The sequence below is a fragment of the Episyrphus balteatus genome, chromosome 3 (genome assembly GCF_945859705.1).
Source record: "Episyrphus balteatus chromosome 3, idEpiBalt1.1, whole genome shotgun sequence".
Classification (NCBI taxonomy): domain Eukaryota; kingdom Metazoa; phylum Arthropoda; class Insecta; order Diptera; family Syrphidae; genus Episyrphus; species Episyrphus balteatus.
In genome coordinates this window covers 33909540-34053175 of record NC_079136.1, presented here as the reverse complement: position 1 = coordinate 34053175, position 143636 = coordinate 33909540, and the positions used below count along the sequence as shown (strand labels likewise).

At 30.3% G+C, this 143636-nt stretch overlaps 10 protein-coding genes across 13 annotated transcripts; 6 read left to right on the top strand and 4 right to left on the bottom strand.

Annotated features, from left to right (window-relative positions):
* Nucleotides 1–7737: 7737 nt before the first annotated feature.
* On the top strand, nt 7738–26181 carry LOC129913590 (prion-like-(Q/N-rich) domain-bearing protein 25). Of its 2 annotated transcripts, none has more exons than XM_055992348.1 (11): nt 7738–7825; nt 20977–21269; nt 21680–21797; nt 22106–22408; nt 22476–22595; nt 24576–24695; nt 24763–25029; nt 25089–25235; nt 25343–25471; nt 25538–25687; nt 25841–26181. In XM_055992348.1, the coding sequence occupies exons 2-11, from the start codon at nt 21159–21161 to the stop codon at nt 25939–25941; spliced, it is 1566 nt and encodes a 521-aa protein (XP_055848323.1). In that variant the 5' UTR covers nt 7738–7825; nt 20977–21158; the 3' UTR covers nt 25942–26181. The 2 variants fall into 2 exon arrangements, with proteins under 2 accessions (XP_055848323.1, XP_055848322.1); XM_055992347.1 differs by lacking the exon at nt 7738–7825 and adding an exon at nt 16071–16181 and having other exon boundaries at nt 25841–26180.
* Nucleotides 26182–28046: 1865 nt separating this feature from the next.
* Nucleotides 28047–31201, top strand: LOC129913594 (vacuolar-sorting protein SNF8). The gene is made up of 4 exons (XM_055992353.1): nt 28047–28488; nt 28539–28668; nt 30816–30962; nt 31023–31201. The coding sequence occupies exons 1-4, from the start codon at nt 28149–28151 to the stop codon at nt 31162–31164; spliced, it is 759 nt and encodes a 252-aa protein (XP_055848328.1). The 5' UTR covers nt 28047–28148; the 3' UTR covers nt 31165–31201.
* A 7-nt stretch (nt 31202–31208) lies between these two features.
* LOC129913591 (sodium channel and clathrin linker 1) lies at nt 31209–36943 on the bottom strand. The gene is made up of 9 exons (XM_055992349.1): nt 36764–36943; nt 36634–36706; nt 36384–36572; nt 32452–32565; nt 32229–32385; nt 31797–32179; nt 31604–31744; nt 31413–31543; nt 31209–31352 (listed from the first exon to the last, which is right to left on the bottom strand). The coding sequence occupies exons 1-9, from the start codon at nt 36796–36798 to the stop codon at nt 31223–31225; spliced, it is 1353 nt and encodes a 450-aa protein (XP_055848324.1). The 5' UTR covers nt 36799–36943; the 3' UTR covers nt 31209–31222.
* A 12547-nt stretch (nt 36944–49490) lies between these two features.
* On the top strand, nt 49491–64476 carry LOC129913593 (fibroblast growth factor receptor-like 1). 3 transcript variants are annotated; one of them, XM_055992351.1, is made up of 6 exons: nt 49491–49651; nt 49747–49795; nt 54799–55454; nt 63374–63489; nt 63566–63788; nt 63886–64476. In XM_055992351.1, exons 3-6 carry the CDS (start codon nt 55367–55369, stop codon nt 64473–64475), a joined length of 1017 nt encoding a protein of 338 aa, XP_055848326.1. In that variant the 5' UTR covers nt 49491–49651; nt 49747–49795; nt 54799–55366; the 3' UTR covers nt 64476. The 3 variants fall into 3 exon arrangements, with proteins under 3 accessions (XP_055848326.1, XP_055848327.1, XP_055848325.1); XM_055992352.1 differs by having other exon boundaries at nt 49491–49795; nt 54802–55454; XM_055992350.1 differs by having other exon boundaries at nt 49491–49795.
* A 4670-nt stretch (nt 64477–69146) lies between these two features.
* Nucleotides 69147–74984, top strand: LOC129916053 (lysosomal acid phosphatase). The gene is made up of 6 exons (XM_055995814.1): nt 69147–69654; nt 69753–69848; nt 73774–74016; nt 74083–74220; nt 74278–74679; nt 74741–74984. Exons 1-6 carry the CDS (start codon nt 69499–69501, stop codon nt 74894–74896), a joined length of 1191 nt encoding a protein of 396 aa, XP_055851789.1. The 5' UTR covers nt 69147–69498; the 3' UTR covers nt 74897–74984.
* A 2138-nt stretch (nt 74985–77122) lies between these two features.
* Nucleotides 77123–77840, bottom strand: LOC129915498 (uncharacterized protein C15orf61 homolog). Its single transcript, XM_055995054.1, has 3 exons — nt 77636–77840; nt 77394–77580; nt 77123–77331 (listed from the first exon to the last, which is right to left on the bottom strand). Exons 1-3 carry the CDS (start codon nt 77735–77737, stop codon nt 77201–77203), a joined length of 420 nt encoding a protein of 139 aa, XP_055851029.1. The 5' UTR covers nt 77738–77840; the 3' UTR covers nt 77123–77200.
* A 2553-nt stretch (nt 77841–80393) lies between these two features.
* On the top strand, nt 80394–115800 carry LOC129917007 (EH domain-containing protein 3). Its single transcript, XM_055997307.1, has 3 exons — nt 80394–81948; nt 115337–115510; nt 115587–115800. The coding sequence occupies exons 1-3, from the start codon at nt 80724–80726 to the stop codon at nt 115787–115789; spliced, it is 1602 nt and encodes a 533-aa protein (XP_055853282.1). The 5' UTR covers nt 80394–80723; the 3' UTR covers nt 115790–115800.
* A 5340-nt stretch (nt 115801–121140) lies between these two features.
* LOC129917012 (rhodanese domain-containing protein CG4456) lies at nt 121141–123812 on the top strand. Its single transcript, XM_055997314.1, has 3 exons — nt 121141–121295; nt 123428–123587; nt 123649–123812. Exons 1-3 carry the CDS (start codon nt 121175–121177, stop codon nt 123701–123703), a joined length of 336 nt encoding a protein of 111 aa, XP_055853289.1. The 5' UTR covers nt 121141–121174; the 3' UTR covers nt 123704–123812.
* LOC129917004 (DNA polymerase theta) lies at nt 123813–137913 on the bottom strand. Its single transcript, XM_055997301.1, has 15 exons — nt 136617–137913; nt 132381–133230; nt 132054–132313; nt 130705–130818; nt 130366–130636; nt 130023–130311; nt 127539–129969; nt 125450–125657; nt 125206–125387; nt 124991–125154; nt 124826–124926; nt 124653–124768; nt 124359–124597; nt 124190–124302; nt 123813–124134 (listed from the first exon to the last, which is right to left on the bottom strand). Exons 1-15 carry the CDS (start codon nt 137772–137774, stop codon nt 123824–123826), a joined length of 6807 nt encoding a protein of 2268 aa, XP_055853276.1. The 5' UTR covers nt 137775–137913; the 3' UTR covers nt 123813–123823.
* A 1932-nt stretch (nt 137914–139845) lies between these two features.
* Nucleotides 139846–141222, bottom strand: LOC129917009 (cyclin-dependent kinase 20). Its single transcript, XM_055997308.1, has 6 exons — nt 140888–141222; nt 140635–140823; nt 140338–140577; nt 140166–140272; nt 139977–140100; nt 139846–139919 (listed from the first exon to the last, which is right to left on the bottom strand). The coding sequence occupies exons 1-6, from the start codon at nt 141086–141088 to the stop codon at nt 139893–139895; spliced, it is 888 nt and encodes a 295-aa protein (XP_055853283.1). The 5' UTR covers nt 141089–141222; the 3' UTR covers nt 139846–139892.
* Between the last annotated feature and the right edge of the window lie 2414 nt (nt 141223–143636).

Sequence of the window (143636 nt, the reverse complement as noted above, 5' to 3'; positions counted from 1 at the left end):
ATTAGGAGCATTATTCATGCACAGTTGTGCCACCATTATAAAAAACGCACATATTGTATAAACTAGACGCCAGGAAGGCCACAAAGGCGATATTGGTGTTTCCATCAAGCAAAGTCAGTTAATATGAAGATCGTTTAACCAAAAAAAAAAAAAACTAAAACCGACTTTTCCGATAACCAGACAACGAGTGCATAGCTTGACTAACTTGCAATAGCTTAGCGCTACATATGACGCATGTCTAGTCCATTGCAAGACGATCAATTTTTTTTAAACAATACATTTATTTCTTTTTAACATTTAAAGATGCAATTTGGTCAGAAGTAAGAACAAATAACTTTTTTTTTCCTATCGATTACGAGTACATACAAATTAAAGAATGTATGAATTTTACAATTTAACACGTTCTGTCGTATATAATCATTACGAGTGTTTAAGTTCATTCTGTTAAATAGGTTTCAAGTTTCAGTTTGACTTGAGATTTTGGTCAAGTTGAGTGTTTTACACTGTTTTGTTGTTTCTTTTGCTTTCTACGGTTTCAGTGAAAATGAATTTAGTGAACTAAGCGAATTTCAATAGCTAATACATGAACAGTTTAAGTGTTTCTAAGACACTCATTCATTTTTTCCGAAATCATTAACCAAATCTCATTAATTCTGATAGAATTGAAAATTAAAAATAAAATAAATTGAGATAAAATGTTTTCTCTAAAGGAGAATGGGCATTTTGGACGTTGAGCGGCCATCAATAAAATTGGTATCAAATGAAAGAATTATATCCCAGGAAAAACTTTTACTATGGACGTTTCGCTGTATTGCGTTAAGAATGCAAGATAATGCAGTATTAGTATTGTTAATGCATTGTTCAATGTATGAAGGAAAAACTGATTTATATTTTTATATGGAATATAAATTATGATGCTCTGTCATTTTCCCTGAGCATGAAGACATTAATCTTGAAAATCCGACCAATAGAACTCATAATATAAGATTTTTAAGACAACCATTTCAGGTTCGAAAGTTTTCAAACAATTCAAAGTAACAAAAAATTGAACAACAAAACTCTAAAAATAGGCTTGAATTTGTTTTAAAATGCTTATAGTTTGGGTTCTAGTGGTTGGATATTCAAGATAAAGGTCTTCAGACTCAGGGAAAATGACAGAAAATAATATTTTGCACTTAAAATACACAATTGAGTTTTAATATTGAGACATATATAAAGTGTTAAATGTAAAAATGCATTTTATCCGTTATTGAAATACGTCACAGGGATAAAACTTCTGCACAATATATGTAAACCTTAATTACATCAAAAAATAACAAATTCATTCCTGGCCGCGTAACGTCCACGTTTCATACAAACTTGCCCATTCTCCTTTAATTTGAATAAAACTATTTTCTTAAAATTAATTTTTAACCTAGTCAAATAATAATTTAAAGCCAACATTTCTGGTGTTATTGTTTCCCACCCATGTTTTCGGAGCTGCTTAACACAAAACTGAAGTTGTCCAACAAATTGTTTTCGCTTCAAATATGAGAAACTTTTAATAAGCATGAGAAAAGAGAAAATCATTTTTAGCTATACGGACTTTTATGAATATTGATAATAATGAATTGTATAGTTTTTTTGTGTCTTTCAGACCAAAAACGCGTTTTATGTAAAATTTAATATTTTTCAAAACAGTATAAATAAGCTCGAAATTTGGCTTAATTCATGTCAAAATGTTTTTAGATAATGAATTTAGGTATAACTGTCCATGTTCATATTTAATGAAAAAAAAAATAAAAATTTTGAAAACAAAGTCCAAAAGTGCCAGATTAGTAAAACACACTTTTAGACGAAATTTCTCTTATTTATTTTTCATACAAAAATTCGATATTTTTGGTTTATATGGTTGCCCACTATGTTTTGCAGTAATTATTAAAAAATCATACAATAAAAAAATTCAAAGTTCAATAAAACAATATACAATTAGGGCTGTTGAATAAAGAAAAAATAACTTTATATTTAAACGTTGAACTTTGAAAAAAAAACTTCTATCATAAAAAGTTCTTCAAAAATGAAATAGCTTTTATTTTACATATTGACATTTTCTTTAAAGAATTCAAAAAAAAATTAATATTGATAGAAAATTTTGAAAAATAAATGCATATTTGATTACGAAAAAGTTTTAAAACGACATGTTAAAATTTTTTTTAATACATTTTTTTTTTCAAAATTCTGAGCTCGAGGACCACTTTTACTAAAACAAATCATTCAATTTAATTATGTAATTTTAATTTTACAAATAGAAATAAGTTTCTAGTTTTAAAAATGTATACTTAAATATTGTAGGTGTTGCTGTTGTGCTCAAATATTTATTTTTGTGTTTGAAGTCAAGAAAATTGCATTTATCGCCTAAACGATGAAAGATTGTCCTTCACTCCCATATATTTTTTGTTTTCCTTAATTTCTCAGACAATTTTTTGGCATTAATTAATTAATGAAATTTAAGCAAAATTTTTTTCACAAAAATCTTCAATACAATTAAAAAAAAATCACAGCGATTTACTATGTGTTGCCCTTTATCGTTGGATGAAGACGACCAAAATTATTCTTAATAAAAAGCGAACCATTAAAAAATAAAATGCACGACTGGGGCCGCACGTACTTGCTCTTGCAGTTCAAAGCACTTTTATGTAAGCTTACTTGTAGATTATAAGAGCTGCCTCTATATAATTTTTTAAGAAATTTGGTTGATGTAGGGGAAGAGCCGGCATGGAGGCCAAATGTTAGTTAAGAAAATTTTTTTTTTTATTTGACTTGACTTTTTTGAGAAAAACTAAAAACGCAGTTTTACTGCAATTACTTTGAATATTAAGTATGAAAAATTTAATCAAAATCATAAGAGCCATTTTTGAGAAAATTGCAATAACTCCATAATGATGTACGGGAAGAGCCGACATCCGCGATTTAAAAAAATGTAAAGACCATATTTCCACTATCCGTATTTTTTGAGGAAAACTAAAAACGCAGTTATGTTAAAACTATGTATAGCATTACGTGTTTTAAATTTAATCAAAATCTTTAGAGCCGTTTTCGAGAAAATTGAAATACCTCGAAAAGTTTGTATGGGAGGTATACGTTCTAGGTGAGATATTAAAAAACCAAAAAAAAACCAACCTTGGAAATTATGAAAAAACTATCTGTACCAAATTTCACGAAAATCTGTCGAGCAGTTTAGGCTGCAGCTACTTGTACAGATGGACGCACGGACGCACAGACCGACGGACGTCATGACGAAACCCACTTTTTTGGACTTCTCGACTATCGTAATGTTAGTTTTGATTAAAACCTCGAAATTTTTTTTTGACACGAAACCAATACTTGCCCTATAGAGCAAGTAAAAAACATGCGAAGCAAAGTCGTAATTAGTAAACAATTCTGGCAATTATTGGCAATGAAAGGCTCTACTTCGAGGAAATGTATCTGTTTTCTTGTGTCCATATCTTAACTTTTCTTCCCACTATTGAAAAAAAATCATGGAAATTAGCTCATTTGGAACTTGGTTCATAGGGAACTCATTCCCGAAAATGGACTTAGTTAAACTGTCAACATCTGGGATGGAAATATTTTGCATGACATCAGGAGTAATACAGTTTGATTAAATATGAACAATCATGATATCTTCACGTTTGAAATATTGTCTTTTGTACAATGATAAAGACTTACTAATTGCTGCATACATGCAAAATATAAAACCTTTTCACACAGTAAGTTTCCTTCTCCTAGCATTTCACAATATTGTTTTACTTCCAAATTGCTTGTAGAGAATTTTGTTTTGTTTTAAAAAAAGTGCTTAAAAATTTAAGAAATCAGAAAAATTCAAATTTAGTAATTCTTAGCATGCACTTCAATATCTCCAGTTAATCCTTATTTCCTTAATATCCCTTCTAATACCGAAACTTGTACCAACTGCATATTTTTTTTAGCATTATTACTCCACATGCCACACAGCAAGAGACTAAATCCAGAAAGGAAAAAAAAACTATACGAAAAACTAATAGCTACTAAGCACACAAACACGATTTATCAACCTGATATATTCGTATAGACATGCTTATCCTTACAATCGAAAAACGAAGTTAATATCAACATGAATGTGTAAATGTATAGAATTGAGAATAAAGGACATAAACGCAGAGGAAGTCTATAGAAGACAACCGCATACCGCGCAGGCTGCACTTGTGTGCGAATAAGTGAATGAATCGAATGGCACACGCTGCCTTAGCCCGCAGGTAGCTTATCTAACGACAAAAAAAGTGCCAAACAAATACACAATAAAAAGTAGATGGATGGATGGTCAAAACAATGCTTGGACAAAGTTAAAAAAAACTGGACGATAAACAAAAAAGGATGGAATAGATATTCAGAGGCCCAAGGACACAAATATCATTTCTATTTTCCACTTAGTTTTAAGGTATTAGTTTTGAATGAAAATCAATTACATTTTTCTCAAAATCAACATAGTGTTTGAAATTTTTCTAAAAATGTCAGAGCGATTCCATGCCTGACTCTTATATTATTTACATATGAAATAAAGTTCAGAAATTAGGAAAAAACAATGTTTTTGCTAAAAAGTATTACCAATATTAACTTCCTCAAAGAAGTTACACATACACCACAGTGACCAGTCTCTAAACCTCATGATAATTTATGTTTTTTAATATAAATGTGTAGTTATGTATATATTAAATATTTATAAATTGCTGACACTTTAACAATATCTTTTTAAAATATCCTTGCGCGTAGGGTGTATGGAGAATAAAGTGAATCATCCCAAAATGTATTTCCAAATGAATTAAATTTATCATAAAAAATCATGAAACGCAAAACAACACATTAAAAAAGTGTCGTCTCTCCTATTTTCATCAATTTTTGACTTAGTACAAAAAAAGCGAGAGAAAATTTTCCATTTAACAAATGTTTGAACAAAACGAAACAGAATATTCCTTCAGATTGTTGCAGATTTAGTAGGTAGAGTTAAGCGATCTTTCTACGATGTATAGCATGGTTTTCCGCTCAGGAATATCAGGAATATATTGAAGATCGAATTTTATGTTTTTTATTGTTTTTAAATTTAGATAATTCAATACAGCCTATATATACAGCCCCATCGGTTTTATCACACATAAGATCCTTCTTTTGAAATAAAAAACAAATATTTTTTGAACCTATATCAACATTCTTGATTTCTTACTTTTTCAAAAATAAATTTCAACTAAAATTTTGTACGAAAGTGTTTTAGTAATCTTTTTTTATTTAAAAACTAAGAAAAAATATCAAAAATCTCAATTCTGGATTTAAAAAAAAGTTAATTTCTTTTTAAATCGAAAGGGACCAACAAATATTCGGGAACGAGTCTTTATTTTGTATTCAAAAATTCTGTATGACCAAAATTCTATATCTGAATACAAAATTCTGTATGAGTATAATAATTCTGTATTCCATTATTCTGCTTTTCTATTATTCTGCATTTCAAATTCTGTATATCCAAAATTCTTTTTTCAAAATTCAGCAAATTCATTATTCTGCTTTTATAATCTGCTGTATTTTCCAAATCTATACATTTGTATCTTGCATGTTGATCACTTTCTATTCAATTAGCAAATTAAGTATAACATTTTATAAGAGCCGTTAGTTAAAACGAAGCTTACGGATTTTCTGCAAAGAAAATTACAAAAATCTATACTCCAAAATTGTGTAAATTATAAAAGAAAAATTGTTTTGGTAATGAACAAAAATTAGCACTTTTTTCTCAAAACAATTTTTCTTTTATCATTTACAGAATTTTGAAATACATAATTTTGAAATCCAGAATTTTGTAGTATCAGAATTTTAGAATATACAGATTTTGAATTTATATAACATTTAGAACATACAGAATTTTAAAATACAGAATTTTGAATTAACAGAATTTTAAAATACAGAATTTTGGTATCCGAATTATGGCACACACAGAATTTTGACCGCGACCCCAAATTTTCTTATTTCCTAAGGAGGAGGTAATCAATTCTTCTGTATTTTTTTGTCTAACTTAGGGCTGGGTGAACCAATTTTGATAATTCATTTTGTATTCGAAAGCTGGTGCATGCAGTGTAGTCCCTTTTCAACTTCGTCTAAAGAACCAATGAGAAAATCATAAATCCAAGTTTCGATCCATAGAAGTCGGATTTATTTATTTGATAAAAATAATTATTGTACTTTTAGTACTTTTTAAAAATTTCTTTTGAAATTAATGACAAAATTTAAATTAAAAGTATTCTTTTTTTTTATATAAACATCTTTAACACTCTATACAACTTTTTCCATAAGAGCAAGTAAGGCGACCAGTCGTGCATTTTGGTTTTGTTTTTAACTCAATTTAAACTCTAAGAGCGATTTAAAATTACCCAAAAATAGTATTGTATATTGTAATGTTTATAGATATAGCTTGTAATCATACGGAAATCTTTTTTTCTGAGATTTAAGAAGAAAGAAAGTTTTTCACAAAAACGTCCATTGTCAATCTTCTAAGAAAGCTCTTTCCGCATTTGGGTTTTATACTTACAAGTTGTGTCAAAGTTTTTGATTAAAGAAAAAAAATGTAAAAACTTTGGCTAAACTATAATATTCTTAAAAAAAATGTTACACATACGCCATAGTGCCCCATTAGTGATTAGATTGAATCTTAAACAAATCTCTTAGTAACATTTTTTCTAAATCTTTTTATCTTTCAAATGATATTTTGTTTTATATAAAAACTCTTCTTAAAGTATATAAATGGCTGGAAATATTCTTTCAAGTAATTTGCATAATTTATATAGCTTTCTTTTTTTCTTTCTTTCTCAATATTATATTTTCAAAAAAAAAAATTATCAGTCAGTTTTTTTTTTTAGTAAAACTATTCAATGGTCGCCCATTACCAAATATCCTTTGGTAATTACTTTTTATCCGTCAATGGTTCACCATATCTCCATTACCACCGCCACATCCACCTCCACTACCACTGTTAAAAAAAAAAAAAAAAAAATAGTATAGAAATTTCACCTGACCCATATATTCGTCTGAGTTCGCTGCTTCTCCGGTCTTTTTTGTTGTGGTAGATAAATTCATATTTAAATAATATTGTATGTGTTTCTTTTTGTTTTTTCCATCGGTTTCACTATTCCATATCCATTCGTGAGGTTGACTCCTTGCTGGTTGTGTTGTTGGCCCGTTGGCGTTGCCCTAACTTTAATTTGCCTCGCATTCACTTTATAGCAATTTATAAAATAAAACTGAAATTTAGTCTTTAGTCGGCAAGTTAATCCTTTCGAGAACCGAAGTCTGTTTTTTTTTTCTGATGCGGGTGCGTTTTGTTCAATAAAAAAATGTTGTTGTATGTCCTGTACCCCCTTCCGTTTTGATTATCTTTCCATTAAATAAAAATAACAAAAATAAAAAAAAAAAAAATTATAGAAAAAAATAAAAAAAAAAACGCAAAAATAGAGTGTTTCTGTCCAAACGACGACTATACAACAGTGATACCATTCAATTCTGCATTTAAAATTCAATTCAAGCAACGTGAGAGTGTGTGTGATTTTTTTTGGATGTTTCACTTTGCAAAGGCAAAACGTGCTGTTGATCACAATTACCCTAATTAAAGTGCAAATTTAAAAGAAAAGGAAAAAAAAGCAACAAGGTGACGTGTGCTCATTGAAAAAAAAGGATATACACTCGTGTTTTGAACAACAAATAAATTTATACTAGGAAATCGAAATATCGAATAATCAATCGAGCTTCCAGGATTTAAGTATAATTCCCGAAGGTAAAATGACACCTTTTAATGGATTTCCTTTTTTTTTGTGGGTTGTTGTTATGGGGTTTATATGTGGGACATCAAAATCTCAATTATGTCCTTTTTGGGTCTTATTTATTTTATTCAAATTTTATGCCCCAATTTCTGAGTAAAGTATGGAAGTTCGATGTTATAGAAAAAATCTACAGGTTATAGCCTTATACAAACACATGATAGAGTCATAAAGCGAGCTGTATAGAGAAACTCGCAAGAACTCAATCCAATCGTAAATACATAGTTACAACAAAATATTGATTAGACTATTATTGAGGTAATAATTTATTCATTTTGTGTTTTTTTTTTTTAATTTATTTTCATGTGTGTATAGTTTGTAAGCGAGTATATTACATACTGTTGTACATATATGCAGGATATAATTGCAAGTGTGTGTTATAATTTACAAAAAATGATGTACCTATATGCGAGTGAGTGAACTTGTCGCGTCGTTTTTTTTTTTTTTCTTCTTTAGGTCTCCAACTTATAACGTGTTCTTAACTTTAGGCCTTTGTCAAATTTCCAATACCTAAAGTGTATGTCTATTAGCTCAAGGACATTCCTATTCAACCAGGTACACATAGTGGATATTTATGTTTATGTATATGCTATATGCATGCTATGGTGAACAAGAATTTCAAATGTTTGTTTTGTTTTATTGGTACGTATATGACAATAGTGAGTAGTAAAAACCTTTCTTTTTTTGGGGCAAGGGAAAAAGTATTCCCAGGAAGCTGACATATTTTTGAAAGAATTTTCGTTAATGGACATATGAACTGAACAAACTGTGTTTGTTTAAGTGTAATCGAAAAGATGAATGTTTTTGAGTTATAAAAAAAAGGAAAAATAATTTTTTGTTTTTTATAATGAAAAACAGTAAAATAGTATTTTATTTTTACCAGAGAGAAAATAGACTTTTTATTCCAAACTATGATTTTTACTTAGTAAGGTTTTTTTTAACCAATTGCAATTTTTCAAATAATTAAACAAATTATTTGGATTATGATTTGTTTATCGAAAAAACCATAAATGGTACGTCAAAATTGTATCCAGTGAGTTCAAGATATTCTTTTACTTATACCTACTTCTAAAACGTAAATTATTGTTTTTCTTAAACAAAATAATTTACCCCAAACGATTAATGTTCTTTCCCGGAAGTGTGAACTTATTCATCTGCTTGTTCTTGTGATCAAGTTAGTAAATTCAGAGATTACAGCAGCGTCAGTTATCTGAAAAAAAAAAAAACAAAAATTCTATCACCCATTGAAATCTACGCCAGAGGTTCTGGTTTCAAATCCGGTTTCAACTACCCACACAGAAGAATAATCCCAATGTGAAATCAAGTAATGGTTTCAAGTGTCAATTCAACATGAAAAATGGCATAAAGAGTTAAAAGAAACAGATTTTCCGAAATTAAATGAAGTTCACTTTGAATTTAAGTGGATTCCATTTATTTTAAGAAGGAATCTTATTGTTTTTAGAAGATGCAATTTTAAGTCGACATCATCTAATTTGAAGGTATCTTTTTTTCAAGCAATCAGTAGAATAAATTAATAGGTAAGACTAGTGTTTTCTCAATATTAAAACATGAATATTTTATTTATTTATGCGGTTCTTTAGTCTAATAATTGCACCTCCCTGAAAAAAGTTTTTTTTTCTATAATTTGAAATTAAAATTCGTCATAGTAAGTTTTGGGGATGCTTTTTAGAAAAAAACATTTCATATTTCTTATCTAGGATTGGTTGCCCTTTCAAGTTTAAGTATACATCTATTACACAGCCACACAAAAAAGAATAAAAGTTCTGACCTGGGGTTGCGACTAAGTTTTCATAAAGTTTTTGGGTCGCTGAAGCCGAATCCGGAGTTTGTCAGGTTTTCGAGATAACCTCAAAAAATGTCACGAAAAAAAATATTTTTTTCTCTGATCTGGATGTGCGAATATGTTAATCATATAGTTTTTAGATTGCTGAATCCAGATTTGAAGTCAATTTTTCTCTATCACGTCAGGTTTCTGAGATATCTTCAAAAAAATGTCAAAACCAAAAAAAACAAAATTTCTTATCTGGGGTTGCGACTAGGTTTTTCATATAGTTTTTGGGTTGCTAAAACCGAATCCGAAGTCTATTTTGCCGTATCACGTCAGGTTTTTGAGATATTCTCAAAAGATGTCAGATAAGAACTTTTTTTTGAGTTTAGTCATTTTTTGAGGATATTTCAAAAACCTGACGTGATACGGCAAAAAAAACTTCGAATTCGGTTTAAGCAACCCAAAAACTATATGAAAAACCTAGTCGCAACCCCAGATAAGAAATTTTGTTTTTTTGGTTTTGACATTTTTTTGAGGATATCTCAGAAACCTGACGTGATAGGGCAAAATTGACTTCAAATCTGGATTCAGCGGTCTAAAAACTATATGATTAACATATTCGCATATCCACATCAGAGAAAAAAATATTTTTTTTCGTGACATTTTTTGAGGTTATCTCGAAAACCTGACAAACTCCGGATTCGGCTTCAGCGACCCAAAAACTTTATGAAAACTTAGTCGCAACCCCAGGTTGCGAAAAAAAATTTTTTTGTTTTCGTGACATTTTTTGAGGTTATCTCGAAAACCTGACGTGATGGGGCAAAACGGACTTCGGATTCAGTTTCAGCGACCCAAAAACTATATGGAAAACCTAGTCGCAACCCCAGGTCAGCACTTTTATATTTTTTTGTGCGGCTGTGTTATTTTAATTGATGCTGGTTTTTTTTTTTTTGGGCACTCTCCTTTGATTTTCAAGTTGAATGGCAATTGCAATCTTACTAAATTGGTTTATTTTTAATAAGAAATCTATTCAAAAAATTGTACAAAAGTATTGAACAGACTAAAGAAGTAGGAAAACTTATGAAACGTTGAGTTGAGAAACGGAATAAAGTTGTTTTATTAACATAAAAGAGCTTATGCAAAAAAAAGGTTACGCATACACCACAGTGACCCGCAAATCGATTTAACTTGCATTTGAAATTTTTTTCAAGGTTAGATTAAATACACCAAACATTCTCATGATATTTTGATAAGCTCTGATTCTTGATTTTCTTAATTATGTAATTCATAAAAAGAAATAAACGAAAAATTTAAGATAGACCGAGAGTCCACAGCAAATTTTGGGAGTGGAGTTATAACCAAAATGTGAGTATGCAGTTTTATAGCCTTATGCCTTCTAATGACGTATTCTCGTCTAGCAGCTTTAAATCACGGCTTTATATGGTTTTCGGGGGGTTAAACAACGCGAGTTTTCCAATTAATGTGAGTAGGCTAAGTAAGCAAAAATTCGCATTCAAATCAAGATATGTGCCCATGATTATGAAAGTGGACTAAGGTCCATTTTCTTCACTCGGAGTCACTTTTTTCATTGTTTGAAGAAAAACTTACATAATAATTTTCTTATAACGATTTAATTATATTTCTTTTATGAAATCACTAGAGGGGCAATAAAGAAGTTTATTTACTGCAATTTCGCTTTCAAATAAACTTTACCTCTTAAATAATAATTACACGGTGTTACAAAAATGAGGTTTTAAAATATACGCGGGCGGAGATCTATCAGGTTTTGTAGAGCTAGTCGCACTGAATACGAAACGGTATTTGAAAATCCCCTAACACCCCCAAAATCTGGAGTTACGGGCAAAAAACGGTTTTTTGGACCTTCGCCCATTGAAAAAATTCTAGCTTCGACAATTTTTTACCCATTTTCGATTTTTTTACAGTTTCTGATAGAAGATAAATATACCTTTTTAACAATGTATAAAACATGTAACTCGGTTAAACCACTTAGAATTTATAAGATGTCAAAGTTCAAAAATTCAATTTTTTTTGTCATTTGCCCAACTTCGGCATCAATTTAAAGTATATGTTTTCAAAACAACATGCTATTTAAAAAATATATTCTAAAACTATATCTATTTCCCAATTGATCGAGGTATTTTTTATGAAAATCACTTCAACATTGGCTTAGAAAAAAAAATTTTTCGATTTCAACCCAGATACAGAAATTGGAACTTTTAGGTATAGAACAAAAATGTTGTTTCGGCACGTAGTAGGATAAGTTGGGCGCCAGGATTTGATGAAGGGTTTTTGTAGAGGAGCTCAATACAAACATTTTTTTCTTTGGGAGGGGGGTCTATCTCCCCCCGTTTAGGTGGGAGGGGCATTTTTCTAAAAAAAAATTATCAAAATAAAAAAAAATTATTAAAAAACAACGGCAACACTTACAGTAATAAATGATACCATTTCCAAAAGGCAAAATTGTGCATTTGATTCTAATTTTTAAATCAATATAATATTACCAATAGTTTTTGAAATAATCGATTTCAAAGTTTAAAATAGGGGAAAAAAATTTTTTTAAAACTCATTTTATACTATTTTTGTCCAGACTGCGAATTTTAGTAAATAAATTACTTAGACAGAAAACTGCCTCAATTGATTCCTTATCGAACCGTGAAAACTATATGTTTCTATGTCTTCTAGTTTTTGGGAAAATTGAAAAATTATTTTATCAGATTTTTCTTTTTTCAAAATATTTTTTGTTTTTATTTTTTTTTATTTTTCAATTTTCTCAAAAACTAGAAGACATAGAAACATATAGTTTTCACGGTTCGATAAGGAATCAATTGAGGCAGTTTTCTGTGTGAGTAATTTATTTACTAAAATTCACAGTCTGGACAAAAATAGTATAAAATGAGTTTTAAAAAAAATTTTTTCCCCTATTTTAAACTTTGAAATCGATTATTTCAAAAACTATTGGTAATATTATATTGATTTAAAAATTAGAATCAAATGCACAATTTTGCCTTTTGGAAATGGTATCATTTATTACTGTAAGTGTTGCCGTTGTTTTTTAATAATTTTTTTTTATTTTGATAATTTTTTTTTAGAAAAATGCCCCTCCCACCTAAACGGGGGGAGATAGACCCCCCTTCCAAAGAAAAAAATGTTTGTATTGAGCTCCTCTACAAAAACCTTTTATCAAATCCTGGCGCCCAACTTATCCTACTACGTGCCGAAACAACATTTTTGTTCTATACCTAAAAGTTCCAATTTCTGTATCTGGGTTGAAATCGAAAAATTTTTTTTTCTAAGCCAATGTTGAAGTGATTTTCATAAAAAATACCTCGATCAATTGGGAAATATATATAGTTTTAGAATATATTTTTTAAATAGCATGTTGTTTTGAAAACATATACTTTAAATTGATGCCGAAGTTGGGCAAATGACAAAAAAAAATTGAAATTTTGAACTTCGACATCTTATAAATTCTAAGTGGTTTAACCGAGTTACATGTTTTATACATTGTTAAAAAGGTATATTTATCTTCTATCAGAAACTGTAAAAAAATCGAAAATGGGTAAAAAATTGTCGAAGCTAGATTTTTTTCAATGGGCGAAGGTCCAAAAAACCGTTTTTTTGCCCGTAACTCCAGATTTTGGGGGTGTTAGGGGATTTTTAAATACCGTTTCGTATTCAGTGCGACTAGCTCTACAAAACCTGATAGGTCTCCGCCCGCGTATTTTTTGAGTGTTACACCGTGTTATTTTTAGGCTAGATTTGATGCAATTTTTAGCAGTGACTTAGTCCACTTTCATAATTAAGGGCACAAGCTTTTTTAACTAACCATATCAATTCTCTTCTTGGAGAGTCTTGAGTTCAAAATAACAAACAAAAAATTAAACAGAAAAGTCTCCAAAACAAAGCCGCTTAAAAAGCTTATATCTTGAGATCTATTAATCGCATCGTCAAGATTGATGTTTTCAGGCTTAGGGAAAATGACAGAGCATCAGTTGCTGTATAAAGAATATGAAATAGTGTGAATTTAGCCTCACATTTTTCACCCCCTCGAAAACAATACAAAGCCGCGATTTAAAGCTGCCAGACTTTTGAATTCGTTATAAGAACACATAAGGCTATAAAACTGCATACCCACATTTTGGTTATACCTTCACTCACAAAATTTAGGGCTCTTAGACTAAGAGTTGAAATATCGCCAATTTTCATGGTTTTAAAGTGTAGAATTGACATATCTAATCTCAAAAATATTAGGTCTGATGTCTTAGGTCTGATTGCTTAAAGTGACTACCAAAAATGTTAGAGCGCAACACAATTTTCAGAAGCAAGTTTTAGCAAGTTGTGACCCATTTTCTTTTTGGTAGTCAGATGATAATTTATTGAAAATATTTTAAAACAAATTAAAAGTTCTTTGATCTTTAATGTAAAAATTAAAAAAGAAAACTGTATTCTTTTCAGGCATTAACGATAGGGAGTCATAACCCTGACATAAAATTCTCAACATTTTACCGTGATCTTTTTGTTCCGAGTCTTTTTTCACAATCATAGGTGATGTGCATAAAAAATAGTAAATGCTTGTACTTGAAAAATTGTAAAGCATGAACTTTTTTATCCACATTTTGTGCATATCAAACCAAGTTTATACTTAATAATTTCCTATTTATTTATTTTTTATGCATACGGTCCCATCAATAGAAATTGGAAAAAAATTTCTAAAACCTTTACCTAACTCCAAAAATTGAAAGATTTGTTACTAGTTTGATTTATACTAATTTCGGTCAATCAGTTAGGAATTGATTTTTTGAGATGGACTTCAATTCCTTTATCTCATTTATAATGGCCGGGATTCCTCTTTTAATATGCATCATAATTCTAGGTTGTACAATTTTTTCATTTACAAAAGCGTTAAAAAAATCCTCAATTCTGGCCCTATACAGGGTGTCCCAAAAGTTAACGTCGAAACGAAAACGGTAGATAGGGTAGGTGGTGACAGTTATCAGGAAAATAATACAAAAAATCGCAGCCATATATTTTGGGAGTTATGGGCATTTGAAAAAAAGACGAAAAAATGGTCACCCTGTGACGGTTTTTCATGTGCCGTAACTACAAATCTTAATTTTTCTCATTTTTTTCTTTTGTTACGGAGCCTTGAATAACCCTGCTATCAAATGCATTCAAAAATTTTATCTCAGCTGCATCAGTTTTAAAGAAAATATTACTTTTTTACCCAACTTAGTACTAAAAAAATCTACATGAATCTAATTCAATGAGCCGTAGTGTAAAAAAAATGCACTACGATGTTTCGGCAAGTTGCCTTAAAAGTCGGTGTGTTCAATTCTCTTTTCAAAATGGTATAACATTGTTGGGAATATTTCATAAATAACCGAGATAAAATTTTTTTTCTTAAAAAATCCGACTTTTTATGAGGTATTTTTCCATATTATTCAAGTTTTGTACCCTTTCAGAACCTTTCAGAATACAAAAACTTAAATAATATGGAAAAATTACCTAAAAAAAAGTCGGATTTCTTAAGAAAAAAAATTTTATCTCGGTTATTTATGAAATATTCCCAACAATGTTATACCATTTTGAAAAGAGAATTGAACACACCGACTTTTAAGGCAACTTGCCGAAACATCGTAGTGCATTTTTTTTACACTACGGCTCATTGAATTAGATTCATGTAGATTTTTTTAGTACTAAGTTGGGTAAAAAAGTAATATTTTCTTTAAAACTGATGCAGCTGAGATAAAATTTTTGAATGCATTTGATAGTAGGATTATTCAAGGCTCCGTAACAAAAGAAAAAAATGAGAAAAATTAAGATTTGTAGTTACGGCACATGAAAAACCGTCACAGGGTGACCATTATTTCGAATTTTTTTCAAATGCCCATAACTCCCAAAATATATGGCTGCGATTTTTTGTATTATTTTTCTGATAACTGTCACCACCTACCCTATCTACCGTTTTCGTTTCGACGTTAACTTTTGGGACCCCCTGTATATTATAAATCTGATGAAAACATTATTTTACCTAATAACTTTGAGTTTGTATGTCCTTCACTGATTTACTCAGCTCTATTAGTCTTTGGAATATTAACTTCATTTAAGTTAAGCCATTTATCTTGTAGTATAAAGTTTCTCCTCAATCTCAAACAAAATTGTGCAGATAATTTTATAAGAATGTTGCAATTTCTTCGATAGTATTATCAGAAACAAAAAGTCATAGTAAAACAGGTGTTCCCAGAGAATTGGTCATACTTCAAGTGTTGAGTTAATAAAAATACCTTATTCTCACTTTTTACTTGTGATAAGATGAATGTCCGTTCTTATCATATGATAAGCTTTTAATTTCTTCGTGATAAAATCGACAAATCCAAGAATTGTATGATTTTAAAAGTTCTTATATTAGTTTAGTTAGTTTGTTTTTAAACCTCCGAAGTCTTACAGCAAAATTATGAAGAAGCATTATTTTGCTTTACTCGTTCTTGTGTTTCTGTTTCAAGGTATTTTCTTAATTTTTTTTTCGCAAATATTTAGTTTTTAGACTCTCATACATATTTTATACTAACGCCCAGAATCCAAAAGTTAAATAGGATTGCTATTCTCGAAAAATATAAACCTTTTTGGAAAAAAAAATTAAAGAACGTTATATAGTGTTTCTAAAACTTGCAAACAGTTATACACTATACAATACAAAGTTAAATGAGTGTCTATATGTAATATGAATTATTGTTTATAAATATATTAGGCGTAAGGGTTTTTAAATTACTCGTTGGTGGAACCTGCAAAAGGAGTCTATTATTTTCATCCTTACAAACAAAAGATTTAAATCTTTTCAAGATATTTCCAACAAAAAATTAAATGACAATGCCAGAAAAAAAATATTTAAAGAAAATTGTATCCACCCTATTTGGAGGTTGAAAAGGAGATTCTACTACAAACAAGTATGAGAGCACTTGTGGGTGTCCTTGAATTTCTGATACAGATACTTATAGTAACAGAAGATTTTTTGTGTGTTTTTGTTGATCCTATAAAGTATTCACAAAACTCAATTAATTTAAATTTGGAATTTCTTTGAAAGCCTCAGAATGTAATCAATTTTAATCCAAAAATAATAAAAATCGATCCAAAATTGTAGGTGGAATAATCATAAATAAATAACGTATTTCTTAGCTAAAAAATAAAGTGAACCAAACTTTAAGCATGAATTTTTAAATTTTAAAAATGTTAAAAAGTTGCTATTGGATCACCCATCTGCTTTATGTGGTGGTACAACATGTCAAATTGAGTTTGTGCAAGTTCTTGAGTTTTGTCAGATGAGATGTCAGTTTCAGAACTTTTTGTCTTAAGGAAAGTCAAAAGGGATAAGACTTTTACTTCACCCTATAATAAAATACGACAAAAAGTTTCATTCTTTAAAGCCATTTATTTATTAAGAAATAGTATTTGTGTCTGTTATATTTTTTTTATTTGTTGGTATAAACATTATAAGGGAACTTTAACATGCTAAGACCATAAAGAAATCTATCTTATCAGATCAGGTGTGCAAGAAAGTTCAGTGTTGTTATCTTTGTTCATTCTTCGATTAGTTCAATTTATTATTATTGTATGTATTTATTATTGGCCCTATAGATTATGGAAACATAATTTAATTTGCAACAATGTTAACAATAGTATCTAACCCTCAGAGTACTTAAAAACTATTGATAACAGAAACACAATTTTCATTAACTATCTTGAATTAAATTAGGACTCATTAAGTGTTTTGATCGTTTAAGAACTATTATACCTTAATTATCAGTTAAAATTGGATTGGCTGCTAGATTGGAATATTGATCAAATCATGATGTTGGTTTTAGAAGTTTATTAAAATGTAGTAATTTTTTTTTTATTCTTAATTTTTTGTATTTAAATAAAAAAAAACATGGTTTCATTCAAAATTAACTTTTAAAAAATGTAAAAAGCGATTTTAGTCATAGTATCCCCAAGTTTTTGCGAAAATGTTTGCCGATGGTTCGCATAATTACTATTGGGAACGATTTTTAAATTTTTAAATTAAATTCTTATGAACAATTATTTAGTTTTTTATACTTTTGTTGACAACCACCCAATAAAAGTAACAAAGATTATTCATTTCATTTTTATTCTTGTAACTTAGTTGACTTAAGGCTTATTAAGTTAGTAAGTGTATCAAACTCTTAAAAGCACTTCTGTTGGCTCCACTTGAGCATCAATCCAGAGCCCAAACTTATGAACGAATATATTTTAATTTCAGTTTTAATGCTATTTATATAATTTCCAAGATTTTTGTTTGTTTGTAAAATATTTTTGTTTGTGCAATATATAATTGTCCCACCCGTTACGCCTTAGCGTCTAAAATTTTTGAACTTTTTGTTTTGTTTCAAAAAAAAAAATGTTGCGTATACGCCACAGTTAACCAGCCTTTCTGAAGAAGGTCTTTAAAATTTTACTTCAATCTTTAAAACATAGATATGTAGGGCAAGTGGGGCAAGACCACCCCTTAAGTGTTTGATTACCTTAAAAAACAATAAAAAAAAACAACATTCAATTAAAATTAAGTCTGTGTTCATTAAGTTTAATGTTTTTTGTAGGAACTCTCATTATTATAAAAAAAATTTTTTTTTAAATTAAAAGACATTACGTTTAAAAAAAAAAACATCTAACAATAAACGGTTTCGCCCTCACATCATCGGAGTAAGACCCTCCTATCAAATTCTGATGATTTCTTTCTTTAAAATTGAATTTTTTTTTATACCGGAAGCCACTTATTTTATATTACAAGTGTTGTCAATTTAATTTTTTTTTTGTATAAAACATAGTACAAAAACGATCTTGCCCATACTTCCCCTATGTACATATGAAGGTTTCACCGGACCAAGTTAAAAAAAATAAAAAAAATCCAAATCTAGTGCCAAAATCTGCGCAAGGTTTGTCTATACTAACGTCTTTCATTAGTTTGATCCAAAAGTGTTTCGATTCAAATTTTCATTTGTTCGAAAAAAATATTCACCATAAGATTCAATGGAAATCTCCGTATTCACTTTTTGTGTCTTGGTTCACTTCAGCTCTTAGCCCTCCATATATAAATAAAATACATAAAAGGTATAGGAATTTAAAGCTAAAAAGAGATTAAGGCCAATTTCAATTTTTAGGAAATATATTCCACTTGAGTGTGGCATAACACCGATATCGAAAATAAGCAGTAGGTACTTTCGATATGACCGAAATAGGAAAGGTTGTTTATCTCAAAAAATGATTTAAAAAAAAAAACAAATAATGTGGCAAGTCAAAATATTTTTTGGACCGTATTTAACTTAGGTAGGTACTATAAAACCGTTTTGTTGGTTATCTGACTTTATCGTTAACCATGGTCATTTTTGTACAAGAATGTTTAAGTAACTCTAATACATATTAAAATTATGAAAAATGTTAAAAAAATCATTTTTGGATTTTTTTTTTTTGAAAAATCAATTTTTGTAATAAATGTTAATGTTGAAGCTTTTTTTAAAATTTTTTATTTTTAAACAACTTTTAAAAAACGGCTCTCCAGATTTTCAAGTTTATTTTTATACAAACAATTAAATGGCATACTAAAAGCTATTTTTTAAGTTCGTATTTTTATTTCTTAAAAAAATTCTTTTATGAATTTTTAAAATGCTCTAATATTCCAAGTAAATTTTAACATTAGAGCAAGTACTTGCGACCCTGTCGAGCATTTTATTTTTTAATCATTTGGCAACATTTAGATTAGAACAATCCTTGCGTTTAGTAGGTACTTTTCTAGTCCAAAATAGTTCGCTAAGCCTTACTGCAAGTTTCTGGTAGGTCTTTTACTTTTATCTTACGACAAATTATGATCCGATTTCTAGTTTCAATAGTTTTTTGACAAGCTATAACTTAGACACTGCATTCACATAATAAATGTTAAAAAAAAAACACAAACATATACAAAATTCATACCTCCTTAAAGGGTTGTTACATAGCAATAAAAAAAACATCAAAAAATTTCTCTACAATTAACTTATCAATCAATATAAATGAAGTTCTAGCCCTAAAACAATTCTTCTAACACCTTTTGTGTATAGGTATTTTTCAAATTGCCACACATCAACAAATAATAACATATGTATGTAAGAAAGTATCAAGTAATTTAGTCTACAAGTAGTAGCCCCAAATGTGTTATAGGAGTTTTTTTTTGGAGTATTGGATATTGATTGAATTATTTTTAATTTCAAGTCTTGTGTTGAGTTGGAACAAAAACAAATGCATCGTTGTTCGTTGTTGTGGTGGGTCGACCTCGTCCTTTTTCAAACCATTTTTTTTTTTTTTGTATATCTAACAGCTACTAGCATAATCATGTTAACCTATTACACACCATATTATTGGCTATAGTGTTGGCACGAAATCGACATTAAAACTAAAGGAGTGTGATTTACGCAAGGATGGTGGATAAAGCTATACAGAATATATTTTTATTTTTGTTTTTTTTTTTCTCTCTATTCAGGTATATTTTTTATGACGAAGTCTTTCTTTTGTTGTTGCTGTTGTTTCAACAAATAACATTGAAATTTAATACAAAAAATATGAATGGGTGATAGTAAAATTAAGGTCTAGTACCGTGTACCAATTATCAAGTATCAAGCATCAAGTACCAAGTACCAAGTATCAATACTCGCTGTGAAGTGATTCTTTAGTTTGACAGATGAACTCACCAAAATTTCCCAATGTTTATATCCTTTCAATATGGTTACTCTGTTATCAACTTTCATTTATAAAAAGGCGTGGCTTCATTCTAGTAAAACAGAAAGTTTATTTCCATCCATTCATACACAATCACACACATTGACACATTATAATCAATCGGTTTAATTGCCATAGGGGAAGTTGTATTTGCGACAGCTTTATAGTCCATTTCCACCCGCCAAAGACCTGCAACACCTATTTATGTATATGACCTGACCGTGTAATTAAAATGTTCATTGAAAAAAAAAATATATATAACTGACGATTTATTCGCTACAAATAGCTGCACTCTGTCTATGACCCGTCGGTTTTTATATAAAAAAATAATACTTTTGCATGCTTTGCGCTAGCAACCCTACATGAAAAAAATAAAATCGATGTTAAAAATAGCAACGATTTTATTGTTTTGACAACTATTTCTATGTAGATTGAGTGATGGGTTGTTGTTGTTGTTGTTGTTATTGGTCGTTCAACATAGTAATTAAGAATATTGTAGTAGATTAAAATTTATAAATTTTATGTTATTATTTACAGCATCACAAGGTCTAATTTGGCCATGTAATTCAAATGATGAATGCACATCGGAGGAATCTACATGCTCAACACTTGGTACATGCGAATGCGAATTCGATCATGTCTTTTCGTCAGACTATGCAAAATGTCTGAAGACGTCACTGTATAGTGACAAATGTGAAGAAACTGGTCAATGCAATCTTATGCCATCTGGAGCTAAATGTAATAAGGGGGTCTGCGAATGCAATGATGGTTATACCTATGTAGGGGGACGTTGTAGGCTATTAAATGGTCTCGGAAATTCATGCCAAACGGTACGTTGATAAAAAATATGTGTGATATGTTTAACATGTCAACATGTTTGCATACTCTTTCCATCAACATAAAGTTCCAACTATAATAAACATGACCTTACATGGGCTAATGTCAATATGACATGTGCAAGTGAAGTAAGCGGTAACACAGAATTCCATAAGGCTGGCTATAATGCGTATATGCGTATATTGTTCAACATTCGTGATTTTTAAAAGAATATTTCATTATGGTTACTCATAATGTTATCGGAAACATAACAAAGCAGTTCATTCGATTTTTACAAAAGCTCATGCAAACTTATGCCTATTATAGTTGGACCTTAAGTTTTCAATTTTTCTGCTTTTAGTTCGCACTTTATTTGCCCAAATTTCATTTAATTTATCAAAATGTTAATATAATCTATTTTTAGGACCTAGACTGCCATTTTGGATATGATCGTCAATCGGTTATGTGTAAAAATCAAATTTGTGAGTGCGCAAATGGATATTATAACAGATATGGAAACATCTGCCGTCGGAAATCTATGGGTAAGTTTCTTTAAACAAATAAGTGTATTCCTGCAACATGGCGTACACTCATAATAAACGTGGTAAACGCTGTGAAGATTCCAAAAACTAACAATTTTGATTCTATAAAGCCTTATAAAAGCAACTGTTATATCTATAAAGCTTTATAGAAGCAAATTTGTTAGTGGAGATGAGAACTTTGTTCTATTTGAATGGAAAATGATAGATCTTGTATAACAGTATGGCACATTTAATTCGTTTACCATGATTTTACGTTGTTTTTGCTATCCACATATTCTAAATGCTAAAATAATTTTTATTTTTTTTAGCAATTAATGACCCATGTGTTGTTAATACTGACTGTGATGAACTTGGTAGTAATGTCAAGTGTGAAAATCTTGTATGTGCATCAACAAGCACAAATGGTGATTTTCCTCCACGTAACCAAAGAGAAATTGCTGTTCAAACTAGCTTAGAATCATATGAGCTTAAACCATTATCTAGTCTTAAGAGAGATATATCAATTGAAAATCCAGCTTCATCACTTGCAACCGGAAGAATAACACGTGATGAAGAAGACAAAACATTGTCAACTTTATCAAATACTGACGATGATGCGGAAGATAAGAAATGTACGTACATAATTTATTTTGAAAAATTTTGGTTATATTTCATTTAATCAAAAAATGTAACTTATAGATGGGAGCAGTTGTACGGACAATGGTAAACCATGTCAAGGATTGGCTCATTCAACTTGTGCTGATAACATTTGTTATTGCAGACAAGGTTATTATGCCAAAAATGGAAAGTGTTTTGCAGGTAAGACCAACAAAATTATATTCTCAAGCTTTTTTTCAAAACCACTTCTAGTGATTTTAGCAAAAATTTTGATTATGGTTTTTTGTGAGAAAAATAGAAATCTTAATTTTGTAGATATTGAATGGATTGAATCTTACTTAATTGGTCAGTTCAAGTCATAAAGTTGAATTCGAAAATAAATATTTAAGGTATATTGAGTTCATCTAACGTCCCTCTGGGTAGTCATTTAGGGCCTTTATTATTTGTAAATTTCATTGATGATATTTTCAACCTTAAATTTTTGCCTAATGTGTGCTATTACTTCTCATGACAAAACCCAATGTAATTCATGGCTTGATTCAACTTTAAAATCTATGTTACCGTAATTGATTAATTAAAAGGTTAAAAAAAAGTTATTTTAAGTTCAGAAAAAGAAGAAATCTAGTACCTAACGAAAAAGTCGGAATTTCATTTTATTTGTGTGATTGGTATCAAAGCAGAATTTCACCCTCTATATCAGTTTCAAGATCAATCAAGTTCAAAGCCCTCCAAAATTCAAATTTAAATGCATTTATTGTGCAAGCTTAGGTGATGAGGTAGTGGTTGATCATTCAAAAAAATTTATGTTGATGCTATATGACAAAGGTCCCGATAAGATCAATTTAAAACATAAATTATTTTTATCAAAAATCAAAACCGACTTCCTTAGATTAAAACTGGGTTTTTTGGTTTTTCTAATAGTTTCTATTGCCAGAAGTGAATAAAATTGGTTCACTCAGTCTAAAGTTATGAGGTAACAAACACAAACAAATACAGACAAATTGAATACTTCCTCGGTAAAAAATATAATCGTTTTAATGAAAAGATGCATTTACTCTAACAAGTAAAACGAAAAAGGGTCAAAAATAATGGTACGCAAATTTGCCACTGTGTTTTCACTTTTAATACTACTTAAGAATAAAAAAAAAGATTGTGTTGTAAGAAGCTTAGACTTTTTCATCATTGAAATAAAACGCTTAAAAATAACCGAAAAAAAGTCAAAAGCTACTAAATGGTTGATCAATTGCACATTTGATTCGTGCATATTCAGATGAAGTATAACTCAAAAAGGCAGATTTTAATATTTCACATGAGAATGTATTTTTTGGGGAAAGTGGAGGATTTCGAACTTGTACCGAAATATCCTGAAAATAAAATTTAATACCTGTGAAATTCAGTGAAAGTGTTCCAGTAGGTAGATATATAGGTTTATGATAACTAAATACAAAAAAAAGGTTTATTCAAATGTGCAAGAAATAACTTAAATTTTATTTTACAGTAATGAAATTATGTTGTGCCATATTATTCTAGATTTTGTTTGAAATTTAGCATTTTCTTAATATACCAAATGCAAACACCTCAAAATTGTACGTTTGTTAACCAAATTTATTGGACAGACAGAATTGTCCAATAAGTATTTCCTAACACATTATTATAAACTAGGAACTGAATCGGCAAGGGTGATTGTGATAGTTGATTGTCACAGGCGTTTTCAAAATGCAGTGTTCTCGAATGCTGTTCGCTTCAAATTTAAAGTTTCCTGCCAGAATGTATTGTTTTGTTAGAGTGGGGCGTTTGAAAACGGAATACATATTTTCATGTTGATAGAATTGTTGGCAACCCTGGATTTGCGGATAAAAGCTTAAGTTTGATCTACGCTCGTTGAAAATATATTGTTTAAAACCATTTTTTTAGTTCAAGTCACTATGGCGTATGAGTAATTTTTTTCTATAGGTATGGTTATATTTATACTTATTTCTACTTTACTTTTAAGTTATTAAATTCTGATAACTTCCAAGGACATTATATTGTATTAAAAATCTATATTGTGAAGTAGAAGAGTTCTTTTTAGTGTTATACTTCCTCTTCTTAGTGTTATACTTAGTTGTTGCGCTTTTGCAAATATTTTATCGAATTGTAACAAGATATTGAAATATCAAATTTAATTATCTCTTTTTTTAGAACTCGGAGAGATAGCTGAAAGTGTTGACGAGTGTGAGTTTGAATTCGAAGAACCAACTAAAAAATGTCTTTGCCAAAAGAACTACTTCTATGAGCGTAGTCTTCGTTCATGCAGAAAACGTGAGTTAAACTTAGCTTATAACATCAGGAAGCTATTTACCACTTTACTCCTTCCTGTAACTTACAGCCATCCAATATCACTTGTCATGTACATCGAACAGTCAATGCAGTCCATTTGGTGCCGTTTATTGCCATCCTTCCATACCCAGACGTTGTACGTGTGAAGAATTCGCCGAATACGATGAACTTAGGCAGTTATGCGTTTATAAACAAGGTCTGGGAGCACAATGTACGACAAATGATGGTTGTCCATTTGAAAATTCTATTTGTTCATCGGAGCAAGTTTGTAAATGTAAAGAGCATTATATTGAAGATAAGGGCGCGTGTGCAAAAGGTACATATTAGAACATTTTCGAGTTCATTGACAATTTAATTGAAATTCTGGCTTCTTAGGAATTGGAGCGGAATGTAATGAAGATTCAGAATGCCTGCCAACCAACACAGTATGTGAATCGACAACAGAAAGTAAGAGCGAAAAGTCGAAATCTTGTCAGTGTCGAAAAGGATATGTGCATTTTAAAGATGAGTGTTTGAAACAAGGTATTAAAGTTTTTGATTCCTACCGAAATTGCCTTGCAAAATTGGGAGTCTTGTGTATATCAGAAAACTAATTATAATTTCATTATATTTTTTAAACTCGCCAACAGCTGTTGAACCTGAAGACGAATGTGTAGAAACAGAACAGTGCAAGCCTCTCCTAGCCAACTGTGTAGATAAGAAATGTGTTTGCGGTGATAAACAGCATTTCAGCGGCGGAAAATGCGTTGATCAAAAAGGTTTGTGTATTAGATAAACAGCTTTCTTAAAGAAGATATAAAAAAATTTACAATTTTGTGTAACAGGTTTAGGTGAAGCATGTACAAGAGCTGGTGAGTGTCATATAGAAAAAGATCCTGAAAATGTCGAATGTAGAAATTCAATATGTCAATGCAAGTTGGGATACCAGCCATCAAACGGACAAAGAACGTGCAACCGCGTTGGAGCTAAGACAAGTGAGTTTTCATATATTTTATACTTAAGAAGTTATATTATCAACGCCAACATTTTTTCTTGGGCGAAAACGAAATTTTCAACTTAAAAAATCCTATCAAAAACCTAGTTTGTTTCTATTTAAAAATTGATAAACTCTTTCTTTACATTTTCAGATTCTTCCGGAAGGCCAAGTGCTCTTAAAATAATAACATTTATGTTAATTGGATCAGCATTTTTAATAACTAGTGCAGCACTAAAACAAGCATTCTATTGAACAAAACAACAAAATCTTTAGTTAAACCTTCATCAAATCGTGGCAAAAAAGGGTTATTCTTCAATATTATTTTTGTAAATTAAATCTTTTAAATATTGTATTATAGTAAAAAAAAAAAAAACAACATTATTTTAATTAATTCTTATCCACCAACAAAATCGTTTAGAAACAATTTATATAAGATTATAAGCAAGCAATACAATTCAAATAATAGGATAAGAAAAACAAAAAAGTAATGTTATGGTAAATTAAGTCCTTATTTATTTAATGAAAAATCCGTTTGAATAAATAATTTTGAAAAAAGCTCAAACTCTGTCTCCAATTTATTATTATTTTTTTTTATTTTTACATAAATGTATAAAGATAATATAGTATGCATAAAAGTTTTACATTCAAAAGTAAATTTGAATAAAAATATGAATTAAAAAAAGACTAGATTTTTGTCTGGCATTTTTTTCTTTGTTCAGGTTTATTATTCAATTTTGAAAATGGAAAAAGGAAAAAGGAAAAAAGTTTTCTGCAGAAAAAGCAAGAAATTCTGGAAATATTTCCAGAAAAGTTTGCCCTTTTTTCATGTAAACGGACTTTACACCAATGCTTTTTTTTGTTGCCCTTTTTACGTTTTAATTGTGCGTTCCTCTCTCCTTTTTTTTAAAGTTGATTCTACAGGCTACTCACTCATCAGTTCGGGCTCTCGTCCTAAGGTGCATGAAGGTGATTTCTTCATTAAACCAAGTAGGGAAGAAGGGGCAGTTTAGGAAAGGGGTGCCTTTGGACAAAACCAAACAAAAATATCAAAACGAATTGTTTTTAATACTTCAATTACATTTTACAGTAAAGACTCTTTTATAAAAAACATGTCTTGTAAGTTTGTTATATTTGTTACAGTAGGTACCAACATAACAACATAAATAAAAAAATAAAGATGGATTTGCGGAAGCCATTTTTTTTTCGATCTGAGACGTAAGGTTAAAAAATTTAATTTTTAGTTTTTAATGAGCCCCCTAGGACTTATGTGATCAGACTTGGGCGTGTGGAACTATTTACTAAATGTAGGCTATTGATTATGTCGAAAAAAACAGGGTAATAAGGAACTAAGACGTTCACGGGTTTTAATTGCAGGAATCGTTCAATGGGTTATAAAAGAAGATAAAACTGCGGAGTGCTATTAAATGAGAGGGTGGAAACTGAAGATAGGGGTGCAAAAGCCCCCTTTTTGGTTTTTTCAATATACCTCGTAAACCAAGCAAAATTTTGATATATTGTATATACAACTTTTTGTAGAGAATTAAATTTCCAATTGGAATAATGTTTTTTAAAATTGAAAAAAAAAAATTTCCATACCAAAATAGTCGAAACAACCATAAAAAAATATCAAAAAAATCGATTTTTTGAGTTTTTTTGCTTTTTTAGTTGTACATTTTTTTTTGGGTTGAGATAGACATAAACATTGCTCCAAAGAAAAAAAGAAGATTAAATTTCCTTCAAAATGCTGTACCTACTCACTAAATTTTTTCATTGAAATTGACCGAAGTATGGCCATTTTAATATATCTTTTTTTCGCATTTTTAGTTTTACTTAAGTAAAACAGAAACATTTGAGGGGAAAGTACGATTACTTAAGCACCAAGAACTGATAATGAGACTTTGTATAGGGGTTAAATACAATCATTGTTTACTATGGGAGTGAGGGTCAATGTCCCCCCGTTTTGGAGGGAGGGGCAATTTTCTAAAAAAAAAATTTCGAAAACGGGAATAAACGAATTTTATTTTTTTTCCAAATTTCTATAGTCGTGCATTTTATTTGTAAAAAGTTTCCAAAGGCACCTCCCCTAAAATGCTTTAATTCTACAATTTACTTAATATTCCTGCCCAAGCAAAGTCGAACCGTTCACCGTTAGTACAAATGCAACGACTATCTTCAAATTCCAAATTTAGGAATACCCTGTACATTTGTCATTCCACACAAACACAACCATCAAAATGATGAGTTTCTGGAATTCTTGGAAATTTCTCATTCCACTGGAATTATTACCGTCTCTCCTTAAATTTAAATGACAGTTGTTGTATTTGTTATTAGTGTCATCATATGTTAATTGTTTTGGTAAATTTTAATTAAAGTTGAGCAAAGAAATATTTGATTTCAATTTATCATTTTCCGAAGAATTTTACTATTTTATTGAAAAAAAAAAACTAAATAGTACCACAATGAGACGCAGAGCCGGTTTGGGAGCCATTCAACAGCAACAATATGAAGCTGAAAAATACAAAGATAAAGGCAATGTTATGCAGGAATCCCAAATGGAACAAATGACCAAACAATTGGAAGTGTTTCGTGTTAAACTTGAAGAATTCGCAATGAGCCATAAAAGTGAAATTCGCAAAAATGCCCAATTCCGAAGACAATTTCAAGAAATGTGCGCCGCAATTGGCGTTGATCCATTGGCAACGGGCAAAGGTTTTTGGAGTGTTTTAGGAATGGGTGATTTTTACTATGAACTCGGAGTACAAGTTGTAGAAGTTTGCTTGGCATTAAATGAGAAAACTGGTAATAAATTGATATATCATTCAAAATTATATGTAACAATTAATTTTTAGGTGGTTTAATGGAACTTGGTGAACTGAGAAATCGATTAGTAGCCTCAAGAGGTCAAAGTGCTGCTCATCAAGAAATAACACAAGAAGACATCCTTATGGCTACCAAAAAGCTAAATATTTTCGGAAATGGGTGAGAATTAATTCATTCTGTTCCCTAATCCCTTTATACATTTAATTTATCAATTTAAAAAGAGCAAGTTAATGGTCTTGGTAGTTTTGAGACAAGCAAAATTCTATGCAAAGGCTTTTTTAGATATTTGTTTGAGAAGACAATCAACACTCTTTGATTTATAAACACTCTTGTCTGAATCAAGAAAGGAACCTGCACTTGCAATTTGGTGTAGAAACTTTGCAGGCATCAGTTTCATATTTTGTTCCGTTGGTCATTCAGAAATTTTGTCTTCTTGTCTTTTGTCGACTTGTCTTTGGTGGTTTTTATACCCGGGTGTACAGGAAGCCTATTAGCTTCTTAGTTATTATATACAATACTCCCACGTGTCTGGATTGGGGTAAAGGCTTTCCGAATCGGCCTAAGATTTATTCCACTTCTGAGGCTGATTAAATGCTTATGTCCTGGGGTGGAATTATCCTGGAGTGGAATCGGCTATTGTGATTTGTGATCGGTGATAGTCACAAGAACCAAATTTGCACTGCGAAAATCATATTTCTCAGAGCAAATTGGTGTTTTGTCACCGATCACAAATCACAATAGCCGATTCCACCCCAGGATAATATTGTGGCAACAAGGAAAAACGACATATCTAGCTAGCATAGCCAATTAGGCACTAGAGCTTAAGAAAGTATTATTTTTGGCTTAATACAATATTTATGGCCAAAACAAATATTCACTTTTCGGATATAATGGCTTTTACTCAGTACTATAAAGGTCTTAGTTGACATAGAACAATTTGCCTCATTTGAACCCCATACAAAAATGACTACTTTTAAGTTACATAGAACATTTTGCATTTAAAAATTAGCTGCCGGACTCCAAAATAAAATCCTTTAAAGCAATATTGAAAGGTCATGCGGCAGGTCGATTATGTCTTTTTTAGAATAGTTACTGACAATAATCAGCAATAGTTTGTAAGTAAGCTTCACTTGAATGTTTATTTAAATAATTGCTGTGTAATTATATTTTGTGATAATTTCTTGGTAAATACTAATTTGAAATCTTTGAACTTCTTTGGGCATGATGCACTTTATTAAATTTGTGTTTTTTTAATAAAAAAAACAACAAAAAGCTGAAACAGCAATATAATTACTCCAAAAATATTGTTTGTCTTGACTGTAAAGGCTTGGCCACACCGAAGGGTACTTGTGGTAGCGGTACGGGTAATTGAATGAAAAAAATTCCACAGCTGAATTTTGTTGTTCCAGTTTGAAATTTTTTTCATACAATTACCCGTACCGCTACCGCATGTACCCTTCGGTGTGGCCAAGCCTTAAGCTGGTTATTTTCATATACCGTGCTCATTACTATAATGTTGTATGTCGAACATAGAACAAAAAAATCAACTCGAAATGCAAGGAAATCAAATAAATGTTCTTATCAAAACAGAAAAACGTTAATTAAACAGATTTCCAACATCAAAGCAGAAATTTTAGCATTTGAATCGATAGATTATCCAGCTACGGTAGTTAATTTTCTATTTTCATGCTAAAATACATAAATAAAGGGTGAAATTCAGATACTCCAAACTTTGTAGTCGATTTTCTCGAAACATTTTTTTGAAACATAGAACATTATAGTTTTCAGGCAGCGATATATATATAAACAACAAGTATGCAATAGAGCCACAAACGAGCTCACAACTTATTCTTTCTTCTTCTATTCGACGATTTTCACTGCTTCAACCTCCTCACAAAACGTCGACATACTTCCTTTTATAATTTAATTATTTAGAACATTAACACAGAGTTGCCTTATCAAAATTGCACACTTGTTAGGGTTACCGCCGCGGTTTTTTTTTTTTTCTTCATGTTGATCAACATGAAATATTAAAAGTGGCTGAAGCATTTAATTGGGTTGTGTAAGTAGGAAGCTTCGAGACAAGAAAAAATTGTAATTCCTGTATAGTTAGATCCCTTATGTAAAAAACCTTCTAGTATATATGTTACTGCACTTCGAATTGCTGAAACAAACCGATTAGTCGGTAGCCGTTGTTTGATGGTATAATTTCTCGCAATTTCGTATATCTGTGTAAGCCCCATTCTTTAAATCTCGTTTATCTAGAAAAACATACATTTTCCTAAACGTTTTCTTTCTTTCCATAGTTTTACAGTTTACAAAGTCGCAAAAGGCAAATACATGGTTCAGTCGATACCAGCTGAATTGAGTGTGGACGAAGCAGCTATACTAACAGCTGCATCTAGCAACGAACAAGGCTATGTTACTATTTCATCACTCATCAAGCAACAAGGGTAATTTTTTGATAACCATAAAAGCAATGATCTCTTACTGATTTTTTTCTATCATTTTAGTTGGACTGAATATCGAGCTAAACAAGGAATTGAAAAAACCCTCAGCGAGGGTTTATGCTGGGTAGATGATCAAGGTGATGAAACAACTTATTGGTTTCCCAGTTTATTTCCAGGACGAACAACAACAATTAGCTCTTCTTAAAAGACATTTATATTTCTGTAAAATTAATTAAAAAAAAAAAAAAAAACACAATAAAGTCTTAATAATTTGTTTTATCCACTTTCAGTCGTTGCGCATGTATTTCCGCTTTGAGGTTTGAATTTTCTTTTTGAAGTCTTTGAATTTCATTACCAAATTTTTTTGTAACGTCTTCGATAGTGTTTTTCCATCTAAGAAAAAATAAGAGATTGCGGTTTAGGCAAACATTTTTGTCTGTGTAATTAGCTTACCTTTCTTTCAATTGTTGGTTATTTTCTATATATTGCCGCAATTGTTGCTCTCGTTTCTCACAAATCTTATCAGATTTTTTATCTTGCTTCAGCAGATTTCCCGTGGCTTCTATTTTAAGTTCCATTTCTATCTATAAAAATTATGAACATTTAAGACTAGATCAATTCTGAGTTCATCAGAGAAGTCTTACTAAAGTCTCAGATGCAATTTGGAGTTCATTATCAAGTCTTTGGTTCTCTTTAAGGGTCTCTTGAAGTTTTTGTTCGATATCCTTGCAACGAGCTTCTGCCGAAAAACAAGCTTTTGTTTGCTTCTCCAACTCCATTCTGACCTAAACAAAATTAATTGTTACCAAAATTAAGTTTATCTTATTTTAATCTAACCTCGTTATGTTTCTTTATTAAAGCCTTTTCCTTTTCTTCATATTGAGCTCTCAAAGTTTCAACATTCTTTTCAACTTTTCGTGCTGCTTCTTCCATCACTTGACCAATTGTTGTAGCCAATGTTTCACATTCTTCTTTTATGATCAACTCACGCTTAATAGCTTCTTCTTTTTCAGCTACAGCAGTTTCAGCTATGAGCAATGCCTCTTGCAACTTTTCCAAAGCATTCTTCTCTCGAATGAAACGTTCATCGATCATACCTTTGGCTAATGTTGTTGATAGTTCCAATTCGGAATTAGTGTGTAAAACTTCTTGAAGTTTTTGTTTTAAATTCGTATTGATTTGTTCCATTTGTTGATGTTCGTAAAGTTTGTTTTCTTGTTCTGCAAGTAAAGGGTTAGAAAAATAAGGGAACAAATTTGAAAACTTCACCTTGAATTATAGCTTGAAGTTCTTTAATACGATTATTACTTCTAATCTTATCTTCTCCTAACGCACGAATGGTTTGAGCTTGCTTGGCAAGATCGTTTTTCTGATTTGTTATAATATTTTCAAGGTTCTTGATTGTAGTGGAATATTGGTGTTTTATCTTGAAGAGAGAAAAATTACATAAGAAGATAAATTGAATGAATTTAGAATACAAAATTAATTTTACCTCAGTAAATGCACTTGGTTTAAATAATTGTTTGCGATAGTTTTGTATTTCAATTTCCAAATTAGAAATAGTGTCTTGAGATGTTTTCCATAGTTGTTGAATGGTACTTCGTTCCTGGATAATTCAAAAAGCTATAATGGACTGGCTACATATAAATCCCGGACATTACGTATTGGTAGATATATATATCGGTAACAATTGTCAAAAATGTTCTTAGCCATATAAACTTATATGTAGAGAAAGAGGGGGTACCTACTACTTAACGTTTGCGGATTTATTACAAATTTTTTGACAAAGAAAGAGTTTTGAGATTTTTATATTTAGCCCTATTTAGCATGAACACGATTCCACCTTGAAAGATTGAATTTCAAGTTTAGGAAAAATTGTTCACGTTCGGAAAACTTTCCGTATTTTTACACCGAAATAATGCGAAATAATCGCGGCTCTTTCTTATTTACATACAGGACGGGCCCAAAAGGTTAAAGGTTAAAAATGGTGTCAAATGAAGTAATTCGACGCGACGGTTGCATCTTCGAAAAGAGAAGGTTTAAGAAAAAAAAAAATTGAAAAATCGAGATAACTGTAAGTTATGGCATTACTATGATAAAGAATTTGAAAAAAGTGGGTCCTGCAAAACCGTCTGTCTTTATCCCTAGCAGCACCTTTAGCCAGTGAAGCGTTTTGCTTTAGAGCAGGGTTGTAAAAATATCAATTCAAAAAATGCATTTGAAATAAAAAAAAAATTGCAAGTAAAAAATGTTTGAATTAAAAAAAATTAATGCTAACTGAAAATTTTTTACATTAAAAAAATGTTATTGCTAAATGCTAATAGAAAAAAAAATTGCATTGAACCCAAATTTTTATTGCAAATAAAAAATTCTCTGCATTAAAAAAATCAATGCAAAATGTGTGCAAAATTCGACAAAAATTAGAAACAAATATTTAATGCCCAACTTTCCATTTAATTTTTTTCTTTAATGCAGACAAATTTTTCATTTGCTTTAATTTTTTTTTTTTTAATGTAAGATTTTTTTATTTGCAATCAAAATTAATATTAAGGGGGGAAATCCCTCCAGACGACACCTTTTTCACTATTTTTTTATGAAAAACTGAAAGCACTTATTGAAATTTGGAAAAAGACAAGATATTACTGACATTATCAAGAATTGAAAAAAAAATTTTTGAAATGAAAAAATAACAAAATGGCGGCTCTGGAGCCTTTCAAAGTTGATGCCTCTAGTTTGCGCCGCACAGTGTGCAATTTTCGCAATCTAGCTGTACTTTAATGAAAAATATATGTCTCCCAAATCCAACAAAATTGGTATCAATGGAAAGGTAAAACCTCAGACAATAGAATGGCAAAAAAAAACAACAAGAAAACAACTGTATTTACCGTTCCACAGAATCACAAACATCAGCTTGGTTTAAGAGAAAAAAAATTTAAAGCTCATTGCTTTTCTTGTGTCACTTTGATAAGAGCGTGGTGAAGTAAAATAAAAGTTGTGTAAATTAAATTTATTTTTTTTATTTTAAGTAACATTTAAGAAATATTTAAGGTAAGTTAATTTTTGTGTGCACTAAAAAATAAAAAAATAAAAAATTATTTGTGCGAAGACCTAAAGAGTGTTGTTTTTTTTTTTGTGTTCTTTAACTTTGTGAAGCGTTTTAAAAATGTATCCTCGTGTATCCGTCCTGTTTTTGGGCTTAAAATCTCCGTTGATGTATTCTGTGTTAGAATTCGTTGACTTTTCTTGCGTCAGGAGTGCGAAACCATTAAATTTTTTTTTTTTGTTCAGGTACATAGGCCAAAAACCAATTTTTTGATCTTTTGAAAAATCGTACATCCCATTTTTACAAATTGAAAATGATTTTTTTAGATTCTTGTTGGCAAAATAAGACAAAAATATTAAATAAAATTTTTCGATATTTTGCTTCGTTTTCGAAATAGAGACAGTTTAAGAACCAACTCCCAAAATCTTTTGCTCGATGTCGGCTCTTCCCCACCCATTGTGGTACATTTTGTACTCGTATACCACATATTGGACATATAGTTAGATATATAATTTTGAAAATCAATAAAACCCTTGTAGAAATACAATACTTAACAAAATTAAGCTGGTTTGCATCAAAAAAATTAAGTTTACTTGGAATTAGAATTAAGTACCGCTAGATTGGCAAAATTGCACACTGTGCGCCGTGCAATGTACAGGTCCAGGAAATCATCTTAAATCAAAAAGGAAATTTTTTTCCGTTAGATGATATTAGTACGCATGAACCTAAATTTATTTTTTTTAAATGAAAAATAAAAATTAGAAATCAAAAAAACGAAAAAAAACATGTTTTTTTTACAAAGAAGTAGTTAAAAAAATATTTACTGTACAAATTTTATTCAACTTTTAGGTTCATGTTGTGGCCAATGATTTAAGGAGTAATTTGCTTCAAATTTCAAGTCGATAGCTTCATTAGTTTTTGAGTTACATTGCACGGCGCGGAAAAAAACTAGTTTCGAAAAAAATGCGTTTAAAGTTTTCGTTTTCGTACTATGGTAGGTTCGGAGCGCATTGGTTTTGGGACTATCTAGGCACTTTTGAGGCTTCATTTAAGGCTAAGACCACTGAAAATAGTTTCTTCGGTTGATAAATAAATTTATTACGCAAAAAAATAAATGCAAAAATAAAAAATTCCGGAGGGATTTCCCCCCTTAATGAAAAGCAAATGCACTTGAAAAAAATAAGAAAAATTTTTTGCTCACTAACTGTTTTTGGTACTTCCCTTAAAGGGGAACTTAAGAGTTTTTTAAGCATTCAAATTAACAGTACCATTTATATAACCAAAGTCGGAAAAATTCCTTATTTCACAAAACGTTTCTAACTATTTTCATATCAATTTGAAATTTAAAAAAAATAACTACCTAATTCTTTGTTTTTTTTTTTTTAAGTTTAATATTTTTTTGTAGAAATTAAATTTTTGAAAACGGGTTGAAGAATTTTTTGAAATGTTGTTTGTATGATGTGGATTAATAATTTCTTCAGCATACCATTTTTTTTTTTTTTTTTTTTTGAAAAATGTTTGAGAATTTGTAAGTTTTATCAACTATTAATTGATAGTTGCAAATTGCAATAAGAGTGATTATGTAGGTACATAAGTAGGCACTTTTTCATATTATTTTACATGTTTTATGTAAATTAGGAATTAAATTAAACTTAGTTTATTCTATTATGAATGTTTGCATAAAAGCAACTTTTACCATAAGGACGAGAACGTGCAACACAGTAGTGAATGTTTAATTAATTGGAAGAAGCTATTATTAATAAAAATATTGATGTGATTAGGAATATAAAATTTAAACTTTTTCAATTTGAATAAAAGTTTTGAACCTGGGGTCGAATTACGCCATGCGTTCGTTAATATGGTCGCTATGTGTCCCTATTTTTTTCTACTAATTAAATAGAGACAGAAATAGTCAAAACATTAAGGTATGATCGTAATTGTGTGCCGTGATTCGACCCCTGATCTTAAAAAATCGATTTCACAATTTATATTTCTCCAATTTCAGATAATTAAAAAAAAATAAATTTAATTATTAAAAATAACTTCAAATATATATAAAAAAAGACAAAAACCTTCATTATCATGCGATACTCTTTTATTTAAAACTTTGTTAATTTTAGATTTCGGTCAAGTTACTAAAGTGAATTTTTTTCTAAATTGATTTCCACAACTTGAAGAAAAAAAAAAACAAATAAAAACACAACAAGAAAATAGGAAAAAGTGATTTTTTTAAATCAACTTTACTCAAATACATAAATTCCATTGCAAACGCATAAATGTTTTGCCCAGTTTTAATTAATCTCATATTTAATTAGCCTCATATTTTAGTTGTTCCTACATTCTATAATAAAAAAAAACCCTTTAATAAAAATATGTTTTACCTCATTCAAGTGTTGCACTTGTTTGGTTAAATTTGATATTGCATCATCAGTCAGCTGTACGTGTTCACGTTCAGTTTTCCAATTATCATCAATTGCTGGTTGTGGTTGAATACTATTGATTTGGGAACTTATTCGATTATTGACTTCGATAACGTTCAAAACTTGTTCCTTAAGCTTGGTTTGTTCCTCCTGTGTTAAATCAATTAGAACGGTTTTTGTGTTTTCTTTACAAACAATTTCAATAAATTACTTTGTAGGAATCCAGTTCGTGTTCAATTTTCTGAATTATATTTTCGTAACTATTTTTAATTTCATTAAAATTTCTAGAAAAAAAAAATAGGTTTAAAAAACTTATTTGTCAATGTTTAAAATTTAAATACTTATCAGGTGGCAAAATGCTTGCGTTGTTTGTCATAATTGGCACTAAAGTTATTTTTCCCAAATTTCGCACATATCTTAATTTTATTGTTTCACTGGTATTTTAATAATTTTTTAGAAAGAAGTCAAATTTTATACTGGAATTTGTTTACTATTTTTGTTGTGGTTCAAAACGTTACTATAGAAATCGTATGGCAATTTCAACAACGTTACCAAGGTTTTGTGTACAAAACAAGGGGTTGCTTCAAAATTTGTTAACAGAATTTGATTAATTTCTTCAAATATACATAAGAAGAATAGAGGAAGTGCTCTTTAAAATAGGTTAATATTCACAAAGTTGTATTGTTTAAAAAAAAAAAACGATGCCATTATTCAATAAAAAATACGAATCAAAACCAACACCCATAAGAACCGGAAGATGCAATATAGGTTGTCCCCCAGTTGCTGAAGACTTAGACGAATACAAGAATATATCTTTAACTTTGGGTGATAAGGAGTTAAAATTTGCTGAAGGAATATGGATACATTCTAGTAAAAAAGGGGATGTCGATGATATGACACGAATGAATCGGAAGATAAAGAAGTTGGAAGGGGAAAATAATTTAAATAAAGTTAAAGTGGAAATTTTGTTGGATTTATTAACTGAAAATGTTATTGAAATGAATGATATATTAGAAAAGTGATTTTTTTCATTCTAAAATAAATAATAATTAACAATTTAAAGCATTCTTTTAACTTGAATTAATGTAAATTATTAATGCCCTCTTTTAGGCTATTGATTATGTCATTTAGAAAGGAACTAAGACGTTCACGGGTTTTTATTGCAGGAATCGTTCAATGGGCTATAAAAGAACATAAAACCGCGGAGTGCTATTAAATGAGAGGGTGGAAACTGAAGATAGGGGTGTAAAAGCCCCCTTTTTGGTTTTTTCAGTATATCTCGTAAACCGAGCAAAATTTTAGTATATTGCTCTCAAAACTTTTTGTAGAGAATTGAATTTCCTATAAGAATAATGTTTTCTAAAAATTGAAAAAAAAAATTTCCATACCAAAATAGTCGAAACAATCATAAAAAAAATATCAAAAAAATCGATTTTTTGAGTTTTTTTTGCTTTTTTAGTTGTACATTTTTTTTGGGTTGAGATAGACATAAACATTGCTCCAAAGAAAAAAAAAAGATTAAATTTCCTTCAAAACCCTGTACTCACTAAATTTTTTCATTGAAAATTAACCGAAGTATGGCCATTTTAATCTATCTTTTTTTCGCATTTTTAGTTTTACTCAAGTAAAACAGAAACATTTGAGGGGAAAGTACGATAACTTAAGCACCAAGAACTGATAATGAGATTTTGTAGAGGGGTTAAATACAATCATTGTTTACTATGGGAGGGGGGATCTATGTCCCCCCGTTTTGGCGGGAGGGGCAATTTTCTAAAAAAAATACTTAAAATAAAAAAAAATTATTAAAAAACAACGGCAACACTCACAGTTTTGATTGATACTTTTTCCAAAAGCTAGAATTATAAACTTAATATTAATTTTAAAATGAAGTTATTTTAATCAATTGTTTTTGAAATACCCGTTTTCAAAGTCAAAACTTGTGAAAAAAAAGTTTAAAAAGCACATTGAGTACAATTTTCACAAAGACTGTGGACTTCAATACGAAATTGATCGACAAAGTAAACTGCCTTAATTGATTTCTTATCAAATCATGAAAATCATAATATTCCTATGCCTTCTACTTTTTGAGAAAATTGAAAAATAGACAAAATACTTTCATTATTGGAATCACTCGTTTATTTCAAAAACAATTGATTAAAATAACTTCATTTTAAAATTAATATTAAGTTTATAATTCCAGCTTTTGGAAAAAGTATCAATCAAAACTGTGAGTGTTGCCGTTGTTTTTTAATAATTTTTTTTTATTTTAAGTATTTTTTTTAGAAAATTGCCCCTCCCGCCAAAACGGGGGGACATAGATCCCCCCTCCCATAGTAAGCAATGATTGTATTTAACCCCTCTACAAAATCTCATTATCAGTTCTTGGTGCTTAAGTTATCGTACTTTCCCCTCAAATGTTTCTGTTTTACTTGAGTAAAACTAAAAATGCGAAAAAAAGATAGATTAAAATGGCCATACTTCGGTTAATTTTCAATGAAAAAATTTAGTGAGTACAGGGTTTTGAAGGAAATTTAATCTTCTTTTTTTCTTTGGAGCAATGTTTATGTCTATCTCAACCCAAAAAAAATGTACAACTAAAAAAGCAAAAAAAACTCAAAAAATCGATTTTTTTGATATTTTTTTTATGATTGTTTCGACTATTTTGGTATGGAAATTTTTTTTTCAATTTTTAGAAAACATTATTCTTATAGGAAATTCAATTCTCTACAAAAAGTTTTGAGAGCAATATACTAAAATTTTGCTCGGTTTACGAGATATACTGAAAAAACCAAAAAGGGGGCTTTTACACCCCTATCTTCAGTTTCCACCCTCTCATTTAATAGCACTCCGCGGTTTTATGTTCTTTTATAGCCCATTGAACGATTCCTGCAATAAAAACCCGTGAACGTCTTAGTTCCTTATTGCCCTGTTTTTTTCGACATAATCAATAGCCTATTTTGCAACCAGTTATTTTAAATAAAAATTTAATTTAAGAGTTGAACTGTTTTTGAATTATTTTTTTTTCTGAATCTATAAAATAATGGTTTTTAATTTTCATTATTACTCAAAGATACCTACATACCCACCTCTTACGAAAACTTAGAAAACTAAAGTCGAAATTTCAAATATAGTTTTGTTGGGAGGGTGTATTTTAGCGGAAGAAAAGAAGGAGTTGTGGACCAACACAACTGTTAAAAAAATTGTTTGTCGGATGTAATCATAGGACACATGTTTTTAAGATATTTATTGACACTGAACCTAATGACCTCAAAATCAAGTTAATACGATTGCTCTTAGAAAAATAATTGCTCATTTAACGCAAGGAAGGGTGCTTGTTTTGGACTACAACAGGGTAAATATAAAAAACCTGATGAAATTCGGAATGAGGGTTTAAGATGAAGCAGCCACAAGGAGTCCATAAAGTCCTAAACACTTAATTTTGAGCAAAGGGTGTTTTTTTTTTTTTTTTTTTTTGAGAATTTGACAGGTATGTACATTTTTTTAGTTTTTAAAATTGGTGAAAAAATTTCGTCGGTAATAAGAATTGAGAATATAAAAAAACTAGAACATTTTCTTGAGTAAAAGGGTGTTTTTTTTTAAGAAAGGATGAAATTCGGAATTAGTCATTCGTCTGTTTGTAAAATTGTCAATGTTTCCTTTTTTTTGCCTGACTACGGCAAAGCCAAAAGTAGGTTTATATTCATCTGTGAAAAATAAGATTTCTTTAAAAGTGCCTTGCTATCTGCTAGTTATTGTCTATATAGTACATTTCATAGTTATTAGAGCGTGTTTTAAAGTCACGGATGCATAGAAACAAGGACGAACAAATAACGTGACGAGAAACCAAATTAAGTAAGTACTTTTATACACCTATTTAAAAGTGATTTATGTACCGATAAATTTAATATGTATATCGTTGTTAAGTTAGAGGAATAACGACTAGTTAGTTATACCATTAATGACTACGACTAATAAAAAAATAGTTATGTATTTTATTTTGTTTTCAAAATATAGTTTTAAGACACTTATGTAATAAATCATCCTTAACCCTCTGTCGGCACACTACTGGTGCGAATTTGGCAGGACAAAAATAAAAAAAATTAGAATTTTTCCAAAAAGTGGTGACATTAAAGTCTCTTTATAAGGCTGGAAATATATTTTTTTGGGAATTGTGAATACAATATTCGAATTCCTCGGAACCAATTCCTCATAACCTAAATGTAAATGAAAGGGTTAACTGAACCTAGTTTAAAGTTCAGTGTCCAATAATTTAACTTTTAAAATAAATGTTTCACATATCTGTGCATTGTTTTTAATGATATTTCGTGTTGAAGTTTTTTGATTTACCATAGCTAACACGTCAGATGAACCATCAATTATAAAAATTGAAACACTTCAATATGTTGCACAAAAGACACGAATTATGCCTATAGTTTAATTTTTTGATTTTCGCACAGAACTGTGAATTAGATTTCATACAAAAAAAAAAAAAACGGTACATCATTTGCAGCTAAAAACTTTTTAAATAAGTAATTTTAAACACAATTATTTTAGTTTTTTATGTTTTGTTTAAATTTTGTGAAAAAAAAAACAAAATTATAATTTCTTTGTTTAGTTTAAGTTTTATTTTTATTTTTTTACTTTTATTGAAAAATGTTTGAACATTTTTATTACATACAGGGTGTCCGGTAGAAAATGGATAAGCCTGAAATGGCTGATAGGTGCACTTTTGACTGTTCTTAAACCGAATAGAAAAGGTTTCTATCGCAACCAGTTCAGAAAATATTAGCTTTTTTTCGTTCAGTGTACTTTAAATTTCATCATCTTACGTTTTCTTTAACCACAACCACGAATGAATGAATTTTATAAATTTCTTATTTTTATAATTTTCTACAATAATTGGCTCACTTTATAAGAAATTAAAAGTTTTTATAACTGTTGCATCTTTTCTTTAAAAAAATTTTGAAATTTGTTTTTCGATGCAAAATGTAAAAAAAATTTTTTCTACTTTGCATTAAAAAAAGATAACTTATTTTTTTTATAGCCATTGTTCAACGGTTATAACGCTTTTTTTAATAGTTATGTGTAAGAAGGATTATTGTAAGATATGACTGATTAAAAAAACTGATGGAATCCATGCATTTGTGGCAGCAATGTGAAAAACTTAAGATTTTACAGTTAAAATAATTTATTAAATTAAAAGCCTTTTTTTACTTGCGATATAGGTACTATATATCAAGTTATGCATTCGTACAAAAAAAAAAGTTGAGATAACATTTTTCCATGACATTACGATTATAGACAATGCCAAAAAAGTGGGTCCCGGAAGTCCGTCTGTCTGTCTGTCTGTCTGTCAGTCTGTCTGTCAGTCTGTCTGTCAGTCTGTCTGTCAGTCTGTCTGTCAGTCTGTTTGTCAGTCTGTCTGTATAAGGAGCTACAGCCTAAACGGATGGACCGATTAATGCCAAACTTGGTATGTAGAATCCGATTGTCTCCGAAACTGCTTATTCGATTTAAACCAAACTTTTTGTGAAGAAGCATTTATATAATTTAAATATAAGCCAAAAATAAGATTTTGAAAAAAATAATTTTTGGATTTTTAAAAAAATTTTGAAAATTTTTTTTTGAAAAATCAAATTTTCGAAAACGGGAGATTGATTTTTTTTGAAATTTTGTTTTTAGATGTTGATTAGTGATTTCTACAAAATGGCATACCAATTTTATTTTAAAACTTTTTTTCCAAAAAATTATTTATAAAAAATTAGTTTTTTAAAAAACGGCTCAAACGATTTTTAAAATTTTTTTTCTAAAAATGCATCTTAATATATCAATCAAAACTGCATACTTGTTTTGGAGGGCAACTTAATTTCAGATTTTATTTTATTTTTTTTTTAAACGAATTTTATTTTTTTTTTTCCAAATTTCTATATAAAAAGTCTTAAAAATTTAAGCAACTTTAACTCTAAGAGCAAGTTCGTGCGACCCAGTCGTGCATTTTATTTATTTTGGTACCAATAACTTCCTATACTCTGTCCGATAAAAATTGGCAGTACAGGGAAGGTAGGGCATTTGCATCTCACTCTGCTTCACGCATTCTGGATATGTCTATCACATAAAAAAGCTCACACAGCGATGCCGTATTATCCGAAAAAAATGTTTCAAAAAGGTACCAGCGTTACCATTTTATCGGTAAAATTTCACAAAAACGAAAAAAAATAAATAATTTTTCGTTTAACACCAAAATAACAAAACAAAAAATTCACTCATTTAAAACACAGCCCGACCCCAAGCAAGAGTAAACTATTTTTCCTGTTGAAATGTTAAAATGCATGTCAAAATGTTGACATTAACTGTTTTCCTTCATACACAAAATAAAAAACAAACAGCCACCAACACCACGACAACACATAATGCTTTTTTTCATTTTAAAAGCTTCAAAAAGCATTAATCCTGAAAGCTCTTTCAGAAAAATAATAGAAAAAGGAGTAGTTTATGAAGGAAGTTTACCAATGGTAATGGTAACTCTTATGTATTGTAAATACTTTTAATAAAAAAGTTTTATCATTGAGTTTCATTCTGCCACAGATCGAGTGGCAGATCGGTCATAGGAGGGTGTACTTCGCTTAGTAAAGAAATTACAACAACAATGCCATGGCGCGCCTGTGGTTTTCTTGTGTGTTTCAGGGGCATATTTTTCGTGAATTGCTTTTTGGCAGTCGTTAGGTCCCACTGATTTTGAAAAAGCTCTCCCATAAGGCCTGTACTGCCAATTTTTATCGGACAGACTATAGTAACTCTAGATTTGATGAAAACTTTTACCATTCTGCAATCTCCTTTGGACGCGCATATTTTTAAAAAAGTTGGCCACCTACGTTCCTATGGATTTTTTTATACCACAGGTGTTTGAAAATTTTCATAAAATTTTTTTTTTCACATTTTGCATCGAAAAACAAATTTCAAAATTTTGTTTAAAGAAAAGATGTAACAGTTATAAAAACTTTTAATTTCGTATGTAGTGAGCCAATTATTGTAGAAAATTATAAAAATAAGAAATTTATAAAATTAATTCATTCGTGGTTGTGGTTAAAGAAAACGTAAGATAATGAAATTTAAAGTACACTGAACGAAAAAAAGCTAATATTTTCTAAACTGGTTGCGATAGAAACTTTTTCTATTCGGTTTTAGAACAGTCAAAAGTGCACCTGTCAGCCATTTCAGGCTTATCCATTTTCTACCGGGCACCCTGTATACTACGTTTAGAGATCAAAACTTCGTCAACAAACCTTTAAATGGAATTATCCTCGAACCAATTTTTAAATTCCGTGATTTGCATATTTTCATGAATTTTAGCATAACTTTAACTTGCTATCCATCCTTGCATTTTTATCAAAAGGAAACCCCATATTTTTTTTATTGAAAGCTTATACAAATATTGTTAAATAAAGATGTTAACTAAAAAACACTGATGTTTAATGTTTAAGGTCCAATTTATTCACTCTCCATTATATTTAAAGGCCCCATTAAAAATAAAAAATCTGTCAAATCACATACAAATTTTAAAATTTCCCGTTTTTAATGGAGACTTTAAATTTAATGGAGTGTAAATAAATTGGGCCTAAAAGCAAAATAATTATTTTATTTTGCTTTCATTAATGTTTATTTTAAACATTAATCATCAGATAATGAATATTACTGTCACTATTTTTTTTTTTCTTATCACTTTTTCATATAAATTGTATTACTCATTTCATAGAAGTTAAACATTTTCATTATAATTCTCATTTTACCCACCTACACTATCAACTTCATCTGTTTGTCCATAAATTTATCGATTTAATTGATAGAAAAACAAAATTAAAACTGTTTCTAAAATAGAAGTTTTTAATAAATATGGAATAATGAAATTACTTATGAATTTCATTAACTTTAAATGCAAAAAAAAATGCATCAAGAATTAAAATCTACGACTGAGTCCTAAGTACTTGCTTCTTTAGACAAGTTGAAGTTGTAAAAAATAGTGTGTATTATTATGTAAAAATGTTTAAGGCCCATTTGCTGAAACGAGTCTTAAATATTTATGTGAAACATAAACCCTTAAGTTCTACATAGTGGTTTGCACGAACTTCAAATTGTGTCATAAATTCCTCTAAGTTTAACACAACTTAGGGGGAAGAAATAGTAGATCTTAAGGATTTTATGTTTTACTTAAAGTATTTTAGGCCCATTTGCTGAAACGAAACTTAAATATTTAAGTGAATCGTAAAGCTTTAAGTTCTACATTGCGATTTGCACGAACTTCAAACTAGGTCATAAATTCCTCTAAGATAAACATAACTTAGGGGGAAGAAATAGTAGATCATAAGTGGTTTACGTTCTACTTAAGCATATTTATTTGAGAAAAAAGAGAGAATATAGCTCAAAAAATGATGCGTTGGTACCAAAATGGACAAAAATTAAGTATAGCAATATGAGTTGACTTACTTTAATAAATCCTAACCATCTGCAAACGCAAAAAATTCTCTGAAAATTTTTTTGAGAGAATGTTCACCCTTTTGTTGTTTTTTTTCAACACTTATTTTGACACACACATACGTTCACAAAACACAAACACATTCACTAAAATTATTCCATTTATTAATTAAAACGCAAGTTTTACTGGGCTTTCACTATTTTTACCTTTTTCCATACAATTTGTATTTGTACTATTTGTATTGTATTACGGTAGCGGTATGGGTAGAGGTCACTGTACTTGTATGAACAAAATTTCAAACTGACATATCAACGTTCAGATGTTGAATTTTTTTTCATACAAATATCGTTACCGCTAACCGTACCGCTACCGCATACCCTCCGGTGTGGCCAAGCCTTTAACCATCTACCGATGGTAAAATTCACAACACACATTTTTGGAACACTGTTCATTTTTTGTTTTTATATTGGTCACATTCATTTTTGACAAACAAAATATTAACAAAACAAATTCTGTCAAATGAATATTTTTACTTGCTCTATAGGGCAAGTATTGGTTTCGTGTAGAAAAAAAAAATCGAGGTTTTAATCAAAACCAACATTACGATGATGGAGAAGATCAAAAAAGTGGTTTTCGTCATGCCGTCCGTCGGTCTGTGCGTGTGTGCGTCTGTGCGTCTGTGCGTCTGTGCGTCTGTGCGTCTGTGCGTCCATCTGTACATCGAGCTAGGGCCTAAACGGATGGATGGATTTGCTTGAAACTTGGTACAGATGATTTTTACGTAATTCCCTAGGTCCGTTTTTTTTATTTTTTTAATATCTCCAATTTAACGCATATCTCCCATATAACGTTTTCGAGGTATTTCAAATTTCTCGAAAACGGCTCTAACGATTTCGTTTAAATTTGGTGTGCGCAGTACTCTTGTTGATTCTAACAAAACTGCGTTTTTAGTTTTTCTCAAAAGATGCCGAGAGCGGAAATATGGCGTTGCCGTTTTTCAAAAATTGACATGTTTTTTTAGTTATATATTTCATCAAAGCATAAGTCAATTTTTTTCAAAATTTACAGACATCATAGGTATTGAAGTGTAAAATGTAAAAAAAAAATTTAAAAAAAAAGTTTTTCAAAAAATATTTTAAAAATTGAATTTTTTTAACTTTCGATTTTTTTTTTGTTTTTATTTTTTTTTTTCTCCACAAAATCTTAAATTTCCAATAGATATTTAAGATAAAGATGCTTTGAACTACAAGAGCAAGTACGTGCGACCCAGTTGTGCATTTTATTTTTTATTAAATTTAACACACTTTTATAGCCATTTTCACTATTTAACACTTTTTTTCTGCAATTAAAATTGCCAAAATAATAAATTTGTTAAATTATTCCCGGTAAATTGTTCAAAAACAGTTCAAATTAACTGACGTTTGTGTCGTTTGAAGTTCTCAGCGATTTATAGCATGAAAGTAAATCGTTGCTAGGTTGAATATAAATATTTTTTAGAAACTTAGAATAAACTAAGTTAAACATAGGAGTTATGTTCGACCTATCTAATATTAGAATTTATGACTAGTATGAGCAAATGGGCCTAAATTATATTAAATATAAAATACACTTAAAATTTAATTAAAAACAAAAATATAAACAATAAACACATTTTTGAAAATTATTTGATGCAATAATTTTTTCCAGATAAGTCGTTGTGGAGAACAACAACATTGTAGATCTATATTTTGAGTTCGTAGTTTTTGATAAAAATGTTTCTTTCATTAAAAAACTTCAATTTGATTTTTTTTTTATGAAAGCATAACATACACTACATTCTACATACGAGTTATTACCATACAGTACTTATGTATATAAGTATGTACATGTCGCAAATGAAAACACACAATAAATTAATTAAACAGAGGTAAACGTTAAATCATTATTTTCTTCATTTGACTATAAATACAGTTTAAAGACATAAGCACAAGTTCGCCCCCAATCGGTATTGTAAATAATTATTTCTGTTTTTTTATTTATTTTGTGTTGTGTTATATTTTTTTTTTTGTATAACTTGCTCGCAGATCAGTTTTTTAAAAAAGGTAAAACCACAGCTAAACAATTAACAGATCACAATCTTGAGGTGATCAACTTCTCTGGTGGGGTTTTGTTTTAATTTTATAATCAATAAGATAAAGTTATTATTATTTTACAGGGTGCGTATTTTATGTGAAGTTCATTTACCAAGTAAGTAAAGTAATGTTTTTGCTTTTTGTTGCATTTATGCACATTGTACATAATGAGGACACTGAATATGAATAATAAGGAAAATTATAAATAAGTAAAACTGGGTAAAAGGAAAACAGACAATCAAAGTTATTCAAAATCTTTGTTCAGAAAATTAAGTTATACCTAATAAAAGGCAAACAAATTTAATAAAAGTTATAATAATAAATTAGCTAGAACCAAAAAAATTACAATTTCAAAAAAAAAACTCAGTTCTTGCATAACTTATTTACTTTTATAAGATATTTGATGACAGTTTCCTGTAATTAACATTGTTACTAATTTGTACTAATTAAATTTATGGTAGTTGATAATATTATGTCGTTTTCGATTGGTTTTACTCAAGGATTCACTCATTCTGAAATCCAATAAAACAGTTTGAATCGTTTCCACTCAATTCTGAAAGTTTGTATCGGTGTTAGTGAATAATCAAATAAAAAAATTTAATTTTGTACGAGAAAATTTTGTTTGACATTTATTTTCTATGTATAAGTAATTTTGAGTCGATTCTGATTTGAAATCGAGAAGAGAATTTTACTTCTGAGAAGCGTTTAAGCTGTCATGTTTTTGTGAATAAAACGCTTTCAGAAGGCTTCTGAATGCTTCCGGACGCTTCCGGACGGCCAATCGAAAACGACATTACACAAAGGTCTATTGGTTTAGCAAAAGAAATATTTTTCGCAGCAAAAAAAATATTGTAAAAAAAATATTACTCATACACCAAAGTGAACCTTTAGATTTGTACCATAAAAGTTAATAAAAAATGCTCTAAATCTCTGTAATGAAAATTAGAACTTATAGAATTTTTAGAATATTTTATGCTTTTAGGGCTATCGTGATTAAAAAATTACCCCGGGAATGTTTTCCTCGTTTAAAACTTTTTGGATGAAAATAAATCATAAAAAGTTTCCCTCGGAACTTGTCAATTTTCCAGGGAAAATAAGATGTAATTTCATACAATTTGAAGTTATGAAAAACCAGAGCTATGAATACCAAAGCTATAAAAATGGCGGACACCATTTTTTCGTGTGGAATTAGGGTTGCCAACAATTAGGGGGAACGATACTCGTATGGAATTAAGAAAACATAAAACAAGAGATTACCAATTCTCATTAGCCAAAACTAAATGAGTAAAACGAAAATGGGAGTGGTTTGAATTTGTTATGGACAAAATAAACCCTCAATTATTATTTAGTTGACAACAGTTTAACAAAATAACAGCTTAAACAAAAAAAAAAATACCCTGCCTGGCTCACGCGCGGGTTCTTAGTATTTTAACTCCCTTTTAGGTTCCATATTTCCACCCACGCAACAACTTGGCTCTTCTTAGGGTATGTTAAGTTGCCAATATCTTAATAGGAATAACACACAAAACTGGAGATCCAAGAAATAAGTTAAAAATTACATCTCCCAAAAGATAGAGTACGATCGAACCGTTTGGTATTGCCATGTTCAAAGGAGAGGCCCTGAGAACCACGTCAAAAAAGCAAACTCATACCACGTTCCATACATTTGTGGCATGATGACTTCTACCAAAAAGTTTGTTCGACTAAACAGATATGACAATGATACTATTGAAGTGTTTCCTAATTCAGGCAGTGGCCCTGAAAAAAAAATTTCTAGCTGGTGAAGGTTGGATTTGAACCCCGAACCTCTGGCGTGATAGTCCTCGTACTAATCATAACGCCTCGAGGTACTATTTAATTGAGAAACGATGCTGAGAAACGATAAAATTCATTTTATGTAACAGAATGTTATAATCTTAATAATAAATTCTATATCTTAGCTTATTGACGTATTTTTTGCTAATCATATCAAAAAATTAATAAACAATTTTATTTTCAAAAAAAAAAAAAATTGTCGGCCTGCAACTCTGAACCCACCCTGTATTGTATGTATGATTTTGATAGAAATTAAAAATCAATTTTATTTCCAAATTTACTATGCAAAATTGTCTGAAATAAAATAATTAAATTAAAAAAGTACACGTAATTGATCAAGAACTATGTAGTTCTTTTCATTTTTTTTCCAACGATTATAAGATTAAGGGTTAGTTTAGGTTTCATAGTAAAAGTGCTTTGCAATCATAATGATCAAACATTTCCACTATACGACGAACTAAACACCCCCTGAATTGCAAAGTCTTCCTATTATGCACATAATATTCCGACTAGGCGCCTTGCTTGAGGCACAATACAAACGAGACGTAAATGCGACTGCTTTTGTGGAAAGTTATTCCTACGTAAATATTCTTTTTTTTTTTGTAAGTAAGTGCGCTGCGCTGCTCGCGGTTCTTATTCTGATTTGATTAAGCATTCGAAGCGGATAAACTTTTTCGATAAAACGTATATCGATCAACATTTGCTTGTGTTTTTTTTTTTTATTTGATTTTCTTTTTTTTCGAATTGCTACTAGAAGCTAGACAATAATGCGATTCGAATTCAGAAGTTAAACACTTAGCGTTGTGCTAAGTTCGGGTGTGCCTTCGTCCGAGGTTGTTATTGGAATAAAATTTATAATAAATTTTGTTTGATAAGATTTAATAATCTAAAATTTTTTTTTTTATTGAATTCCATATACTCTCGATAGATAGTCGAGTTATATTATATTCCAGTGTCATATTCGATAATCGAAACCAGTGAGTAAATATTTATCAATACCCGATCATAGTGATAATAGAGTTGTAGAAATAGCCGCTGCACAAGTAGATAGTGTGTGTAATGATTGTTAACAGAGCTCTCGGTAGTTAGTTGGTTCTATAGAAGCATTCAATTCAGAAGCAAATATTGGCAATATCAACACTTATCCAGCCTTTTGAATTTTTGTAGGGGCTAACTTACCTAGTTTCGTGACAGTGGGGATGATACATGTTCGTAGACAAAATCGAAGGATTATTACTCGGTTTTGTGTGTTTTTGTTTGTGTTTCTAAAGAGTGTTGATAGACCTACATATGGATATGGAGTTTTCTCAGGCTTTGATTAATATAAACAGTGTTATCGTTGTTAAACGGAAATATTAATTGCTTAACTCCTATATCTAGACGATAAGGGGACTGAATTTATTGATAAAAAAAGAATGAATAAAAACAAAATATTAATAAAAAACATTTTATTGCGTGTACCTTAGATAAATTGAAACGAAATCCAAATCTATATCGCACATTTATATACACAGACTACTGTTTCTTATTAATCATTATATTTGAGCTTATGGTCGTTTTTTGTTTGTTTCGATTGTGATATCTTAATATCAGTTGTATTGATTAATAAAAAAAAAAATAAAAGAGTTATCAAACTTATTTGGTGAGCACTTGTGCTTTGTTAGTGATTAGAATTAGAAGTGAATATCGTTTTATGGTTATTTGAATTTTGTTTTGTTTTTTGGAAGTTTTGGATCAAGTTTGGATTATAAATTAACTGTTTATTGTACCTATATATTACTTTGGGTAAGTTTTTATTTAATGACTTAAGATCTGTGTGTATAATTTATTTAAATGAATGCAAAAAAAAAACTTTTTTTTTTGTACCCTATTTAAATTATTAAAATTTGTCGGAGAGAAAAGGTGTTCAAATATTAAATATTAAACATTTTTCTTATACGTCTAACTCCCTAAAGTGATTTTTCAAATTATGAGGCTCTTTTTTAATGCACTTACTTTAATGACTTACTTAAAATCATTAAAATTTCAATCTGAATATTATTAATTATCTTAAAATGGGGAGAATAAATTGATCGGGGTCAATTCATCATTAGTTTTTGTTGGTTTTAACAAGTCTGCATTCAAATTAAGTTGTCTACAAAGGATTGCATTTAAAAATCTTGTAGCTTGAAATCTCGAAATTAAGAAAGTTGCATTAATAAAATATAAATTAATTTTTGCATGACAATTTTTTAAATTTTGTGTTTCTTTTTGTCAAATATATTTCTCGAAATTAAAGAGGAGAATTATGTATATCCTAATATAATGTTCGCAGTTAATTACAAGTACTTAATCAGTTAAGCACACCGTTTAAAAAAATAAGTTGAAACGCGAGATTTTTATAATAGGTAGGTATATCAGGATTTTTATAATACAGGGTGATTCAGGAGCAATGGGCCAAAAAGCTAGAGCGTGTACGTTGGGTCGAGACAAGAAAAAAATTGTATGGGAGGGGGGTCTATTCGCCTTCGTTTAGCGGGGAGGGGCAATTTAAAAAAAAAATTGACTTTATTTGGAAAACAAATTATTAAAAATCAACTCTTACACCTACAATGGCGTGTTATATCTTTTTGTAAAGCAAACATTGTAGTCTTTTACAAAAATTTTAAACAAAGCCATTTTTTGGCACAGTTTTTGAAAAATTAATTTTTAAAATAAAAATTTTGAGAAAAAAAAAAATTGGAAAAAAAATTCAAACTAATTTTTAAATGTAACTAAGTACAAATTTAGTTTTAAAAATTCGATGCTTTTATTTATTTTTAAACAAAAACAGAAAACCTGATTCAAAAATATCTTGTCATTTTCGAGAAATTAACAGAAAAAACCTCTTTATTTTCTGTTTTTACTTGGCTGGACTTGTTGATAAATTAATTTATGAAACATTAACCATTCGTCAATTACGTTTTGAACATTCAAACTTAAATAAGGATAAAATAAAGTGATACAGTAGGTATTTGATTAACCCTCAATTGATCATCTTTTTTCATTGATAACACCTGAAAACTTACCTGAGAATTTTTCTTACTATGTCTGGGGTGCTCGCCGCCCATTGATTCTAGCTTTAAGGACCTTAAGGCAATAAAATTTTTTTTCTTTTAATATATGTATGAACCACTTGTAGGTTTTGTAATTAATTAAAAAAAATTATGAATTTTTTTTTTCTACGAGCAATGTGCAAATGCATTTAAAATGTGTCAAATGTCGAAAATAACGGTACTTTGAATATTACTCTTATACGGTGAGTCATATCGAAAAGTTGCTTTCGGGAAACTTGTAGATAATTTTCTCGTCTTTAATCAGTGGGTTTGCCAAAACACTAAACGAACATCACAAATACTTATTTATTTTAGGGCCAACTTTTCAATAGTCAGTTAAACAGTCAGTTAGTACTTATTCCTAAGAATACAGAAAAAAAACAATTTTTCAACGGGCAGATATAGCTTATTCCTAAGAATAAAACTATCTGCTTCTTTCAGAGATGAATAAAAATTATTCTAAGGAATAATCTCAACAAAAATATTGTGTCAGTTGTAAAAGCTGTTTTGAAAAAATTTTGAAAAAAATACAGTGGAACACAAGAAAACAAAAACAATCATGAATAAAAATGACGTTTAATTTTAAATATTTTTGAATTTGACAATTTTTTTTTGTTCTTCTGTAGAATAAATTATACTTGATTGAAAAATTCAATGTTTTTATCTGATTGTTTATGAGCCTAATAACTTTATTCGTCGAACAGTTAACTGATTGTTTATTAGAAGATTGAAAAATTGGCTCTTAGTTTTTTTTATAACGTATTGTTAAATTTTTTTTTATTTGGTCAAAACTCAAAAGTCGCGAGTTTTTGTGCCTAGATCGTAAAATATGTGTTATTTAAAATGTATTTTTAACTCACTTCCGAAACTTTAACGTTTTCCAAAAAATAGCTTAAGTTATGTTAATTCCCGACAAACAATTTTGGTTCTATAAAGCTTTACAGATGCAATTGTTGCTTCTGTAAAGCATTATAGAAGCGAAATTGTTAGTAGGGTTAACACTTATCGTTTGGAAGAGGTAGAGCGCTTAAAAGAGTGATATACAGTACATAATGTATAATATCGCAAATATCGTTTTTTGATTGAGCTCCAATTAACACGCAATTTTGTTTAATATGCTCCGCCATAGTTCATTATATGTGAAGTCGAACAAAAAAAAAACTTATTTATCATACCAGAATATCCAGTCTCTAGTGAAGAGGCTTATTGGAATTCCTCTTTTAAATCAATATTTATGTCGAGTCTACTTGACTTTCAGTTTACTTGATTACACAGACATTTAAATTATTTTCTAAGCATTTATAAAGACTTAAATCCTTTGAATTTAAAACGAACGTGGTAAATTTTTCGTTCTCTTATGGGTGTCACCTAACCACACTGATTTGCAATTGGCTGTAAGAAAATTGTTGGCACGAAGACTCCATTAAGGAGCAAGGTTCAGTGACTTACAAGTCCCAGCCATATTCCTGTGTGCGTATAAATTAGTAAGCGCAAGAATGGAACGGTCCTACAATAATCTGCATTATTCTTAACCAAACGGTTAAAAAAATATATGCACTTTTGCATGAAAATTAGGCTTTGTAGATTCCTCCCAAGAGGCAGTAACTGTAAAAAATCTCAAGGTGGGGGAGGCTTGATTTGAAACCAACTTCAGACATGACAGAGTCTATCGAACTAACATCACACTAACTAAGATAAACCATACCTCCTGACATAAACCATACCTACTAGAAAAAAAAACTTCAACTGACTGCATTTACCTATACTTACTGCAATTAGAATTACAGAATTAATTGGATTGGATTTTGCAGTTTAAAAACTTAATCACAATTTGAAATCAAAAGTAAAGTCAATTAATGCGAATGAAATGTATTACCTGCCGTGACTGCATTCTTTCACAGCTCTTCTATGTTGAAACATAAATCCCATTTTTCACTTGATACAATAGCTGAATATATCATTTTATTACGAAACTATGTTAGTGATTGCGTAGAAAAATTATGGTTATCTCTATACGTATCTGTATAATGCTAACATGACATCACGAACTCATGGGTCATGGCACTCCTCCTGAACTAAGTAAACTATCAGGATAAACTTTTCATTGCATAACGCACTTCATCGCATTGATGTCTCATTCAATTTGTCCATTGGGGTTGCTTTTTTCACCTGCATGTCAACATTTTCGTACTAAGTTCATTCATTCATAGGCTTGTCCGATGGCATCATCGTTGTCATCAATTTCGTGTCTACAATTTTTTCTTAAAGTCAGTCAATCTCCGAAGATTTATTGAAGTGATTTATTTAGTGCCAAAAGTATCCACTTATTGTCAGAATAAACAATAAAATTTATAGTTTAAACTAACCTCAGTGCTAAAATGTAATTTTAAACAAATCAATCAATCAACAAAACAAAAATACTTTTTGTTTATTTTATTTCCAATTCAAAAAGCTGGTAAATAAAAATTAGTATTTTTACTGGCTACCATAATGTGTCGAAATGTTTCGACATTTATTTAATATTTATTTACGTTTTCTGCAAATTTTTTTCAAATATATTTTTGTTTAAATTTTTGAAAAGATGGTAAAAATTACGAATTCAACTTCATCAAAAATATATGTAATTTCATAAAAAAAAATCTCAAAGATTCTTTCCTAAAATCAATAGATACAAAAGTTTGATAGAAACCATATTTGCTTGCCGCCTTCACACTCATCTCAATTTTAAGTTTATTTAAAAGAATATGGAAAAATACACTCAATGAAGAAATAATTTACAAATGTGGCTGCAAAATATTTCCCCCAAATAAAATCAATAAAATGTTTAAATAATATGAATTTAATGAAAACAAACAAAATTTGAAATCCAAAATATATATCTTTTTCTCTCTATCAATTTATTTCAGCAGCCAAACAGCAAAATCAACAATTTATAGAAAGGGGATGCGAGGCACAATTTTAAATAAACACATCTTTTGGAGCATTTGAAAATTATATTGAAAAATGTTCCAAGTAAAATAAACCACCAATATCTCTCGCATCGCAGCCCCAAATAACACATTACCGGCGATCAATGTAAATAGTAACGCCAACAACACTATATTCCAGCGATCATCAGCGGAACGCCCGCTAGAAAGCTTTAATAGAGCAGCAATAATATCGAAAGTCTATGCGGTTGAGTGGGAACTGATTTGTACAATAGCAGAATAGCATCAGAGCGGTAATCCAGCTGAGTCTGTGAGCCATTTCCAATTAATTCATTGATGATAAATTTTACGTGCACGGCAGAAAACGAATTCGTAAACACTCTTGCGGAAATCGAAAACAAACTTTGGAAATTTTTTGGAAAATTTTATTATATTCAAATCAAATTTGAAATCGAATTGGTTGAGAAAAGCGCACTTGAAATGCTGAAGAGTGCCGAAGGCGGATGAACACGAAAATGATGAAAATAAATGTGAAACTACGAGTATAATGATAATTGAGAGATCGTTGTTATTGCACTTTATATTCTGGATCAATACTGTGTACATTGTTGATACTTCATATATTGACTATAGTGGTAAGTTGGCAAATTAATCATTTATAGTATTTTTATTAGATTGATTGAATCACTCAAGACATTCAGGGTTAGTTGGCAAGATTCATTTAATTCAGACAAATTGACTTCAAGTCTGTTCAAAAAATTTGTTTTGGACTATGGGTTTGGACAAAATAGTTTAGAATAAAAAAGGGTTTTTTTTGCAAATTTCTGATTGTAAATTCTGTACCTACTGAATGCCTTCCTAAAAGGTAAAAAAACGCAATATAGGTACCTAATAAATTAATATACAGGGTGTCCCACAGTCACCACCCCAAATGAAAACCATGAATTCCTGAGGTCATTTTAAGTCGAAAAACTTAAGAGTTAATTTTCTTGTTTTCGTCCCGTTTTCGAGTTACCACGGTTTTTATGATTTTTGCTTTCTTGTCCTTTAACTGGCCTTATCTTTGCCAAACTACAAACGTTTGATTTGAAAGATTTTTGCTACAACCAATCAAGAATTTATTACAGTTTAAGTTTGTCTCAAAACTTTTTTTTCTGCGGACAACCGTTTCTCCACAATTTTGCATTAAACTCAATTTTCTTCGTTTTTTAAGTTGATTTTACACTTTCATATCATTTTAGTCAAAAAAACACGTTTATGAGTATTAATTTTTTGTGCTTTTTATTAAAGCCCAGTTTATTTTCATAAAAAAAATAAGTTTTATTTCATAAAAAAGGCTACTGAAAGTAATTAAAAAAAAAATAAACAAACTGAGTGAATTAAAAAAAAAATAATTTTTAAACAAAAAATTAATTTAAATGAGTTAAAAACTTTTTCTGAGCTATTGTGGTTAAGAAAAGAACAAATAGATAAAGAAAAGTTTTCATTCTTTTGAATTAATTTTGTATTTAAAAATTATTTTTTTTTAATTCACTCAGTTTATTTTTTACTTGCTCAATAGGGCAAGTATTGGTTTCGTGTAAAAAAAAAAATTCGAGGTTTTAATCAAAACTAACATTACGATGATGGAGAAGCCCAAAAAAGTGGGTTTCGTCATGACGTCCGTCGGTCTGTGCGTCGGTGCGTCGGTGCGTCCGTGCGTCCATCTGTACAAGTAGCTACAGCCTAAACGAGTGGACGGATTTTCTTGAAATTTGGTATGGATGTTTTTTTCGTAATTTCCAAGGTTGGTTTTTTTTTGTTTTTTAATATCTCGCTTAGAACGTATACCTCCCATACAAAATTTTCGAGTTATTGCAATTTTATCGAAAACGGCTCTAACGATTTCGATTAAATTTAGCACACGTAATGCTGTATATAGTTCTAACATAACTGCGTTTTTAGTTTTTCTCAAAAAATACGGATAGTGGAAATATGGTCTTTAAATTTTTTAAATCGCGGATGTCGGCTCTTCCCGTACATTATTATGAAGTTATTGCAATTTTCTCAAAAATGGCTCTAAGGATTTTGATAAAATTTTGCATACGTAATATTCAAAGTAATTGCAGTAAAACTGCGTTTTTAGTTTTTCTCAAAAAAGTCAAGTCAAATAAAAAAAAATTTTATTTAACTAACATTTGGCCTCCATGCCGGCTCTTCCCCTACATCAACCAAATTTCTTAAAAATGTATATAGAGGCAGCTCTAATAACCTACAAGTAAGCTAACATAAAAGTGCTTTGAACTGCAAGAGCAAGTACGTGCGGCCCCAGTCGTGCATTTTATTTTTAATTACTTTCAGTAGCCTTTTTTATGAAATAAAACTTATTTTTTTTATGAAAATAAACTGGGCTTTAATAAAAAGCACAAAAAATTTATACTCATTAACTTGTTTTTTTGACTAAAATGATATGAAAGTGTAAAAAACAACTTAAAAAACGATGAAAATTGTGTTTGATGCAAAATTGCGGCGAAACGGTTGTCCGCAGAAAAAAAAGTTTTGAGACAAACTTAAACTGTAGTAAATTCTTGATTGGTTGTAAAAAAAAATCTTTCAAATCAAACGTAGTTTGGCAAAGATAAGGCCAGTTAAAGGACAAGAGAGCAAAAATCATAAAAACCGTGATAACTCGAAAACGGGACGAAAACGAGAAAATTAACTCTTAAGTTTTTCGACTTAAAATGACCTCAGGAATCCAAGGTTTTCATTTGGGGCGGTGACTGTGGGACACCCTGTATATTATTTAAAGGACTTTTTCACATTTCAATGTTTATACGAGTGCAAAGCTTCTTCCCAATTCCCTTTTTTTGTATCGATGTACATATTTCAATTCCTTTTCCTCAGAAAAAATGTTTATAAGAAAAAAAAATATTTATATAGAGAGTAGAAAATCAACTTTTTTGTTTTTTGGTAGTTAAACTTTGAATACGTGCATTTTTACTTGCTCTATAGGGCAAGTATTGGTTTCGTGTAGAAAAAAAATTTGAGGTTTTAATCAAAACCAACATTACGATGATGGAGAAGATCAAAAAAGTGATTTTTGTCATGCCATCCGTCGGTCTGTGCGTCTGTTCGTATGTGCGTCTGTGCGTCCATCTGTACATCGAGCTAGGGCCTAAACGGATGGATGGATTTGCTTGAAACTTGGTACAGATGATTTTGAGGTTATTCCCTAGACCCGTTTTTTTATTTTTTTAATATCTCCTTTTTAACACATACATATCTCCCATATAACGTTTTCGAGGTATTGCAATTTTCTCGAAAACGGCTCTAACGATTTTGATTAAATTTGGTATACGTAATAGATGTATTGATTCTAACAAACCTGCGTTTTTAGTTTTTCTCAAAAAATGCGGATAGCGGAAATATGGCGTTGCCGTTTTTCAAAAATTGACATATTTCTTAAGTTCATATATTTCATCAAAGCATAAGTCAATTTTATTAAAAATTAACAGACATCATTTTGAAGTATAAAATGTAAAAAAAAAAATTTTGAAACATTTTTGAAAAAAAAAATTTTTTAATTTAATTTTTAAACTTTCGATTTTTTTTTGGTTTTTTTTTCTCGACACTAAACAAAATCTTAAATTTCCAATAAATATTTAAGATAAGGATACTGTAAACTACAAGAGCAAGTACGTTGGACCCAGTCGTGCATTTTATATTTAATAAAAATGGAGATTGGAGACAAAAATTTTGTCTTATCTGTTTTAACAAGTCTGCTGACTAGGTTGTAATTGGAATGTTCAGACCCGGGCAATTTTTTTTGCATTTTGCTCAAACGTGAAGGGTGACTGGACCAAACGGATTCGGATTCAGCGGGTCGAAATACATGTCGATAGGAAGGTCCAGTCTAACGTGCGGGAAAGTACATACATACATATAAGTTATTTTTTTTTTAAGTTCATAGTTCAATGTAAAAAAGTAATTTTTTAAGTGTATCGTAGTTAATTTTTAAAAAACAAACGTAAAAAAATTACAAAATTGTATGGATTTTCATTTGAGCCACTTAATTGAAAATAACACGGTGTAACACTCAAAATATACGCGGGCGGAGACCTATCAGGTTTTGTAGAGCTAGTCGCACTGAATACGAAACGGTATTTGAAAATCCCCTAACACCCCCAAAATCTGAAGTTACGGACAAAAAACGGTTTTTTGGGCCTTCACCCATTGAAAAAATTCTAGCTTCTACAATTTTTTACCCATTTTCGATTTTTTTATAGTTTCTGATAGAAGATAAATATACCTTTTTAACAATGTTTAAAACATGTAACTCGGTTAAACCACTTAGAATTTATAAGATGTCAAAGTTCAAAAATTCAATTTTTTTTGTCATTTGCCCAACTTCGGCATCAATTTAAAGTATATGTTTTCAAAACAACATGCTATTTAAAAAAATATATTCTAAAACTATATCTATTTCCCAATTGATCGAGGTATTTTTTATGATAATCACTTCAAAATTGGCTTAGAAAAAAAAATTTTTCGATTTCAACCCAGATACAGAAATTCGAACTTTTAGGTATAGAACAAAAATGTTGTTTCGGCACGTAGTAGGATAAGTTGGACGCCAGGATTTGATGAAGGGTTTTTGTAGAGGAGCTCAATACAAACATTTTTTTCTTTGGGAGGGGGGTCTATCTCCCCCCGTTTAGGTGGGAGGGGCATTTTTCTAAAAAAAAATTATCAAAATAAAAAAAAAATTATTAAAAAACAACTGCAACATTTACAGTAATAAATGATACCATTTCCAAAAGGCAAAATTGTGCATTTGATTCTAATTTTTAAATCAATATAATATTACCAATAGTTTTTGAAATAATAGGGAAAAAAAATTTTTTTAAACTCATTTTATACTATTTTTGTCCAGACTGCAAATTTTAGTAAACAAAATTACTCACACAGAAAACTGCCTCAATTGATTCCTTATCGAACCGTGAAAACTATTTGTTTCTATGTCTTCTAGTTTTTGGGAAAATTGAAAAATTATTTTATCAGATTTTTCTTTTTTCAAAATATTTTTTGTTTTTATTTGTTTTTATTTTTCAATTTTCTCAAAAACTAAAAGACATAGAAACATATAGTTTTCACTGTTCGATAAGGAATCAATTGAGGCAGTTTTCTGTCTAAGTAATTTATTTACTAAAATTTACAGTCTGGACAAAAATAGTATAAAATGAGTTTTCAAAAAATTTTTTTCCCCTATTTTTAACTTTGAAATCGATTATTTCAAAAACTATTGGTAATATTATATTGATTTAAAAATTAGAATCAAATGCACAATTTTGCCTTTTGGAAATGGTATCATTTATTACTGTAAGTGTTGCCGTTGTTTTTTAATAATTTTTTTTTATTTTGATAATTTTTTTTTAGAAAAATGCCCCTCCCACCTAAACGGGGGGAGATAGACCCCCCTCCCAAAGAAAAAAATGTTTGTATTGAGCTCCTCTACAAAAACCCTTCATCAAATCCTGGCGTCCAACTTATCCTACTACGTGCCGAAACATTATTTTTGTTCTATACCTAAAAGTTCGAATTTCTGTATCTGGGTTGAAATCGAAAAATTTTTTTTTCTAAGCCAATTTTGAAGTGATTTTCATAAAAAATACCTCGATCAATTGGGAAATAGATATAGTTTTAGAATATATTTTTTAAATAGCATGTTGTTTTGAAAACATATACTTTAAATTGATGCCGAAGTTTGGGCAAATGACAAAAAAAATTGAATTTTTGAACTTTGACATCTTATAAATTCTAAGTGGTTTAACCGAGTTACATGTTTCAAACATTGTTAAAAAGGTATATTTATCTTCTATCAGAAACTATACAAAAATCGAAAATGGGTAAAAAATTGTCGAAGCTAGAATTTTTTCAATGGGTGAAGGCCCAAAAAACCGTTTTTTGCCCGTAACTCCAGATTTTGGGGGTGTTAGGGGATTTTCAAATACCGTTTCGTATTCAGTGCGACTAGCTCTACAAAACCTGATAGGTCTCCGCCCGCGTATATTTTAAAACCTCATTTTTGTAACACCGTGTAATGGATAGTATTTTGCCTATATAATGAGTTTCGAATTTTGTCAAAAATAGGTAAACAATTTTGCAAACAAAGCCAAAAAACACGCATAGAACTAATACAGGGTCAATCCATGAAAAAGTGGACACAAAATGTGAACAAATTATGAAGGCTTTTTTAATTTTTCCAATAGCAAATTACTCTTTATGAAAGTTACATAACCTTATGACTAGAAATTTAATTCATGGAGTATAAGAGTAATCTGAAAGCATTTTTAAAACATAAGCTTGTCAACTAAAGAAAAAATCCACATGAACATGATAGAAAAACACGCCAACACAGAAAACAAGATGAATCTAATAGTGACGATGGCAATATCCCCTCGTGATTGCTAAAATAAATTAACATTTAAGAAGGCTTCGTTACACAATATTGCATTTTAAAATTACTTTAGTGAAAATGCATCTTTTCTCTACTTTTACAAATCGCAGGTAACAAAAGTTACTAAATTGGTATAACGTATGTTACCTAAATATTTTGAAATTGTTCCTCGAAATATTGAACAAATTTTTGGTTTAGTCACTTATTTTAAAAGCTTGTAATTTTGTACTTGCTCAATAGGGCAAGTATTGGTTTCGTGTCTAAAAAAAAAATTGAAGTTTTAATCAAAACCAACATTACGATGATGGAGGATTCAAATTTGGTACAAACGATTATATATAATTCTGAAAGTTGTTTTTTTTTATGTCTAGCTTAGAAAGTGTACCTCCCATACAAATTTTTCTAAAAATAGCAAATTACTCGAAAACGACTAAACGACTCTAACGATATTTATTAATCTTTGCAGACTTAATATTCAAAAGAATTGCAATAAAACTTGAAATTGACAAAAAATTCTATTTATGTATTAGAAAATTTTTCTGAATGTTGAGTGAGTTGCCATGGAATCATCTTTTAAAATGATTGCACGAAAATTCCAATCAATTCAAGGTTAAATGTGGAAAAATTCGTGTATATGAGAAAAAAAATTATTTTTTGCACCAGTCAGCACAATACTTTTTATACTTTTATATTTGAATAATTATATAGAGAAGTGACACCGAGAAAAAATAGCGGCCAAGAATGAGATGTAGCGTCACAGTCACTTTACAAAATTGTGTATTCGATAGCCCAATATTTCCTGAAAGGGACTTTTTTGTTACTAAGTTACTAACACTTTAGAATGCTATTTGGGTGTGTTGGCATCTATAATGCAAAGTTGTAATTCACATTATTTTCAAATTATTTAGATGCACTGTATATACGTGCTCTATTTTGTATTTATTTGTTTCATATGCATATTGACGTTATAAGACTGATTTTAAAAATAAATAAAAAAAAAAAAAACAAATTAGGAAATTTTAATCATGAAATACCGTCACTTTCAAAAATTCAAAGTCTCTTAAAAACTTTCTTGTGTTCATGCAATCTAGCTATACGACATATTGTTTCAAGGTATTTTTGAATGCTAAATCAAATGAGACCCGATTCGACCACTTAAAAAAAACTATATGTTGTAAATCCTTTTCTATGAAAATATCGATATTTTTTTGAGCACAACAGTTAAAATATAAGCGTAAAACTAAAAACTATGTTCTTTTTGTCATACAAATAATGAATCATTAAAGTTTTTTTTTATTTTTTATATATGAGGAAGTATTTTTTTTTTTTTTTGAAAGAAATAAAAGGATTTGAAACTAGCACCGAAACACCCTGTAAACAAAATTCGAAGAATAAAGAAAAGAGTTTTTTTCAAATATCCGAGGTGTTTTTTTTTTGAGAAAAATGTGATGTTAGTTTTTATAACTTTAATTTTAGTATGGAGTAGAACTTAAGGGTAGGTATTTTTAAATAGTGAATTATATAAAAACATCCATTTTTATTTTTTACATGTAGACATCTTAGATGCAGGTTGTAAAAAACACTTACCTAAATCATATTCAATATGCTTTGATTGCAAATAAAATTTAAGTTAGGTACAATCTAACTTTTATTTCCTTTTCACAGAACACCCTTTCAACTAAGTTAAATTAAATAAACTCTTTACTTAGAAAACAAGAAAACAGTTGTATGTGCAATGTGCGATAAAAAAGTATACTTTTATCGGGACCAGCCCCTACTCCGGTTCTATGATAAACTGAAATGATAAATTTAAAATAATTAAATTTAAATCGTAAAACATTTTTTCAATTGAGCTTATCACAGTTATTAAGCACAATGAAAAACTTTTCACAATTTAAATTTAATTGTTTGCATTAAGATAATATTGATAGAATCAATTCTCGGATTGTAAAGCTTTGAAGTGATAATATTTTACTGTATATTTATCCCTGTCCTTTGATTTTATTTTTTCACACTTTTCCAAAAGCAAGATACAGATACGTTTTACCTATAATCAATAATTTAAATAAATCTATCGAATATCAATCTTTTAAAGTATTTTTTTTTTTTATTATCCAGAAAACACAGAATTGATTCAGCAAAGAGCTGGAAATGACATACAACTTAATTGTGGAATTAGAGGACTTCTAAGCGAACATCCAATAAATGGAATGCAATTTAATTGGTATTTCAAAGTATGTACATATATTTTCCAAATTTTTACCATTTTTATTTTAAATAAATTTCAAATCTTCTTTTGCTACATTCCAGCCATGTGGAGATGATTCATATCAAAAATCTTGCCATTCTGTTCGATCCGAAACCTGGTCCCATTTACCATGCGATAAAAACTATTGCCAATCATTGCTTCACTTGAAAAATCTTACCGAAAAAGATTCCGGTCTCTACAAGTGCACAATCTATCCATACAAACTGGACGATGTTACAACCCTAGATATTCAATTAGTTCGAACATATCAATTAGATGTAAAGAGTAAGTTTGCCACTTGAAAGTTGGCGGCGGCTCCACACAAAGTCAATCACTTTAACTAACTACATCATTATTTGGTCTTTAAATATAATTTATATAGATTCAACAGAATTGGTACCAGAATTTCTTGATGGTTTTCCAGAAAACAAGACTGCAGCAATTGGGTCACAAGTGGTTTTTCAATGCAGGGTACAAAGCCAAGTACATCCGACAATCAAATGGTTCAAACGAATACCGGACATTGGTGCCGGGATGGAATACAATTTGGGCCAGGAGAATTTCAACTCACACATTGTTCAGTATAATGGAGGAATATATGAATTATTGCAAACAGCAAGGGAAAAAAATGTCGATGATGAGATTTATTTAAGTAAATTGATTTTAAATGGAATTCGATCACAAGACGAAGGATTTTATGCATGCGTTGCAATAAGCTATAGAGGACATAGGATACGGGAAGCTTTTCTAAGAGTTGAAGACTATATGGATTATCAAGGTGATGAGGGCAATTATTGGGAAGATTATGATGCGAGTGATGAAGGACCCCAACCAAAAAGTTTTTGGATGTTTTTCTTAATGCCTTTGGGCTTGGCAATGATTCCAATATTAATTTGGCTGTGTTATGTAGTGAATAAGAAAAAGTCTCATGATAATTTGAGATTTGATGATGAAGAACAATCTTTGCAGTAGACTTTTTATATAAATTGTATATAAAAGATAAGAATATTGTTTTACGCTTATTAGAAAATACTTTTACTGTATATAGGTAGATACTTGACTAGGCTTTTGTATATTTTTATTCTAATTTTAAACCAATATTTCTAAATAATTGTGCCTACTAAATAAATAAATTATAATAATAACGTTACAGTTCTTGAATGTTTTTTTATTTATTTTAGGTCAAATTTCGTGATAATTTTTTTTTAGTTTTTGATTTTTGCTACTAGAGGGCGCCATATTCAAAAAAAAATTATATTAAAACCAACAGACAAGCATGGATTCAAATTACGATTAGTAGTTTAGAAGTTATGATGGAACAGATGAACATTTGGCTTTGCCGTAGTGGGGTAAAAATAGTTTATCTCAATAAATGTATCAATTTTTCAACTATTATCTGCAATTTTAACCCGAAACTAGTCGATCAGTATCATTCTAACTAATTGGTCGCTATCTCAGTTGACCAAAATGTACATGTAAACATTGGCCAAAATCAATGATATGAGAAAAAATAATGTACAGTCGACTATTTCTAAGTCGAACTTTCACGGGACTCGAAAATCAGTTCGAGTTAGAGGGAAATTCGAGTTAGAAGGATTTATTTAATATTTTTTCTTCAAAATTTTTCATTAAAAATGGTGAAAAAGTTCGACTTAGAGGGAAATTCGACTTAGAGGGAGTCGACTGTTTTTCCAATTCCAGCATCGAGAAAAAATAAGTCAACATTCCTATAAATTGCTCATTAACATATTGTTCACTTTTTTGAGAGGGTTCAACAGAACCCTAACAATGTCGTTTCAAATCGAAGATCATGGGCACGTTCAAACACCCATCGGATAGGCTATCTGGGATACCCGTATCTGGAATATCTTTTTGAACAAAGAGGTATCCAGATAGCTTGCCCAATAAATAAATATTGAGAAGAGGAAACTTTTTCTTTTGAGCAAATTACATTTTTTTTATTGTTGAATAGTACTTGCACAATCGCTTTGACTTTATTTCTTGCAATTTTTTTTATTTTAAAGCTGATTATTCGCCCGAAAAGTAATCAAAATAAAAAAAAAGCCAGCTGATCACTCGGATACCTGAGGTATACCAGAAATTCTGGGATACCTTCAGATTATTTTTTGACAGAAAATGGTTCGTTTCCTTGCTAAATTTTAACATTGTTTACAACAACAAAAAGCTATCCGATAGCTTTATGTTAGCTCTTTGAACGTGCCCCATAACAATCGGTCTAAGCGTTTTGAGTTAGAAGCGGTCTACCTTACCCAACCTTTGTATATGTATTAGTCTAAGGACTAACTAAAATTTCCTTTGTAATTTTATTTCCTCATTCAACTGGACGCATGATAATGATGCTCAAACTGACTTTCAACATTTTTGGTTTGAACGTTTCTTAAAAAAAAAAAAACAAGTTGTAACTTTTTTTGTTATATTATTCTTTATTTAAAATTAACATAGCCTTAAATCACACCACTATAAACAAAGTCCATCAATACAATTAACATAAACTACTTCAATGTTTCTGCTTTATCATCATCAGGAGGTTCTTCCACAATATAAGGAGGTGATTCTTCCTTAGAAACTGCTTCTTCATCATCACTACTAAGCAGTGTAAAACGAGTCTTTTTACTTTCCCTTTCTGCTTCAGGATCACTCAAATCATCTGTTGCCATTTGAGCATCTGTAGACCGAACTATATCTTCACAACACAAATAACTAACACAACTACTGTAGAAGATATTTCCATATGAATCAGCGACATAAAGCCCATCTCCAGTAAAATGATGTTCTTCAATTAAAAAGGGCATACATAAGTTGTAATACTCGTTATCATCTTCTCGTTGGTTATAGGTACAGGAACATGGTGCGTAACAGCCAGGAACAAGGTATTTATTATTATTTTCATCAATTGAATCATCTTCGTGAGGTCTCTTCCTTGACATTGTATTGTTCTTCTAATGTAACCTCCTTTGGATGCTAAGGCTTATTCGTATAAAAAAAGAATGGACTTCTAGGTTCCGCATAAAATATAAATTTAGATATATTTCAAAAATCATAAAAAATAGATTAGGTGTAAATGAAGATATAAAAATATATTGCACCCTCAGTCCTATATTAGTAATATTAATAAACTTAAAATTTTGAAAAAAGAAATGACATACGAAATTTTATTTACATAAAAAAAAAACAATTTTTCGTGAGGAAATTTTAAAATTGAACAGTAGATATTACTTGAATTAGAGGAAGCACAATTTATTGAAATTTTAAATTATGAAATAATAATTAAAATCTTCTTATTTATTACACAACCGACTCAGTTGGTATTGAGAACCTCGTAAAAAAGGCATTATACAGAAGTTTAAAAAATGTGACTTATTCGATTGATTATGGAGGTAAATTCTGTATTTGCCAATGTATTCCGATTCCAAAATTCTATATTTTAAAATTCTGTAAGTAATAAATTCTGGATTTAAAAATTCTGTATTCCTGTATTCTTTAGAAAGAAAAATTGTTGTTTTATGGTGAAAAATGTGCGCACTTTTTTTTGTCAATGTTGGAATGAATGGACCAAAAAAAAAGGTACTTGCTATATACCAATTTAAGTGAAGTTGAATTTTCTCGAATTCGGTTTCAACGAATTGTATTAAATCATATGTATAATTTTAATGTAAGCCAAAAATTAAATTTTGAAAAAAAAAAATAATTTTTGGATTTAAAAAAAAAGTTGATTTTTTTTTGTCAAAAAAATATTTGTGAGAAATTAGTTTGAATAAACAGCTCTAACGATTTTGAATATATTTTTTTTTAATGCATCTTAAAACAAAATGAAACTGCATACTTTTTTTTAGCTCAATTTGTTTTAGCATGTTTTTATTTTAACTTGAAAAACGAATTTCAATTTTTTTTGTATTGGGTAGGGTAAGTCACAGTCACATCTTTTCCGAGTTTGTCGGAGAAGCACAGGTCACAAATGGCACAAATGGGACAAAAGTTGTATGCATCCTCTTCTTCACTTGAGGAATCATATAATGCTGGCAGTGCTTCCTCGGAAGTGTCATTTTCACTTTCATTTTCCTTATTGTTCTGTTAGTTTTGCTTTTTTTGTTGGTGTGCAACATATGTGGCATTTTACCCCAAAACGTCCAAAAATATGAAAACATCCTTGAACAAAAATTAACGCCAAATATCATGTCTAGACAGGAACACACGTTAGGTTTACATACCGAATCTTACCTTTTTTGAAGTAACTTTCATATACATTAGAGTGACCGCAAGAAATCGATTTTCGAAATTTGGTCGGGGGAACCACATAAAATGTTCCGCATTTGCAGATTTTTAGATATCTTTCGGCTCTTTTTGAGGTAAGTCCTGAAATTTTAAATTGATGACAATATTTTTTTTTATTAGTAAAATTAAACAAGTTTAGCATCTGAGTTATGTGTTACAACACTACCTTTAATATGCGAAAAACAGTGAAAAAACAGAGATTTTTGATACTTTGAGCGAGTGTCGGCACCATTAAGACTTATCCAATCGAGCTGAAATTTTGGCTATCTAAAAAACTGCAAAGGCGGAACATTTTATGGGGTTCCCCCGAAAAAAATTCGACAAAATTTTTTTTCTATGGGAGTTGCGGTCACTCTAATATACATATTTAATTGAAAAATCCAGGTGTCAGGTGAACTAAGCATTACTGACCAAACTGCATTGTCAGAATTGCCAATATGAGCTTTGTAGTGTAAAATATTGAAATGTGGTATATTCGCCCGACTAACCCTATGCATTTATCAAATTTGTACACATTTTATTTTTTTGCATTTACTGTCATCGTTATGATATGATATTAATTACTTCTTTTAGCACAAGCATTCACTATAATAACTATTTTTAACACTGAGCCTATCATAATTTTTTTTTGTTGAAAAAAGTACTTATACGCCCTAGTGTTCCCTTTTTTAAATGGCTTTTCTGAGGTTGAAACATAAATGAATGGAAAACTGTCCAACAGAATACATATTTAAAAACAAAAGTACGCATACGCCCTAGGGTTCCTTTTTTAAATGAGATAATGAAAACTCAAATGAATGAAATACTCTTCATGAACTAAAGAATAATTTAACTTTTAATTTAGTCCTTAATTCAATACATACTTCTTTAACAAATATAAATGGGTAAAATATAGGTTGTTCCCACTCTGAACGTTACCGCGTGAATTATTTCAAGCAATTGTTGAACATGAAAAACATTTTTTATTTGTAAGCTTAAGTCGATTAATAGCTGAAATTGCGGAATTGATGCATTTTTAATATCTTGTTGGCATTTTCAGTTTCTATACTTCTTACTACCAAATGATGATATATATTATGTGTAAAATAAGGTATAGTTAGGTATCTTAGAAGTCAGATAAACTTAAATAATCTACTTGTCTGCCGAGCAACAATCTTTTTCCAAACGATTTATTGAAGAGTAAAATCTCATATTATGTTTATATCTCTTTGTTGATAATCAAGTTTTTGAAATCGAAAAAAAAGCTCTTAATAAATTTGTCAAAAAAGCTTCCAAATTTACTCACATCTCACATACACAAATGCAAAAAATATGTGTTTGAAAAGCATATTAAATCCAATCAATCTCAGTCATTTAGTGACAGCTGAGAAAGCATGTTAATCATTAATTTTGTGTTTAAGACTTTGATTAAAAGAAGCCTTGCTTCCTAAAATTTATAACAATTATAATAATAAGTAAACAAAAATTAGTTAAAATATTTATAGAAATATGCATTCTTATTGAACTTTCTGTGTTAAGTGTATGACAACAATAATTTTAGATAAAAAAAAACAGCCATTGCCAAATGAAGAGTATGCATACGTAATCAAAATTCTTTATTTTTTTTTTATTTTATTTTATCTTGACAAATCGAATGACTTTAATTAAAGTTGTTGTTTTCCATTCGATTGGCTAACACATTGTTAACAACAACAATAACATTATGTCGATAGCAAAGCAAAGTAAATTTGAAAAACGATGTGCAACAAAAATCACGGTAATTGTTTTGGCGGGTGTTATCTTTGCAGTACTAACGTCATACATTGCTTTTGGCCAGAAGCAAACATTACACGAGAGTACAATTCGTATGGCAGCTATTGTGAGTAAATACTTGTATAATGAGAATATTTTATTTGTTTACAATTTGATCACTTGACATTGAGAGAGAGAGAGTAAATACTCATATATTTTTAATAGCTTTTTAGACATGGTGAAAAGAATCCAACAAGTTTCTATCCAAATGACCCACATGCAAAAAGGGAATGGACAGGAGGACTGGGAGCATTAACTATGGTAAGTTTGAATGAAGTTGACACAAACACTTTGTAATTTAAACATTTTGTGATGAAACTCATGCAAGATTAGTGATAGACTCTTTAAACAAGTTTCCGGAGGTGTCATTTTATCAAGGTCAAAATTAAATTTGTTGTGTTAGCGTAAGTGTAAATATAAACAATTCGATACTTCTCAGTTTGAATGAAGATATTCCTGAGAGGAAAAGGAAATATTTTATTTAGGGCCAATTTTTCAATAGTTAGATAAACCTCAGATAGAGCTCATCTAGGAATAAAAGTTTTTTTTTATATGTATTGACTTTTATTCTTCTGATAGTCTAACTGACGATTGAAAAATCAGGGCTAACACAATACACAAATATACTCTTCTTTAGTAATGAATTATTTACATAATGTATTTAATTCGAGGGTTCTTATTTATTAATTGCTTGGCTGTCAGTCGATTTGAGAGTGAAACTACTGAGAGTTGTGGTCAAGCTTCTTGGGAGTTGATTTTTTTTATAATTGTAAGTACTCAGGAAGTTTGACGACGATTCGCTGCATTTATACTCTTAAATGGACAGGTACCTTAAATATGCTCAACCCATTCAATAACTGCAATTCAGTTTGTAAACTGACATATTTTCTGCAGAATAACTTCAGGTTCAATATCTATTTATATGAGCTATCGTTTCAAAGATATTGCATTTCAAAGATGGTTGAGTATCGTAAATATCATTTTTTTGCTGGTTTCCCAAATGGACGCGTCCTTTTTTCCTTAAGATTTTTGAAACAGCAACAGAGGATTTACTAATAATAAAGAAAAGTAATCGTTGTTTGTTATTTAGTGTATAAAATATTTACTGAGGTAAGGACTGAGTTAGCTAAAAAACGGATAAACATAGCTGTAATTATGATGTTAATTACTATTTCCTTTCCTTCCTTTCCTTCTAGTAACTATGGATTTCTAACACTGAATCAATCAAAATATATAGTACGCATACGCCCTAGTGTACTGTACATAGCTTTTCTGAAATAATGAAAACGTTAATGAAATGAGAACTACCCGTGAGCTAGAGAGCAATACAAGAGTTAATTTAGCCCTTCAATACAAAACATACTTTAAAACATCGCTTCGTAAACCAGGCAGAGCACAAAACTGTTTGTTGCTCAATTAATCGTAAAACACAAAAAAAAAAAAAATAAAACGCACCACTGGGTCGGACGTACGAGTACTTTCTCTTATGTTAAAAGTTGCTTGGAATGTTAAAATCACTTTTTTTCTTCAAAGATAAGTCAACTAAACTATCAAACTATTGAGTACATAAATGGTTTACAATATAAATATAATAAGCAAACTAATGCATTGAAAATATTAAGGCTTATAATATTTTCAAAAAAGAAATGTTTGCACAATTTTTTCTAGGTTCACTTTCTCATAGAATGACCATGTCTTATATATACGATTTAAATACTACAACATCAAATTTGCAGTTTTGACAGTGTCGCAAGTCAAATATGTATGTGTTCATTCCATCACTGAAGGTGTTTTGTAGGGGGCATAGTGAAAACGTACACGTAAAGTTGCTCGGTTTACTCCATGAACGAACTACTTATAAATATTGACATAAGGATACAACTAGATAGCATAACACTGTTCCTGAAGTGTTAAATTCAAAGGAGTTTCTTATTCCACATTAAGCCTTTGGCTGCCATCAGGAGAATTATGAAAACCTTAGTGTACCACCTTCAGCAAAGCAGTTGAATTAGAAGATTCATAATAGAGATCATCTTTAAAATTAAAAAGATAATCGGAGACAGAACGCGGCCCTTTGGCACACCAGCATTTATTTGTGGGTTTTAGGTAATTTCTAGTCGAGGAAAGAAAAAATATCGCTATTGTTGGCACTTTAAGGATAAAATATTATTTTCCAAAAATGGTATAAACTAGAACTAAACTTTAGAATATACTCATGTCGTTTTGAATTGGATTGACTCAAGAATTTACTTATTCTGAAATCCCATGGAGAAGTTTAAATCGCTTCTGTTCAATTCGGAAATTTCATTGTGCATTAAGTATTTTAATACATTAAAACTTAGGCCCAATTTATTCACTCTAAATTAACTCTCCATTATATTTAAAGTCTCCATTAAAAATGAAAAATCTGTCAAATCGCATACACATTTTAAAATTCCCCTTTTTAAATTGGGACTTTAAATTTAATGGAGTGTGAATAAAATGTAATGAAACAATTAGGTGTTAACCGTTAATGTATTTAAATACTTAATTTAGTGAATAGGTAAATAAATAAGAACGAAAAACTTACATAAATAGGCCTATGAACTCTCATAAAATTACCTAGGTGGGTACTAAGATAAAATCAATTGCCAATGGTTTAAAGAGTTGACTAAAATCTAAAAAATATAGCATGAATAGCCTTAGTTTTTCAACTACTGAGTATGTAACTACTCAAAACAAAACAAATACTTACTTCCGTAGTTTGTACCTATTAGTTTTGTGTTGAAAATGAAAAATGGGTAACTACTGAGTAGTAGAAAAAGCAGTGCTATTAACTATAGAGCGGGCGGCCACTGCAGAAACGCTCAACTCATCGAGCTAAAGAAAATTTCAAATGGGAAGTGAAAGAGGGCTATTAGTAGTTACGAAAACCACAGGTCTTCCCGTTCGCATCCTGGCACGATTGGCGTGGTAAAGTGCATTGTGCATCTCATAGACTTAAAAGACAATATTGGTGTCAAATTAAAGGTGATATTGTCAGCTATCAAAATTCAGAGGTCTTTCGGGCGAAAGTCTGGCAGTTTTGTCATGCAGCCCGTTTTAAGGTTAGAAGCGATGAAAGTGAATTTTTTCATAAAGTCTTGTTTTTTGGTATTTTGGTGGATGAGTTAAGGAGTTTTTTCACTATAAAATAAAATTAAGAGTTATTAGCATTTAAATATAAAACAATGTTTTGGAAAAAGCTTGATAGATTATTAACAATGACCCAAAGTATATGTAAAACTACGAATAATTCACGAAAAAGTCTCAAATAATACGCTGCGCCCCTTACAACTTACCGAATTAAAAGGCGAATTTAATTTCAAATTAAAGCTAATAATGTCTTTTTTTGAAAACCAGAGGTCTTCCAAGCCAAAAATTGGAAGTTAGGTCACGCAGCTTGTTTTAAGGTTAGGAGCGTTTTTTACTTAAAATGTTCACCCAAGCTGGAGGGTGAAATGTCAAGATGTGGCTTGGAAGACCTCTGGTTTTCAAAAAAAGACATTGTTAGCTTTAATTTGAAATTAAATTCGCCTTTTAATTCGGTAAGTTGTAAGGGGCGCAGCGTATTATTTGAGACTTTTTCGTGAATTATTCGTAGTTTTACATATACTTTGGGTCATTGTTAATAATCTATCAAGCTTTTTCCAAAACATTGTTTTATATTTAAATGCTAATAACTCTTAATTTTATTTTATAGTGAAAAAACTCCTTAATTCATCCACCAAAATACCAAAAAACAAGACTTTATGAAAAAATTCACTTTCATCGCTTCTAACCTTAAAACGGGCTGCATGACAAAACTGCCAGACTTTCGCCCGGAAGACCTCTGAATTTTGATAGCTGACAATATCACCTTTAATTTGACACCAATATTGTCTTTTAAGTCTATGAGATGCACAATGCACTTTACCACGCCAATCGTGCCAGGATGCGAACGGGAAGACCTGTGGTTTTCGTAACTACTAATAGCCCTCTTTCACTTCCCATTTGAAATTTTCTTTAGCTCGATGAGTTGAGCGTTTCTGCAGTGGCCGCCCGGACTACTAGGTGTATGAAGATTTTATTTAACTAATTTTTAATAACAATATACCTAATAATTTTAATAATTTTTTCAAAATATGAATAAATGTTGAATAGTAACAAGTATTTTATTCTTTTCTAGAAAGGCAGTTTACAAGCTTTGAACTTAGGCCAAAACCTACGTCTTAGATACCATGCTTTGCTATCAAAAGATGGCATGTATTCTCAAGAGAATATGTTTGTTCGAAGCAGTTATGCAGAACGCTGTATTATGAGTGCTCAAGCCATGTTGGCTGGATTCATGCCACCAACTGAAGGTGCTTCAATCCTGCCTTTACCCTGGCAGCCAGTTCCAGTGACATCAGTCCCTCGTCTTGATGATACAGTAATATGATACTTCATTTTTTATAACTTACATAATTTATAAATAAATTATATATTTTTTTAACAGCTTATTGCTCAAAAGAAACCTTGTCTCAAATATGAAACTATGCTCGAAGAAATATACTCAAAACCTCCACCAGACTTAGAAGAACTGAATGTTGAAAATGCTGAACTTTATCATATTTTATCTGAATTTACTGGCAAGGTAAACAAATGAAATTTTCGATTTTTTTAGAAATAATTAACATTATAACTTTATCAGCCAATTAAAAGTGTTCTGGATGTTGAGTTTTTATATAATACACTTAAGGCAGAAGAAGACATGGGAATGGAACTTCCCGAATGGACAAAGGGTATTTATCCTGAAAGATTATTGCCTTTAGCTGAAAGAAGTTACACAGTATTTACGGATAACGATTACATGAAACAGATTCGAGGTGGAGCATTTGTTGGCGAGGTTTACAACAACATGGCTAGCAAAGTTAATAAAACACTCAAACCCAATCGAAATTTATTTTTCTACTCTGGACACGATGTAACTTTGGTGAATGTAATGAATTCAATGGGAATTCTTAATCAAACTTCAACACTACCAGATTTTACATCAGCTTTGGTCTTTGAATTGCACGAGGTACTAGATTCACCTGAACAATACGAAGTTCGAGTAAGTCCTTATATGAAAACCTTTTTGATTTTGATAGTTCTAAGTTTATATTTGTTTTTAGGTTGTTTATTATCAAGATAGTACAGTGGAGAATCCCAGTACCGTTGATATATTAAAATGCCCAGCTCCATGTGGTTTAGAGAGTTTCAAAAACTCAGTGAGTCATTTGTTATTCGATGACTATGATAAAATATGTGAAAATACAAAACAATGTTAATTTTTTACCATTTTTGACCTTTTTGTAAGATAAAAAAATTAAGTAGAAAAATTTACTAAAAATAAATAGGTAGGTATATTATTTAATTAAAATAAACAACGTTTTCTTATTTGAATTTGGAGTTAAAAATAATTTTTTTATTTCCTGCATTTATAATTGTTATTGTTGATAAAACTTTTTTTTCTTTTTGAAATAGGTATAACAGTTTTTCTTTTTTACTAAACTAAATGTTTAGACTTTCGAAAGAATTTTAACGAAAATTAAGGCAAATAATGTTTCAAAGTTTTCAATAGCTATAATTTCAGAAAAATGGATTTTCACTGCATAGCAATTTGGGAAATAAAGAAATAAAAAAAAAACTGTTCTACGGGAGGTACCGTTTATAATGTTCAAAAAATTCTTTTCCATCAAAAGATAGACTTTGTCTAAACAATTACATTCCCCCCCCCCCCCCTTCTCTTTTGGGATATGGTTATTTTTCTGCAGGGAGACAATTCAATATTCATAAAGCAGACAGACGTAAAAAATAGACGTAAATAGTCGGAACTTAGCAGTTATCGACTATTTCATGAAAAGACCTAAGTTTTTAGATTTTAAGAAACAACCTGTAAGAAATTAGATTGTCTCTCCTATGTGACCCATTTTCTCCCCTTCCCCTATACAAAAAATTATGTACTTTAAAAAATTGATTCTAACGTTTTTCGATCAGTTCCTTAAATTCCATTTTAAAAATAAAGTTCAATAGCTAACTTCGTTTGGAGCTCAAAACTAAAGTTCTGTTTATTATATTACTTCAAGTTAATGATTCGTTGTACAACAAAATTAATTAATCTTTTCAAATAACACTATCCTTAGTTCTGCAAAAATGGGTGTAGAAATTTGACTTCGATACGAGTAGGTACGGGTTTTTATTTTTCGCCGACTGAAATACGTGCACTTTCTTACAGAAAACAGTTTTTTTTGTTTTAATTATGTAAACCTCAATTATTGTAAATAGAACTGATATTACTGAGCAGTGACCCGAAGAGTCCGGAATTACTTATAATGATTCTGAAACAGTTGGTTTGGCATGCGTCGATGATTCTCTTCTTCCTTGGATTAGAAAAATAGCCTTACGAGCATTACTAACAGGTCATATTGGATGGATTCAAGTCTGAAACCCACAATATTAATGTTGGTTTCTGGATTTGCTTACTTTTTTATTTATTTATTTTTTTTTTTCTTTTTTAAAAGCATTTTTTTTTTAAACAAAAAAAAATGATGATATTACCCTCAGTTTTTCAAATTCGTTAAAGGACTCGCATCCACGTACTCCGCAGATGGAACTTCAACGGCAAAATATGACAAGCTCATTAAATTCCCATGTTCTGTAACTTTTATCACTGGCGATAAAATATTTTAAATGACTTTAAAATCCATTAAATCTTATCAAAATAAAAGAAATTTTGTCTTAGATCCTTATTTCTTAATTCATAAATTCTGAATTTGAAAGAAATTTTGCTTTAATTATGGAAGAAAAAGGATTTTAGAAACTTTGAAAAACGTTTATCGCCAGTGATAAAGTTACAGAACAGGGGCTCTGGTATCGAATCCATTATCAAATGAGGAACAAGAATCCGTGTACGAAAAAACCCAATGCCTTTCGATTCTAGGTATGTACTTTACAAACCAGAACCACCTTCTGCATAATGAGCACATATGTTTATTTCTCATTTTAATATTCAGAACTTTAAGACCGGAATTCAGAGTCTTCACTCAAGTAAAAATTTTACTCAAGTGAACATTTGCTGTTGCGTTTGGCCCACTTCAGCTACTCATTACGTTAAGAAAACCTAAGGGTTTCTTTACTTTTAGCTTATGAATTCCAATTGAAGAAATTTTGAAGTAAATGCTTAAGCAAACACTCAGAAAGTTAATCTCAGCCTTGAGCTTGAGAAAAACTTTTACTTGAGTGAGTATTTTGAATTTTGCTTTAAGACCTATTAGCATTGGCATCTCCTTTTAAACCTTTTCTTCCTTTCATAATGCCAGCACTGTATTGAATGCATATTTAAGGTATTGTATCCGAAACACCATTAGTGCCCGCAAATTATTAAAAAAAAAAAAGAATCAAGGACGGATGTATGGTGTATGAGTGATTTTTTTTTTTTTTTTTGAAAAATCTCATATAGCATTTTTATTTTGTTCTACTTTTTACCTAAAACAAAAAAAAAAAACAAAAGAAACATTTATCAATTTTTTTTTTGTGTTCAATTCTTTTAAAAATCAAATTATAAAATTAATTTTCCTAGCTTATTAATTAGTTTAAAACCGAGAACCTTTATCCTCCTCGTAAAGAAAATAAATAGGAACGTTGGTATTCTCATCAACATGAACAATTTCCTTGTGACTTATCAATCGTATTGCAGCTAAACCATAGAACAACATTGGAAGACCTTAACACAATAAGAAATCATTAGAACTCTATATTATAAAATATAAACCATATTCTTCTTACCAAAATTAATAACTTTCAAAAATCTAAAGAATTTATCTTCCAGTTCAAGATTTTGATAATCTCTTTTACTGCAATGGTATTTCAAATAAGGATAACAACCAGTTCGCAGGATATGATAATTAGTTCCGGTATCAAGTGTCCAATTAAAATGGGAACGTCCGTATTGGTCATTTTTTACATCCTTCAACTGAAAATCTACAAGGGAATGATTTGTATGTGAATTAAAAAGTGGGAAGACTTACCTTAACGAAATATGATGTCCAAGGTGGCTCATTGCATTGTTTTAGATAGGCAGTAAGAACTTCTGAGGCTTTTGGTTTAAGTAATATTGAAGTAAGTTTCATGATTTGTTTAATTTTTCAAAGAAAAATTGGAAAATTATATCATGCCATGGTTTTGTTTTTGATGGCTGGTGGAAAATTTGTAAACAAAAAACAGCTGTTCGAAACTGTCATCGTTCAGGAATATATTCATGCACAAACGTTCAGGTTTTTAGAAAATTTTGTCGATAAGTTAAGATTGGAAGAATTGATTCGAGACAAAAATGAGAGTCATCGGATTTACATTTGCTTCGTTCTCTTTGAAGTCGAAGAGACTACGCATATATGGGTACTTTAATAGCGATATAAAATTTCATTCAAAGAAATCAATAAAATTTTCATCGACCGATCGATTCTACAAACGTGGTTCATAAAATTCATAAAAAAATAAAATCAAAACCAATTGAAAAAGAAAATTCTTCTTTTTTATTTTTTTTTTATTTTTCTTTCTTTACAAGCTCTTCCGAAGCTTTCAAATCTCGAAGCTTCGGTAGAGCTTCGGTAAAGCTTCGTTTAACAGCTCTATTCTGGCAACCCTTACAAGTCACAAGAACCTCACAAGGTGAGCTGAATTTGATTTTGTGAGGTTCTCGTATCACAAACTTTCGAATTTGTGAAGGAGGTCACGATTCACAAGTTGGACTTTTGCTAGTAAAGCCTAGTACGCTGCTAATGCGAAACGAAAGTTGTTGTCTCCAAAGTCGACAACAAAAATGCTAACAAAAAATATCATCGAGTATTCTGTCAAAGTCAAAATAAAAAAATTCAAAATTAATTTAAAATCAAGAAAAAGTTACAGAAAATAGTTTTCAAAGCAAGAAATAAATGAATTAAGGCTTAACTACATCCAACACTTTTTGAAAAAGTACTAAAGTGAAAATATTTTTTTTCTGGCTAGCGCAATTTTTTGTGAAAAAGAGTATACAAATTGTTTTTTAAACCAAAAAATAAGCTTTCTGCATCATTTGTTTTAATTTTCCAGCCCGAAAAAGTATACAAAAATAAGTTTGAAAATTTTCACTTTTGTACTTTTTCACTTTTTGAGCCAATAGGTGTGTTTTTTATTACCACCGGTCTTAACTGGACAAAAAAAACGCCTCGGGGCTTAACCTGAAATCTTGGCAGCACTGTATATTGAATGTTCCGAAAACAGCAGACACAACAAAAATTTAGAGTTGTCATATTTTTCGCTTTCGTCATTTTCTTGTATTTTGCATGTATGTTTTACAAAGAGATACAAAAATGTATGCTAGCAAAATTATTTTAATACATTTTGTCCTTCCAAACGTGAGTTTTCACGTTTTTAAACAAATTCTAAACAATTTATGAAAAAATTAGTTTGGTAGCACAGATTTAAAACTCTTCAAAAAGTTAAGCCCAGAGAAATCTCCGGGCTAAACAACTAAGCCCAAGGGGCTAAGGTGTTGTTGTATTTAACATGTAAATTTCTTAGCCCAGACTGCGTTTTTTTTGTCAAGTTAAGACCGGTTGTAATAAAAAACACACCTAATGTAGTTAAACCTTTAAAAGTGAAAAAACCGTCAACACTGCACAGGACAGTAAAAAGTACCTCAGTGGCAAATGATTGAAAACTCTCCAATTTTTCGCTAGAGCTGCGTACTTAAAAATGAAAAGCAAAACGAAATTTTTCGTTCAGGATTTCGTTAACGAAATTTTGTATGGAAAATTTCTTTTCGCATCAGCAGCGTACCAGGCTTAAAAAAGAAAAACGCCTTATAGGCATGTAAGCGAATCTGTCAAATCCAAATCTGACAGCTCCCGCTTTGATGAACATGACAAATACAAATTTTAAATTTAATTAAACACGGATTTTAAATTAATTTTCGTATGAATTTACTAGCTAAATTGTTCCTGACTGTTTAAAGAGTTTTGATAAATTGATTTTTTTGTTAAAGCCTGGTACGCTGTTCGCGCTAAATTTTAGACGAGATTAAATTCCTATACAAGTTATCCATAGTTAGTATGGGATCCATTTTAGCTCAGATAAAATTTTTCGATAATTTGTATGGGAGCTAAAATTTAGCGCCAGCTGCGTACCAGGCATAATAAACATATTTTTATAGTTCCCAAAAATGTTTTCTATTAAGCCATAACAACAATGGGCTAAAAAGTGAAAAAGTGGAAAATTTACAAAAGTAAAAATTTTTTTATTTCGCCATTTGTTTTTCAAAAAAAAAAAAAAATACAAAAATTGTTTTTTAAACCAAAAAATAAGCTTCCTGCATCATTATCTTTAATTTTGTGGTTGGAAAAACTGTCACAAAATGAGTTTAAAAATTTTTACTTTTTGACTTTTTGCAAAAACTGGCCGTTGTACTTTGAAGTAAGTAAGGTTTTTCCACAACAAAACAAATTTTACAATTATGCGCACTAGATGCTAACTGTTAATTTTGCAAAAAGTAAATTTTCATAATCCAACGCCAAAAAAAAGGAAACTACAAAAATGATAACTTTTCTTTCCCAATGGAAAACAAAATTCGATTACAGATCGTAATCAACAAACCTCCTCCACATCCCTGCTTATTCGAACTTCGAAAAATTCCAAAAAAATTGACAACGTCATCATATCCTCATCCATATACCCATCCACCATCCCCACACATCGATGACAACTACTTTTTGACATTTCAATCCAAAAAAAAAAGGCCGATTTTTTCTTGTGTGTCATTTCTCGCCTTTCCGTTTGCATTCGAGGGAGTAGTTTTTTTTTCGTCATTATTTTCTCTCAGAAGAAAAAGTTGGCTCATTCTTATTTTTATCATTTAAAAAAAATTAATTTTTTTTTCTTCTGCTACTAAACTCTGTGCTGGGTGCGTGAGTGCGAATTAAAAAAAAAATCGGACAAATATAATCTCGAAATTATAACGTGTAAAAAAAAAATCATACTACGTGTGTGTGTTTGTCATAATTTTTTTTACATTTCCTAATTTTTGTCCATAAAAAGTAAAAGAATTCCAAAAAAAAAAAAACTGACAGAAAATTCGAAAAAATGTTCAGTTTCCTAAAACGCGAACGAGCCAACCAAGAAGTTGTCGAAAATGTCATTGGCGAGCTAAAAAAAATCTATCGAAGCAAATTGCTTCCCCTCGAAGAACACTATCAATTTCATGATTTCCATTCGCCAAAACTCGAAGATCCCGATTTCGATGCTAAACCAATGATATTATTAGTTGGTCAATATTCAACTGGTAAAACTACATTCATTCGATATTTGTTAGAACGGGATTTCCCTGGCATTCGAATTGGTCCCGAACCAACGACAGATCGTTTTATTGCTGTCATGCATGATGACAAAGAAGGTGTCATTCCTGGCAATGCATTAGTCGTTGATCCGAAGCGGCAATTCCGTCCACTTAGTAAATATGGAAATGCATTTTTAAATCGTTTTCAATGTTCGACAGTGTCGTCACCGGTTTTGCAAGCAATTTCAATTGTTGACACTCCTGGAATATTGTCTGGCGAGAAACAACGTATTGATCGGGGTTATGATTTTACTGGGGTATTAGAATGGTTTGCTGAGAGGGTGGATAGAATTATTCTTCTTTTTGATGCTCATAAATTAGATATTTCTGATGAATTCCGTCGAGCTATTGAAGCTTTGAGAGGACATGACGATAAGATTCGTATTATCCTTAACAAAGCTGATATGATTGACCACCAACAGCTAATGAGGGTTTATGGAGCATTAATGTGGTCTTTAGGCAAAGTCTTGCAAACCCCTGAAGTAGCTAGAGTCTATATCGGCTCTTTCTGGGATCAACCATTACGATTTGATGCAAATCGTCGTCTCTTCGAAGATGAAGAACAAGATCTTTTCCGAGATTTACAATCACTCCCTCGCAACGCTGCTCTTCGCAAACTTAATGATCTTATTAAACGTGCCCGCTTAGCAAAGGTCCACGCCTACATTATCGCCGAACTCAGAAAAGATATGCCTTCAATGTTTGGCAAAGATAGTAAAAAGAAAGATTTAATTAAGAATTTGGGACAAATATACGACAGATTGCAAAGGGAACATCAAATATCTCCTGGAGATTTTCCGGATATGAAGAAAATGCAAGAACATTTACAACATCAGGACTTTACTAAATTTCACACATTAAAACCACATTTGTTGGATGTTGTGGATAATATGTTGGCAAAGGATATTGCGAGGTTGATGGAGATGATACCGCATGAGGAACAGCAATTGGTGTCGGAGCCAAGTGTTAGGGGTGAGTTTGTAGTTACTTTTTTGTTTATTTTTTTTTTTAATTTTCTTGTTTATTTTGCATCTGAATTGGATTGTAGGGATGATTCATCTGGAAAGTATAGTTTGTTGGTTTCGCATGGAGATGATTAATGAAATTACCAAGTTTGTGATAAGTGGACATTTTGTGTTGGTTAGGTAGTTTGTCGTTAGGAAATGAATTTCCAACTAAATTCGGTTTATGACCTACGTCAGAGAAATTTGTTTTAATTTATTTATTTTTTCTTATGCAATCGATAGTCGATTGGTTGCAAACCACTTGAATGGCAACAATTGTAAGCGTCATTAAAAAAATATTAAAATTATGTATATTTTTATATCAACCGGCATTAAGTATAAAAATTTCCAGATGTGACTTATACAAACAAAAACGATTGATTAAGCATCAAAATGACTAAGCTATGTGTTTTAAATTGTTGAATCATTAATTGTAAATACTAGTTACTTTACCGAATTCAACCTTCACATAAGTTTCTATTTATTTAGAAATAAATAAATGTAATAAATTAAATGTATTTTCTGGTGCAAGTTCTACTGTTGGGTCTCCCTCTGTATAAATAGTGAAGATTATTTTTACTGGAAGAGGAAAGCCATATATTTTTATTTTATCACAAAATTTGTAATACAATGAAATCGATGCTATTAAAGTAATGAATGATTGATGTCTTCCTGTAGTTCCTGTAGAAATACATATTTTGAAAAGCAACAAGTTTTTGGAAGAAAGTTTTTGAGATTGGAATGTTAATTGGTAGCACATGTTATACTCGTGTGCATTTCTGCATTGAAGATACAAATATGCGCCTCCAAACACATTCCCAGAAGTTTTAATTATTATGACTGAGTGCACTGGTCTGTTGGAGACTTGTCTTTCTTCTACTTTTTTACGACTTTATTTGTCGATTCAAATATTACAATGTTTCTTATTTACAAAACCTAAAACGTATCCGAAATCTTCTTCTCAAAGCAGGTTCGTAGTAAACTTTTTTTCAAAAGGGTTAAAATATTTTTTTTACAAAAATATAATGTATTTGTTGTTGTATTTAATGATTGTATGATTTTTGGACTTTTCGAGAGAAAGAATGAAAGTGTTCTTCTTTATAGTCTTCAACACAATTAGAAAATATTGATTAAACACCATACCAATTGGAAAAGAGCAAAATAAAACTATTTTAACTTTTTGAAAAAAAAGGTTTTATTACCAACCTGCTTTAGGTACCCTGGGTTTTACCTACGGGTCAACATTTTCAATATAAGTTCAAGTGACCTCAACTCCAAAAATTTATAAAGCGTTTCGCACAGGTACCTCGGTAAACATCGACCAAAATAAGGCATCTTAGTAAGGGTACGACAGATCTAACTGATGAGCCCACTGTCGTACCTGGGCGAAACGCTTTATAAATTTTTGGAGTTGAGGTCACTTGAACTTATATTGAATTATATTCAATCACTCCACTTAAAATAAAAATAATTTTAATAATTTTTTATTATTTTTGTTATTTTTTCTTCGTTATGGTCAACATTTTCTGTCAAAATACCGAAAAGATATTTTCTTTCATAATTCTATGGTTAAACGTAACCTTGCCTATCAGCTATTACCTTTCGAGTATTGATTAAGCTTCTTTTATCTTTTAAAAAATCAGCTCTATACTACTGCGAAAAATACAAAATCAGTTAAATAATGTTTTAAAAAACAGCTATTTAAAAAAGTCAGATTTCTTAAGAAAAAACATTTTTGTTTCCGTTATTTATTGAATTATCTCAACTATGCTATACAATTTCGAAATAAGCCAACTTTTAAGGTAACTTGTCAAAATTTCGTAGTGCATTTTTTTCGATTTTTTTTTCAAATACCTTTAACTCACAAAATACATACCCTATCTACCGTTTTCGTTTCGATTTTGACTTTTGGGACACCCTGTATAAAAATCTTGATTCGAAAAGTGCTTTATAAGCGGTACCACCTCAAAAAAAAATTTTTTTTCTCTTATCTTAAATTACTGAGGCTTTTACGAAAAACTGTTTTCTTTACAAAAAAAAAAAGGTCTCAGACAGCCTGAGAATATCACTCTAGGGATCTCGCTGGATCACAAACCCATCCAGAACAAGTTTCTCTACTTTTTTTGTGTTACAAAATGCAAAAAAACTTTTTAATTTTGTTATTCTTTTTTTTTATTTTCCGTGCTGTGCGAATTTAACCGAACAAGTGCGACATTTATTAACTTTAAGTTCAAACTTGTTTTTTGGTCAGAGTGAAAAAATATTTAAACTATTTTGTAGGGCATTCGCATTGTCTATTGCATTAAAAGTGATAGAAAATGAAGATCTATAACGGATTATGTAATTTCTTTTTTTTTTTAATATGACTTTAGTCATAAAATTAAGACTGTAAGAAAACCCATAGCTTCTAACTTTAAGATAATTATTTAGTGAGACATTTTGTTCAACGCCTTACTAAAATCTATCGCTATAACATCGATTTTATTAGCTTGATACCTTGTAGATAGTACGTAATGTTGATCTACCCGTTACATTGGTTTTCAAAGTCGGTGCACCTCATAGATTCAAATCTACTGCACAGATTCTTTTGAAATTTGGAACATTATTTCTCTACACAATTTATAAAGTATCCCTGGATAGTTTATTTTTTAGTTTTTATTTTAAATTTTTATTTTACAATAAGAAATATGCCTATTTTTTCACTTAAAATCGGGTTTTTCATTCAAAGTGTTCTACAAAAAGTGATAAATTGAAATTTTGAAAAATTGATTACCTGAGGAAAACTATAAATTGACGAATAAATTTTGATTTTCTGATTTCGCATCAACTTTTTTCCCATGCACATCCGAATGTTGCATTTTCAATGTTTCTTCGAGATTTTTTTTTAAAGTTAGCATTAACAAAAAATGATTACAAAATATGTTAAAATGAATAGCTCAAAATACTTTTCTCGTAAAAAAAAAAACCAAAAAGTGTACCTAATCTTTACCTAATCTTTTAAAATTTGGCATAACCCCTCTCCAAATTGGCAGTGAAAAGGTTAATTAACCTAAAAAAATATAAACAAACAAAATATGCCTGCTACATTAATACCCGGTTTCTTTTATTTACATTTAAAACAAAAGCAAAACAAAAAACTTCCACATCTGAGTAAACGTCAAAACCAGTAACATAAGTATTCCCTCGACTATTTCCACATAGACATTACAATGACGAAAGCAATTTGCTCAAAAAACTTGTCCTCAATGAGTCATTTCTCAGACTTGTGTGTTGTGTACTTTTGTTAATATCGACTTGAAAATTAACACACACAATTATAATGTCATACAACAGCAAAGAGCATGTTGTTAAACCCCTAACATATTGATTTTAAAATTATTATATTTTGTATCGATTAAAAATAAATCTATTATTCATGTGCTTTTAAAGACAGAGGCATATCAAAGACAAGACACATCGACACTATCACGTACGGAACTTAGCGACGAACGCACAGTGTGAATGATCTGAATTGAGACTTGTTAACCAGGAATTAGGAAATAATATTCCATTCTTCAACTCAGAGACTTGAATTGTTGTTAAGATGAATTACTACTTTTTTTTCCTTCTCTTCTTTCAAATTGAATGTGAAAAGGTTTGACCCAGTTAAAAATCTCTTTTTTTGTTGTTGTTCTTCTTTGTGCTAAAAGCTTTGTATGTTGCATGCAGATAAAGTTGAAGAACAAAAAAAACAACAATTAATTTTTTTTCATTCAAATGGATATTTAAAAATTCCTAAACGGTACACAAATTAACTGCCTTTTCTCTATAATTTTAAATTTATAAGTATACAGGGTGTCCCATAGTCACCGCCCCAAATGAAAACCATGGATTCCTGAGGTCATTTTAAGTCGAAAAACTTAAGAGGTAATTTTCTCGTTTTCGTCCCGTTTTCGAGTTACCACGATTTTTATGATTTTTTCTCTTTTGTCCTTTAACTGGCCTTATCTTTGCCAAACTACGTTTGATTAAAAAGATTTTTTTTGCAACCAATCAAGAATTTATTGCAGTTTAAGTTTGTTTCAAAACTTTTTTTTCTGCGGACAACCGTTTCTCCACAATTTTGCATCAAACACAATTTTCTTCGTTTTTTAAGTTTTTTTTTACACTTTCATATCATTTAAGTCAAAAAAACACGTTAATGAGTATACATTTTTTGTGCTTTTTATTAAAGCCCAGTTTATTTTCATATAAAATTAAGTTTTATTTCATAAAAAAGGCTACTGAAATTAATTAAAAAAAAATAAACAAACTGAGTGAATGAAAAAAAAAATAATTTTTAAATAAAAAATTAATTTAAATGAATTAAAAACTTTTTCTGAGCTATTGTGGTTAAGAAAAGAACAAATAAATAAAGCTCAGAAAAAGTTTTAATTCATTTAAATAAATTTTGTATTTAAAAATTATTTTTTTTTTAATTCACTCAGTTTGTTTATTTTTTTTTAATTAATTTCAGTAGCCTTTTTTATGAATTAAAACTTATTTTTTTTTTGTGAAAATAAACTGGGCTTTAATAAAAAGCACAAAAAATTAGTACTCATTAACGTGTTTTTTTGACTTAAATGATATGAAAGTGTAAAAAACAACTTAAAAAACGAAGAAAATTGTGTTTGATGCAAAATTGTGGAGAAAAGGTTGTCCGCAGAAAAAAAAGTTTTGAGACGAACTTAAATTGCAATAAATTCTTGATTGGTTGCAAAAAAAATCTTTCAAATCAAACGTAGTTTGGCAAAGATAAGGCCAGTTAAAGGACAAGAGAGCAAAAATCATAAAAACCGTGGTAACTCGAAAACGGGACGAAAACGAGAAAATTACCTCTCAAGTTTTTCGACTTAAAATGACCTCAGGAATCCATGGTTTTCATTTGGGGCGGTGACTGTGGGACACCCTGTATATTACGCAATTTGTAGGTTCTTTTTTGATAAGAAACAAACTTGGGCGTTGCACCGTTCATCTAAATCGAGTTCACATGGTTCTGGTAGTCATGCCAGAATTATCTATTTGATAAGAAATTTTATACCATTTTCTATGCTAACGGATACTTATTTTTGTTTCTTATTCTGTGTTTTATTTTATTTATTTTTTCTTAGAAAATCTATTGATAAAATGATAAGAAAAAATGTTAAGTAAATTGCAAAAGATTTAAACAAACATTATTTATGGATGTAGTACCTACGTGTTTGAGAGTATTAGTATGAGTAATGTGTTACTTACTTACCTGGTCGATAAAAAGATAAGTGGTTTTGAATTTTTAATAGAACATGAATTTCTTATACACGCAAGCATTTTACGTAAGGAACAACTATTTAATTTGGTATTTTTTTTTTTTTATTCATTAGGACATACACAAAAAAATGGAGCAAAGTTTATTTAAAGTTTTTTTTTATCACACAATTGCGAAAAAGCATTTAGTCAAAGGGTTGGCCTAGTAAAATTTAAGTTCAATAGAATTTTAAATTAGTTGTTTTTGAGAAACACATACAAATTTGTATTTTTGGGTTTTATTCAATAAAAAATGACTCACAAAACATTCATTTTTGTTTCGTTGTTTACTATCTTCGAATGGTGTTTCACGAAGTTTATGAGAACAATAATTTTAAAATTGAATCATTAACAAATGTTTGATTAAAGGCAATTTTATTTGCAATGTTTGCTTTTCATTTTCAAATTGTAGGTAGTTTTGTTGATATTTAAAAGCTAAATGCTGTAAAACCGCTGGAATACAATTTGTGACTTTTTATTTTGAAAAGTTGAATTTACTTAAATCCAATTCATACTTACTCTGTAGAACAACTATTGGTCACGTGTTACAAAAATCAAAATCCACATTACAAGTACATACATAATGTAAAGTAAAAAAAAACATTCGTTTGTACGCCCATCGAGGTTTGGCTTGAAATTTACTACAGATAATTTTTTTGTATTACGATTTCCAAATAATGTCACGTTGACGTTGACTTGGTCCACAAAAGAAGTCATTTGCATGATTATTTCAAGATAAATGTTTTTTTTTTCTCCTACTAAGAAACTAGTTCAAAACTGCCTACCTATCAATTTGATGTCATCATTTTCTTTTTAATGAATTACTTGGAAATTTCAGTTCTTGGATTCAAATTTCGTTTTGGAAACAGAGTCATAATTTAAGCATTTTAAGAAGCACAGAACTCTGCACAAAACCTCCTGTTTCAATGTAAGCAAATTGTGTACCGGGATTCAAAGTTCAATTGGTCACTGTGGTGTATGAGTAATATTTTTTTTAACGAATTTTTTTAAATCACAAAAAAAATTAAAATATCACACATCCTATTAGTTTTCTAAATAAAATATGAAACCAGTCGACTTTTGCGGCTAATTTTCTGGCTTTTGACATTATAGCCATTATATATATGTTACAGCCGTTTTTTTTAAACAAGGTTTCTTTAATATTATGTATAAACATTTTCATACAAAATTTTAAAACCAAATTTGATTTGCAATTGAAATGAAAATATTAACCGATATAAGTATTGAAACAAAACTTCGAAAAAATTCTTATGTCGGTTTTCTAAAAATTGAATTTTCAAAAAAGAATTTTTTTTAATGAAATTAATTCGAAAAATTCAGTTATCAGTTAAATGTTTTGCCTTGGGAATCCAGGCATAATTTGTTCATAATAAAGTTTACTTTGCGTATTTCTTTATTTTGCCGTGGCAAATTTTATATTCAATTTCAAAAAATAAATTTAAAAGACCACTGTATGGCTTATGTTGAACATTGTTTTTTTACTCGTAAATATATTTTTGTAGTTTAAGATAGAATTTTCATTTGAAAAACAAATTATGCGTTAACCTTTGTTAAGCTTTTTCGGGGTTTAAACATTATGTAGCTGTGGGATCACTCCTGCGCTGATTTTGGGCCTATACTATACTGTTCGAGGCTCTTCGAAAGCAGAAGTCTCTTAAATCTACGTAACATTTACGATTCGCTCTGTTACGTACCACCCTTTCCACCATTATAGTTCCACCTTAAATAATTTATTTGAAAAAAAAATGTATTTAAGTATTTTTGATATTCATTGGTATCTCAAATAGGCTACATTATTTAATTGCATCAGGTGAAAAAAAATTACGTCATCGTCTGACTAATTTCAATTTTCAACGACCAATCTCACCCCAAAGTGTTTTATAGTCATACCTCTACGAATTCTAGGTGATCATCATCATTCATAAATACCTATACATACCAACCTACACATATAAAAATACCAAACAAAAAAATTTGTGTACATACAACAAAATAAAAAAAATGTGATGATAATTTTAAATTACTCGCGTGCACGATATCGCCGCTCGCCAATATATGTAATTTTAGATCCATCCACAAATTCACCCAGAAAATGTAAAAAAAAAACTAAAAAAAAAAAGGAAAACGAAAATCAAAATAATACAAGTGAATGAACTTAATCGTTCGTTAAAAGTTGCCCGCTCTTTGAAAAAAAAGTACAAAAAAAAAAAAAAACTGAACAATGTCGATGTAAACTTATAAACAACACCCCACCCCACCACCACCTCCATCCCATTCCACTGCCATTTTCATTTTCGTCGAACAGCAACAACTACGACGATGACTAGCGACGTTTGTCGGAGTTTATGGGTAACCCAGCGTGTCCAATTGAAGTGTAATTAGAGGCATCAAACTCGAACTCATTGTATGTTTGCTGCAGTGTGTAGTTGTCAAGTGATTCAGTATTGAACTTGACGCATTGTTGTATTTAGTTCATGAATGACGAATGTTCCCTAAAAAAAAGATCTACTATCTCCCTTTCTTTGTCATATTTCATATAGTGATATGAATTGCATTTTCATCCATTTTATTTGAGCTGACAAAAAATTACTTAATTTCCGGTCACATTCGACGACCGACCGACTCTGATAAGAAGCACAAAATGTACATATCTTATAATCTCATCACCCGCTGCTCAAAGACCTGGCTCACAAGTTCATTACTTGCATGTCGTCTTGCTTTGTGTCAGTTGCAAATCCATTAGCATTTCAAGATACGATCTAGAAGCCTATAATAACGTGTCTCTGTCTCAGCGTTGAAGAGATCCATTTTGACATAAATTACAGAACTTGTAATGTAAGGTGGTCAAGATTTAGTACGACTGGCACTATATTCTCGACTCTAAGCACGCAGCAAGCTGAAATGCTTGAGAATGTCATATCGTTTGTCATATTTAATTTTTATGTAACACTCTGGCACATGGGCAATATGGGCATATCGCGCATATACTGGAATTGGAAATCGTCGAGGAGGAGGCTTGTTTCGTCTTAGTTCTTACACAGGCACAGGCGGACGTTCTGCAATTTAAATGCATTACACGAGAGTATGATAGATGCTCGACAGGAAACTTTATCAATTGATGAATTATTATTATTATTGTTATTTATCATTGTTGTCTCTCTTTTTCTGTCTCCCTTTCTCTCTAATCCGTATGATTAAATAGTTTATAGATTAAACACTATACATAGCCTATTTGTTATCTGATGCTGGAGCCGGCTCGTCGTATGACTTAAATGACCCGCTTTTTTTTTTACACGGTAGGTATTATTGCTGTGTGTCTGACCTTCGTCGATTAATTAAAAGCGTTCCAACAACACATACTCGGATGTACTTTGAACATTTTTATTTACGATGAGTTTCGAAAGGCAATATGCTCGCTCGCGTAAATAATTGTTTTGTTTAAGTTAGAAATTCTTTTAATAGATATATAGAATACATTGAAAATAAATAAAAAAGTAAAGTAAACAAAAGAAATCGTTAAAAAAGAGCAGTTTTTTTTAAGTATTTTACAGAAGAATAAAGTTTTCTTTTTTCTCAAGTACAGTTGAAACTCGATTAACCGGGATGGTCGGGACCAAGCCCATTACGGATAATCGAAAATCCCGGATAAGAGAACTTTTTTTTTCAAGAAAAAATTTATATGTTTTTAAGTTTTTATTAAAAAATAATAAAAAAAAAAAAAAAAACAATTAAAAAATTATTTCATAAACGTAACAATTCATATTTTTGTTTAAACATACATTACAATATCACGAGAACTTTAAGGAAAATAAAAAATTGTTACATGTTTTTATAATTACCACCGGGCTTAGCTGGACAAAAAAAGCGCAGTCAGGGCTAAGCAATTTACATGTTAAATGCAGCAACACCTTAGCTCCTTGGGCTTAGTTGTCAAGCCTGATGATACCCCTGGGCTTAAAGGTAGAACTATAATTGTCTGAAGCGTCCGATTCAACGGAGGGGAACAGCGCTTCCAACCGCACTCGACGGATGAAAGCTTATCAAAAATTCAAAGAAAACAACAACAAAAACGTAGGATTTGACATAAGCTTCCGACTGCTTCCTCCAATTATATTTCTGGGTTAACTTTTTGGACAGTTTTAAATCTGTGGTACTAAACTAATTTTTTCATAAATTGTTTAGAATTGGTTTACAAACGGGAAAACTGACGTTTGAAATGACAAAATTTATTTAACTAGTTTTGCTAGCATACATTTTTGTATCTCTTTGTAAAACAAAGGGTAGGATGGTATAAGAATGCGCGGTTGATAAGAGTGCGCAAAGCGATTTTCTACGGTTTGAAAGGGAATATAAGACTGAATGCACTTATTTTGGAAAGATCTAAGTTAGTTTGATCTGCTGTCAAAATTTCATGCAAATGTGTTTGTAAACAGAGGTGCTAGTTAAGTTTAAGTTTTTTAGCACTTTTTTTCCAATTTTTCTTGCCAAACAAATTAAATTTTCCGCTTAACAACAAAAAATTTAAATGAACAAAGTATGAGACACTGAAAAGTCGAGAAAAAGAAACATTTGAGGAACACGTAAGATTGGTCATAAAGTGCATTGTGAAATACATATATATTCTTCGATTATATGTCTGGACGTGGAAGAGTGCGCACCATGATGATGTATAAGAGTACGCGGGTTAAAAGAGCAGTAAATGCTATCCAAGGCTTCAAAATAACTTTCATTTGTCCATATACCAGCAAACAGCAGCTAGAAAAAGCAATTCCAACCAAAAAGAAACCAAATACAAGTTTTACAAAAAACAAGCGAATGAAAGTAACTAGGAAATATTGAAATTTTCTCGAAACCTTTAATCAAAGACTAAATAGAATGTTCCTCATGCAAGGAGTGATAGGTCGAAAAATACTCTGTTTATTTAAAGATAGGCAGTTTTATTTGCGACTTTTGTGCGAACTTGCACCTGTATGCAGCTGCGCACTCTTACAAACTAAGCCGCGCATTCTTACACAATAGTGTGTATAAGAGTGCGCAAATGACCTAATGTGGTATTTTGTTTATAACTATTGAATTAATACATTTTTGTTACCAGTTTTAAGTTTTTTTCGTTGCTTTGATTATAAACTAAAAACTATTTATAAAAAAAGTAGTTAAATTCTTTTTGTTATTGTTTTATTTGGTGTTTTGTCTTAAATGCGCACTCTTATACCACCTTACCCTACAAGAAAAATACAAGAAAACCCGAAAGCGATAAATATGAAAACTCTAAATTTTCTTTGTGTCTGCTGATTTCAGAACATTCAATAAGCAGTGCTGCCAAGATTTCCGGTTAAGCCCCGAGGCGTTTTTTTTTTGTCCAGCTAAGCCCGGTGGTAATAAAAAACACACCTATTGTGTGACAGGGGATTTTACCCGTTGCTTTTCTTCGATTGAATTGATGTGAATGCGGTCAACTATCAGTAAATCCTGATATGTTGTTCCATAATAATTCTACTTTTCAACAAAAAAAAATAAAAAATAAGAAAATAAGACTCTACAAAAAAAATTTAAAATACTTTTTTTATTTTTGAGTGCTGATTTTGTATTTTTTAGTTAAATTATCTTCTTTCCTGTTCTCATATTACGGATAGTAGAGTTTATTACGGATAATAGAGTTTAAATAAATAAATTTTGTTTATTGTCGAGAAAGAATTTCAAATATTTTCATCACGGATAATAGAGCGTCCCGGTTAATCGAATCCCGGATAATCGAGTTTCAACTGTATTATACGTTCACTCATTGCCGGAGGTAGAAAACCTCCGATTTCATACCAATTAGAAAACGTTTGCTTGAAGAAAGGACGCATGATTCGAATTTTTGGTGGTTTTTTGCACTTCACTCAAAATTTGGACATGGATTCAGAAATGTGTGGCCAGTGTAATTTCTTACAACGCACCAATAGAGTTAAACACAGCATTGACATAATTACTGGTCGTAAAAGGAATTTGAACTTTTTTATTATTTAGTAAATTGGCACTTCCTGTTTCATTTTCAAAGAGTAAATTCGATGTTTTGATTCGAATGAAATTCTTCATTTTGTGAATAAACCACTGAAAATTTGTCATCAAATAATGTTTAAGTTTTAATCAGAACTACATTTCGAAAGTGAAGAATTCTAAAATGTGTTTGCGTACATCTTAGCACATTTGTACAATCCAAACGGATGAACATATTTTCTTCAACTTAGTAAAGATGGTTTTTAAGAACGGATACATACCACAATTATATTAATGAATTATAACAATATTTCCAATATTAAATGTAACGATTTTGAATAAATCTTATATACGTAATACTCAAAATGATTTTAATAAAATTTAAAAGACAAAATTCTGTCTATCTTTATTAGGAGTCACAGCAACAAGTTTGTAGTTACGCCAAATTTATTTTGAAGGCATTAGTACTAAAAAAAAACAATGTAAAATCAAGAGAAAAAATTGAAAATTTTAAAACAACGCGATTTCAACCTATATTTGAAATGGTATCGCTTTCAAATGACTTGAAATATTAAATGAGATTTGATTCCACAGTAAACAAGGTTTGAAAATCATTTCTTTTTCGGCAAGACAAATTTGAGATTAGAAGCAAAATTTAAACAACCACCCTATTTATTTCAGTGGTTAGAAGTGTTGCTCGGAAGCAAAAGTATTCTAGGTTCAATTCCAGATATCCAGATATATAGCACTGTACGCAATTTAGAAATAAGGGGAAAACATTACGAAAAAAGACAAAAAGAGAGAGAGAAAGGAAGTTCACAGAGAAGATGAAGTGTGCAAATGTGGCGTAGTTTTGTTCTTATAAATAAATAAAGCGTTGCTTTAACAGGAATAAAATACTTTCAAAACAATCAGAATCAGCAATGAAGCAAAATCATTGGTAAAATAAGACATGTCTTCTTTTTTGATTTTACCTTTTTTTTTCTGTGTGAAGGTTTTTACATAACTTATGTATGATTTGATATCTGTAAGAAACATCAACATGTCGTATTTTGCAAGGAGTATTTCTTATTTCATTTCATTTAAAAGTACCTTGTGAGAAAAAAATTCAATATGTTACCAGCTACCGAAAAGTGTAAAATATATAACTTAGAGCTGAATGCGCTCCCTGGTGGTAACGAGGCCATTGATCCTTACACACAACTGTGGTCTTAAATAATAATAACACTGGTCGGCAATGGATATAGAGCAAGAACCAAACCCTACTTTTCGAGAATTTTGTGTGCTGAGTTCGAATCTGAAGTCAAAATTTCACTGGCACGTCACGTTTTTTTGAAATAATTGAATATTAATAGGTCAAAAACGCGTGTTTTTGGGTACATTTGACATCGAATTACATCACCGTTAATTTTTTTTTTGTAAAACTACTTATGCAATCTCAAAACGCCATATCAACACATCCTAAAGGTATTTATATTTTTTCAAAATTATTTTTTTTTCTCAAAGATATTGAAAAAAAAAATTTATGATAGATACGAGGGCAGTCCCAGAAGTACCCGACCTGACAAACATATGGCGCTTTTTGTTTGAAAGAATGACTATGGTAGAGAGTACCAACTTTAGAAAGCTTAAGTTTAAAGTTTGACGACCCTACGTTGTTCAGTACTTGTTTGGCAGCGATTAATAGTGAACCCCCTCAGTAAATTTGCAAAAATTGAAAAATTTGGTGAACCAATACTTTCATTTGAAAGGCCTCAGTCGAAACAACATCAACGCTGAGCTAGATTCTGTTCTGGGGGAGTCTGCTCCTTCGTTTACAACAGTAAAATATGGGTGGCAGAGTTTAAACGAGGTCGTACGAGCTCCCAAGACGAATATCGCAGTGGTCGACCAAATGAGGTGACCACGCCAGAAATGGTAAAAAAAATCCACAAAATGGTATTGGGTGACAGTGGACTGAAAGTGCGCGAGAGAGCAGACATAGTAGGCATTTCAAAAAGTGCCGTACATCGCATATTGACTGAAAATTTGGACATGATAAAGCTGTGCGCAAGATGGGTGCCGCGATTTCTCAAAATCGAACAAAAACAGCGTCGTGAGGATCTTGCAATCGAGTTCTTGGCGAAGTTGTTAATGTTCCAATTGCTTCATCAGGCATCATATTCACCAGATTTTGGCCCCTCGAATTATTTTCTGTTTCCAAACTTGAAAAAATGGGTCGGTGGTAAGAAATTTGCGAAAAATGAAGAGGTGAGACGGCTTTTTTGAGGAGCTCGACGGTTTTCACTATAAAAAGGGTATCGAAGCTATTAAACATCGCTGGGAAAGGTGTATCCTGCTAAAATAAGACTATGTAGAGAGACAAAGATAATTTTTCCCAATTGTTGTGTGTTTTCTTTGTTAGGTCGGGTACTTTTGGGACCACCCTCGTATCTCAAAATCTTGATTATTTTTTTCAAAGTAATGAATGGTTTTTTGAATCAAAATTCATCTTGCGTCTTCTGATTTGGACTTATAAAGAGCAACATATTACGGAAAATATATATTTTTGACTAAACATAAAAAAAAACTCAATTAAAAATTAGTTTTTGAAGCTTTATAGCGAAAATAGTGATGAGTATAGCTCAAAAACTAGACGTGATAGAAAAAATCTGTAAACAGTTTTGAATTCAGCACACTAAAGTCAATCAAAATCACCTTATAAAGTTCTTGCTCCCGACTTTTTTTAGTTTATTGCCGACCAATGTAATTTGTAATAAAAAAAGCCCTACTTTGTTAGGTAAAATTAAACTTACATATATACAAAAAATGAAAAGACTAACTGATTTTTATTTTTGTTTTCAAGCTTATTTGTTCAATGTCTGTCACGATTTCTTGAAGGATTTTCTGTTTGATTTCTTCTTTATGTGGTTTGATTTATCTACAATTTTACAAATCAAACATTATGATTTTATAAATAACCAAATGATTAATATAAAAGACAACAAAAAATTGGCAGAACTCACATTTTTTGAAATATACAATTTTATAAGAATAACGCCCACATTTTGTTGAAAGTACTAAAAAAAACATAATTTTTTTTCCATAGTCAATGGCGAATTCAAAATATACATATATATTTTTTGTAAGCGTCCACAGCCAAAATATGTACATAATATGTATCTGAAATGATTCATTTTGTTTTATATGCTCTAGTCTAGACACACAATTTTTGTTGAGCTTTGTGGAGTAATAGTAAAAAGGGCATTGTCAATATACACTTCACAATTGACTATCTAAAAATGCTTAAAATTATTTATTTTTAACTTATAATCAGTATTCATTTGGTACCAGTCTCATTGCTGAATTCCTTGACCCAAGCTGAAGTTCTATATTACTTTTTCATTTGCCTTTTGCACAATGACATGAACACGACCATTACCGATGGTCTCTAATAGTTTGTTGTTCGTTTGTTTGAAATAAACGAGTGATTCCGATAAAGAAAGTATTTTGTCTATTTTTCAATTTTCTCAAAAAGTAGAAGGCATAGGAACATTATGATTTTCATGATTTGATAAGAAATCAATTAAGGCAGTTTACTTTGTCGTATTGAAGTCCACAGTCTTTGTACAAATTGTACTCAATGTGCTTTTTAAACATTTTTTTACAAGTTTTGACTTTGAAATCGGGTATTTCAAAAAGAATTGATTAAAATAACTTCATTTTAAAATTAATATTAAGTTTATAATTCTAGCTTTTGAAAAAAGTATCAATCAAAACTGTAAGTGTTGCCGTTGTTTTTTAATAATTTTTTTTAATTTTAAGTATTTTTTTTAGAAAATTGCCCCTCCCTCCAAAACGGGGGGACATTGACCCTTCCTCCCATTGAAACAATGATTGTATTTAACCCCTCTACAAAATCTCATTATCAGTTCTTGGTGCTTAAGTAATCGTACTTTCCCCTCAAATGTTTCTGTTTTACTTAAGTAAAACTAAAAATGCGAAAAAAAGATACAGTAAAACCCGGATAAGTACCTCACCTTAAATGCTCCGTTTTGATAGGCACTAAAGCGGGTTAAGTACTTACAAGAACCCGCTTAAGTGCTCATAGGCACTTATCTCATTATTTATTCAATAATAAAAAATAACATGTTTGATAACTAAAAAAATAGTCTTCACAAACAAAATTTACTTTGAAAGTTTAAAATAGCTAACAAGTTAGTTTCTACCTTTAGTAAAATTTTTGAATTTTAAAGCACTATAGCAAACGAAGTTTTTCTTATTGTTGAAACTTGTTTCAAATGTGTACTTAAAGAAAATTTCTGCATGTAAATTCAATTATAAGTATTTGAAATAGCAGATAATTAAGCGGGGAAGGTAGTTAAGCGAAAGGTACTTAAGAGATGAGTTGTATATGAAAAAATCCTTAAAATTTTGGTTCTAAAAAAACAAAGGTACTTATGCGGGTTAGGCACTTAAGCGAGAGGCACTTATCCGGGTTTTACTGTATATTAAAATGGCCATACTTCGGTCAATTTTCAATGAAAAAATTTAGTGAGTACAGCATTTTGAAGGAAATTTAATCTTCTTTTTTTCTTTGGAGCAATGTTTATGTCTATCTCAACCCAAAAAAAATGTACAACTAAAAAAGCAAAAAAACTCAAAAAATCGATTTTTTTGATATTTTTTTTATGTTTGTTTAGACTATTTTGGTATGGAAATTTTTTTTTTCAATTTTTAAAAAACATTATTCCAATTGGAAATTTAATTCTCTACAAAAAGTTGTATATACAATATATCAAAATTTTGCTTGGTTTACGAGGTATATTGAAAAAACCAAAAAAGGGGCTTTTGCACCCCTATCTTCAGTTTCCACCCTCTCATTTAATAGCACTCCGCGGTTTTATCTTCTTTTATAACCCATTGAACGATTCCTGCAATAAAAACCCGTGAACGTCTTAGTTCCTTTCTAAACTACATAATCAATAGCCTAAAAGGCTGACAAATCGTTTTGATAATATAAAAAAGTGCGCACTTTTTTACATTATTAAAACTATTTTTCAGTATTCTAAATTTACAGTATTTTGAATTTTAATCATACAGTATTATACAGAATTTTGATCATACCTACAAAATTTTGAAATATAGTAATACCTACGACCCGCCCCGTTCAACATTACTGCTAATTCTTTTAGAAGAAATGACGTATGCCCATCTTATCAAACCGTTAACAGCAAATGTTTAAATTAAACTACTTAGCTATTTATTTGAAATTTTGCTTTTTCATGAGTCACATTCACATCATACCTATTATTTATCAGACTAGAAAGTGTTCAATGCATATTTCACTAACTATTCACATCAATTCGTTAATGGATGCTCAAACTGTTAGGCATATACAACTACATTTTATCTAATATCTACCTAATTCACCTTGCATTCATACATAGTATCTCTATACTCGTGCTCTTCGATAGTTTTACTTTTTTTCCAATATTATAAACGTGTGTAGTTAGCTTACTCACCGTGAAAAGCAAAATAACAAAATCACGGTTCGTTAATTTCTCATTTATCTCTATGCAACAGTTAAACACCAACAAAGAGCACACAAATACACCCAAGGATTTCTTAAATTATTATTAGTTTTTTTTTTTTTGGTATTGATAGTTTCAAAGTGATTTATTTGTTGAAATATATGTAAATTCCAGCTTTCAGGTGTAAATCTGATATCATGTCATGTCATTTTGTTTGTACATTTTGTTGTTGTTCCATGTTTGATTCATTGACTTATTGTTCCATTTCAATTATTGCAAAAAGCTGCAATTACTTTTCTCTTTCAATTTTCAATTTCATTTTCATTCAGAAGATATGTAGAAAAAAAAATAGAACTTAAACAGAGCAAACAGCAAACAAATGACGTTCGGTTTGTGTTGTCAAGTGATCCATCCCGCCAATGCATTTGTCATTGATTTGCGTGCGGTTGGCTCGTGTGGATTACTTTAGGTGACGGCCCAGTTATAAGTTATTTATACTGTCATGGTGCACATTCAATATGCTTGCTAATAGCTCTCATACGTCTGTTTTAATAAATAGAAAATGCTAAATCATAGAAGATTCGTTTTTGTTGTTGTTGTTGTTTTTAGTTCTATGATGAAATGTGCCGGTGATGATGATGTGCGTTTTTGTTTGGCATTCGCCCAGTTGACCTGTTGACATTTTGCTGATTGCTAAGCTTGGTCATTTTTTATATGGAATAGGAGAATATATTTGATTGTATTTAACATGGAAATGGTTGCAATTAGTTGCAATTGGTCGGAATTACAAACGAGAGCATTTTTATTTATTTAAAAAAATAAAACTTGTTATCACCAAGAAAAGTTTAACTTATCAACTTGTATTTTATGCCAGATGCGATATTTTGAAATTTTATTTGGCGCTATTTTTTCAAGCTTGGTTTTAATTGGAACGTTGGAAGAAAATGATCAACCACTAAAAATGTAGTCCATTTGAGGGTCGTTATAATGAACTTAATTGAAAAATGATTTTTTTTTTCTAACAACACAGAATTCATTTTTTGTTCAAAGAACATTTCTAGAGAATTGTCTTCCGAGAAAAAAAAATTGTGTATTTAGTTCATTTTTATTTTCGATATAATTATATTTGCGGTCATACCTAAATAGTTATCAGTTCGTTTCTCTTTTTTTTTCAGTTTTTGAAAAAAAAAATAAAAAGCAAAAATGGTTTCTTCTAGGAAAACTGTTAAAAAATTTTTGGAGAATCCATTGTTTTTGCAGTTAAAACCATTCTTTAGAAATTGTTTTAAAGCCTGATATACACATGTATGCTTTTTACTTTCGTAGTCACATCGTTAATCTGTTAAAACTTAATTTTAATTGAAAACCAAAAATTGCAATACCAATTTAAAAATATAAAAAACGTCTAACCTCTTTATAGTTGAATTCTTCAACAAATTTAAGTTGACCGCTCCAATTCCATTTTAATGGCTATGGCAACACAATAATTATTCCTTATTTAACATTTTAAAAATACATACTACACTTTACTAAACATACAAAAATCCTTTATCAATTTTCAAAATTTAAAATTAAACGGACACTATGGCGTATGCGTAACATATTTTCTAAAGTAAATTTTTGTAGGTTAACATAATTTTTTTCTTTTGCTAAACAAATAAAAAAATTCATTAATAAATTTGAAAATCAATGGCAAATAGACAATAGACTGTATAAAAAAAAATTGTGGTTGAAAAATATGGTTGAAATTTCCTGTCTTGATATTTTTTTAGGACCAAAAAACCAAAGATGCCACATACATATATCCACTTAAGGAAAGTTTATTTTTCTCAAAGACCGTTACAAAGATTTGTATACAGATGTTGCTACTTTGCCAATGTATTGAATTTTTCAAAACAAAAGTGCTTACATTGCCTTAAAATAGTTCGATCACAAAATTTTGAAAACAGTTTTTTTTTTTTATTTAAATAAATACATAATTAAATTTTTAATTAAAAAATGCTCCAAAATGTACCTTAAAACGTACTAAAATTGGGATTCAAATATTTTTCTTTTGCTGAAAATGGTTGATTTAGTAGCTTAATTTTTTTGACGTATGTATAAACAATGAACTATTATTGCTAATCTTTTATGATATTTTTGTTAAGATAGATTAATTTTGTATTACATAAAATTTTTGTTAAGTTTTATTTCATTATTATTAATTTATACGGGTTGGGTTCGATATCCCGCTTTTTATACTCCCGTTTTTTTAAATCCCGCTTTTAAAATCCCGTTTTTTATTATCCCGCTTTTTAAAATCCCGATTTGTATAATCCCGTTTTTTATTATCCCGATTTTGCAAGCAAAACTAGTTGTTTTATTTTAAAAAATGGCGCGATTTTTTAAAATAAAACAACTAGTTTTTGATTAAAATCGCGCGATTTTTTAAAATAAAACAACTAGTTTTGCTTGCAAAATCGGGATACTAAAACAAATTAAAAAATGAGAGATTGTTCTAAACGCATTTAATTAAAACCTTTAACAAAAAATCTTATATATAAAAATGAGTTCGTTTAGTGTGTGTGGCCGATAAACTCGCGTTTGGCTGGTCCGATTTTGGTAATTTTTTTTTTTGTTTGAAAGGTATTAATATGGGTAATTCCATGAAAAAGTGGACACGAATTTTGAACAAATTATGCAGTCTTTTTTACTTTTTTTATTAGCAAATTTCTATTTACAAACGTCAACTCTTTTTGCAAGTTGCAAGAAGAGATTCTTTGTTGTATTCCCTTATGGATAGACATCAAATTCAGGGAGTTTAAATAATCTTAAAGCATTTTTATAGCATAAGCTTGCCAACAACAGAAGAATTTCAGATTAAAATGACGGAAAAACAAGGAAACTAAAAACATGATGAGTCTAATAGTGACGATGACAACACCCCCTCGTTATTGGTAAAATAAGTTAACATTTAAGCAAGCTTCGTTACACAATATTCGATTTAAAAAAAACTTGAGTGAAAATGCATCTTTTCTTTACATTTACAACTACAAATCACAGGTAACATGAGTTACCAAAATAATGTAACGTGAGTTACCTAAATATTTTAAAATTTTTCCTCGAAATATTGAAAAAATGTTTCGTTTTGTCACTTACATTAAAAGCTTGTAATTTTTTATATATGGAATCTTCATTAAAAACAAATAAAGATTCTTAATTTCACATAAAAACTTCATACTGTCGGACTCTTAAAATTCGTGTCCGATTTTTGTAACGTGAGTTACCATCAAACTTTTATTTTTCCCAAGCAAATGTTAAAAATAAAGTAATTTTTTTTAGTTAATTATGAAAGTAATAGTTATGCTCTATTCATGGATAGTAATTTCGTATCAATTTACATTAAAATTGACAAAAAAAAATTATTTATGTGTTGGAAATTTTTGTGAATGTAACGTGAGTTACCATGGAATTGCCCATATGTAAATGGTTTGTATCAAAAAAAATAATACCTTTTCTCGCATCTTTACATAGCTGTCAATTTGTACGAGTAAATAAACACTCTCGCTTTTTAAAAATTTTAACTAAGCTTAATTTGTAAACAAATTTATTAAGACATGCTTTCAAAATAATTACAAAAGCCTGATTTTGAGTGAAACTATAATTATTCTTCTTTTGTGACATTAAATCCACATTTGGACTACACAAATAAAATGATCTCTGATCTTCATTGAGGACACGTGTTTGATTATTGCGAATAAAGTATTGGTACAGTCAGGATTGGTTGCCCCAAATCGTGGAGACCAAGATGTTCTTGATCAGAAATACTACGCGAAAGGCAATACAATTACGTTGAATAAATTAAGAATATTTGTGCAAACTAATGTGCCGAATTTAAACGATCAACAAAAGTATGTGTATTGTGAATGACACCATTATACAAGGTGTCATCACAATAGTAGTTTGTATTTCTTATAGGGCTCTGTTAAAGCTTTCTGTAAATTCCATCAGTAAAAATTTCTTTTAGCTATTTTGAATAGGTACTTTAAACTTTTATTTTGAGCAAAATATTAATGAAATAAGTTGGGAGCTTATTTTAACTATTTTTTTTTTTTTTTCAAAAAGAAGCAATGCATTTGGTGTTAAATTTTTTAAAAAAAATCCATTTTATAAATTTTACTGTCCAGTAAAATGAAATTTCATCGAATGAACTTGTGACCAAAATATAACACCAAATGTATTGCTTCTTTTTCAAAAAGTTAGTGAAAATGTGTTTCTAATTTATTTCATCAAAATTTTGCATAAATTAAAATCCAAAAGTATTCAAAATAACAAAACAGAATTTTTACTGATGGATTTTACTGATAGCTATAATTGAGCCCTTAGATGCACCGACGGTGGTACGGGAAAAACATTTTTACTAACATTAATTTTAGCATCGATACGATTTGAAAATGAAAAAGCATTGGCTCTGGCTTCATCCGAAATTGTCTTTCAATATGCAGGTTAATAAAACACCTACATGTAATATTTCAAAAACTTCGGCAATGGCAAAAGTATTGCAACAGTGTCAGATTATTGTCTGGGATGAGAGCACAATGCGGCGCACAAAAATTCACTTGAACCCTTATGTTTAAAATATATACGTCAGGAAACTTACGTTGACAACAAATGTTCGTGTGCAGTTACAAAGCGATACATACTGCAGCAGAATTTTCTAAGCAGTTATTGTACATTGGTAATGGAATAATGCAACTTGATTCTGGTGGCCGAATTACACTTCCAAACCATTTTTATTGTAATGTAAATTCAAAAAATGAATTGATTCAAAGTGTATTTCCAAGTATAAAGATAAACTACAAAAATTACGCTTGGTTGAGTGAACATGCAATAATGGCTGGTACAAATAAAAATATTTCTAAAATCAATGCAACAATTTTGAACGAGATAAATGCACAATATTTTGCCTACAAATCGGTTGACACAATCACAAATGAAAGCGATGTAGTAAATCAACCAACGGAGTTTTTTTTAATTCGTTGGATATAACAGGTTAAATTTTTCTCAAAAGTGCACTCATCGAAGCGGGTGGGGGTTAGCTAGTATAATATATAAAAAAATAAGAAAAAGTAAGGAATGTGAAACTAAAAAGAAATCAATTAACAAACTAATATTTACTTTAAAGTTTCACAAGAACAATCAAATCGTGATAATCCCATAGATTAATAATAACATAAAATGCTTACAACACCTTAAATTAAGTACACACTACATAATCAAAAGAAATTTCATTTAAATATATTTCAACTTATATTTAAATGCATTTCAACAATTTTGATATTTAAATAAATGAATTTTCTTTTACTTGTGAACTCAATTTAAGGCTTTAATAATTTTATGTTTTTATAAAAGAAATACCGTTTTCATAATATGTTGAAGGTACATATTGTGTTGGCTTTACAACGCAAAAAATCAGTTTTACTAATTTTTTGTCTATTTCTCATTATTTTTTATTTGTGAATTAAGCATGTATTTCGTAAAAAAATCGGGATTTTCGGGATTTGACGGGATTTTAAAATGCGGGATTTCAGAAAACGGGATTTAAAAAAGCGGTATTTTAGTAAACGGGATTTTGAAACTTTTTTTTTCGGGATTTTCGAAAAACGGGATTTTAAAAAGCGGTATTCCGATACGCTCCCAATTTATACAAATAGCAGGTTTCAAACTAAATATATTATGTCGTTTTCGATTGGTTTCACTCAAGGATTCACTCATTCTGAAATCCAATAAAACAGTTTGAATCGTTTCCACTCAATTCTGAAAGTTTGTATCGGTGTTAGTGAATAATCAAATAAAAAAAATTAATTTTGTACGAGAAAATTTTGTTTGACATTTATTTTCTATGTATAAGTAATTTTGAGTCGATTCTGATTTGAAATCGAGAAGAGTATTTTACTTTAGAGAAGCATTTAAGCTGTCATGTTTTTGTGAATAAAACGCTTTCAGAAGGCTTCTGAATGATTCCGGACGGCCAATCGAAAACGACATTAGTTTTTATGGAATAAAATATTCGTCTTGTTTAAATCTGAACCTACAAATTAGATTTGTTAGATTAAACTTTCTTTTGACACTCACAATAATGTCGTTTTCGATTGGAATCACTCAAGGATTCACTCATTCTGAAATCCAATTAAACAGTTTGAATCGTTTCTTCTCAATTCTGAAATTTTATATATGTATTGGTGAATAATCAAATAAAATTTTTTTGCTTTTCTACTAGGAAATTTGGTTTGACGTTTAATTATTTAAATATTAGTGATTTTGAGTGAATTCTGTTTTGAAATCAAGAAGAGAATTTTTATTCTGAGAAGCGTTCTGCCTGTCAAACTCGGGCGAATAAAACACTTTCAGAAGCCAATCGAAAACGCCATAAGCTTTCAATCAATTTCTTGATTTACACTGTGATCTTAAAATTATTGTTAAAACTTGTTGAAATGTATGGTTTTTTAGCAGAGATGATCATTCTGAAAAAAACTTTATTTTAAGCAAAGTTTTAAGCAAAATCACCAAGTTTTTAAAAATTAACTAAATCAAAAATCAGGATGACGGGAAACGCCGGAATAAGACTTATCGATAAAATTTATTACATTTTAATAACAGACACAAAATATTATTACTTTATCATCAATCCAACCATACAAAATGTAGGTCTTGATAAAGTTATCATTGCCGATTACGTCTTGTACGTAAAATGTGTGCTCTGGTATTTATTTTTTTTTTTTCATAATTTGTCTCAAATCTTCAAAAAGAAGATTAAAATTGTCATTTTTGTCTTCATAACGAATAAATTTAATTAAACTTCAATAGTTTCGAATAATAACACTGTGATAGTTTTTAGAACTTTTTTTTTGCAACAGAGCGGAGACACATCGATTCTAGTTAATTCGAGTATGCTGAATTCAGTAGTGGCAACCGTTTTGAAAGTTTGGCTCAAGTTTTCGAGAAATTTCGAAAATAAAATCTTAGGACGGGACTATTAAAATACTGATAATTTCGAATAATTAAGTTTTTTTAAACAGTTTTTAGTTTAGAGAAAAGCTATTCCTGTATATAGCTATATGTTTAACACTATTCCAACCTAGATTGTTATGTTTAGGTCGCTTACAAACATTTTATAAACAAAAACTTCACTTTTTCATTTTTTTTTTATTTAGTTGACTTTCAAAGCCTTTAATATGGAGGCAATTTGAGTTTAACATTGATTCGGGATATTTTATATTATTTAAATAGCATATCATTCCAAAAATGAATAAAATACTGCAAACCTGAAAAAGTTCACTAGTGAAAATTAGTCTATTAAGCTACGGAAATGTATTAAATAACACTGGTAAGCAAAAATAAACTTTTTTTTTGCCACAAGAGCCAAAATATACTTTTCTGAAGGTGAAAGGGGTGCTGAACTCGAATCCGAAGCCATACATATTTATTTGGCTTCCTTTTTTAAATATTACAGTTATAAAAGGGAAAAAACGTTATTTTGACTGCTTTTATCCCGACATGATGTAAGTATATAAGAACGTTTTTTGTTTTTACAAAAACTGTTTAATTCATTAATTTATTTTCTGATATATCTTAAGCTTAAGCTGAAAATCCAAAAACTATCTTAATTTAATCTTAAGTTCAGGTTTTGATACATTTCCGTAGCTTAGTAGGCTGATTTAACTAGAATCGATGTGTCTCGCTTCTGTTGCAAAATCGAACTATCACAGTGTAATTTGACGTACTTACGATCCGTTAAGGTAGATAATTTCAATAATTTATAACTTTTAGTGACAAAATATATTAATACTCAAATCTAGACAAATGTTTGTATTTGTGTAGACGTTCAAAATTTGCACACATTTTTATTAATCACTAAATCATACGAATTGTTACTGTGTTCTTAAATAAAGACTCAGACTTGTTATCTCATTTTTTTTTAAATTTATTAACGTTGATTTGCGAAGTCTAAGTAAATTAGGTGTGGGTAAGAGTCCAATGATAAGACTATGCGTAAGGTACAGGTTGTTCCTTAAAAACAAACTAAAATAAGTATAATTTGGATCGATATTGCGAAGGCAAGTTATTTCATGAGAATTTGTAAACCTAAAACATATGGGCATTTAATAAAAAAAAAAAATTCTTTTGAATTCCAAGCAAACTTTGGTCGTCTTATCGGCTTGACTGTATCATCTAAAAAGGAATAACCACATACAAGTTGATAAAACTTTGCTTTAAATGGAAAAGGGTTGTAATTTTCTATTGAATCGAATAGACAATAGAAAATACCAGCATTTAATGTCAAGGGTAAATCAATTTGTATTTAATGCCTTTTTAACTACAAGTCGTTTCATTGAATTTTCTTGAACTTGACCTTTATTGTTGAACCTTTAGTTTGATTCTACTTATCTCATAGGGGAATAGATTTAAAGAAGGTATAATGAATTGAAAATTGTTTCAAGTTGAACAAATTTCTGTAAGATTTTATAATCTTTTTTTTAGACATTCACACATAAAACAGAACTTCTGTCTTCTATTTATAGCTGAAACAAATTTCATTTGTTCATGGAATGTTATAGCTATACTCAAATAATTGTAGTTAAAAGACAACATTAGGAATTTGTGTCTGTTTATTTTTTTGTTTTGTTTGTAAAGAACACAAATATGTTCTGAACTTTTTTTTTCAAAAAACAAACCAAAATTGTTGTTCTCTGCATTAATTGGTAAAGATTTTATAAATGCTTATAGGACTATTTCAAACATTCAATAATTAAAGTTTGCTTTAAAGATTTTATACAAACATGATAAAATGTCTATTTTGACTTCCGGACTGCCAATCGAAAACGCCATAAGTAAGCATTCATGTCTGAAATGATAGATTAATAGAAATATATACAATAGAGTGGTCCAGAAAATCCAATTTTCTTCATTTTTTTTCAGATTTTTAAAGTGATTTTTTAAGGTCACACTTATCGATTTTATCAAAAAATAACTGCTGTTCAAAATCTCTTTCAAAAATTGCTAGCCGACAAATACAACATATAAATACAATTTTTAACAGTATGTATGTCTACTTAAAAAAACAGTATTTTGTCAAATGCAAATCCCAACATATTTGCCTAATCTTTTTAAAAAAGGCATATATACAGATTTGTACCATATTTCCATTGAAAAACAAATCAAACAACTGTCAGAAACGTAAATACTGCATGTATATTTACCATAACTTCCAACAGGGTATGTGGCCTCTTGTGTTTTTTTTTTTGTTTTTTAAATCACTTTAAAAATCTGAAAAAATTAAGTAAAACGAAAAATGGGATTTTCTGGTCCACCCTAATATACATGTTTAAATGTATATAATTTTTAAATGTATATGAGAAAATGTACCATCTTGCTAGATAACGAAACATCTTATCTTGAAAAAAACAATTAAAACACTTGATAGTGATTTAGATTTGAGATATAAGAAGGCTTTTATAAAGTGTGCTATTTTTACTATACCAAATTTTCCCATTCTTGGACTTGGAAATATCTACATAATAAAGTCTGATTCACAAGTCGAAAAAGCGATAATTGTTTACCACAAATTTAGATGGTTTGATGATACATTTTTTGTATTTTAAAGAAAAATAATAAAATCCATTATTTCTTATTTCTTTCCATTTTTTTTTAAACAAATGTACAAGTTTGCGAATTCATTATGTAGGTACCACGAAGTGTTTTTTTAATTTCCTGTAAGAAATTGGCAATAGAATAAATTTTAATAATTCTAGTGGCATTGAAATTTTTGTATCGGTAGAAAAAATGTTCGTTTTGCTCTAACATTTTTTTTTTATTTCAAATGCATTTTGTCGGTCCCGCAAGCAATTTTTAACTTGCGATATATGAAGGTACTATATGGCAAGTTTAGGATTCGGAAAAAAAAAATCGATCTAGAAAATACCAAAAAAGTAGGTCCGGCAATTCTGTCTGTCTGTACCTCGAGCTACAGCTTAAACTAATGGTTCGATTTTCTTCAAACTGGGTAGTTAATTGGGTAATTCCCTAGAGGACAAATTGAAATTTTTTTTAAGGGCCAAAGCTAACGGTACCTGTCATGTAACGGAAATAGAAAAGTTAATTTTTTTTCAAAAACGGCTCTAACGATTTTGATTAAAATTTTTGTGTGTTTTAACACATAAAAGCTTTCTTTGGAAATAAAAAATATTTTTTGTACCGTTATTAACGGTTCCCGCCATAGAACGGTTTTTTTTTCATCTATGATTTTGTCTTAAACGACCTAGCCGATTTCAATCAATTTTTTTATACAAAAACGATAAGGTAGTCATTATAAAAAAAATTCCAAAAAACACATTTTTGAGAAATCGATTTATTGAAAACGGGTTGATGAATTTCATCGAAAAATCGTTTTTTATGTTGAATAATATTTTCCTTAAAATGGCATACCAACGATTTTCAAAAAAAAAATTCTAAAAATTCCTTTTTGTACAAGCAATCAAATGGCAAACTTGGTTTTATGTAAAAGATCACTTAAAACGGTGTTTAATTACTTACAAAAACAGATATTATTTTTTTTTGCATTACTTATAAAATTCCTTAAAATAATCAAATCATATATGTATTTCCCTAATTTTGTTCAATGAAAAGCTTTAACATTAGAGTTACTTTTATAATAAGAGCAAGTACGTGTGGCCCAGTTGTGCATTTTATTAATTATGGAATATTAAGCGAATTCTTCTTAAAAGTTTTTAATCCATGAACTAAAGTTTGAATGTTTTTATAAACTTTAAATCAACAAAAACCTGTACCTAATCACACAAATCAAAGAAAATTCACCTGGTGGAAGATGCTTTCACAGTACTCAAAATCACTACCTTTACGTAAAATGACTGGCAAAACAGATAATTTCTTTTATCTCTGCCGTAATAACATTGCATTGGTTCTAAATTTGTTAGCAAATAAACTAGAATAAAATAATTTTAATATCTTCCAGTGCCATACGATAGGTCTGCCGTTAATCATTCGGCTTGTAAAAATGTCTATAACAACACTTAGATCTAAATTTAAATCCATAAATAACTTCTTTAATTTTGCTCATATAATCTAAGGTCAATTATTATAATAAATAAATGCTCACATGTTGACAAAAGATTAATGTGACCAAAGATCAAAACATAAGCTCAATATAAATTCATAAATACAACTATTTACCAATTAAAATAGAGCAAAATCGTCTACAAAAATGTTCACGCTTCCGGCTTAAGCGATGGCAGACAAAAAAAAAGAAAGCTTTCAATAGATTCATTAAGCAAATGTGCGTTTGAAAACAATGAAGACATTTTAATTTTTAAGCATCCTCCATAACTACTCTGGAGCAGCAGCGAAGGCATTGGAATCACGAGTTTCCTATAATAAAAATAATAATGAAAGCTTTTGTCGTCGATTAATTAAAAATAACCTCGTTATGATTTATTCATACGAGTAGGTACATTATGATAAATGTGAAAATTCAAATTACAAAAGTGTTCTTTCATTTATTCTCTTTTAATTTACTATTTGTTAAATATTGTATCCTACTGGTGAATTCTCGTAAATGTCTAAATAACCTCAATTACGTGATGTACTTAAATTCCACTACAAAAAAAAGTTCTATTAAAATAATTTTGGCAAAATTAAAGTAATTGCCCGTAACCATAGAGAAATTTTTAAAATGTCCACAAGCAATTTTATGGATAAGACTTCATTGTTTGGTATTGTTCAAGTATGTTGCATTTACTACCTATGAATTTGACTCTCTTGAATAAAAGATTCATTTTTAAATATTTAAAAATTAAAATTGAAATAGCTCATAAATTTTATGTTTAACAAATTTGATGAAAATTTATTTTTGGAATGCAAAAATTTTAATTCGATCAAAGTACGATAAGTGTGCACATTGAAATTTTGTTCATGCATATTAATTATGAACATTAAATTGAAATAGAATCTATTATTACAAAGTTCATGTTAATATTAAATTTCTTCGTTATTAAAATTGTTTCCACCACAATTATGTGTTTAAAAAAAAACTAAGAGCTGCAAAGTAATGAAGCAATTAGCACGTGCAAACTATTCTATTAATCCATGTATTCAATGTTACATTATGTCGATATTCATTGGGTAATTTTTCGTTTAAACTGTTGCTGTGCTGTCTTTAAAATAATTAAATTCGTTTTAGCAGATTGTATGGGGATCTGAAAAGTTAAGTCTTGAAAAATTGTTGTTCTGTTTTATATGCTGAAGCTGTTGTTTAAAATTTTACTCAACTTTCAAAACTTTAAGGGTTGCCATTTTGCAAAAAAGCCAGCTTAACTTATTTCAGCACATAAAACAAAAAACTTGTTAAATCAGCAGTTTTTTCTACTACTTGATTGTTTAATTGAAATTTATGTTCACCATTTTTTACCAATCGTCCTAAATTCTTTGTTTTATTTTTTAATTAACTCACATTTAATATACTTTTTGTTAAATAGATAAAATAAAAATAATAATTTTAAGTTATGTATCAACACCCAAACAAAAATTTCACATACCTTTAAATATTGGTAAAAAAAAACTTTTTCATTGTTCTAGAAATATTAATCTTAGAGGAAGAAGCTGATAGAAAATGTCTAAAATGTTTTTGTTTTAATCTTTAATCCTTTTATCCACTTTTGCACTTGAAGATGGAGTCAATGGAGGTAGGATTATTATATGGATTGATTTGTCTGTTCACAATATATGCTGCACTTAAATTACTTGATGCTTCTATTGTAATTCGCCTTTTCAGCACTTAGCATTTTTAAAGGTTTTTTTTTTGTCCTTAAGAAAGTTTCTGTTTTATTTATTTTTTCAGTTGTTAAATACACAAATACTATTTTGTAAATTTATTGCGCTTTTCTAAGAAGGAATTTTTGTCATTAATACATTTTTGGGTTGGAGACAGTTGTTGTCAATTGTATGTCTTAAAATTACAAAAAAAAATATTGTAAACCAATGCAATGGCAGCACTATTGTGCCTAAACCGCCTTTCTAAGAAGGGCTTAGGGGTAAAGTAATAATTTTAATTGCATTTTTTTTAATTGTGTTCAAAACTTCAAAGCGAATTCCCCCACAACTCACGTTTTCAAAGTCGGTGCTTCTCATAACATCAAAACTACTGCACCGATCCTCTTGAATTTTTCAACGCTATTTCTGTACATAATTTACGACAGCAAATAAGCCGGTTTACTTTCGCTAAAAATCACGTTTTCCAAAAATATGAAAAATTGATTTTCTACAAGTACAGCTAATTTTTCTGATGAAAAGACTTTGTAAAGCATTTTGGAATAAAATTCTAGCATTTTTGTCTATCTGTTTTTTTTTTTTTCAATACTTTACTTAAAAAAAAAAAAAATGGTCAGTCACCTAAGATGAAAAATCACAGGTTTCACCGAAATGTTATTAGAGTTTAATATCAAGTTGGTGAGATTACACAGATATTAGTTGAGATCAGAGATCAGAAATAACAGTCAAACTTTATTTTCAATTGGTTTCTCTCTGAGAGTTACCACTTTAGTTTAAATAGTTTCGGTTAAGGTTTGAGATTTATTTTTAAAAATCAAAAATAAAAGTTATCGGTTGAGATTTATTTTTTATTTCTTAAAACATCTCTCAATGGTTTAGATTTTTACCAAAATACAAATGGAAAAGGTCAACCTTTAACCGTTTGCGCTGAAAATAAATCAAAAATGGTCAATTCAAAGGAAAATGTCGAATATGTCAAGAATGTTTTTATTTTGCAAAAATAAATATGAAAAGGATGTTTTTTTCTTAGTTTATAGTATAACTAATAAATAGACTCTCAAAGTTTTTTAGACCCAAGAATATATCTCTTTTCGTTTAAAATGCATAAAATGCAAAGACGAAAATGTCTTTTCCACTGTGAGTCGCTGGAAAACAAGCACAACCAATAAAGTTTATTTTATGACCTTTATTGAAATTGGCAACTAATAAGTGTTATTAAGGAACCTTTCAAAGGGTTGAGATTTATTTCTGATCTCTGGTTGAGATCGTTTGCGCATAAAAGCAAACGATTGTCACCTCGATTGCATTTATGCAGGTGGAAAAAATCTGGTGGTCCACATTAGACGCATGATCCATATATGCTGCCCTTCTCCTTACTCTATACACCATTCCATTTCCCCTTTGTTCATTGAATATCATTAAATATTGTAAAAGCATATTCCTATGGCATTAACGAACGTTTGCAGCTTTGTATTGAAAATTATCTCATAGACCTGTCACCTTCCTGTTGTTTAACCGAAACCAAATACATATTAAGTTTGCTTTCTTTCGATACAAAAAAAAATCCTCTAAACGCATTACTTGTGCTCCAATTTCGTCTTCATCGACGGATCGACCTGTTGTTAAATAAAGATGACTGTGTTATTTCTTATATAATACAGCTGTGTTCAAAATAATAGTAGTGCATGGAACAAAATAACATTTTTTATATTTACGGTGCTTCTACGGTTAAAAATTTAATTTCTTTGATGTCAAAGTTTGTAACGGTCAATGACTGATAAATGTATCGTAGTTTTAAGATGAAAAAGAAGGTGCCAAATAATTTGTCATTGACCTTTGGTTGTTCTTTCTAATTTGACCTGTTCAAAATAATAGTAGTGAAAGTAATTTTTGAAGAATTTAAAAGCGTTTTATAACTTAGAATATTTATTTTTGGTTTAAAAGTAAGTACTCATATAATTTGAACAATTTTTCAACAAAAAACGATTTGTTTCGGTTTTAATCTATTTAAAGTTCGAAGAGCAAAACATTGCAGTTCGGTTAACGGAAACTTTTACGAAAGCTGCTTGAAGAATGGAAAACCTACTTGGAAATTCAAGGTTATATTAGGATGCTCCCTTACAATGGTAGCCAATGCAATAAACTCAACGAAAGACCCGAAAAGCGCGGTAGAAAAAGAAAAAAAAACCGTCGTAGATGACAGGCGTATTGTCCAGATGAGCTAAGTTGAGCCTTCTGCATCGTCGTTTCAAATCCAGAAGGCTTTAAGCCTGGATTGCAGTGCAGTGAACATTCGGAGGTGACTGTTAGAGGCTAATTTGTACGGTTGAAGTCCACGAAAAGTTCCGCTGTTAACAAAGAAATATGTTAAAATACTAAAATTTTGGACCCTTCATGTTTTACTATTTTCGTCGTATACTTTGGAACATATTCCGTATTGGGTGGACGTCGGACGTATTGTGGAGATCCAGTACCACCAAAGAGGACAAATTTGCTCTCATCAGTAAACAATATGTTACGCCATTACTTCGTTGGCCAGTTTATGTGGTATTTACAAACTGGATACGCTTTTTAATATGTTCCGCGGAACTTTTCGTGGACTTCAAGCGCAAAAATTAGTCTCTAACAGTCGCCTCTGAATGGTCACTGCACTGCAATCCAGGCTTAAAGCCGTCTGGATTCGAAACGACGATGCCGAAGGTTCAAATTTGCTCATCTAGACAATACGCCTGTCGTCTACGACGGTCTTTTTTCTTTTTCTACCGCGCGTTTCGGGTCTTTTGTTGAGTTTATTGTATTGGCTACCATTGTAGGGGACCATCCTAATATAACCTTGAATTTCCAAGTAGGTTTTTCCTTCTTCAAGCAGCTTTCGTATAAGTTTCCGTTATCCGAACTGCAGTGTTTTGCTCTTCGAACTTTAAATAGATTAAAACCGAAACAAATCGTTTTTTGTTGAAAAATTGTTCAAATTATATGAGTACTTACTTTTAAAGCAAACATAAATATTCTAAGGTATAAACCGCTTTTAAATTCTTCAAAAATAACTTTAACTACTATTATTTTGAACAGGCCAAATTAGAAAGAACAACCAAAGGTCAATGAAAAATTATTTAGCACCTTCTTTTTCATTTTAAAACTACGATACATTTATTAGTAATTGACCGTTACAAAATTTGACATCAAAGAAATTAAATTTTTAACCGTAGAAGCACCGTAAATATAAAAAAATGTTATTTTGTTGCAGGCACTACTATTATTTTGAACACAACTGTATGTAGGTACGTGATTGATACCTAAAGATCAAATTCCCTTATTGCAACAAATTTTATATGTATAACGGTTATTCACTTTATGTTCCATACACTGCCTTAAATGTAATTGAATTGTGTGTAGATACCCACTTTTCCTTTAAAGCACTGCGATCAAATTACAAATGCATTGCATTAATCGTTGTCGTTACTTTGTCACATAAACCATAATATTCACGTTCACGCACAAAACTATACACTTACTTACTATCTCCGACACGCTCGTGTAACACGTCGCTTGTGTTAATTTTTGTTTTCATTTTATTATTTTCTTTGATTCCGTGAGACAAGATACCCGTGTCTCATTGCATTTTAATTACATAAACAATCAACGCTTAAAAATAATAATTTTCCATCTTTATACATACATTACTCTAATTCTTTATACTTTTCATTTGTCTCATTCCAGGTGGTGCATTTGAAGGTATTGTCGATGATGTAATCTCACCCTTTGGCTACCGAAAGGGTGAAGGTATCGATGCCGGATTTGGCGAACTCGATTGGATCTGTAGTAGGGACAAAGCACGCACAGATCCACTATTCGAAGCACTCAATCCTATCGATGGCAAGATTTCTGGTGCTGGTATGTTCAAAAATATCATTTTTGATTTCCAAAGAAATTTTTCATAACCATGTATTTTTGTCTTTTTTTTTTCTAGCTGCCAAACAGGAACTGATCAAATCAAAACTACCCAACTCAGTGCTGAGTAAAATCTGGAAACTCTCCGATGTGGACGGTGATGGTTTCCTGGATGTCGATGAGTTTGCTCTAGCAATGCACTTAATCAATGTGAAATTGGATGGCAATGAATTGCCCAATGTACTGCCTGAGCATCTTGTTCCACCATCCAAACGATGCTAATCCTAGAAAATATCAGAACAAAAAACACACCCAGCATCAAAAAATAATAGTTTTCTATTTATATGTGTATATGAATTTTTTTTTTGTAATTTCATTTTTTTGTATAAACAATGAAAGAAAAAATGAAAAAAAAACTAAAAAAAAAAAAATATTTAAACAAATTTTTGTAAGCTTTTAAACGGAAGTTAGAATACAAAAAAAAACATAAATATTTTACATACATAATGTAATTGAGTAAAAGAAAATCAACTTCAAAACTATTCGAAAAAATATCTTAAAACTAAAAAAAAAAAAAAAATAAAAACATATATTTTTGTTTAACAAAATATCATTGTAAATTGTGGGATGGGATGATTAAGTAAAAAAAATAGAGAAAAAAATGTGAATGCTAGGTAAAATTATTTGTACACTTTTGTGTTATGCATTAATTTTTTTTCGTCTAAAGTTACAAACAAATTTATATACAAAATATATTAAATTAAATAAATAAAGTAAAAAATAAATCAACATTGTAATAAAAAAATATATAAAATAAAAATTATCATATTTTATTGATGTTTCCGCTTTTGAAAAAAACAATGTAATACATAAAACTGTCCGAAATGAAACTATTGTATTTATTACTTAGTACATAAATTGTTTTAGTATATTTTTTTGTTTTGTTTTTGTTTTATTTTATTTAAGCCGGAAACATATGCATGCACAACAACATTTTTATTATTTTTTTTTTGTTTACAATTTTTTTTGGTAATAAGATTGTTTCTTATTTTGCAATATTATTAGTCAGTAATATATTATTTTTTTTTTTCTCTCGAGAGTGCAATTGATAATAATGATTATACTTTTTTTTTTTTTTTTCTTTTCTTTCATTTTATTTTGTATTTATTATTGCTTTAAAAAAAAAAAAAATAAAAAAAAACTACATACAAGTTACAAAAATATTGAAATAAAATAAAAACTAAAAAACAAAAAAAATGCATTATGTGTTCGAAAAACAAAAAAACGACTTTTATTTTCTTTAGTAATGTTATTAAAAAATATTGTTAAAGTTATGTAAGTTCACGATTTATTTTAGATTTATTTATTATGTGAAAGAAATAAAAAATAATAAAATATTAAAATGAAAATTTAAAAAAAAATAAATATATCACAAATAACACCGGATGTATCTTAAATAAATTAAAAAAAAAAAGAAATAATAAAATATTCGTTTTTTCTTTATTTTAAAAATTTTAATGTTTTTTTATAAAATTAAAATTTGTCAATCATTGATCTCGTTGAAGAAGTAATTTATTTTCTTGAAACTTGGTGAATCTTAAGGGCAATGACAACCGCTTAAGACTTTAACCAAAATCACCCTTATCAAAAGGATGGTAAAGAATCCGAAAGAAGTGTGTCTCGCAATTCTAAATGGATGGGTTGATTCAATTCAGAGGCGTTTTCAGAAAAAAAATATATTTTTACCTAGAATAACGGTGCCTGCCTTATAAGTCAATTTTAATCTCAAGAACGTCTTCTACAATTTTTATATGCCCGATCTTTAAGAAAGGAGATCAGGGAATCAGCTTTCTTAACATCGCCTATAAAATCCTCTTTGCCGTAATATGTGAACGTCTGAAACCCTTCGTCGACAATGTGATATCTGAAAGGTCTTTATATGGCTGTAGACCAGGAAAGTCCACCATCGACCAAGTATTCACATTACGACAGACTTTGGAAGAAAAAGAAACTCAGGTACATAAAACCACACCCATGATAACGAGAATGCACGCTGCTTCGTCAGCGATGGCTCTTTGATGTCGAAATAGGTTTAAGACAAGCCAAAGCATTGTCATGCGACTTCTTTAACATTATCCCTGAAAGAATTTTACAGAACTCTACCGTCAATAGCAGAGGCACCGTTTTTAAAAAGTCTGTTCAGCTGCTTGCTAGATATAATCGGAAGAACACAGCTTGGTGTTAGTGGCGTTTTTGTAAGTATTTTAGAAGAAATTCAGATTTGAAAAAAAATACGGTTCTATGGCCGGTACCATTAGTAAATATTATAATTGATGTCTAGAAAGACAATTTAAGTCTTTGAATTTTTCAAATCGCTTCATTAATGCCTGAGATATGACCAATTGTTTATAACTCACTCTCTTTTTTAAGTTTTTATTATAAATAATTGGTCATATCTCAGGCATTAATGAAGCGATTTGAAAAATTCAAAGACTTAATCATAGAGGAAGGAATACCTAGAGAGCCGACTCGTACCCCCCTTACCTAAAACACCCGCAAATTTAATTTCAGATAATCTCTCTTATTTTTCTCTTGTTTTCCTATCTGTGAATACGTGTGAAAAGTACAATTCGTTTAATACCTTCCTTTCACCAGTAGATGTCCTCACAAATTTTGAATTTAAACATGATTTTGGTTTGTACATGAACTTGAATAGCTCAAATAGCTCACTCCAGACACCCACCTTTCAATAAATATGTACAGAAATAAAAAAAAAAGGTTCGTGTTTTGAATTTATTATATTATTTTTTTATGAATTTATTTCCTACTGAGCACTTAAATTGTTTTTAATTGTTTTGAGCTCAACTCCACAGTTGAATGTGTTGGTGCCATTTAAAATGCACGGGAAAACTACCACATATAAGCACTGTGGAGTTTTTCCTCTCATTGCAGCTTGTAGGGTGGAAGAGAAAAACCAACCGAAGTCGCGTCTCTAGGTATTCCTTCCTCTATGATTGTCTTGCTAGACATCAATTATAATATTTATATTTACTAATTTTGTTTAAAACGACACTTACCGATTTTGAGATAGTTCCTTTTTTTTATAAAATTTTAGAAATTTGCAAAAACTAACATTGCAGCTAGATTTATCATCCCCAAAAACATATAAAAACACTTCCATTTTGCGTTGATCTTAAAATCTATAATCAAAGTGGGTATAAAGTTTAAGCTGAGTAGGGTTATAGTTTTTTCAAATTAACTCGAAAAATATGGGTCATATAGAAAAATTTATTAAGATAAAAGTTATAGAAAATAAAATTTTCTACAAGTTTTACATATATTATTTTTTTCAAAAATCAAAAATGGCCGAGTTATTCACTAAAACGTATTTTACCTTTAATCCAAGGTGGCGGATTAAGCACAAGGTCGATTTTCCCGAAAAACTGGTTTTAAGCTCTCAGTGATCCCCTCTACCGTCCTATGAAAAAAATTGCACGATCTAATTTTTTCCCTTTGAAATGTTTAATTCGACTGGGCTATATGAATATCTCCCAATTATGTTTGTAAAATCCAAACATTGATTTTATCTTCAAAAATTCTATTGGCGTTTTTAATTGGCAATCTGGAAGCAAAAAAAAGCAATCTGAATGCGTTCAATTGGGCAAAACTGACAGTTCTGATTCTGAAAAAAAGAGAATTTCTCTTCTGGTTTTATGTCGTTTTCTTTCACTCTATTAAGGAGTACTCTAAATTTTTACTCCTTTTTCTAGAGTGAAAGAACATAATGAGAGAGAGTAATTTTTTTTATGTAATTGTGTGTGTGACAAGGCAAAAATGGATAATTTCCTTGAAAAAAATAGTGATAACAGGCCTAGGGAAAACATTTTATGAATTGAAAAGAAAAATTAATATTAACAACATATGAAGCATAATACACGAAGACGGAAGGCGTAGAAATCATCTTCCAATTTCCTTTTGATTTTTATTTCAACCGACGAAATAAAATAAAGCCGAACAGCAAAAAAAAAAAGAACAAGATCAAAGGGAAACGTCAAAAAAAGTCACAAAATTTTTTACCGGAGACTCACGGTAGAAAATCTTCCTTCCCTTTTTTTCGAACTTTATTTCTCCTTTGCTCTTATGTGCGTCTCGCGCTTTGCGTCTTCGTGTAGAAGTGGACTTAGTTTCACTTTTGGTATATTTTTCATTACGCTTCTGATCGGGGTCTTCAGCCTAATTGACACACACCCTTAGTTTGATAATTGTAAAATAAAAATATCCCATCAACGCAGAAAAAAAAATGGGATTTTTTTGCTATATGGATTTTTTTTGTTATTGATGAAGAACACTGGCTGAAAATTTTTTTTTATTCGGTTTTCAATTTCATTTAGGAAAAAGTGAAGAATTAACGAAAAAATGGAAGAAATATATTTGGCGGAATATAATACAATAGAAAATATATTCATAATGGTTGTTTTTGTTAATAACAAAAGAGTTTGGAAAAAAAACTTTTCGCATTTTTCACTTTTCAAACAAAATTTTAAAATGTCAAACGTCAAATTCATAAGTGTGTGTGCAAATCGGTGTAAATCTGACTAAAAATGTGGAGTAAATCCGGGGTACTCCGTAGTACTAAAATCACTCCGGAGTATTTTTTTTTACACTTTTGTGGCGTCAAAGAACACAAAACCTTCAAAAGTGCAAAAATAAGTACTAAAAGGGCATGGTATAAAAAAAGAAGGTATGATCATTAGAAAAAACTCAGTATCGAGAACTGTCAAAACTTATGGCTACTTAAGGTTTTGACAGCCCAGCCCATTGAAATTGTTGTTGTAAACAAATTTTTCTTTGAAATTGTTGTTGCTTTTGACTTTGCCAAATGCCAAACGTCAAAACACTATTACCCCATTTTGTAAGATGGCGGCTCTAATGATCATACCTTGTCTTTTTTTGTCAGCACAAAAACAAATGAAGTTTGGAGCGAATACACATATATGTGGCACATGTTAAACTCAACCAATACATTCAAACCAAACTTCAGATTCTTTGGAATAAAAAAAAAAACTGTTCAATTGGGATTCCGAATCGAAGAACAATTCCGGATTGCCAATTAAAAACGCCATATGTCTAAATTTTGTACAAATAAAGATAATAAAATGTACCTTTAAGGCCTAACTACATACACCACTTTTTGAAAAAGTACAAAAGTGAAAATATTTTTTTTCTGACTGGCGCAATTGTTTTCTGAAAAAGAGTATATAAATTGTTTTTTTAGACCATAAAATAAGCTTTCTGCATCATTTGTTTTAATTTTCCAGCCCAAAAAACTATTAAAAAATGCGTTTGAAAATTTTCACTTTTGTACTTTTTCACTTTTTGAGCCAATGTAGTTAAGCCTTTAAAATCGAAGAAAATGATTTTTGTGCCAAATTCCTTCTAAAGACCGCACTGTTTTTTTGTTCAATTAACATTACATTACGTATGTCAATTTTATAAAATATATCATGACACAAATTTTGTGTCAAGATTTATGTCATGGTTGCAGCTGCTTACAAAATAAAAACAACTTTTATTGCGCGATTGCAAGCGAAAATTTTGTACCGGTAAAATAAATAAAGTACATAATTTGCAAATAATTTCATTGTTTTGTAAATTTGAAGAATTACAATGGCAACTTATGAAGACATTAAAGACATTCCAAATCATCCAGAAGCATATCTAATTGATGTTAGAAATGCTAATGAATTGGAGAGTACAGGTGTTATTCCAGCTAGCATCAACATTCCACGTAAGTTAAGATATCAAATTACAATTTTTGCATTTATATTTTTTCTGGGAATTACTTGCTTAACTTTGATTACTCTCGAAAAGGGAGGGCACTGCCTCAGCTCTAGCCGTTTTCCATACACCTCCGCACACCAAGTTTGCTGAGGTCATGTCTCATGTTCCACTTAGGGCCAGTTGTACAAATATTTAATCTTCTGAAATCGGTAGCAAGGCTGAAGTTTAGCACTGGTTCAAGGTTCATATATGTAGAAATAGCCACAATCATGCTTGAATCGAAGTTGACCCGCAGCTAATCCGCCGAAATCGGTGGGTTAAATTCCTGAACCAAGTCTGATCCACGTTTGTAAAATTGGCAACTTACTGTTCTCCATTTGTCTTTAGTTTACATTAGGCACCTTTTTATTGGTTCTTCTTTCTAGTTGATGAGGCATGCCTTGCCCATGTTTCACTCGTTAGCCCCGTTTCATTGGAGATGGTAGTTTACTCATGAATAGATGATCTAGTATAGTGTTTCCTAGTGTCCACTTTTCACGAGTCGATTTTAGCCTCACGAAATGTCGGTCGCCTAGGATTTTTCTTTGGAGATTGTCACTTTAGTCGCCTGCGACTTACGTTCACACGAATCGAAAAGCTTCGCCGCACGGCAAAAATCGACTCGTAAAAATTCCCCATAACGTGCGGCCCACGTCCCACAGTGCGAAATTTAAATTTTTGGTTCATTTCACTTTTTTCCAAAAATCTATAATTCGTGTGTTTAACCCTTAACCAGCTTCAAGGGAATAACAAAACTCTTGTTGAAGCCAAAAAAAAAAAAAAACAAAGATCTTTGCTTTCGTTAATTTCATTGAACTATACCAAAAATACATTCTGAACAAAAATTTTGAAATTTTTCCTTGGTTACAAAAAAGTATTCACTGATACTGCTATAAATGAAAATGTCGACCGTTTTAAAAATTTATCGGCTGATTTTAAAGAAAGATTTTCTGATTTAACACAAATCGATTTGCCAAATTGAATGATTTAACCCATGCTAGCAAATCCTTTCAGGACTTGAACCTAATATTAAAGCCATCAGGAGGCACCAACCACAAGGATATCACTTAATTTTAAAAATACCTACCTACTATGAAATAATTGCATGATGATATATTTTTTAACAATAAAAAAAAAAAAAAACTGGTGTACTTATTTTCTATGTATATTTTCATAATTCTAGACATAAATTTTTTTTTAAGGATTTTAAGGGCTAAAAATTTTGTCAGCTCATGATGCCAGGCGATGTTTAAATGGTTTTGATGGGGCCTCTCAAACCGTGGGTTTGGAAGCAATCCTAAATCTCACTACCTTAGATCTATTTGTACAAGAATTAGCAGCTAACAGTGCCCTACGACTCAGTCAAACCAACATTTGGAGTACTAGTCATAGCGGCCATACATCGATCCTTTCTAACAAGTTGGCAACAACTTTAGCACGGACTACATGACCCCCTACCTAGACTTCAACAAGTCTTTTAATGCTAGCTTCCCTAATAGACAACTAATAAGTTGGCTATCGCCATCTTCACTGATGGCTCGAAAATGAACACTGTGGTCGGTGCAGGTTTCTACTCAAAAAACCTCAACATTGCCAGTTCTTTCAGACTCCCCGATTATAGCAGTGTCTTCTAAGCCGAGATATTGGCAGTGAAAAATGCTGCTAAACAAATCACTTTGCAATCTTTCACTAGTGGCTTTAAGAAACTAGATGGTACGAACTTCAGCCAGCTCGGTTCCTAGCTAGCTGTTACCAGTAGCGAACATAAAGTTGGTTGAAGAATTGTTTTTTTTTAGAACACCTTATATGAGTTACTTAGCTTAGGCGTATTCAGAGCATAGGTCTTTAAGAATTGGCTTAGCTTACTTATCGTCCTCGGTTTCATTAAAGAGACTGGCCTTCCAAGTTGGAGGCACATTTTCATCTTAGAAACGCTCTTTTCATCCATTCTCATTTCCTGAATAGCTGTGATATCAGACTTGTAGCAAATCAGGCTATTCGGCAGCACCGATCATTTTAAAATTAGGTCTCGAAGTTTCATTAAACACATTTTAAGAAAATCGGTTTATATTACTTAATAATTTTTCACGTAATTTGTAGTTCCTGACCTAGATGCAGCCTTATCAAAATCCAATGAAGAATTCAAAGCCGCATACAATCGACCAAAGCCCAAAGAAGATTCTTATATTATTTTTAGCTGCCTTGCTGGTGGACGTGCCCAGCGTGCAGCTAAGCTTGCTATTGAAAATGGATTTGTCAAGTAAGTGTATTTAAATTAAATCTGTGTCTAACACAAGTAATATACTTTTTTTCATTTCTAGTGCTAAAGCATACAAAGGCTCTTGGACAGAATGGGCTCAAAAGGAAGGCTTGTAAACAAACAACAAAAAATAATCAACAAAAATTTGTTATATAAAAATTTAATTTTGTATAAAAAAAACTAGCAAATTATGATATAATCAATAAACGAACAAATTATTAATTTAAAAAACTAACTTATAACTTAACTTCTCGCAAATCACCCCACGATTTCCCAATTTTAAGTTTAACTTTCAATGGAACACTTAGTCGAACACAATTTTCCATTGTAATGCTTAAGACTTTGGCAACTTTTTTAGCTTTATCTTCAGGAACTTCAAATATTAATTCGTCATGCAAATGTAAAACCAAATTTACACAACGACTTGTTAAACCAATTTTTTCACGATATTTTGCAATGTTTTTCTTCATACGCAAAATTGCACTTTTTGCTATATCAGCAGCTGATCCTTGAATTGTTGAGTTTACAGCTTGTCGTTCAGCTTGGCCTAGAGTATAAATGGTTACTAAATTTTCAAATAAATAAACTTTGGAGTAAATTACTTTTTAACTGGGATTCACCGCTATTAATGTTTTCTAAATATCTTCTTCGTCCTGTTATTGTTTCAACATATCCATGTTGACGAGCGTATTTCATTACTTTTTCTGTATATTGACTGAAATATAAATTATAAAGTTAGATATACTAAAAATAAAACTATTCGATTCTTACCGGATTCCAGGATATGCAGCATGAAATTGTTCCGAAACTGTTCTGGCTTCTTGTTCATTGCATTTTAATGATTCAGCCAGAGCTCGCATACCCATGCCATAAACAATTCCATAGCAAATCTGCTTGGTGCCATTTCGAAGTTCTTCAGAGACACTATTCTCTGTGACTTTATTCCACTTTGCTGCAATGGCTGTGAAGACATCTTTCTCTGAATTCATTACTTGTAAAAGTGGAGGATCCTGGAAAACAATTTCTAAGAAATAATGTCGAAATCAAGGATTCAAAACGATATACCTGTGATAAATGAGCTAAGATTCTCATTTCTAGTTGACAGAAATCGGCAGATACTAAACATCGGCCATTTGGCGGGGAAAAGGAACTACGACATGAAATTTTGATCTTTTCAGAAGCTAAACATTAAATAAGTCATAAACAATTCTGTTTTGTAATTTGGGAGATAAACTTACAACCAATTGTGACTTCAAAGTCTTTAGCCACATTTTGCAAATTTGGTTCCTGCATGGAGATTCTCCCAGTGCTTGTAAATGTTATGCTATTACTTCTTATTCTGCAATAAATAAACAAAAATCAGCCAAAACACAAACAAATTTTGGTCTCAGTAAAACATTTACCTATTATCGACTATGCATCGTAATAAGGGTTGGATTGTCTTCGTCACAGTAACACTTAATTTTCTGTAAATGACAATCATCTGAGCAATTGGTGAGTCTATTTTTTCTAAAATCTGTTTAGACGTCGAAATACGACCATTGGCTTTGCGATGTAAACCTACGACCTAGGAATTTTAATTAATAACAATTTCTATTTCCCAATAAACAAAATTTACTCTTGCAACAGCAGATGCTGAACCTAAATTAAATTTAGATCCATGAGTTTCATAGATTTTCGTTTCGAGTTTCTTCATTGTGTCCATCATTTGTTGGAAGAGTTTTCGCAAATGAGATTCATTTGTTGGGAATCCATAAATTTCCATTTCACACAAAGACATTTGGAGAGGCATTTCCAATTCTTAAAAAAAAACAAAATTCATGATAAAATATATTCTAAAATCATTTAAATGTTTAATTTACCAATAAAGAATTTATGTAGTTGTCCAGTTCCAATTCGTTGTAGATTCTCAATTTGTCCTTTTAAAATGTGCATTGTTACACATGCTTCTATGGATGATCGAATTTTACCAAATATGGCACTACTCAAATCTAAACCGATGCTGTTGTATCCACGACTACTTCCGGTTAGTTTAACAAAGGCTTTACATTCTGGCGCAAATTGTTGAGCCTAAATTAAATTAATGAGAAAGTAAAGCTTTTACAAATCAAACAAAATTGATAATTGCAGATCGCATCTCTCTAAATCTTTTGAAGAAGGCAACGCAAGGACAAAATGTACATAACCCTCGGAAGAACAGCAAAGGGCCTATTAGAAACTTCTAGTGTGGATGGCTGACTGATTTAAGGTAGCTTGAGATAGTTTGGAGCAGGAACATATTATTTTCATTTCTACCATTTGGTCGGAAGAAAGTCATCATCTAAATTTTATCTTTTTTATTTCGAAATCAAATAAAATGCCAATGTTTTCCAAATCCATTTTCGATTTTCTGACTAAACTTTAATGTTGGGTCTTCAAAATAAAATGTGTTGGTCTACAAATAATAGATTTAAATAAGTAGCACAAATGAAATAATCAAAGAAAACATTTTTCAATAAAAAAAAAAAACAACCCAATGTTATAAGTAGTTCTTTAGAAAAAAAAGTTGCACATACACCACAGCAACATTTTTCACTTAAATGTTCTACCTGAGAAAATCTCTTAAGGCCTATTTTCTAATACGGAACATAAATTGGAATCTTAACTAAGTCGAACATAGTTCTTAGTTAGTTGTACTTACTTTATTCTACGTTTCAAAAAAAAATATTTTTATTTAACGAAAATTTGATGGCTGCAAAACTCACGAAAAAATTTATTAGCTCTTGATTCGATGTTTTTGTTGTTAATGAATTTTAATATTGTAAACAAAAATTGGGCAGCAAAAATATTAATTTAGGGTGGTGTAAAAAATGTTTATTTTTTTATTTTTCGAAAAATTTGGATTTTAATGACATCGAAAATGTTGAAATCGTGTTTTTGAGATATTGACTTAATATTGAAATTTTCGTGTTAGGGTGGCTATCTTCTACAGTTGCTTGTAAAATTAAAAAAAAAAAACAACGTGGGTATTATTTTAACGAAGTTATCGAAGAGCAAATATATTTGCCATTAGGCTGGTTCAATTTTATTTTATTTTTAATTAATTGAAAAAAAAAAAAATTTGTGAAAAATTGAGTATTTTTGCATTAGGGAGCTCAGAAAAATGCTATATTTTACACTTACTCTTGGAATTCAACCAAAATCGATTTGATTAATTTGATATTAATTAAGGGACCTATTATGACTCGCGAGTCGAACGATCGACTCCAGAATATTTCTAGCGATTCGCAAGTCATAATAGGGGCCTTAATACTACCCTATCAAAAAACGCACTTACAAACTTTATTGAAAACCCTAATTAAATAATTTATTTTCGTTCGAGTTTGAAATTGAACCACACGATTTTATTTTTAATTCTACTATTTGAAATAGAAGAAAATATTGTGGGAAATATGAAAACAGGTAAGATTTATGAAATCGTGTTTAGGGATATTCACATGTGAAGTGAATATTTGCAATATTGAAAACCTCTTTGTTTCAATAAATTTGCTGGAACGTGCGTAGCTTGAAATAAAAACACACAAGACGGCCATTACTCTGTTCCCAATTTTTGTCATCCTAATGAGATGGGAAACCGACGAAGTTATGAGTACCAGAGTTATGCACAATCGCAATCAAAGTTAATCGCACCAAAGTTATGAAAAACCAAAGTTATGAAAAATTGAATTACGAAAAATCGAATTTATGGAAAACCGAAGTTATGAAAAATCGAAGTTATGAAAAACCGAAGTTATGAAAAACTAGAGCTATGAACACCAAAGCTATAAAACGTTGTTTTTGGGTTGGCAACCATTGACAGGAACGATATACGGGATGATTCAGAAGGAATGAACCAAAAAGCTACGAGCATCTACGTTTGTAGATACTCGTATGTTAATACGATCTAAGTGAAACCATTATATTTTAACTTACCAAATTCACCATGCTCATCATATGATCCGGTTGCAACAGCCAATTTGCTACTTTTGGATCTTCAATTTTACATTGTATTTCATCAATATCTGGCATAATTTGTTTCAAAACTTTTAATTGCTCTTTCGCATCAAATATTTGCAATGTTAATTCACTATTTTTGCAAAACTCTCTTACAGCTTCAATTTTCATATCTTTCGTAACTCCTTTGCCAGTATTTTCAATTTGTAAATTCAAATAAAATGCAAAATTCTCACTAATAACCATCGAAACTCCTGACACATACGACGAATCATCAACTTGAAAATCCATTTCTGCTTCTCTGTTATTTTTATTATTTTCTTTAGAACCAATTTGATTAATCAACAAATTCGAACCAATCAATGGTTTTTGTTTACTTTGTTGTTTCTCCAAACCAATTGAAAAACCAATTGTCTTAGCTTCCATTAATTCTTTGATGGCATTTTTAAATAACATCACACTTCCACAAATGTCTACAATTTGTATACAATTCAAAGACAAAGCATCTGGATCAACTTTAGATGAACTCAAAATATGTGAGGAATTTAATTGAATTGGATTTTGCATTAAAGAATTTCCTAATGATAAATCAGAAACTTCCAAAGTATTTGATTTATTTGTTTGTTGTGGTTCTTTCTGTTTGGGTGGTGATAATTGACGTGATGGACCAGGAGGAGAGGACAATTTTAGATCTTCTTCAGTTTTTCTTCTCAAAGGTGTTCGTTTAGTAGGAGTTTTCTGATCTGGTCGTTCTCTATATGATCTCAATAAACGAGTACTTTGTGTTTTTGGTTGGAAAACCGTCTCCTCTTGAGATGCAGCGATTTCATCTGAACTTTTATTGAGAGAAGCTCTTTGGGGTTTATCATTTTTCTTGTCTCCCATTGCATTTGTTATTGCCGAATTCATTTCAAAAGAACTATCATCCATGAAGAGATCATCTTCATGGCAGATTGTTGCAGATTTTTCATGAGACTTTTCAATTCTTGTTGAACTGGGCAAATGGTTGCGAGGACTTCGCCGGACTGATGGAGGGATATTGGATTTCACAGTATTCTGTTTCTTTTTTATTTCTTGGACCTTGATCACTGGAGGTGGTTGTAGCTTTTCTTTGTTTATTCGATTTTTAATACTTGGGTCTTCTATTGGTTTGGAATGCTTTTCTTCTTGTTTGCTGTTGGCCTTTATTAATTTGACTTTGTCGTTAGAGTAAGAAGGAATTTGTTCATTTGATTTAGATTCTGGTTTTTCAGGTTTTCCATGATTTGTGGGTACCCTATTATCAGCCAAGGGTTTGGAAGTTTTACATTCTACAGTAGATGTTCTGCTGACTACTGGAATCTCGTTATTATGATTGGAATTTGCTGCATTATTGGCTTTAGGGTTAACAGATGTTCCTTCTGATGGTAGACGATTTTCCTTTGTATGGTCTTCCCTCTTCTTCTTCAACGGTGTTGAAACTTTCTTTTGAATGGGATTGGTAATCGGGCTGATTCTACCATTTTGCTGTTTAATAAGTTCAGAAGATTTCTCTTTTGTGATGCTTCTTATGCCTCGTGTACTTGTACCACTGCTAGAACTTGAAATCTTTGCAGGATTCCGTTCCGCTCTACTATCGGTCTGATCCTTACTTTTCTCTTCATTCTTTTCCCGATTTTTACCCAGGTTTTGAATACCACTTGATGAGGGTTCCCTGGAAAGTGCCTTAGAAGTACCATTTTGCACATCTTTATCGATTTTCTTAATTTTAGGTGGCGATGAATTTCCAGAGCTTTCAGTAGATTTTCTCTTTAGATTGGTATTATCTTTAGACCTCTCCAAACTACTACCATCATTTTTATTTCCGTCTTCGTTCTGTTTTTCTTGACTCCAATTGATATTTCCACCACCAATTTCATATTGGACAAATTGCCGTGCTTCATCAACAAGCATTTTAGCAGCATCTTTAACACTAAGTCCAGCTTTTCCGGTAATATAAAGATTTCGAATGTTATTTCTTTGATTATTCTCATAATCATTCTCATTTTCTAACTTTTTTGCTGTATCAAAACTCAAGCTGTTGTGTAAAACCTTTTCTACAGTAAAGACATCAGCATTAGCTAAATCAATGAGACTCTGAATGCCTGAATCGAAAAGCACACGAGCTCTTTTATAATTTAAATCTGGTAAACGCATTAAATCAATTAAATCACGATGAACACCAAAGAATAGACGTTCTTTGAATTGGCCAACTATTAATGCAAGCATTGTCCAATTTAATGAATTACAAAATGCAGTAACAATACCAGCAAAAGTGGAGGCCATTTGTTGGAGACTTTGAAGCATACCACGATTACATTTGTATTTGACTGCAACCGTGTTTACTGGAGTTTCATTAACAAGTTCCTGAAGTGCCAAAGCAGTGTAGAACCTATGCAAATGAATCGATAAATCATTTTAGGAATCACTTCTGTACACACTTACCTTTTATGAATTTGCATAAGTTTATAGTCCAGTTTGGTTTGTCCTCGCATTGCACGAACTAGAAAAGATTCCTTCACCCCAACAAGTTCTCCTACTTTTTTCATTGCTGGAGATAGTTTTTCCCAAAGATCGAGGTACATAAGCCAGTCTAATTCTTGCAATTGATAGCAAACGGAGTAGGGAGTGACCAGATAAACGGCATGTAATTCGGATTCCAAGACAAAGCATCGACGAGATTTTTGAAGTTCTGAGAATAAGATCAAGCCATCAGTTGGAGGCATTGATGAGGCTGAAAATACAAAAGCTCTCGAATTATAATGTTTAAGAAAAACGGACTCCTTACCTAAACAAGCCATTCCCAATCGAGTTGCAACATAACTATCAACATTTTTCTCTTCATCATGTTGCAGTCGAATAAATTCGAATTCAATTAGAAAATCAATTGAATCAAATATAAAACTGCGATTAGTATTGACATCATCATTTTCAGCATTCTTTTCAGAGATTTCCTTTTGAGTGTTGAGAAGAGTACAAGAAACAAAATTTTCAATGTCTGATTTTTGTGTAGCCACACCAGATGAAATGACTTCAAGAAGGGCTCGTTTTAAATGGGTCTTTGGGAAATATGTCAAATTAAAAGTGATTTTTTTCAACAATAACATTGAGCTTTTGAATAACTTACACTACTTTCCATTTCTAAACATGAAGAGATTGGATTTAAAGCTGCACAAACTAAATCTTTTCCAATTCGAGCATTGCTATCGGTACATATTAATATTGATTCTCCTAAAGTATCCTGCAGAGGTTTAACGTATTATTTTGAATATTCTTATATAATTATTATAATATTAGAGAGGTTTATCGTATTATTTTTAATTTCTTATATAATAATTATAATATTAGAGAGGACTACAAAGAGGATTGGACTTTATAGAAGAGAAAGAATGGTCACCGTATCCATAACACACAACGATCAACTTTAAACATCTTAAGTCTGAATCAAAAGATTTCATGGAGAAATCAAGAATACTATCATAATGCTATTTGTCCTCCTTATATGTAGGTACTAACAACTTCGACAAAATAAGTACTCTCCAAATGGTAATCAAAGCCGGAATAACAATGGAACACGATGTAAGATTATGCAAATATGCACCTGGAACGCGAGAGTACTCAACACCAAAGGTGTAACTCTTTAATTTGTCCTCAAGAAGTATAAAACAGATATAACGGTAATCTAGGAAATAAGATGGATGTTTTTAGATGGTGTTTATTTGGTTTTAAGAAAGACAAACAACTTGCTGAGGGATTTATCAAGCAGAGTTTTATTAACTTATTGAAAACATGTGGAGGGCGAGGCAAGAAAAACAATGGAACCCACCTTAAATCAATGAAGACGCAGCATAAAAGAAGTTAAGGAAGATTTTTAAAACTTAAAAAGAACAAAACTGGCGGCTTCATTGTCTGTTTGCTGCGCTTAGAATCAAAAATGAAGAAACGAATGACTTTGAATCTCATAATGTTAAAAATCCTGTTTACTTGTTACTAATACATAAATTACAATAAACTCAATTTTCGTGTACTATCAAAACCCTTATTAAGAATAAACGTTAACTTTAGCCTCGATTACATATCACAGCATGTAACAGTATTATTCAATGGAACGATTTATAATCGGCAACAAAAAAGCCTTCTCTACCAACTGAAGTTCCCTAGTATGAACTTGAAAAACTGAATATGTACTAACAACAACAAAAAATCACGCAAACCCATCATTTATTGGTTCATATGGAAATAACACTTAATACAAAATTATAGATTTTAAGGTGTAGATGCATATATCGTTACAATAAATTATCATCAACTTGAAAGCCTTTGATGACTCTTAGGCCCAATTTATTCACTCTCCATTATTTTTAAAGGCTCCATTAAAAATTATAAAACTGTCAAATCGCATACAAATTTTAAAATTTCCCTTTTTTAATGGCGACTTTAAATTTAATGGAGTGTGTGGAGTGTTAATGATTATACCTTTCCTGTTCGTCCAGCTCTTCCAATCATTTGTTTGTAGGTCAACGAACTCATTTGTTTTCCTCCAAACAATGGTGATCTAATGATGACACGCCTAGCAGGTAAATTAACACCTGAACTTAGCGTACTAGTAGCAACAATAATTTTTAATGCTCCACTCTTAAAGCAAGCTTCGATTATGTCGCGTTCTTCAGTTGTTAGGCCAGCATGATGATAGGCACACGCGAAATTAATTGTTTTCTCAAGTACAGAGTCAAGACCTTTTAACAGAAAAAAAAATAAAAACAACTAAAATAAAACATAATTCAAACTAATAATCACACTAACCAGTTGGGATATCTTTTAACTGCTTCTTGACTTCTTCGATTGCATCACGTTTTATATTTGATCTAAGCTTGTTGCCTATATCTGTACCGCTTCGACCGATCGTATGAATTGCTGCAGCTAATTGAACACTTAAATTTTCACACCAATCTTTCGATGGGCAGAAGACAACCACAGAACATCCTTCGGAAAGAGTTTCAATGCATAGTTGTGCAACATGATCCGAGTCTTTCAGTGACTTAAACTCTGAAGTATCTAATTCTCGAATAAACTCCAAATTATTGTTGTAGATTTTTGTTCCAATTTTAATCATCTCTTGCAAAGCAACTGGGCGATAGTTGGTAATATACAATTCAGCATCAAGCCATTTCTTAAGCAATTCAACATTGGCCAATGTTGCAGACATGGTTATAATTTGAATTTTTAAATCAAATTTTCTTGACATGTACAACACTTTGGCTAGGAGTAACTCTAAGATATATCCTCGACCAGGATCTGATATCAAGTGAATTTCATCAACTACTACAGTGCCGATTTCATCGAGTTTTCCCTGCTCGAGTAATTTGTTTACAATTGAATTAGCTTTTTCTATGGTACATATGGCAACATTAATACTATCAAAACCTCCAGGAGGTGTATAACCTCCGAAGAATCCTTCAACGCGATAACCAGATGGAATGAGAAGATCTTGAAGGTAGAACATTTTTTCTCGTACAACCGAAATAAATGGGAGGATAATGATGACCTTTTTCCCTCGTTCTAGGATTGTTTTTATTAAAAGAATTTCACTCACAAGAGTTTTGCCAGCAGATGTTGGTGCACTGTATACCAAATTGCAGTGTTCGAATAAGACCTAGAGTAAAAAGAGATAAATAGTATTAGATTAGCCTTGCCTTGTTTTCATTATGCGGATTAAAAGCAAATCAATTAAATATATATATTTGCTCTTATAGTTAGTGTTTTGAACTTTTAACGATGTGATATTTCAATTATTTGATATCTTCATAAAAGTAAGAATTTTAAAAGGATTTATGTATCTACAACGATAAAGACAGTGCATGTAATTTACACAATTTTCTTTAAATATCATAGCTTTTAAGTAATTTCCTTAGACATAGCTCCTCTCCCTAAGAGATACGATAGGATGTTTCAAGGTATTTTTATTTAAAAGTGTTTTTTGATAAATTTTCAATTTTTTTAACTGTTTCTAATTTAAGTTACATTTTTTATGAAAACTATTCTAAAGTTAGGCTTGGTTTTCGAGTTAAATAAAAAGAAATGAAAACGGAACATTGTTGCCGTTTTCTCAGAAATGCACACAATTGATCAAATAGAACAATTGGTGGAAGCGTACTTTTATGACAAGGAGTCAGAATCTATATTCTAATTTTTAATCCGGAATACTTTTAGATTTTCCAGCACGAATTGCAGAACCAATTAAACAAAGGCATTATCCTATCTATCGGCAATTCAGAATTTATAAGTGTAAGGAAAGAAAAGAGATGATGGATTTTGGATAGAGTAAACGAGAAGTCAAAGAGTCCTTATAGACTTCCCTTAAATTTACACGTTTTACATTGCCTTCAAAAGGCAATGTACATACTTGTTTTCCTGAGTACGTAAGTACGCGATCCCAGGAAGTGAAATTTAACTCCTTTCAAATCATCTGCTATATTTTTGATATTAATGTATACTGAGAATAGATTCTTTAAAAGTCATGAATGAAAGGCTAACTGGAATATTGCATATTTTCACCAAATTTTGCAATTTTAATATTATTTAATTATTTACTTTTAAGGCGCTTTTAGTCCTATCAGGATGAGTATCGAGAATATTTTTTCAAGTTTCATGAATGGAATAGATTTAACCAAAAATTCCATCCGGCCAAAACAACCAATCTTTCAAAAACGACACATTATAGCAGTGTATTTATTAGGGTGGGTCAAAAAAATCGAATTTATTTTTTTTGATTTGGTACTCCGAAAAATCGATTGCTAGACACCTCTAGAATATACACACCAAATATGAGCTCTTTATATATTAATTAGATTAATCAATGTTACATGAAATCTTACGTTTTTTGAGTAATTAAAGTGTAAATTTGAATAAATAGGCCAAAATTGTAAACAATGATAAAAATTTTTTTTCGAATTCAAGCTTTTTTAATTTTTTGAATTTTACTAAAACATGTTCTATAGTATACTAATGTAAAATTTTTTTTACACCATCAGAAAATAGACATTTTAAAGAACGAAATGCCCACCGACTTTTTGAAAAAAGCTGATATTTTGACACGTGAATTTTCGTTTGAAAATTAGGGTGTTTTTTTGGTATTAAGTCAAAATAAGGTGAACAAATTAATATTTTAAATCAAATAAATTACAGTATATTTGGGACATAATAAGGTAAATTTTCACCAAATTTTGTAGAAAAATTTTTGTTTTTGAAAAAGATAAAAATAAAAAACCAAAAACTCGGTTTTTTGAATTTTTCACATAAATTTTGAGGTTATGTGAAAAAATTGTTGATACAAAAGTTGTAGATCTTTTTATTACCTACAACTCTGCTATACAACTTTTTTCTATAGGATTTGTAGTTTTGCCGAAAATTGAGATATACCATTTTTTACCATTAAAAACTCAACCCACCCACTTCCCGAACTCGGCTCGCCCGTAATTTATTTTTCCTTTCATTCTTATCATATTCCCCTTTTTTCCAATGGGTTTCATCCTACTATGATTTTTTTGTACTTTTTAATGTTTTTGAAGGCATCGGCACTGGTCTACTACAAGAAAACATCTTGTTATTTTGAAAATATTGAATTTTCAGTGAATTAGAAAATTTTGAAAAGTAAAAAATGTTTTCATATTTTTTTTTAACTTTGACCTCGAATATCTTTAGAATGGTTAGATTATTGAAAAAAATTATTAAGACCTTTTTTGTGGACCAATCTGTTTCCTACAAGAATAAGTTTTGCGCGTTTGATTATTATAATTGTTCAATTTGTTACAAAATTGAGAACAAAAAACGAATTTTTAAAGATTTTCTCGATTTTTGGACCTCAAATATCTATTAAATGGTTAGATAAACAAAAAAAGAGTATGAGGTCTTTTTTGTAGAGCGTTCAATTTCCTACAAGAATAAGCAAAGAAATTTGCAAAAAAGTCGATTTATAAAAAAAATATTTTTTTTTTGTAGAAGCTTGATGCAAAAATGGAAAATTTAAAAGCGGATGACCTTCCCATTAATATAAAGAGCTCATATTTGGTGTGTATATTCTAGAGGTGTCTAGCAATCGTTTTTTCGGAGTACCAAATCCAAAAAACGAATTTCGATTTTTTTGACCCAACCTAGTATTTATTAATAATCCTGATTGTTGAAGGGTCAAAAATGTATAGGTAAGTTTTGAAAAAAAAAAAATTCGCTGTACACCAACAAATAAAAAACTTTTGTTTATCTTTAGCAATCATTTGTTGGTGTTTCCCATACAAAATTTTACTGAGCCAAGTAATGATTTACCAATAAAACACGGCTTATAAAGGATTTGGGCGGCGCGGGCTGATACTAATGTGTTTTGAAGCATCGATTTAGAGGCAACAAAATGGCTCTTATCATAAATTATGAGAAAACGAAACGATGTTAAGAACTTGATCGTTATCATTTAACAAAGTAAACATTTAGGTAATAAAATAATTTAGGCAAAATGACATCAGTGCAAAACTAAAAGGTAGGATATATTTTTTATATAGAATATATATGGTGGAGAAGAAAACTCTCTTTCTAGCTGGCGGATATAAGCTTTTTTTAGCCAATAAGGACGTTTTATGATCTTTCTTCATTAAATGACTATTGCCAAATTTAACGACCAGCTTGAAGATGTGATCCAAGACCTAAGGTGCAAAAGTTGATACGCCTGGCTAAGGGATGAGCTGACTAGAAAAAACTGAATGTGGCTTTAACAACATCTATCTGTTTTTTGCTTCGATATCCTGGTGAAATAGCTACACTAGTAGGTTTGACAATGAAAAAGGATAACTCCGTTAAGTAAAGAAGAGTGCAAGAAATCTATTATTTTTTTAGCTATACCTAAACTTGGGATAGTAAATAGAGGGATAGTGGAAGAGATTTCACACCTTACAAAGATCAATCTGACTTTGCTATAGAGAGTTAAAAGTAGTCTAAAAATCATAAAGTGATAAAATAAAATAGGTGTAGTAAATAAGTTAAAAAAAAACTTACTTTCGGATTACTGAGACATTCAATTTGCCAATCAAACATTTTACTAATGCGTTTCTTTTCATATTCCTTGAGAACCGATTTAGGTAAATTCCATGCCGATATCCTTTTAAGATCTTCAAGATCCGGTTTCATTTCATATTGTTCATTTGACTTTGTTGGTGATTTAATCGGATTTAACTTAATACTTCCCGAAAGATGATCACTTTCCAATTGTGAATTAACTTTAACATAACTTTTCTCACTAATTGAGATATTAGATATATTTCCCATTCTCATACTAATGGATTTTTCTTCTTCAAGTGCCAATTGCACTTCATTTTTAATATCCAATATAGTTTTCTCTGCCAATTCTTTGCCTTCATCATCAGGACAAATAAATGTGGCATCATCAATATTTATTATTTCTTCAACTTTATCAAGATTAGTAGATTTCTTGGGTGAAGCAGGAGAATCTTCTTGAAACTCTGAGAATTGCAATGACTCTTTCCAATCATCATCTGATAAACTAGATATCTTTAAACTTTCATTCTTCTTTGATTCAAGACTATCATTTTTTGATGAATGATTACTATCACTCAATAAATCTTGGATATCATCAGAAAAGACGGGACAATCAAAAACTTCAGATTTATTTGCATCTTCATTTTGTTGGGTTTTAAAATTGGCAAGAATTTCTGAAAACATTTTACTCTCTTCGAAGCCAAATCCAGCTTCAGGAGAGTTTTGATCTTTGTCAACATTTCCTACAATTGCCGCTTCAATTTGTGAAGTGGTAACAAAGTCAGGTGGCTTAACACGACTTTGTTCTATACTAAATTCGCTTTTAAAAAATTCTGAATAGTTATCATCTTTTGAACAATTATTATCGTTCTTTGATCTACTCAATCGATTCGAAGTCGATGGTTTTTGATCTAGTGTCGAATCAGATCGACTTTTATGGAATTTTTTTAGTCTCTGTGCACCAAAACTACTAACTTGATGTCTAGAACGTGATTTATTATTTGGTTTAATTTTGGAATTTGTTGGCGATTCATCAATTATATCCATTGGACTTGGTTTTGGCGGATTTTTGGAATCGACTTTGAGGGCTTTATTAACTTCACTTTCTAAATTCATAAAGGTGCTATTTCCTAAACCAAATGATTCGGAAAATGCCATGGTTATATATAATTTTATATTCTACTTAGAAACTAGAATAAAAAATAAATATTAAAACAATTTTTGTATTAAATTTGTAACAAGTTTTATTTTGTTAAGAACATTTAATTTTGAATTTGTTTTTAATTTTTTGACAGAAGGAAAAATTACTCTTTAGAGATTTGTACGCACTCTGGTGGTGAGCATTTTGTTTTACATTTAGCAGGGTTGTTATTAGAAAATGGGAATTGGCTGTTTTTTTTCTGTTTTTATTTAAGGCTTAGTACATACATACTTGTGAATTAAGTTCGCTGCAAACGTACTGACGCCTTAAGGCTTGGCCACACTGGAGGGTATGCGGTAGCGGTACGGGTAGCGGTGAGGGTACTTGTATGAAAAAAATTCCAAACTGACACATCAACGTTCAGGTGTGGAATTTTGTTAGTACAAATATCGTTACCGCTATACCGCATACCCTCCGGTGTGGCCAAGCCTTTAAGGCTTGGCCACACCGAAGGGTACATGCGGTAGCGGTACGGGTACTTGTATGAAAATATATCCAAACTGACACATCAACGTTAAGATGTGGAATTTTTTTCATACAATTACCCGTACCGCTACAGCATGTACCCTTCGGTGTGGCCAAACCTTTATCCCCCTGAATACAATGGTGTAGCTGTGGCTGTAGCTTGTAGCGCAAATTGAAGAATTCTCAACTTTTTGCTCAGCTGCCGCCAACTTTTGTAGGATTTTCCCTCAGTAAAATTTTGACAGTACTACAAGCTACAGCCACAGCTACACCATTGTATTCAGCCAGTATGCCTCCACAGTACAAGTACAGTAAAAGGTAATATCTTCCGAGCACATGTTTTGACAATTTGGCGACCAATGTCAGTTTGAAGAGAAGTGACAGCTACCGTAATTCTTAATTGTTTTAACGCACAAAAACTGAATAAAATACTCACACAAGTAATTTTTTAGCATTTATTTATTGACCATTTTCCGACAGAAAACACAAAGAAAATTTATTATTTTTGCAGCTAATAATTTTTTCAAATGGCATTTTCTAAATTAAAACAAAAACTATTTTCCTCTTGACTACGATTGAAATATAAAAATTAAAGGCCGATCTGACAGATTGGTGCCCATTTTTGACAAACAAATTTTGACAACGTTCGGAAGATATTAAGCTGGATCCACACTAGGTTGATCAACACGTTGAACATACGAGCCAAATCAACAAAATGAATAGTTCCAAGCTGCTTCAATTGTTATGTCCTATGCATCAGTTATATTTGGAAATGTTTAACTGTTATTCTGAACAGATTTGGAACGCATGTTGAACGTGTTGATCAACTTAGTGGGCGATCCAGCTAAACCTTATTATGTAAACTGATGTGCAAACACACATCTCAGAAAGGCATGCAATGACAAAATGAACAACAAAAGCAAAAAAAACTGAAATGTCATTTTTCCGCACACAATAGATACACCGGCATACAAAATAAAAAGTGGCATGTAATTTGGACCAGACCCGTATTTGCAGCCGCCGAATCCGGATTTTTCCTTTTTTGCATTTGATCCAAATTGGAGGGTGATCGGACCCAACTGACTTCAAAGTCGGGTTCGGAGGGTCGAAATACATGAACTTTGGACCAGACCTTCCTTCCGACATGTATTTTTACGCGCTGAATAAAAATTTTTTAAATACAATTTTTTTTTAAATCATAGCCGTGTCCGAATTGCGTTTAAATGTTGGTTAAATCTTGAGTTTTGGTTAAATTTTGACACTAGCACTTTGTATATAAAATCTATAGTACTATCATGGAGAAAAACAAATGGTTAGCTAACAAACGAACTAAAAATAAAAAATATGTCAAATTTCAAACAGAAATGTATATCTTATCTCTCTATTACTCCCATTATTGAAATCGATCTAAGCGCCCTGGCGACCATTCAGCTAACGAACAAACTAAAATATCTCTCTTCATGATAGTACCGATTTTATATACAAAGCACTAGCGGGGTGAATAAAATGGGTACAAAATAATAAAAAACAAATGCATTAGAAAAAGTCTTCAACTTTTATTTTGTGCTTTGGGACAGTATGTTATAATTTCCTTTACCTTATATATAATTTCAGCAAAAATAGTCATGACGTACTGCCTGTAAAAATGCAAATTAATAAATATTTATTTATTATTTAATAAAAACTTTTTTTACCTCAGAAGCTGTAAGTCTACTTCTAGGATTGTAAATTACTAGATTTGATACAAGATTCACTTCAATACTTCTTGTACAACTAGGAAACAAATTGTCCCAATGAATTCCTACAGCATTTGGAAATCTAAAAAAAAGAACCATTTCTAAATAAAAACTGCATTTTCCAGCTAGTTCCATTCTGCAAACTACCTTATTTTGTTGAAATCAGGTAGCGTTTGCAGCTCTGGCCATTCACTTTGTCGAGGAGTTCCAAGTGTTCGTATTACAAGAGCTAATTGCTCAATATCAGTTGTGCCCTAAAATATTGCTTATTAAAAATAAATCTCCCCAAGTGTATTTTTGTATTTCAACAATGTGTTACCGCAAAAAGTGGAACACCTCTCAGCATTTCAGCAATTACACATCCAGCTGCCCACATATCAACAGCTGGCCCATATTTTTGACTCCCCCATAGTATCTCAGGAGCTCGATACCATCTAGTGGAGACTTGTGGAGAGTAAAGTTTATTTTCATCGTCAGGAAAGTATAAGCGTGCTAATCCAAAGTCAGCTATTTTTAATATCTCATTTTCGCTTATAAGTAGATTCGCAGGTTTTATATCCTGAAATAAACACAATTAATCAAATCCTTTCAAAGTTCTTCTAAAAAAAAAACTCACCCTATGCATAACACCCATTCCATGCAAGTACTCTATTCCTTTCAACATCATCATTGAAAACTTTCTAACCTGTTGTCGACTCAAAGGATTCAGATCATTCTTTAGCTTACTGTACAAAGTTTCTGGCATAAAATCCAATACTAATGACAAACCAATCAAATCAGGGAATATATCATTCAAGGATAGAATCTATTTGTTAAATTGATAAGTTTAATGGTTTAATTAAATTCCGTTATCAAAAGGAATTCCTTACATAGTCATGTTTACACATTTGTAAAACTTTTATTTCCCTCAAAGTATTCAAGGATACATTTCCAAATTTATTCTTTAATGCAACTTTTTTGATTGCAACAATATTGTTTGCATGCAAATCAATTGCTTTGAAAACATAACCATGAACACCTTCGCCGATTTTTTCTTGTATTTTGTAACGACTCGGTGTATATTCCTCCATTTAGTTATATTAAATTAGTATTTATTATTTTGAGAAAAAATTAGTTTGTGTTAAAAACAAGAACTTGAGTAATTTTAAAGTGGTAATGTTGTGACAACCGTTGTTGTGGACATGTCTTTTGACCGTTGCTATAGGGATACAGGCATGTGGATTGATAGGTTAAAGGAAAAGACTGAATGAATTGGGTTTCTGTTCGTATTAATGCGCACGTTTCTTATCTTATAGTGAATGCTGCTTAGAATATGTCAATATCATTTATAAATACTTCAGTCGCATTTAATAAATTTTGATATCGACTGAAATTAAATAGTACCTATTTTAAAGACAAAATTAGTAGTCAGCAAATTAGTACTAATACTTTCACAAACCAGTACGTGTCCCAGTGATGCATTTTATTTATAATTATAATTTTTTTTTTGAAAAATCTTTATTTGTTAGCAACATCTTAATATATGTGTTTTGTTTTTTTCCAAGTTAAACAAACTCCTTTTTTATTGATTCTAGGGGAAAATGACATGCAAAAAACCATTATACCATTTTTGTAACTGGTTTTTGCCAGTAATATTTTATTACCACTCCACCTTTCATCCAAAAATATAATTAATAGAATAATTACATCATGATTTTCATCACAAACGAGCATCATAGATTTTCAGTTTATCCAAAACAAAACGTCCTTTTAACTTAAATATTTGTATTGAGTAATATATGGTAAATAAAACTTTTCAAGTAGGTACTTTTAAGATAGTTTTTTTCGTTACGTTTTTATCGTGAATTTCATCTTCTCTTTGAAAAAAAAACCCAGTTTTAACTTTAAATAAATAATTTTTTATAAGTGGTTTTACCTCCGAAAGCAAAAACAGTTAAGAGGCTAGATAAAATTTGGACGTCTGACACCTAGGTTAAGCCTCCAACACCAAAATCAGAAAAATTATACCGTCTAAAGTCCCGGCTGAAAAATAAAATCCCTGCCAAACTTATATAGATAAAATACACCACTCGAATTTTGGTTAGAACAGCCAAAATATTCTGTCATCTTAAGGCCTATAAAGTCCCGTATTAACAAATGAGCCCGCAAGATATTATCGTTAAAAAAAATGAAAAAAGTTTAAAAAAAAAAATAAAGTTCGCTACTCAACTCTTTTGTTTAAATGAGTAGAACAACACTAGCGCTGAAATAAACAACACTAGCACTTACAAAAACTTAAATAATATGGAAAAATTATCTAATAAAAAAGTCGGATTTCGTAAGAAAAAAAATTTTATCTCGGTTATTTATGGAATATTCTCAACAAAGTTATACCATTTTGAAAAGACAATTGATCACACTAACTTTAATGGTAACTTGCTGAAAAATCGTAGTGCATTTTTTTACACTACGGTTCATTGAATTAGAGTCATGTAAATTTTTTTAGTACATTATGTATGTACTTAGTTGGGCAAAAAAGTTATATTTACTTTAAAACTGATGCAGCTGAGTTAAAATTTTTGAATGTATTTGGAAGCAGTGTTATTCAAGGTTCCGTAACAAAAGAAAAAAAATGAGAAAAATTAAGATTTGTAGTCATGGCACATGAAAAACCGTCACAGGGTGACCATTTTTTTATTTTTGTTTGAATGCCCATTAACTCACAAAATATATGGCTGCGATTTTTTAAAATTATTTTTCTGATAACTGTCACCACCTGCCCTATCTACCGTTTTCGTTTCGACGTTGACTTTTGGGACACCCTGTATAGTGCAGAAGCATTAAACGATAAAAAATTCCTTAATTCCCATAATTTTTTTTCCTTAAATATGTACAGCTGTGTTCAAAATAATAGTAGTGCCTGCAACAAAATAACATTTGTTATATTTACGGTGCTTCTATGGTTAAAAATTTAATTTCTTTGATGTCAAAGTTTGTAACGGTCAATTACTAATAAATGTATCGTAATTTTAAAGTGGAAAAGAAGGTGCCAAATAATTTTTCAATGATTTTTGGTTGTTCTTTCGAATTTGACCTGTTCAAAATAATAGTAGTTAAAGTTATTTTTTAAGAATTTAAAAGCGCTTTATAACTTAGAATATTTATTTTTGGTTTAAAAGTAAGTACTCATATAATTTGAATAATTTTTCAACAAAAAACGATTTGTTTCGGTTTTAATCTATTTAAAGTTCGAAGAGCAAAACACTGCAGTTCGGATAACGGAAACTTATACGAAAGCTGCTTGAAGAAGGGAAAACCTACTTGGAAATTCAAGTTTATATTAGGATGCTCCCCTACAATGGTAGCCAATGCAATAAAGTCAACGAAAAACCCGAAACGCGCGGTAGAAGAAGAAAAAAGACCGCCGTAGATGACAGGAGTAATGTCCAGACGAGCAAAGTTGAGCCTTCTGCATCGTTGTTTCACATCCAGAAGGCTTTAAGCCTGGATTACAGTGCAGTGAAAATTCGGAGGCGAATGTTAAACACTAATTTGTACGCTTGAAGTCCACGAAAAGTTCAGCGAAACATGTTAAAAAGCGTATCCAGTTTGTAAAAGACCACATAAACTGGCCAGCAA

Coding starts and splice junctions, on each gene's coding strand:
- LOC129913590 (XM_055992347.1), top strand. CDS start 16,133: ATGAAGAAGCATTATTTTGCTTTACTCGTTCTTGTGTTTCTGTTTCAA. Junction 24,696..24,762: donor TCTTCGTTCATGCAGAAAAC/GTGAGTTAAACT, acceptor TGTAACTTACAG/CCATCCAATATCACTTGTCA. Junction 25,688..25,840: donor CCGCGTTGGAGCTAAGACAA/GTGAGTTTTCAT, acceptor TTACATTTTCAG/ATTCTTCCGGAAGGCCAAGT.
- LOC129913594 (XM_055992353.1), top strand. CDS start 28,149: ATGAGACGCAGAGCCGGTTTGGGAGCCATTCAACAGCAACAATATGAA. Junction 28,669..30,815: donor CTAAATATTTTCGGAAATGG/GTGAGAATTAAT, acceptor TTCTTTCCATAG/TTTTACAGTTTACAAAGTCG. Junction 30,963..31,022: donor TCACTCATCAAGCAACAAGG/GTAATTTTTTGA, acceptor CTATCATTTTAG/TTGGACTGAATATCGAGCTA.
- LOC129913591 (XM_055992349.1), bottom strand. CDS start 36,798: ATGACAAACAACGCAAGCATTTTGCCACCTGATAA. Junction 32,180..32,228: donor ACTTCAAGCTATAATTCAAG/GTGAAGTTTTCA, acceptor CTTTACTTGCAG/AACAAGAAAACAAACTTTAC. Junction 31,544..31,603: donor AAATTGCATCTGAGACTTTA/GTAAGACTTCTC, acceptor TAATTTTTATAG/ATAGAAATGGAACTTAAAAT.
- LOC129913593 (XM_055992351.1), top strand. CDS start 55,367: ATGATAATTGAGAGATCGTTGTTATTGCACTTTATATTCTGGATCAAT. Junction 55,455..63,373: donor TTCATATATTGACTATAGTG/GTAAGTTGGCAA, acceptor TTTATTATCCAG/AAAACACAGAATTGATTCAG. Junction 63,789..63,885: donor ATATCAATTAGATGTAAAGA/GTAAGTTTGCCA, acceptor TAATTTATATAG/ATTCAACAGAATTGGTACCA.
- LOC129916053 (XM_055995814.1), top strand. CDS start 69,499: ATGTCGATAGCAAAGCAAAGTAAATTTGAAAAACGATGTGCAACAAAA. Junction 69,849..73,773: donor GACTGGGAGCATTAACTATG/GTAAGTTTGAAT, acceptor ATTCTTTTCTAG/AAAGGCAGTTTACAAGCTTT. Junction 74,017..74,082: donor TCCCTCGTCTTGATGATACA/GTAATATGATAC, acceptor TTTTTTTAACAG/CTTATTGCTCAAAAGAAACC.
- LOC129915498 (XM_055995054.1), bottom strand. CDS start 77,737: ATGAAACTTACTTCAATATTACTTAAACCAAAAGCCTCAGAAGTTCTT. Junction 77,581..77,635: donor GGACATCATATTTCGTTAAG/GTAAGTCTTCCC, acceptor GTAGATTTTCAG/TTGAAGGATGTAAAAAATGA. Junction 77,332..77,393: donor TTTGAAAGTTATTAATTTTG/GTAAGAAGAATA, acceptor TATTGTGTTAAG/GTCTTCCAATGTTGTTCTAT.
- LOC129917007 (XM_055997307.1), top strand. CDS start 80,724: ATGTTCAGTTTCCTAAAACGCGAACGAGCCAACCAAGAAGTTGTCGAA. Junction 81,949..115,336: donor GTCGGAGCCAAGTGTTAGGG/GTGAGTTTGTAG, acceptor GTCTCATTCCAG/GTGGTGCATTTGAAGGTATT. Junction 115,511..115,586: donor TGGCAAGATTTCTGGTGCTG/GTATGTTCAAAA, acceptor TTTTTTTTCTAG/CTGCCAAACAGGAACTGATC.
- LOC129917012 (XM_055997314.1), top strand. CDS start 121,175: ATGGCAACTTATGAAGACATTAAAGACATTCCAAATCATCCAGAAGCA. Junction 121,296..123,427: donor AGCTAGCATCAACATTCCAC/GTAAGTTAAGAT, acceptor CGTAATTTGTAG/TTCCTGACCTAGATGCAGCC. Junction 123,588..123,648: donor ATTGAAAATGGATTTGTCAA/GTAAGTGTATTT, acceptor TTTCATTTCTAG/TGCTAAAGCATACAAAGGCT.
- LOC129917004 (XM_055997301.1), bottom strand. CDS start 137,774: ATGGCATTTTCCGAATCATTTGGTTTAGGAAATAGCACCTTTATGAAT. Junction 129,970..130,022: donor CTTATGCAAATTCATAAAAG/GTAAGTGTGTAC, acceptor TCATTTGCATAG/GTTCTACACTGCTTTGGCAC. Junction 124,927..124,990: donor CGATGCATAGTCGATAATAG/GTAAATGTTTTA, acceptor TATTTATTGCAG/AATAAGAAGTAATAGCATAA.
- LOC129917009 (XM_055997308.1), bottom strand. CDS start 141,088: ATGGAGGAATATACACCGAGTCGTTACAAAATACAAGAAAAAATCGGC. Junction 140,273..140,337: donor GAGGTGTTCCACTTTTTGCG/GTAACACATTGT, acceptor GCAATATTTTAG/GGCACAACTGATATTGAGCA. Junction 140,101..140,165: donor CCTGATTTCAACAAAATAAG/GTAGTTTGCAGA, acceptor TCTTTTTTTTAG/ATTTCCAAATGCTGTAGGAA.